Consider the following 121,896-nt stretch of genomic DNA (forward strand, 5'->3'; position numbering starts at 1 on the left):
TCTCATTTCAACCAGCAATATATAAGGGTTTCAATTTCTTCACATTTTTGTCCATATGGTTGTTTTCTATTTTATTATTTCCTTTGTGTTAGCTACCTTACTAAATGTGAGGGTGTGTGTGTTGGAAAGTTGTATGTCAACTTGACATAACCTTAAACCATCGGAGAGGAGGAAACCTCAATTCAGAAAATGTCTCCATAATACTGGACTACAGGTAAGTCAATAGGCTATTTCCTTAATTAGTGATTAATGGAGGAGGGCCCAGCCTATTCTGGGTGATGACATCTATGGGATGGGTGGTCCTGGGTTCTGTAAGAAAGCAGGCTGAGTAAGCCATAGTGAGCAAGTCAGTGAGCATCACTCTTGGTTTTTGTATCAGCTCCTGACTCCAGGTTCCTGCCCTGTTTGACCTCCTTTGATGATGAACGGTGATATGGAAGTGTAAGCCTAATAAACCCTTTTCTCATGGCATTTCATCACAACAATGAAAACCCTAAGACAGTATATATGTATGTATGTATGCATGCATGCATGCACGTATTATAGTTTTACTATGTAGCCCGGGCTAGGAACTGAGAAATCTGCCTGCCTCTGCCTCCCAAGTGCTGGGACTAAGCCTAAGTGCCATTATGGTTTTTATTTTATTTTTGGAAAATGTCTATTTAAGTCCTTCGCCTATTTTTTTATTAGCTTGCTTGATTTTTTTAATGGTTGAACGCTCTATTTTGATTTTAACTAGTAAGAGCAATAACAAGAGAGAAAACCTGCATCATTTACTTTTGCCGCAAAATCGAGCGTAATTCCCATGTCCTTTAAGAACTGGGAATTCCAAGAGAGCATGTATGCTAGCAAATGAGGGAGTGTCCTTCACGTTCTAGAACAGTGATTATTAACCTCTGGGTCACAACCCCTCTAAGGCCCACCTAGGACCATCAGAAAACACAAATATATCCATTGTGATTCTTAACAGTAGCAAAATTACAGTTAGGAAGTAGCAATGAAACTAATTTTATGGTTGGGGGTCACCACAACATGAGGAACTGTATTAAAGTATTGAAACATTAGGAAGGTTAAGAATTAATGGCCTAGAAAATTTTCAAAAATAAGCTGGAAAACCAGCAGAACTCCAACACCCTCTGGGACTACTGGGGTGGGGAAAAGGATTGCCTTCAAGTTCATCTTCCATCTGTATCCCAAGTCACAGATTAGCATCCTTGTATAGGAAGGAGGACAAGAATGAGACCCCTGTGTAGGAGAGAGGATATGCTTGTGACATTAGTGGTAATTGGTAGAAGTCCATGGAAACCGGAAAGTGATAGCTTCATTTAGTCTTTAAGAGAAAACTCGGCTGTGACTGGCCTCTGAAAGATCTCTAAGAGGACTTCGCATGATGGAAGTCTTCTATTCTGTTGTCTGTACTATCTGTTAGCCATGTGCAGCTACTGTGTGTGTAAATATGGTCTATGTGGCTGAAGGACTGTATTTTTTAGGTTAACTTAAATATGAAATAGCCACATGTTGTTGGTAGCTAGCAGACTGGAAAACACAAGTATGCAAAGCATGTATTGATTTGGGTCTGGAGACTAGAAGATTTATGTAGGTTTAAGTTTTACTACTATTCATGAATTTTGCTACCCATGTGTCTTAGTTTGGGTTTTATTGCTGTGAAGAGACACCATAACCATGACAACTCTTATAAAGGCAAAAACTTTAATTGGGGCTTGCTTACAGTCTAGAGGTTTAGTCCATTATCACGGGGAGGGGGGCATGGTGGCATGCAGGCAGATGTGCTAGATGGTGCTAGAGAAGGACCCGAGAGTTCTACATCCAGATTGGCAGGCAGCAGGAAGAGAAGGCCACACTGGGCCTGGCTTGAACATCTGAGACATCAAGGTCCACCCCCTCAGGGACACACCTCCTCCAACAAAGCCACACCTACTCCAACAATGCCATATCTCCTAATAGTGCCACTCCTTATGGGCCCATAGAGACCCATACTGACTATACAGTATCTAAAAATTTACACACTCTATGGCCATGGCACGAGATGGTGACAAACAAGAAGGAATAGGAGGATGTCAGGACCTGTACCTAGAGGAGATGACTGAAGACAGAACAACAAGGCCAGCAGGAGAAACTGATAAATAGGCATCTAAGTACGTAAAGGACACATCTTGCCCCCGGAAAAGCTATAAATAGTGTAGAGTTGTGTCTGCTGTCAAAGGCCTTACTGTCTTTGGGGTGAGACACAATAACCATCTAAAATGCATGGTATACAAGACAGGCCACAATGTCAAAGTTAGGCCAAGTAAGTAAATGCCCTGTGGCTCCCGGAAGGGAGTGATCCATGTCAGCCTCAACTATAAGAACCAAATCACCTGTCTTAATGGCCAATTCTGCCATACACGAGTTATGAGCTTGAACAAGTCACTTACTCTCCGCTTCCTCATCCCAAAATGACACAACAAAAGTGCCAATGCCAAGCTGGGCGATGCTTCAGAGAAGTGACAAACATTTAAAACACATACATAACTTGTCAAGCATGGTGGCACATGGCACATGCCTTTAATCCCAGCATGTAAGAGGCAGAGCCAGGGGGAGGGATCTCTGTGAGTTCAAGGCCAGCCTGGTCTCCAGAGTGAGTTCCAGGACAGCCAGGGCCACACAGAGAAACCCTGTCTCAAAAGGAAACAAAAAGAGAAAAGAAAAAGCGTCAATGCCACAGAGTTGTAAAGATTAAAAGACACACACACACACATGCGCAGTACCTAGATACTAAATGCTAAATATCAGAGCTAACTAAATATTAGTTGTTGTGGAAAGGAAGGAGGAAAATGATCGAGTATGGAAAGCGGGAGCTCTGCTGCACTCCTTAAACACGACGTGTGCTCCTCCTCCTCTCTGGACCGAATCAGAGCCTATGGAGAGGGTGGGGCAAGCACTGAGCCACCGACTCTTGTTCTTTGTGAAAAATTTGATACTCAGTTGTTATTTACAGTGTAATTAACTACTTTCAAGTCAGCAAAAGTCAAGAAAAATGAAGCGAACTAATTTTTAGATGAATTTTCGCAGAAGCAGGCCCTGAGAGGAGGACCATTGTGCAAATGGTTTTTAAGGATGTGTTCCCAGAAGAAGTGGGGGAAGGAATGGAGCTGCAGAACAGAGAGGGGAGGAAACCAGGCAAACTCCCTTCCTCAGCTTGATCCTGCAAGGAGGGCTTTGCTTGTTTATGAGACTGGATCATAAGCAACTCGGGGTGACCTAGAACTCACTATGTAGTCCAGGCTGGCCTTGAACTCTTGATCGTACTGCTTACAGCTCCCAAATGGTGGGAGCTCGCTCTTGAGGGTCAGTCCCATTCCAGACAAGGAAGTTGTTCCTTCAGATGCTCGTACCTGTCTCTCACGGGCTAAATTCCATTCCTAGCTGCAGGCATTCATGCCCTCTGTACAGCTAAAGAAATCAGTGTCAGAGGTTGGAGAAGACGGCGAATTCCCCAAACTAAAGGAAGGCAATATAGAAACAGAAAAAGGGAACCATTGGATGAGACACGCAGCACTGAATTTTGTGAGTTAGACTGAATGTATCTGGGCATGTAACTAACCGGCTCAATTGCTACTGCTGCTTGCTGACTGTCCAAACTCTGAACAGTGCATCACAAAGTCAGACTGAGTAAGATCCCCGGAGAAACTGTTTAAAATATCTATTCCTCATGTCCAGCATGCCTGGGGCTTGACCCCCAGCATTGAAATTTGTAAAATAAATTAAAAATTTGCCCCCCTTGGCTTCATTTCCGGAGCTTCAGGACCAGTTGGCAAGTCCGAATTGATCTTATTGTCAACACACATCCCAGGTAACTTGGAATGTGGTGACCCTCGAACCATAGCCTGAGAACCAATGCTTAGGGAGCTTGTGGAAGCTGGCAGGGAGGTGGTGGAAATGAGGAGTCAGGGTACTTTGGAGGTAGGGCCCTACAAAAGCTTTGTGCAGTCAGGAGTCTATTCCTGAGTCAATGTAAAAAAATGGAAAGGTGTCATGCTTGCCCCCCAACTCCTGGAAAGGCACAAAGTGAGCTAGCTGGTCAGTTTGGGGTAGAGTACAGAATGACAGCTTCCCTGGAGTGGTCGCTGTGTGACCATCTTCCAGGAAAGAACGTGCAAGGAACAGAACCTAGCGTTATAATCACAAGAGTATTTTACACCGAGCCTCCTTCCCCATCTCCCCATGGCCCTGAGTGCAAGCAGATTATTAGTGGTCATGCACGCAGCAAGCATGGATGCAGGGGAGTCAGGATCAGGCCAGATGTCAACCATACCGAGCGCTTCTGGCATCTGTGAACAGTGCTGCTGGCATCTGTGAACAGTGCTGCTGGCATCTGTGAGTGACTTAGCACATGGGGCAGCAGGGGCTCAGTCCTGATGAGCTCCTTTGGGAGGATGCAGAGCCCATGCCTCCAAGTCATTCCCCTAGTGGATATTTTGGCATCCAATCACTTTCACTAGCGGCCCAAGGCTACTTTCCTACCCTGGGTCCACAGTAAGTCCTAGGCAGAGCTGTGGTTGTCTGCAAATAGCTGTCAGCGTGTGTGTGTGTGTGTGGGGGGGGGGGGGGGTGAAGTGTGGCTAGGGCATCAGCAATGCTTGCCAGTTGAGTGGAGTTGTTCATTTGGCAAACAAAGACGGTGCTGACTGAGGGGCTGTGTTAGGCGGGGCTGCTTGGCTGCAGCTCTGCTCAGGCCTTCAGCTGATGCCTTCAGTCTCCACGTTCAGTCTGGTTCATTTCGTGAACAGTCATGGCCAAGGAATTGTGCAAGGTCCAGTGTATGAAGTCCCAGAAGACACGTGGTGCCGCTGGCCCAGGAATTAGTATACACAAGGTTAAGAGCCAGGCAAGACTTTCCACCCAGTCTTACCTCAGACGTTTCTGTTCACTCTATTGGACTTGGCCTGAGCCCAAGAGAAAAATCCTGAGCCGCCGTCAGACCTCCTGGGGTGCCCCTTGCATCTGCTTTACGAATTTCTTCCTAGCCTCATCTCTGGCTTTAATCATTTGCCTCCTCTCTTTTGTTTATCTCTCATTACCTCGCAGTGTTGTTAAAGCCCAGAGGCGAGCTGATAGACCAGTCATAATTATCGTCCAGGAGGTGACAGGCATGGGTGGGGAGAAATAGGAGGACAACGATAGGCATTATTGGACAAGGCTAAGAAAAGAATCCCCAGGAATGTGTACGGAGTTTAGTAAAGATTTCAAAAATGCACCAGCAATACAGGCAAGAGCCACGGAATTCAAAAAATAGATATAAGCGAAAGAAAATGGTGGCTTTGAGAGGAAGCTGGGAAGAGAGGGAAGGGTGGGGCTAAGACACCACAAAGCCAGCAGCTCTTCAATAGCTCTGTTTCTTAAAAGGCAGAAACCCAGGGTCAGTAAAGGCTAGACACAAGCGTGCTCCACACGATCAGAAGGGAAGCTGCAAGGCTAGAAAAGGCTTGGGCTTAAGGCAAATTCAATTTAGCCACGAGAAGTCATTTGTGTTACCTTTGAATCAGAAATGCAAAAGGCATAGGTGTGCTTGAAGATGAAGGACGGGGTGGAGGTGAGACCTATACAGTTCCAATTGTGCTTGCTCCCTTTTCTTATTGTTGGCTGTTGCGCTTTAAACTGGAAAAGTTGAGTCTGAGTTAAACGAGAGAGAGGCAGACAAGTGTCTGTGTGTTTTGAACAAGTTCAAGTGAGGCAATCTGTAGGTGGAAGGGGCTGCCATTGGGGAAAGTGCATTCGGTTTTGTGTGTCAGGTTTTCAAAGAAGCATTGTCTCAAAGGGTGGGAGGGGAACCTGGGAACAAAGGTTCTAAACACTACGACAAACGAAAGCTGTTGGAGCCAGATAAGCTTGGGCCTCAGGAGGTTTGGAAGGGGGGCCTTGAGCTAGTGTGGAAGATTAAACAAGGAAGACCCGGGGAAGAAGATAAGTCATGCTGTGCTGGGGAAAGCATAGACATTCTGCAGAAGCCCAGTCCAGTTCAGTCGGAACTTCTGTATGCTTAGAAACAGACTGATGAACTTCAGTGTGGTTGGTACCTTCACTAAAGAAAAGGCCAGACTCAGAGGAACCGAATCTGCCAAGGCTACTGGAGACAGAGTTCTTATACAGGGTATGAAGATCTTGAACAGGATCTTAGCCTAACTAAGATTCTCTCCATAGAAAATACGTGTATTGGTATGTAAATTGTGCTAGTACACTATTTTAAATAGTACACCATTTTAAAATATTTTTATTGCTCTCTCTCTCTCTCTCTCTCTCTCTCTCTCTCTCTCTCTCTCTCTCTGTGTGTGTGTGTGTGTGCATGCTCACACACAGATTCTAAGTCCTTTCCATAGAAGTTACACTTGGTAGTCTTTTGTAAATCTTTTCATGGCTTGATACAGAAGAAAATGAATAAAGGGAAAAAGGCCTGGATATGTTACTTCATAAAACCAGCCAAATGTTCAAGCCGACCTTAAAGACTGGTTTCCCAATGTGTGGTTTCTGCCCTGTAGACTCATCCTAACATTTTAATCTCTTGACACCTATGTGTTTGACACACACCACACACCATTCCAATGCCGAGTCCCAAAGGTTCAGCTTTGTAAATCATGAAGGGACTTGACCCCTAGTTACTTGCTTTTCGTGGTTTCTTTAAATCTGCAACAAGGCCAAGCTATGCTGCAATACACAAAACGACCACAAGGTGACACCCTTGGGAAAGTCTTGCTTCTGCGACTTGGTTTCGGGGCTCTGACGTCTATTCTAAACATAGCCTTGTAAACTGCTTGAGGAAGAGAGAAGAGGCTCTATTATGGGGGAGGAGAAACAGCAGTGACAATACAGCCCTGGCTCTTTCCTGTGCTTTGGTACACAGAGTCAAGCCTTGATTGCTTTCTTCCACTTCTTAATTATCGGCTTTTGGAGGCAGACGCATAGCTCTGCATAATACGTCAGCACATTTTTTATACACGCACATCCATTTTCTGCCTTTGCTGTTGCTCCGTGTGATTTAGAAGCTGCTCCTGATTTGGAGGAGGAGCCTGTCCTTTTGGGCTATGAGCATGCACACTCATTCCTGCATTGCTTCTGTCCCCTGCCTCACTTCCAGTAAGCGTCCTGGGTTAGCAGGGAGAGACTGCAAACCGCCTTTCTAGAAAGGGAAGAGTTTGGCTGGCCCAGTGCTCGCTGCTGCGAACCTCAGGCCAACTGGAAAGGAGATCAAAGGGAAAGGCAGGGCAGCAGAGTAGCTAGGCTGAAAATGGGCTTAGCCACGGAAGTGGACACGTCTGGTCAGTCTTCTCTCTTGCTTCCTCCGCTTTTCGTTTTCTTAAAAATACAATTTAGAAATGGCATTTCATGTGACAGGAAGCCCCACGTTGCCACTTTTCATTTTAGTTTACTTGGCTATCACTTGGTATATGCTTCCCGGAGAGAGAGAGGAACGCGTGTCAATCAGGGTACTGTTGTGTGTGTTGAAAAAGAATCCTCCACTGGCTTGTGGGTTTTGGCAGGCAGTTACCAAAATTAATAAACTGCGAGCAGATGCCACGTTTTCATGGGGCGCAACTCTGGCCAGCCCTCTTCGTTTTGGTACCTGTGAGTGGAAAATCACTGCCTTAATGAGCCATGCACCCCGTGGTAAAAATGTTTGAAGTTACTGAACGGATGAAAGCAGCCAAAAAAAAAAAAAAAAACAAAAAAACAAAAAAAAAAACTCCGCTGGACGATTCTTGTCTCCTTATATTTATTCCAACTGTCATTTGTGAGCAGAGGGCATTGAAACAGAGTCACAAACTGCTGAACTGCAGCCAGCCAGGCCCATAGCTGCTCAGAGCGTCTGGCGTGGTCTGGCTTAGTGCTGTTGCCTCCTGACGACGCCCAAATAGGAGCGACGGTTTCTCTCCTCTGGGAACGTCCCCTGCAGAGAGAAAGACGTACCACAGAGAACAGAGGCCCAGTGTCGTGCCTGGAATTACGGTTGAGTATTAAGAACACAATAAAAATCCAAGTCTAGCCTGCCGGGGCTGCTCATGGCTGCGGGGCTGCTCATGGCTGCAGTAATCCAAAATGTGTTCAAATGTTTCTTGAGCAACGTCAAATTATCTTTTGTCCTGGAAATGTAAGTAACTGGCTGGATGTTGTTGTTGGTGGTGGTGGTGGTGGCGGCGGTGGTGGTGGTGGTGGTGTGTGTGTGTGTGTGTGTTTTAATAGACTTTTCTTTGTAAATTTTCTAAAATAAGCATTTTTTGTTTTTTTTTGCCCTCATTATAAAAACAAGTGTGAGTCTGAAGAGGAAAATGTATACTTTTTTGGCAACAGTCATAACAATGTTAACAAAGCAAACATTTCCGTAGTGGTAATCATGGTGCAGATACTCCCATTCTTTACAATGCTATTTAATTATGTTTATCTTTCCTTTGATATTTAGACAGTTTAAAAATATGATGCCCCAACTGGGCGGTGGTGGCGCACACCTTTAATCCCAGCACTCAGGAGACAGAGGCAGAGGCAGGCAGATCTCTGTGAGTTCGAGGCCAGCCTGGTCTACAGAGGGAGTTCTAGGACAGTCAAGGCTGTAACACAGAGAAACCCTGTCTCAAAAAAACAAAAATAAAAATGTCCCCTTTGTTTATTTTGGTGCTATTGCCTGTATTCTTGGTGTTATAGCTAAATAATTAACACATTCAATGTCACGATATCTGTCTACTGTCTAGGAGTTTTACAGACTGGGGCCTTTTTGAGTTCCTTTTGCTGTAGTTGCATGTATTTTGTTCTTAACAGTATCTGAGGAGTTTTTGGCATTATTTTAGTCCCCAATTCATCATCAATGCTTCCACTGCAGTAACTAGAGATGAGGGACAGGGGAACCCCCTGAAGGAGACACGTGCAAGGAGGAGAAGCCTTTCAACCAAATCACTCTCAGGCTTCACGGAGGCGCTAAGAGACCTTCTCATGGGCGTTGTGAGGGCGAAATGAAGGAAGATGTAGACCATGCTGAGCACAGACTGGAGCATTGGAAGGTCTCAGTGCCCGATGGCTCTTGTTTCATGCAGAGAGCTAACAGCTCCAAGCAGCTAAGAAGGAACAGCCTCTTGGCTGGTCCTAAATGTTGAGCTCGTTTTTAATGACATAAAATAATCTTCCAGCTTTCTTCCTTTCCATGGAGACACCTATCTTCCAAACACCATTTATTGATGAGAATATTCTTTGCCAGTTGAGTTTGTCTTAGCATTTTTTTCGAAAGTCATTAGATTCTGTATGCATGAGTTTATTCCTAGGCTCTCGATTTTACTTGTCCATATGTCTGTCTGTATGCTAGCACCATTGTCTGGATTGTAGCTGTGTAATGTTTTGAAACCACGAAGTGGGGGAAATCATATATATTTGTTATTTTTCAAATTTGTTTTGGCTACCTAAGGTTCCTTCAGATTTCATACAAATTTGATGATATTTTTCTATTTCTTCAAAAAAAATGCCACTGGGGTTTGAACTGAGCGGCACTGACATTTTACCAGCATTGAATGTTTTAATACATAAACAGAAGAATAATATGTCTTTCCATTTATTTATATCTTTCTGAATTTCTTTCTTCAGTGCCTTGTATTTTCTGTGTAAAAGTCTTTCATCTTTTTGATTGGGTTGATGCCTTAGTATTTTTTCATAATTCCATTACAAATAGAATTGTTCTCTTTGTTTCCTTTTCAGGTACTTTATTGTTAGTGTATATGAACACAACAAAACTTGAGTATTTACTTTTTATCCTACAAACTTGCTGAATTAATATTTATGATTAGGATTTTTTTTGGTGTGCTGCTCTTAGAGTTGGGAGGCACAGCTTCAATGAAGAGCAAAGCCATGTTGACTGGAATTTGGAGTCTCTTAGGAATACTTGGAAAAGTAGGCCAAAACTTGACTAAGAGGGAATTTGTATAAGTTTCAGGAACCCTGAAATTCATGGTATAATCTCTTTTTCCCTTAAATTAAAAAAGGAAGTGTTGATGTATAAGAGCTTCCATTTTCTATTGTGTAATAGAAGGAAGCAGGCAACCTTGTCAGTCAATTTTGTTGTGATACTCATGCATGAGACATTTTTTGCTTTCAGTGACATTTCTATTCCTTTAACCTTCTAGGAAGATTTCTGGTAACCATACATAGTCCTCCCCGTGCTGCTAGGAGATATGATCTACCACGTCAGGATTTCTGCCTGCAGTGGGCAGACCGTACATGGTGTTCCAGTCTCACAATTACTAAGTTCACAGTAAGAGAGGATGACACAGGACAAGAGCGGGAACAACCTTAAGGTTCCTCTCACAGATCAACGCCAGACATCTAATGAACTACGGAAACACGTAGAAGAAACGGCTGGAAATGTCTTTGCAAAATAGCATTGCAAACTAGGAATCTATTTCAGCCCATTTCTTGCCCCTGTATTCTTTTTTAAATATATTTTTATTTTTCCATTCAAAAATTTCCACTTCCTTCCCTCCTCCCATTCCCCTCCCGCTTCCCCACTCCCCCTCCTTCCTTCCCATCCCTCCTTAAGAGAGGGCAGGGTAGCCTGCCCTGTGGGAAGTCCAAGGCCCTCCCCCTCCATCCAGGTCTAGGAAGCTTTGCATCCAAATAGACTAGGGTCCACAAAAGCCAGTACTTGCAGTAGAAACAAGTCCCAGTGCCTTTATCAATGGCTTCTCAGTCAGCCCCCATTGTCAGCCACATTCAGAGAGACAGAGACCCACATCAGAGCACTGGACTGAGCTCCCAAGGTCCAGTTGAAGAGCAGAAGAAGGGAGAATATGAGCAAGGAAGTTAGGACCGCGAGGGCTTGGTCCACCCACCGAGACAGTGTGCCTGATCTAATGGGAGCTCAGCAAATCCAGCTGGACTGGGACTGAACGAGCATGGGGTCAAACCGGCCCCCGTATTCTTTAGCTTGGAGATAGCTGGCATTTCTGGAAGTAAGTGTACGTGTGAAAGAACCAATGGCATTCTTATTTTTTCTTATTTTTAGTTAAACTTTGAAAAAATATTCTGAGATTGATTCTCACTCAGTCTTTGGGGAATTGTGGCAACATTATTGGATTACTTTAAAATGTATCCTCTTCTGAATCCATTAGAGTTTCTTAAGATGTTTGAATGCAAAATATGTCCCCACGGGCCCCTGTGTTCGAAAAGGTGGTCCGCAGTTGACAGCTGTTTGGGGATAATGTAGAACCCTTAGGAGATGGAGCCTTGCTGGCGGAAGTCGGTCTGTGGCAATAGAGACATCCATGCCCAATACAGAGTTCCTGTCTTGGGCAATCCTTGCTCCCCTGCTCCTGGGGCTCTGCCTATAACTGTGATGGAGAAGCATCACAGTTTGAAGCTCTCCTTGCCTGGTCCTGCTTTTCACATGCCATGCCCACATTTCTGTTGACAGACGTCAGAGCTCCATGGTGGTCCGAGGTTCTCTCTTCATGGTTCAGCTTCTTCTCCTTTTTAATTTTTCCTTTGTTTTACAGTCACAGAATTTCACAACCACAGAGATCTGAGAGGTTTTAGTAGTAGTAGTAGTAGTAGTAGTAGTAGTAGTAGTAGTAATTTTGACTTCCTTTGGGTTTTAGAACACATAATGAAAGCCACAGACCCCACCCTTGACAGGCTACATTCTAGACAAACCAAGCTGTCATTGTGGGGAAGAAGAGTCAAGAGCTCATAGGATGGGATGACTGAGGCGATGGCTCAGTGTGGAGGAGTGTGGGAAAGAAGGGATGCTCCAGTGGACCAAGGCAAGTAGAAGAAGAAAGGTATTGTTGGATGGCATGAATAGCATTGCTGAGCTTTCTTTGCTAATTTGTTGCTGGAAGGATGAAGTTTACCTTGTTTCCCGGTACCTTCACCCGACACTCACTCACTTGGGAACCCGGGACAAACTGCAAGGCCTCCATGGCACCAGCTGGCCTTGTTTCTAAAATCCCCAGGGAAATGGGTATGAGTCTCATAGCAAATGTACAGATGGCCCTCTGTGTCTGCAGGGTCTGCATATGGAAAATATATTTTTTTAAATGCACCTTCAGTGAACATGTACAGCCCCCCTTTTCTTGTCCTTATGTGTAGTAATAAGAGCGGTGGGGCTGCTTCCCCAGCACCCCGGCTGCCTGGCTAGCTTATACCCGAAATAACAACACACAAACTGTATTCATTTAATCACTGCTTGGCCCATTTCTATCTAGCCTCTTCTAGGCTAATTCTCACATATTAATTTAGCCCATTTCTAATCATCTGTGTAGCGCCCCTAGGTGCGCTTACCGGGAAGATTCTAGCCTATGTCCATCCTGGGTTGGAGCTTCATCGCGTGTGTCTGCCTGGGAGCTGGGAGCATGGCATCTCTCTGAGGCGTCTGCTCCCGAGAGGAGAGCTGTGGAGTCTGAGCTCACTTACTCTTCCTCCCAGCGTTCTGTTCTGTTTACTCCTCCCACCTATCTTCTAACCAATGAGGGCCAAGCAGTTTCTTTTTATTTAACCAATGACCTTCCTCCATCACTTATGCCCTGTAATACAGCACATTATTTCCGTAGCATTTCTAATTCTTTTATTTTAAATGATCTAAAGATGATTTCAAATATACAAGAGGGTTAAACAGCTTCAGTGGAAATTCTATGCCGCCTAATTCCGTCCAATTATTCTAACGCCACTTATTTCTGTGCATATATGTCCTTGCAGCTCAGAGAACAGCTTGTGGGAATCAGCTCTCTTCTTCCACTAAGTGGGTCTTGGGATTGAATGCAGGTCTCCTTACCTGCTGAGTTTTTTTTCCATTTTATATAAGGTACTTGAGAAGCCTCAGATGTTGGTACCCCAGCAGGTGCTGGGTTCAATCCCCTGCAGGTACTGAAGGACAGCTGTATTCAGTGTCCCTTTAAGGGCTTCTTATGAACTAACTAGGTCAAGCAGATACCATTATTAACTCCTTCTTTTTAAAAATTATTTTTTTATAAGCCAATCCCAGTTCTCCCCCGACACCCCGATCCGTATTAGCTCTGTTTTGTAGGGGAGGAAACTGGGCCTAAGAACTTCAGTTCCATGCCCAAGGGGGATACAAATCATGCCTCCCATCTGAGCGGAACCCCGGCCAACTCGGCAGCACTTGCTCTGAAGGCCCGCCTTGACAGAACATTCCAGTGTGAATACGCTGTATTAATCCGCGATCCAACCTTGACACTTCAGGGGGAATTGAGTGCCCATGTGCTCTGGCGAGACCTATAATTGCCCACTGGACTGCATTCTGTCGCTTTGAGTCCAGTGTGGTGTAATGACACTTGTCCCTGTTTAATAGAGTGGGAGAATGAAGGGGGTGATGACTGCTAAGGGTTTGGAATCTGTCTAATAAAAAGCTTTGTCTCACAGACTCCCACGCGGGAAAAGAAGGACTTTTAATAGGAGTGAGAAACCGAGGAGCCCTCAGGAGCAAGAAGCACTTTGTTTTTCGATGGTGGTCTCTTCAACTAAGAGCTATCATTTTGTTTAATGATTTCCAACCTGAATAAGCAGTACCACAAGTGAGCCTCAAAATCAGTTAGTCAACCAAAAGGCAAACATTTTGTAACCAGGAGATAGGGGAGCTTTATAGCCTCTAAACAGTGTAATCTTCGAGCATCCCCTGCCATCTTCCCTGCCGGCAGCACAAACAGGTGGGTTTTAATCACTGTACCTGCCATAGCTGGAAGAGCCAGCTGATAGGAAGATTAGACCCAGTTTGTTCCTGGGGGAGCAGGTGACCTTAGAACCATGCCATGTGCTTATTTTATTTGTATGTTTTCAAACCGACTGCAAGGGATTAAGAATGCAAACACTGTAAAGATGGCAGTCAATACTCCTTCTGCTTAAAATGATAGGCTAAGGCCACTGGAGTATATAAACACTGCCCTTGGAAGAGAAGTCCAGGGAGGGGGCCTGTTCGCAGCAGCGCCATGCTTTCGGTCTATAACTCCAGTGCCACCCTCCTTGGGATACTTGTTGCTTCGGCTATTTTGATACTTTTCCTTATACATTTCTCCATAATTTTTCATGATTATTAACTTAACTTGGGCTTCTCCTAGCATGCACTTACCTCTGGAGCCATCTTGGCAGCCTGATTTTGACTTTTGATTTTAGAAATCCATGTTGTAGGAGTCTGCGCAGTCTACAGAGAAAGTTCAAAACCTTCGTCAAGGCTGTACTTCTTGGCAAGAAGCCTTTAGTGTGAAATTTGTAAAGCTTGTCTTCTCCAAACCATAGATCAGTAACGAACTGGGATTTAGAATCAGGAAGAGCCCAGTTCAAATTCTACTCCAACTCCATTTATTATTCTTGTGATTTCAGTCGCTTATGACAGCCTCAATCGCGTGTCACTCAGACCTCTTGCTTGAGAGTGCTCCTGTGAGCTCGTTTGGTTGAGGTCACATCCTGAGATGCTCTCTTCCTGACCCCATTTCCTTCCTTGTCTTCTTCACGGGGGTGATTGGCATTCCACATAGATGGCAGCACTATCTATAGGCTTTCCCTGCATTCCCCTGCCCTCGTTAAAGACTCTGAGCCCTCCAAGGACCTTTCCGCTGAATATCCTTCCAGTCTTTGCTTCACTGGGGGGCGGGGGTGTCTGATGAATTAGCACAGCCAGCCTCTTAAATTCTGTGTGACCCAGGATCCTCACCTGTAAAATGAGGCTATGGTAATCTGTCTCTTGATTGCAGTAAAAAAAAAATGATGCAAATAACTTCAGAAAAAAATGTCTGGCCCCTGTCACACATAAGCTATCATTAATTTCCATCTTTTGCTTCCACATTGCCTATTCTTGCCCCTTCCCACTAACACTGTCTCTCTTGAAATATTCTGTATCTGCTCTCTTCAAGTCCCAAGGCATTAATTAATTAGTGAGACTCCCCCATCTTACCTATTAGCCAGTGTTAATATACTAATGCCAGCAGAGTTTTGACGTAGGTCCTCTGAGAAATAATCCATAAGGCATTCAGACAGTGGAAGAAATTAAGTAAATCAGGAAATGGTGCTGCCTTTTGGCGCCCACACCATTTTTTAGTTATCCTAGGAGGCCCACAGTGGCAACCTGCTGAATGACATGCCCTATACTGCTTTTCTTTCCTGTTTCACCTCTTCCCTTCTCTTCTGGTGTAGGAGGTCCTTCTGTCTTTGTGTTGCTTTCGTTGGTTAATAAAGAAACTGCCTTGGCCTAGTTGATAGGGCAGAACTTAGATAGGCAGGGAAGACCGAACTGAATGCTGGGAAGAAGAAAGGCAGAGTGGGAGAGAGACACCATGGAGCCACCAGAGACAGATATGTTGAATCTTTCCTAGTAAGCCACTGCCACATGGAGATATGTAGATTAATAGAAATGGGTTAAATCAAAATGTGAGCGTTAGCCAATAAGAGACTAGAGCAAATGGGCCAAGCAGTGTTTTAATTAATACAGTTTCCATGTGGTTATTTCGGGGCTAATATAGCCGGGTGGCCAGGACAAACAATCAGCCTCTCCCTACAACACTCTTCTAGTACTTGCTCACCCAGCTCTCAGACTACTTCTACTCGAGTCTACTGACTAAGCTTGACAGGCCACCCTGCTGAAGGCAGTCCATATTCTTCCCCTATCTAACCCTTTGATCCCCATTCCTGATATATGTCCCCATTTCATTTTCATCCATATTTTGTTCATACTTCCTTTCACAGGGGTCATTTTCAGGCTACTCCATTCCTAAATGGTCTTACCCATCACCGAATCCTTTCAGCATGTCTAACCTTTGGACAACCAACTAGATAAATTGAATTGCATCAAACTTAAAAACTTAGGGCTAGGGCTATAGCTCAGTAGAAAGAGCACTTGCCTAGTCTGCACATACTCAGAGTTCAATTTATAGTACTATATACAAATTTTTTAAAAAAAATCCTCCTTCAAGCCAGATGGTGGTGGCACACACCTTTAATCCCAGCACTCGGGAGGCAGAGGCAGGTGGATCTCTGTGAATTTGAGGCCAGCTGGTCTACAGAGCAGTATCAGGCCAGGCTCCAAAGCTACAGAGAAACCCTGTCTCGAACAACCAAAAAAAAAAAATCCTTCTTCAAAGAACCTTATCAAGAATATGAAGGATAAGTCACAGTTAGGAGAACATATTTACAAGTCATAGAAAAGATTTATGTCTAGCATATACAAAGAATTTTATAACAATAATAAAAAGATGAATAACCCAACTAAAAGAGATGGTGGATCTGTATAGGTATTTCTAAAAAATACAGTATTGGCCAATAAAGACATGAAAATATACTCATATCAGTAGTTACCAGGAAAATGTGAACCAAAACATGAGGACTTAAAGACAGATTGTATTGTGTATTGAATTTGCCAAGATTTTAAGTATTCTTACCACACATACAGTAAGTTTGTGATGGATATGTTGATTTCATTGGCTACTAATTTCACTATGTATGCACATGTTATAACATTATTGTAGACCTGATGTCGTGACACATACCTTTAATCCTAGTACTCAGGAGGCAGAGGCAGGTCTGGTTTACATAATGTGTTCCAGACCAGCCTAGGCTACATAGTGAGACCCTGTCTCAAAAGAGGGGGAGGCAGAGAGATGGCTTAGTAGTTAAGAGTACTTACTTCTTTGCTTCTCTTAGGTCAGGTTTCTACTGCTGTTATGAAACACCATGACCAAAATCAAGGTGGAGAGAAAAGGGTTTATTTGTCTTACATTTTCATATCACAGTTCATCATTTAAGGAAGTCAGGACAGGAACTCAAACAGGACAGGAATCTGAAGGCAGGAGCTGATGCAGAGGCCATGGAGGGGTACTGTTTAACTGGCTTGCTTCCCATGGCTTGCTGAGCCTGCTTTCTTATAGAGCCCAGGACCACCTGCCCATGGGTGGCCCCACCTACAATGGGCTGGACTTTTCCCAATTGTTCATTAATTAAGAAAGTGCATTGCAGTGGATCTTATGGAGGCATTTTCTCAATTGAGGTTCCCTCCACTCTGATGACTCTAGCTTGTGTCAAGTCGACATAAAACTAGCCAATACCATGTTCCTGCAAAAGACTCAAGTTCAATTCCCAGCACCCACATCATGTGATTCATAACCACCTGTAATTCCAGCTCCAGGGAATCTTACACTTCTGGTCTCTGTGGCCACCTGCACTTCTGTGCACATGTCCCAGTCCAATTAAAAACAATAAAAAAAATTTGAAAAGAAATACCATATGAATCAAAGAACTGTTCAAATTAAATTGTGTCACAACCACTTCAAAAGCAACATATTGTTGTATACCTTAAATATAGGCAATAAATAAGATCATGCATAGAAAAGAGAAATATATTTCAAAATAAAAACCACAGTGAGGCATTTTACACCAATTAGAATAACAATAATAAAATACAAAGAGTAGCACGTACTGCTGAGGGTGGGGAGAAAGTGGAACTCAAGGAGAGTGGATGTAAAAATAGTACAGCTGCTTGGGGAAACAGCCTGACCATTCATCAAAAAGTCAAACATAGTATTACATGATCCAGCTATTCTGCTCTTAGGTATATACCAAAGATGCACCAAAACAGGCATCTGTACAAAAATTCATGTGTGGGGCTGGAGAGGTGGCTCAGAGGTTAAGAGCATTGCCTGCTCTTCCAAAGGTCCTGAGTTTAATTCCCAGCAACCACATGGTGGCTCACAACCATCTGTAATGGGGTCTGGTGCCCTCTTCTGGCCTGTAGGCATACACACAGACAGAATATTGTATACATAATAAATAAATAAATAAAATTTAAAACAAAAAAAAAACAAAATTCATGTGTGAATGTTGATACTAGCATTTTTCATAAGGGCCTCAAAGTGGGGACAACCCAAATGTCCATTAACATTTGCATGGATAAGCAAAATATTCTGCATGCACACAAGCAGGTATTACTTGATGTTAATACACATTATGGTGTAGGTGGCTTTGAAAACTTTATGCTAGGGGAAAGACTCTAGACACATAAAACAATATTGTATTTATAAGAACTATCTAGATGACATAGCCATTGTTCTCATGAACTCCCTGCAGCTGTGATTACCGGTTACCTGCATAAGACCTGCACAACTTTGGACCTATCAAGTTTCTGTCCTGGAAGGCGCAGTTGGGGGGGATGATCCTGAGGCCACATCCATCCCTGTGGAACAACTGCCAAAGGTTGGTAGGAGAGAGTGTGTTTTCTTTCTTTTTTAAAAAATTTGATTCATGAGCTCATATGTATGGGTGTTTTGTCTGCATGAATGTCCATATACCATGTTCACGAAGTCCTCTTAGAGGTCAGAAGAGGGGGTCAGATATCCTGGAACTGGAGTTATAGACAGTTATGAGCCATCATGTGGGTGATGGTGTTAGAACTTGGGTCCGTTAGAATAATATTCAGTGCTCTTAACCACTGAGTCATCTCTCTAGCCCCACAACTTACTTTAAAAAACAAATATGTAATTATACCATTTCCCCTTCCCCCTCTTACCTCCCACTGCTCCCACATCCTTCCCACTTCCTTTCAATTTCATGACCTCTTTTTAAAAACTTATTGATTATATATATTCATATATGCATATATGCATGAATATATAAATATAATGTAGTAAGGAGCTGCTTATTCGTCCCAGCCACCTAGACTTGAAATAATCACACAGAAACTGTATTAATCAAATCATTGCTTGGCCCCTTAGCTCTAGCTTCTTATTGGCTAACACTTATATATTAATTCAACCCATCTCCATTAATCTGTGTATCACCATGTGGCAGTGGCTTACTGGGTAAAGTTCTAGTGTCTGTCTCCAGCAGGGCTTCATGGCTTCTCTCTAACTCCCCCTTCTTTCTCCCAGCATTCAGCTTAGTTTTCCCTACCCACCTCTATTCCCTGCACAGGCCCAAGACAATATCTTTATTAACCAATGGTATTCACAGCATACAGAGGGGAATCCCACAGCAATACAACGTGCTGAGTCCATTTAGCATTGTGTGTTTTCAGGGATGACATCTTGCTGCTGGTTAACCAATTAGGCAGTCTCACAGAAGACTTCTGGCTCTTATAATCTTTTTGTCTCCTCTTCTGCAATGTTCCTTGAGCTGTGGGTGTAGGAGCTGTGTTGTAGATGTATCAATTGGGGCATGGGTATCTTGTGTTCCAAGCAATAGTCCCTCACTCATACTCATGTGAGAAGCTGTAATTCAATTAGTGGAGCACAAAGATGTCAAAGTAGGAGGGTAACATCTTGGAAAGGATTTCGGTAGGGGAGGAAATGGAATAAGAGAACCACAATGAGAGTAAATAAGATTACAATAGGTAGCCAGACAGTGGTGGTGCATGCCTTTAATCCCAGCACTCGGGAGGAAGAGGCAGGTGGATCTCTGTGAGTTTGAGGCCAGCCTGGTCCATAGTGGGAGTTCCAGGACAGCCAGGGCTACACAGAGAAACCCTGTCTTGAAAAAAAGAGTATAATAGGTTATGTGCATGTACGAAATTGTCAGAGAATTTTCTTAAAGGAATGTCCAGATTAGACAGAGACAGAAAGTAAATTAGTGGTCACCAGGGGCTGGAATGTTGGGAGAACGGGGTGACTAATAATGAACACAGAGATTGTCTTTGCAGTGATGAAAATGTTCTAAAACTTGATTGTGGTGATGGTGGCTCAACTCTACGATGACACTAAAAAAAGAACAAGTTGTGTACTTTAAGGAGGGAAATGGTGTGGCTTATGATATATCTCAGCAAAACTATTTTTACTATTTTTGGCTATTAGCCATGGGCAAACAAGTATTAGCAAATACTTGAGGTCTGATTTGCCACTCTGTTTATTTTCCACCTAAAATGATTAGTATATTTATTTAAAAAAAACAATGTATTTGGGGATATGCAATACACAGCTATATTATTTTAAAGTTTGAAACCGAATTGTGAGCAACCTTCCACCTCATAGCACAGGCTTCAACAACATAAAAAGTTTAAAGATATTTTGCATTGCATTGTGTGTCTGAACCTGTATTTATTTAACTGAGCCGTCTTCATTTGGATGGCCTAACATGGACCTATTATCAATCTCGTTGTTAAATAGGCCAGTGGGTGAATTTCTTGTTTTTAACAGCAACTGCATTCTGTGGCCCTCTTACAGTGGTCAATTGTAGTAATCACTCTTGGGGGCCCACCACCCAGCTCCCAAATAAATACACAGAGACTTATTCTTCCTTATGATTGCCTGGTCTTAGCTTGGTTTGTTTCTAGTCATCTTTTCTTAAATTATCCCGTCTACCTTTTGCCTCTGGGCTTTCACCTTTCTCTATTCTATGTACCTTTCTTTCCTTCTTACTCCATGGCTGACTGGGTGACTGGGTGGCTGGCCCCTAGCATTCTCCTCTCCTCCTTTTCTTGCTCCTCCCTCTTTCCTTTTTCTCCTTCTATTTATTTTGTCTGCCTGCCAGCCCCGCCTATCCCTCTCCTACCTTGCTACTGGCCGTTCAGCTCTTTATTAGACCAATCAGGTGTTTTAGACAGACAAAGTAACACAGACAGCTTCATGAAGTTAAACACATGAAACATAAAAGAATACAACACATCTTTGCATCATTAAACAAATATTTCACAGCACAAACAAATGTAACTCTTCTTAAGCTAATATTCTACAACAGTCAATGTGAAGTCTCTCTGTTAAAAACTTTACTAAAGGGACTAGAGAGATGGTTCAGTGGTTAATAGTAGTGACTGCTCTCTCAAAGATTTCTTTTTTTCTAAAAATAAATTCTTTACATGTATTACATCCTGACCATACTTACCCTCTTTCAGAGATTCTATTCCCAGCATCCATAGAGCAGTTTACTGTCATCTGTAACCAGTTCCAGAAGACCCACCACCCTCTTCTGGTCTCCATGAGCACTACATGCACATGGATCACAGACATAAATGCAAACACACACACACACACACACACACACACACACACACACACACACACAAAATAAAAGGAAAAAAAATCTTTTAATTAAAACACGTGGGAAACTGCATCCTTCCTAAATGTGTAGGTGGCCACACCTCATAAAATAGCCAGACCATGTAACCTGCAGCCAGCTCCAGGAGCAGCAGCCCTAGCAGTTCAGGCGCTCCCTGCTTACCAGGATTTTTTTTTTCTCTTTCATTTGATCAGTCGACAGTGCATTCAGCTAGTGAACCTACCATTTGCCATCTTCGGAGCATTTAATGCTACCTGAGATCTCTCTGCTCCCTGTGCCTGGACTCTCCCGCTTTCCGTGCTCTGATACGTGGTAATCTGACCCTTCACCTGAGTCTCGAGCCTATGTCACACGCAGTTGCCATGACTGAGAGACAGTGTAAAGGCAGGATTGGGTTGGGCTGGTTGAGGGGTAGCTTCAGGCGTGTGGTGGTCTTCCTGGCCCTACACATCTGACAGCGGTTGGCATGGAGGGCCTACCTATGCAGTTACAAACAAGGGCCAGGTGTTCTAAACTGGTCATTCTAAGTTTAGTGGCATGTTGAAATCCAGAGGTCCCTGAAAATGTAGGGATGCCCGGGATCCAACTCTAGAAATTTTAATTTAGTTGCCCTTGGATATGACAATGGGCATGGAGATTTTTTTTAAGTACCTAAGTGATTCCATATTAAACTCCTCCTTGTTTTTTGTGAGGATGTTGCTCAGTGTCAACATTAGCTGAATGTTAGATGCCATGTCTCAGTGCCTCCATAATGTCTGTATGACCCATGCATTTATTTTGTTTTCCTTCAAAGGCTTGCATAGCACTGTTGTGACCACATCCCAGTTCTTCCACAGACTGAGATGACAATCTCTAAGATGACTGTGGACATAGTGAGTCACTTGGCTTACTAAGAATTAAGGTAGTTTAGAACAATAGTGAGTCATGAAAGTCACTTATTAAGTTTTTTTTGAGGTGCTTTCCTAACTCTCCTGCAGATAGCATGCCTTGATCAAATGTAGTTGGTGTATAAGGATGGTTTCAGATGCATCAGTTACACGAGAGATATGCAGAGCCACCATGTCTGACCTGTCTGAATTGGTCCCTCAACACAAGCCTGGAAGGGTGTCCAGGATGTGAGGCTAACACCTGAAAGAGAAAATAGTCAGTTACTATACCTGTGCAGCAGTTAGCTTGCATAAGCAGAGCCTCTTTGGGCACCGAGACACGGGAAATATGTGCTAGATAGAGTAATACACAGTGAAAACAGAGACGTGAGGCATTACTTCCTGATTACCAGGAAATTAGCACGGACCCCCCAATGTTGTTCTCCTACATGTTCTCATAGGAATTCTGATGCAAGAATGGAGTTTCCAGAAACCCCATTTTCCCCAAGGCAGGCCAGTGGATCCTGGCCAGCGGGTCTGCTCCTGCAGAGTTCAGAGCTGATGATACATTTTCCCATGTGCTATCAAAGCAGTGGTGAGTTCTGTCTTATATTTATATAACCAACAGAAAGAACCTAGTTTAGAGAAAACAGGCAAAGAAGGGAGCCGAGAGTAGCAATTTCTTAGCCTGCTCTGTAATTTAGTATAGTATTCTCTGTGGAAGGAGAAAATCATCCATCCCCGTATTAACAGACAGGAGAGGATGAGAGAAGGAAAAAAATCAGTTTGGGCCCTGGTCCCAGAATTCTCAATGTGTTAGGTAGGAAGAAAAGCCTTTGATTTTTTTTTCATTTTAGCATCATACAAAGTTATTGGTTATTTATGGAAACAGCAGATGCACAATTAAAATATAAATCAACAGGTGGATAGACGGATGAAAGGATAGAGCGACAAGCAGTGTGGTAACAAGGTGAGGAGAAAGGAGAGATCGCAGTTGGGAAAGCGTATTGGGCTGCTTTCAGTTGGCATAACAAAATACCTGACACTGGATAATTTATAAAGCAAAGAAGTTGCTATGGCTCCCACTTTTAGAGGTCTAAGACCTTTGAGTGTGCTCTAAGACTCCCCCAGGCTGTATCATAGCATAGTGGATAGTATCATGGTGGGAACACATGTGAAGGAGGGATCACAGGAAGCCAGAGAGTGATCCAGGCTTTCCTTCTTTTCATTTAAAATAAAACTAACTTTCCCCAGACTAACTTACTCCATACGACTAGCGTTAGCTCCTTCTAGGAGCAGCACCCCGATGATCTAATCACTTCCAGCAGCCCTTATCTCTAGAGCTTCCCCCGCTTCAACGCTACCCCCTTCAGGAACACGCTTCCCGAGCATGAATGTTTGGGTGTTGCCAGGAAACTAAGCAGCCCCACATTGAGTGAGATATGGTAACAGGAAAGTTGGAGTTCCCTCTTTTGGATCTCAGTCTCATAAATAAAAGAATGTAAAAGCTGACTCCGAAGGAAGGCCAAGGGCATTTTTCTTAGTTTAGTAGAAGAACAACAGGCCAGGCAAGCTGTAGATCTTGGAAGAGAGGAAGCCAACCCCCTTTGGTTTTTTGTTTTGTTTTATTTTGTTTTGTTTTTTGGTGTTTCAAGACAGGGTTTCTCTGTAGCTTTGGAGCCTGTCCTGGTACTAGCTCTTATAGACCAGGCTGGGCTCAAACTCACAGAGATCTGCCTGCCTCTGCCTCCCGAGTGCTGGGATTAAAGGCGCGCGCCACCACTGCCCAAGCCCCTCTGTGAGCAGCCCCACGGTCAAAAGGAGGGGCAGCTTCAGAGGAAAAGTGAGGAAAATAAGAGTATGTCCACGGGGTGGTGGCGCACGTCTTTAATCCCAGCACTCGGGAGGCAGAGGCAGGCGGACCTCTGTGAGTTCGAGACCAGCCTGGTCTACAAGAGCTAGTTCCAGGACAGGCTCCAAAGCTTCACAGAGAAACCCTGTCTCAAACAAAGAAAACACAAGAAATGAATATGTCTCTGCATCTGTTTCCATCAATTTGCTGGGTGAAGCCTTTCTGATGACAGCTGGGCTGGGCATTGATTAATGTGTACAGCAGAATGTCCTTAGGAATCATTTCATTGACTTTTTTTGGAAGTCACATTTGGGTCTATCCTAGGTCTCTAGGCCCTGCTCCTCAGGGGTGAGCTCCCGCTCATGGTATGGGTCCCAAGCTGGACCAGTTACTGCTTAGTTACTCTCACAATTCCTGCACCTTCTTTGCCCCAGCACATCTTGTAAGCAGGAAAAATTGTAGATCTAAGGGTTTGTGGCTGGGTTGGTGTCCCAATTAGGTGGAGCTTGGAGAATCCTTTGGGAAAGGGGGAGAAAGGATTGTAAGAACCAGTGGGCAAGGGCACCACAAGAAAACCCACCGAATCAACTAACCTGGGCTCAGGGAGCTCACAGAGACTGGACTGACAACCAGGGACCCTGGATGGGACTGACCTGGGCCCTGTGCATATGTGTGACATTTGTGTGGCTTGGTGCTCCTGTGGGACACTTAACAGTCTCTAATTCTGTTGCCTGCTTTTGGGGCCCTACTCCTCATTTGAGGTGGGACCCTATTCCTCATATGAGGTAGCCCCGCCTTAATATGACGGGAGGTGCCTAGTCTATCTACAACTTGATATAGGATGGTTTGTCAATATCCAAGGAAGGCTGCCCTTTTCTGAAGACAAACAGAGGAGTGGGTGGTGGGAGGAAAAGAGGAGGTTGGAGGTGGTACTGGGAGGAGAGGAAGGAGGGGAAACTTTGGGCAGGATGTAAAAAACAACAACAAAAAAAAAACCCAAGAAATGAATAGAAAGTAAAGTAAATGTTCTACTCCTTTTAGGAAGCAGGTAGGTGCTTCAGGGCTACACAACGGGGAGCTCCAGAAGTGCCTGCACCGAGGGTGGGGCTTCTGGGGGAGATGTATAGTACCTCACTAAAGACATAATTATTCCTCCCATCTCCTTAGCATGGCAGCCTTCCTGAGGTACTCTAGTGGCCAGACAACTGACAGTCTCAGAAGGATTAACACTTAAGGGAAAAGACAACAATTTGTCATGTTTTAATCTTTGGAGCCAATCGAAATGTCATGTATATCTCTACACAGTCAGAGGTGGATTCCACATTAGGGAGTGAGTTATCAGATACAGTTTGTAGTAGGAGGAGGGCCTGCTTGTTTGTCCCAGATGCCCAGAACCAAAATAGCCACACAGAAACTGTATTAATTAAATCTCTGCTTGACCCATTAGCTCTAGCTTCTTATTGGCTAAATCTTATATCTTAATTTAGCCCATTTCTATTAATCTGTATATCACCACATGGGCTTACCAGGAAAGTTTCAGCAGGTCTGTCTCTGGCGGCTCCATGGCGGCTGTACTGTTGGGGCATCCATCTTCAACCTACAGGCCCTTATATCCAGCAGACTTTTTCCATGAAGCAGGAAATTTCAAAGACAGTTCAGTCACTTTCTTCTGTGTCCTACAGAATGTCTCGCAGACTCTTTTATTAAGCAGGAACCCTGAAGGATCATCTCGCCTTTAGACAAGTTCAACAGTCATTTCTCTGTGGATTCTCTATGTCCAGTTCATCTAACAAACTCCATAAGGAGCCTCTTCGATGCTTGAAGAAGCCTCTTGAAGTAGATTGGTACTGCCAGGAGCAGATGTGTCTCACTGTCATGAAAAGTCCTAACTTCTTAAAACATTTTAAATGCCATATTCTGAAGGTCTCTGAAAGATTTGAAGAATATCTAACTAACTGAAATATATCTCTATATAATCTAGAAAATCTAACTAACATGACTACAATGTTGACTATTATAGATAACAATATATTAACCTATATTTCTTAATTATACATTATATTTTCAAATGAGCTAGACAATCACAATATCCTAATCAAGAGCAGAAATATATATACACAGTATAACAAAATTGACCTTAAACTTGTATCAACAAACCAAGATCCATACCAATGCAAATCTCTATAGCATATCCCCTTTAAATGTAAAAGAGCATTTATAAACAATATTTGGGAATATGGGCATAGTTCTGTCCATCCTACTTCCTGCTGTTAGGGGGTGCTGTTAATCAGGTCTTTCATGATGTATCCTGTGTGCTAGGTTCATCTTAGTCATAAGTTGGGTGAAGTATTTTCTTTATGGGGGTGTTCACAGCCACCTTTCAGGGGGTCTTGTTCCATGAAACCATATTGGTCTAGAAGCAATCCACAGGTTCTCATTTCTGTGAAAACAAAAATGAACCATTTTTCCAAAGCACCATATCCTTAGACCCAAGGTACGTTTACAATATACATGCTGGTTTAGCTTAGCAACCCATATAATAAAATGTCTCTCTGTACTTAGCTCCTTCACAGTTAAAAAATTCAAAGAAAACACAATAATATACTTAGTCCAGACTCTTTGTGAATTTTCCATATTTACGTGTCTTATTTTTCTTTACTTCTTTTAATCTATGACTATCTGTTTCTTTAAATACTTTACCCCTGTTTTAAGCATTAACTTTATTTTATGGCTCTCTATACTCTTTTTCTTCTTTCTTACAAGCCTTGAAAAGGAATTCTAGACAAAAAAATATAGAATTTAACACAGCTTCTTGTTGCTTGCTGGCAGCTTGCTGCAGCTCCTTTGAGAGAGATTTTCCTAATTCAGACCTTTTCCTTCAGCAGTGCTATCCAGAGGGATAGTCACCTACAGATTTCTAACTGGCACCCTGATATAAATGGCTATTCAGTACCTATTCCTACCCCTTTACTTGTGCTTTGATGTATTTAGTAGAGTCCAGAAATAGAAAAACTATATTTCCCAGACTCCCTTGCAGCTGTGTAATTTACATTCCACCAATTAAATATGGTCATGTGAGACAAATTCAGAACCTGTTTATTGAAGTGGGCAAAGAGTCATGGTAAGAAGCTTCCATGTGTAGGTACAGGTTGCAACAGGTCCTGAGTAATTCCAAAGCCAGTGGTTACAGCAGTTTCTTCCCTGCCCCCAGATTACATCTGCAGGCAGTAATGCTGGAACCAGATGACGATAGGTCACCTTCCTGATTTGCTTACACAACTCCTACCTGAGGGAGGAGAAGATTTACTATTAGGAGTTGGCATATGTGTGGTGTGGGCTATATGCTAGGCCCAGATGGGCTGGCTTTTTCTCAACAGCCCTACCCAGCACAGGGGTCATCCTCACTTTCCCTGAGGCTTTTCACCTCGTCTATAGCTCTCTATTAGTTAGCTGAATTCCTGAGCTGAATTGCAGACTAGGATTCTGTTTTACCTTCTTCTCAGAAGGTACCTGGGCTTTCCATGCAATCCCTGTAGCTCCTCTGTACTTCTGCAGATCTGACCATCCTTCTGCCTTTAAGCTTTATTTTTAGTTATGTGCACGTATGTAGGAGGGCAGGGGGCTGGGATGTGCATGTAAGTGCAATTTGTCTGCAGAAGGCAGAAGTGTGGGATCCCCCAAGGACCTGGGATTACAGGTGCTTGTGAGCAGCGTGATGAGGGTGCTGAGAATTGAGCCCAGGTCCTCTGGAAGTGCAGTATATGTGCTTACCGCGGATTTATTTATCTGGAGAATTTACTTCCCCAGATGTCTCTGTATATAGCTGTGACCTGCACACAGACACTAGAAATCCATCTTATGTCTACTTGCCAGCCTAGGTGCCATGGCACTGGGATCTATGTGTATGTTCCTGGGGGGTGGGGTATCTATGAAATCCTCTATAAGGCCAAGCATGGTGGTATATGCCTGGAGAAGTTGAGACAGGAAGATCACGAAGCTGAGGCTAACCTGGACTGTCCAGTGCCCAGTGACAATTTTCACAAAATCGCTATTTTGTCTTTGTTTTTACAAGAAGGACGAGTCCTCATTAAGAATTCCCAGGAAAGACCTACTTCGTGATGGGACAGAGGCGAGAGGTTGGAAAGCAGCCAGTGTCAAAGTCTGGCACCCAGATGGGTGTGCCTTCCAACTGCCTCCAAGCCACAGAGGGCACAGATGTGTGTAGAGCTGCTGGCCCAAGCTCTCCCAGCTCAGCATGAGACAGCCGTCTGACTTCTTATTATCAGCCCGCACAGAAAGGCAAAGATGGCCGCAGCCAAGCATTTGCATGCTGTGAACTGTGCGAAACGAACTCTGCAATTGTCTCTTGGACTTTGAAAGCTGCTTAGGAAAGAATACCTCATCTCAAAAGAGGATGTGGGGTGAGAAGAGGAGGGGGACAAAAGGAGGAGACAAAGTCCTGTGGGAACACAAACCACGAGTCTCCCTTCCAGAGTGACTAACAGCAGTTTGTCTTTTGACCCTTGCCCTAGAAACATGTTGAACAAGTCTAAAACTGGACCAGGTTGTTTGTAGAAATATCCTCAGGGCTCAGGTCCTCCTGCTACTGTAATGACAGCCCAGCCTATGTTTTCTTTTTTCCTGATCACCACCCCCAATGAACAGATACCATTAAAACAAGAGGCAGTGATACAGACCAGAATCCCAGCATTCAGGAGGTGAAGGCAGGAGGAAAAAAGTTCGAGATGAAATTCTGTTATATAGTGAGTTCAGGTTCAACGTTAGTTTAAAGCCATGTAAGATTCCACCTCAACAAATACACAGACGTGCAGACAACAGCTAACATGTCAAGTCAGAAGCAGCTTCTTGGGCACGGCAGGCCTCACCCTGCTACTGACCGTACATAACCTGCAGGGGAGAGGTTAAGAGGAGTGTGTGTCTCCAACAACACAGGCCTAGCCTCTGTGCGTACTGAGGCAAGAACAGTGAATACACACCTAAGAAGAGACGGGAGGTAAAAAGGCAGCTTTGGGTTTAGTTTGCTTTTTTGAGACACGGTGTCACTTTGAAGTCCAGAAAGGAAGGAAGAAAAAAGTAGGGCATCAAAAGAAACTCAAGCCTGCACCCTCAAACTAAAACCTTTAGTACCATGTTGGTGCAGCCTAGGTCATGCTTCAACAGTGAATGAACCACATTTTTTGGCCTTAAGGTACTGTAGATGCTACAAATCAGGCCTCATATGACACCCTTCTTCTTATGTAGGTCTCTAACTTGTCACCTGAAGCTTCCCGGCAGGAGTGACTGCACTTGACCACAGTGATAGTTTGCAAGACAACATACCCCTAAGTGGCTTCTTTCTCTTCTCTTCCTTGTCTCACTTTCTTACTGCCCTGCCAATATTTCCAAAAATCTCCCAAATAAACTACTCAACCTCAGATGTTTGTATCACCTCCTACTTCCAGGAGAACTCGAGCTGAGACATCCTCCAATATTTATCCATTTTAGTAAAACCTCTTCTCTTCCCTAGTCTGCAGCTCTTGGGGCACATGCTACTAAGGATATAGCCCAGCACAAAAGTTGTATAAACGTATTTAAGCATTGTAAGATTTTTTTGTAGCTCGATTGTATGGTTCATAAGCATAAACTTTGTAGACATCAACATTACATCATGTTAGCAAAAACATCGGACATGCCCACTAGACCTTTCCATATACCCAAGGCATTCGATACAAAGTGTATTTAAGTTTTGAGAATCATTTTGGATCTTAAGGACCTTTCCCAAATCTTTGAATTTATCATATTAGATATTTTCTCTGGTACTGGCATCATACCCGGGTCATGGCAAGCATCTTCATCACTTTTCTGTCGCTAAGATAGAACAGCATGACCAAGGCAACTTATAGGAGGGAGTGTTTAATTTGGGCTTGCAGTTCCAGAGGCCTAAGGTCTATCATGGTCTGGAAGCATGACAGCAGGTGACTACTGCAGGTGGTCAGAGCAGGCAGCGGAGAGCTCACACACTGAACTGCGAGCACAGAGCAGAGAAAAGGAGGTGTAGATGGCATGAGGCTTTTGACCTCAAAGCCTGCCCCCTTCCTCGAGCAAATCTGTGCCCCTCCCCCCAGACAGGGCTACCAACTGAGAACCAAGTGCTCAAATGCCCAAGAGTGTGGAGATGTTTCTCATCACCCCCCCCCCCAACACCCAGCAGGCTTTTGTTTGGTAAATGTATTTTCTGACAAGTTAAGTATCAGTAGGGAGGTAGTTTAAACATATTAGGAGAGATTCTAATTTGGACTCTGGTGATCTTTTATGATACGTGCCTACAGATCAGGGTGGCCTCAGATCTGTGATCTCACTGTCCCATCCTCCTGAGTACTGGAATTACAGGAGTACACCATGACCAGCTGTAATTTTCTTCCTTCCTTCTTCTCTCTAGCTCCTCCTGTCCCTCTTCCCTCATTTCCCCCCTGTGTTTTCTTTTGAGACTGTATCTTGCTCTGTAACCTGGCAGGCCTGGTATGTAGTATGTAGCCCAGGCTGTCCTCAAACAAGTGATGGGATTATAGGTATGTGCTTGGCTGTACTTTGCTTTCTTAAATTGTACTATACTCATATTGCTATTTATTGTTAAACTTCATATTTAAATGAGACGTCACCTGTAACCCTCCACTTTAAATACTATTCTACTACTGTCATTTTAGCTTGTATTACCAAAGGCCTGATACAGAACTATTGCACTGAAGTGCAATATTGATAGTTATACAGCCTACAAAACCTTGTTAATATTTGAAGTTTATGGCTGGGCAGTGGTGGCACACGCCTTTAATCCCAGCACTCGGGAGGCAGAAGCAGGTGAATTTAAGTGAGTTCTAGGCCAGCCTTGTCTACAGAGTGAGTTCCAGGACAGTCTCCAAAGTTACACAGAGAAACCCTCTCTCAAAATAAATAAATAAATAAATAAATAAATAAATAAATAAATAAATAAATAAAGTTTATGATATAAGGAAGGAATGCAGTTATGTACACTTTAAAGAAATGAAATATCAGAGTTCATTCCAGTATAAATCAATGTATAAACATGTAATTTTATTTTATTTTCTAATGTATAAAGGTTTATATTTTCACTGTCAGCTATAGTCACTCCTGTTAGACATCATTATCTTTTTGCTTTTGAGGCAAAGTCTCAGTATATAGTCGAGACTTGAAATCTGCCTGCTTCAGCCTGCTGAGTGTTGGGATTACAGGTATATACCACTATGCCCAACTAGATATCATGGTCTTTTAAAAATATTTTAGATTTACTTATTTTATTATATGTATGACTGTTTTGCCTGCATGTTTATTCATGGAAGAGAGAGATATACTGTATGTGTATATATATTACATACATAATTGATCAGCTTCCGTATTGATGCTTGCCCTGTGCAGTGTGAGGAGCTAAGGATGCAACGTTACAGCAATAGGAGAAAGGTAGTTCAGTCATAGAGCAATTGCCTAGCATGTGCAAGCTCCAGGTCCCTTAACCATAACTCACATTACAACAAAAAAGTTCCCGATCATTAAACATGTTTGAACAATATAACTAAATAGAGTAGGTGCAAATTTGAAACAAATCTATAGTGACAGCATCTATCCCTGTGTGACACCTTCTTTCATTAAATTACTTTTCTTGATGAAACAGGCAGGGTTTTGTTCTCTCCTTTTTTTAATCTAAACTCTTAATGCTCAAAATATTAAGAATTCTATCATGAAAAAATGTTACATAATTTTGTTTATTGTCCACATGATTTTACTGAATTGGATAGTGGGGAATTCCTTCTTTGTGTGACAATAGCATCAAAGATTCTCTTAAATGTAAAGAATGGTTTTGGAGGGCTGGAGAGATGGCTCAGAGGTTAAGAGCATTGCCTGCTCTTCCAAAGGTCCTGAGTTTGATTCCCAGCAACAACATGGTGGCTCACAACCATCTGGAAAGAGGTCTGGCGCCCTCTTCTGGCCTTCAGGCATATAGGCAGAATATTGTATACATAATAAATAAATAAATTTTTTTAAAAAAGAATGGTTTTGGAAAGATGGCTCAATGGTTAAGCGCACTGTTGCTCTGGCAGAGGATCCAGGTTCAAGGCCTAGCACTCACGTGGCAGCTCTTTTGGCCTCTGCAGGCATCAGGCAGTCACATGGTGCACAGATGTGCATGCAGGCAAAACACCCATAGGTAGAAAATGAAAAGCTTAAAATGCAAACGGATGTTAGTCACAAATAGGAAATTTTTATCAATGATATGTTTTAAGATTTTACAAAAATTATCTGTACTACAGTGTTGGAATGATAGCTCACAGTACTTCTAGAGGACTGGAGTTCTGTTTCCAGCATGCATCAGGAAGGCTTAATAACTTCCCATAATTCCTGCTCCAAAGAGATCTGAACCCTCTGACCTCTGCCACTTCTCATTCATGTGGACATGCCTCCCCCACCTACACATAGTTAAAAATAAAATAAATCTTTAAAAAAATTGCTGTAGCCAGGCAGTGGTGGCACACACCTTTAATCCCAGCAGAAGCGCGTGGAAGCAGGCAGATTTCTGAGTTCGAGGCCATCCTGTTCTAGAGTGAGTTCCAAGAGAGCCAGAGCTACACAGAGAGACCCTGTCTCAAAAAAACAAAAACAAGGCAAAAATCCTTTCAATTTTTGCTTTCATTGCTGGGTTACATAGGGCCATTTTCATGCAAGTAATTTATCTTGAGCACCTCCCCTCCCATGCCCTGCTATCTTCCCCCTTTTTTCCTTTTCCTCCTCCGTTATTCTTTTGTTCCCCCACGCGTTTGCACTTCTACATTCACGTCGTCTGCACACGACTTTATGTATCCCCAAATGAGAGACAAGGACTTACTATGTAGCCCAGGCTGGCTTCTATCTCCCAAATGCTGGACTTACAGACCTGGTCACCCCATCCGTCTGCAATCTCTTTTCTAACTTTAAATCATAGATTCAAAATGAGAGGCGATACCAATCACGGTTGAGAGAATTTTAGAAATTTATGAAGGCATTAAAAAGAATGGAAAGATTTTGGCATTTAAAGTGTGAGGTCTCGAACTGGACCTCGCCCTGTGTTCTGAATGACCTCTAACTATCCTACTAAACCTTCATACAGGTGACAAGAAGCACCAGTATCCTACCAACACAGGCAGCATATAAATTGAAGGATACTTGGACTTCCTGGGTTAGGGTTTTGCAAGAGTTGCTCAGCATGTCAAGAAATCTCAGTAACACGGGCAGTAGTGTTTTTGTTACCAGGTTTGCCACCGCGGGCCGCCTACATCAGTCTGCATCTTTAGCCGTGACTTACAACATCTGAATACTTCATTATGTTTTCTGGGGTTGCCGTGCCAGCAGGTTTGCACTGTGAAAGGCATGTGATTTTATTAGACATTTCTTTTATTTCTGCTTTCAGCTAAGCATTTTACCATTTATTGCAACTATGTGCAGAGGTATATGGTATCATCTGTACATTTCATTTCAGCCTAGTGGAGGAGGCTACTAACTGCATTGTAAGGAGATTGTCGGCTCTGAGATCGCTGTTCTAAATCACTAACCCTTAGCATATGATAATACCTTTCCCTGTCCCAAAGCACTTAGCCTGTCTGCCTACTATGTGTCACGAGAATGATCAGCATGTTCACGTGGCTTCAAGACTAAAACAATTGCTCAGCCCTGCCTTAGTCTCGACCATCTGTGGTCTACAATAACAATTTCCTCCATTTTCTTGATAACAATGCTGACAGCTTGGTTGTTTGTTCTCTGGAATATTTTATGCCCTCTTAGAAAAGAACATAATCCAAAAGGCCAGTGAATCAAATCTCGAAGGGAACTTCACAATGAAGTGCATCCATGTTGCCTTGAGTTTAGAATTTTCCCTGGAGGAACATTACCAAGCACAGCTACTTAGTCTTATGCTATACAGCACACTGGCGACAAACACCTCAGTAGGAAAATAAGCAGTTAGCGAGAGGCACACAGGAACAAGAAATAAATATATAGTTTGGGCTGGATTCAAACATAAACCTGCAGATCATGTCATTGTCAACACAGTCAAAAAGCAAAAAAATGTGTCATCAGTGAGAAAGCCTGTAATAAACGTGCAGCAAGGCTGACCTTTGGCAGGACTGCAGAGTAGCTGGTGTTTGTTCCCAACTCTTCCATCCTTCCCTGGTGGCCTTTTACCCCTCACAGCTGTAAGCCAGAGGCCCTCAGTCAACACGGAATTAGCAAGCAGTTTCAAGATGAGAGGCAGAGATAGGAGAATGGCCTAGAAGCTTGCAGGGCAGCAAGCCTATACTACACAGCTTCAGAAATGAGAGCCTCCCTCCCAAACAAGCAGGAGATAAACGACTCCTGAAAAGTTTCCACACAAACATCATAGACAGACAGACAGACGGACACACACACACACACACACACACACACGCACGCACGCACACTACATAAAACAAAAACTCCAACATGAGTTCTTGTTTGTGGAAACAAAGTTCTAAACCACTTGCCTTTCTCATTAATCAAAGCAAAAATCCCCAAGATTCATGAGAGGCCACGGAGGGCTCTGGCAGTCACCCCTCATCACACGATTACTGACTATTCTGGAAGCCCTCCAGTTAACTCTGAGTTGCTATAAGGCATGATCAGTTCAGAACAATGAAAAGTCTGAGGTTATTTTTTTAAATAACAAATTTAACTGAAAGTATATAATCAGGATTAAGTAATTAGCAAGATGGTTCTAGATTAGCCTTGATAATATCTATTTTAAGAGTTTATTTCAAAATCAGAAGAAGAATGCCAGCTGTGGTAGAGCAGGCCTATAATCTTAGTCTCCATAAGGGTGAGGCAGGATGATTGCTGAGCGTTTGCGGTGAGTGTGGGCTGCATAGGGAATCACAGGCCTCCCTAGGCTACATAGCAAGGTCCCACCACAAAAAAGAATCAGAATGGTTACATTTAAAGGCAAATGACCTTTAAACATTTTCCTTTTAGAACAGATTTAAAACATGGAGAAATTGTACCAATTATTTATCTCTGTGTTATTTGTGGCAAAATTCCTGACAAGCGCAACCCAAGGCAAGAAAGCTTTCTTTTGATTGGCAGAGCAAGGGACACGGTCTACTATGGCAGGAACAGGAGGCGCCTGGGACGTTGTCTGTGCAGTGCCCACAGGGGCTAGAAGGGGGGCAGAATCTCTGGGAGTGGAATTACAGGGCCTCTGTGGGTGCTGGGGATCAAGCCTGGCTTCCATGGAAGAGCTCTTAACCACCAAATCAACTTTCTAGCCCCTTGTTTTATTATTATTATTATTGTAATTCAATCATGTGGTCCTTGAGCCTAAAGTTTCTTTTTACAGCAGCGTTTGACAAACTTGTCTTTCATGGAGGGTTTCAAATGAACTTTAGTTAGCTCAGGCCAAATAGTCATGGAACCTTAAAACAGTGAAGAATAATTTTTTTTCTGTGCAAACATGTTCATTGTTTCTGGTTAGAGAGTAACATGTATAATTGTTACTGGCTGAATAGGCTGACTCCTTTTAAAAATTTTTTATTTATAAGTTTTTCTTCAGCTTGTATACCAACCACAGTTCCCCTTCCCTCCCCTCCTCCCGCTAGGCAGACCCTTGATTAATACTGTCTCTGATCCACCTAGGCTGACAGAAAATCCCTTGTGCATGCAGCGGTGTAGGCTTCTACTTCATTATGTACGAAGTACGAAGGCAGACCAGCTGATCTCCTTCCAAGGTCTAAGATGCCAAAAGTAGATTATAATTATAGGTGCGCCCCTCACTCTGTATTAGAGGACTCAAAATAACATTCCTAGAGTTTTCCTTGAGTGTAAAGTTTTTACTTTAATAATCAGAGCTGGGAAGGGTGTAGAAAGTGTTTCAGTTTTTTGTTTTCCCCTTATGAATTTTCTGTGGGTAAATATTCACCAGGTAGATGAAGCCCAGAATACCCGTCAATTGACAGCCTCCTGGGGGAGAGCAAAGGTTAAAGAATTGAGAGTTGGTTACTGAAGGCAGCGCATATGCAGTGAAGGCCACATTTGTCTCTGTCTCCACAGGTATCTAGGTTGTGTCTGTTGGGAACAAGAGTCATTCCCAGTTACTCTATTCAGTGCTATCAGAAGCAGTAGCTGTCAGGGCCACTCATAATGGCGATTGTAACATAAAATGAGCGCCTTCCCAGGGCTGACTCTCCCCATTCATGCTAATTTAGGTGGATGCTCATTGTGGCCCATAGGTAGCACTTTGGGGATCACAGTGCTTTAATAGTCAGGTGCATGAAATGAAGTTTTTTCAAGTGCAAATTATTCTCACAGTGAACTCCCTTTGGCTAAAGAGGTAGGAGCGCTTTCTGGACATTGCCCAACAAATTATAAATGCATCCTCTAAAATGGTTCAACTACAGTTTCTATATAAAAACTCTCCAGCCTAAGACACTCTGTGACCACTCCCCTAGCAGCTCCTCCAGAGAGTGGCAGCTCTGACAGGAGACTTGGGGCTCCACAGGTGCACAGGGAGGCCACTTCAGCTGTGACTTTTCTGTCGCAGTGCATTTTCTGTCGCTATGACCAGATCCCCAAGGCTAGGTAAATGAGGAAGAATGGAAGTCTCCTCCGCCTACGGTTCTGGAGGCTGGGAAGTCCAAGAAAATGGTGTTGGCATCTGTTCCGCATCTGGCATGCTGTCCAAAGACTATGGAAGGTGGAAGAACAAGTGGGCATGTATACCTGCAGAAGAAGCAAAACATGGAGGAGAGCCTTGGTCCATAAGAACTCACGCTCCAGGTCATTAATCTAGCTCTTCCAAGATGAGAACTCACTCCTGTAAGAATCAAGCCAGCCAGAGGGCCAAGCAGCAGATAGGGACTCACAAGCCGCCTGGAGTTGTTTGTCCTGGGTGGTTAGGAAGAAGCTAAGGGCCAGCATTGGCGCCTTGTGGCACCTGGCATTCAGGCGCCATTATAGTGAGCAAATGTATGAAGGGCTACGGGAGGAAGAATGAGAGGCAGAGCAGATCATGTTCTGTGCAGAGAGGCAAATCTGTTGTTGCTTGTCTTTTACTCTTAATACTCCTCGCTCTTTAGGTCTTTTGGGGGGCCTGCCACCCAACTCCCAAATAAATCACACACTGAGGGTCTGTGTTGATGTCCAAGAGTGCCTGTTGCCACTGAGGATTGGGTGGGTGCTCAGGGTGTGTGCCCCCACCTGGGGACATTTTGGTGTCCAAGGGCCGCCCTGTAGCCAGAGTGATATCTGTAGTAATTAGGGGCGGCGGGGCTGCGTCCCTGGCACCCCAGCCGCCTGGCTAGCTTATGCTCCGAAAGAACAACACACAAGCTGTATTCATTTAAACACTGCTTGGCCCTTTAACTCTAGCCCTTACTGGCTAATTCTCACATCCCAATCAACCCATCTCTAATAATCTGTGAGCACCGGTCTTACTGGGAAAGGTTCAGCATGTCTAACCTGGCGGCTTGCTTCATCGCGTGCATCTGCCCGGGAGAGCGGAGCATGGCATCTCTCTGAGGCGTCTGCTCCCGAGAGGAGAGCTGTGGAGTCTGAGTTCACTTCCTCTTCCTCCCAGCGTTCTGTTCTGTTTACTCCTCCCACCTATCTTCTAACCAATAAAATGGGCCAAGGCAGTTCCTTTATTAGCCAATGACCTTCCTCCATCAGATATCCATCAGCGTGGCCTTTGCTGCTAACTGGAGCCAAGGTGCCATCTGGACCCAGGCTGCTGCTAAGGACCATGCCTAGGTCTGTGGTCCTACTGCAGTTGGGGTTTGTGTTGATGTCCATGGCCAATGTTGCCACCAAAGGTCACATGGATGCCCTAGTTCTGGGCTGCCACCTGTGGCCACGTTGGTGACCAAGGGATGTTCCATGGCGAGGGCCATGCCAATCTGAGTGGACTGTAATGCCACCTGTGGCCAGAGTGTCGCCTAGGCCCAAGCTACTGCTAGTTACCATGTCCGGGTCTGTGGTCCTACCACAGTCAGGGTCTATGTCAATGTCAGTGACTCCTGTTACCCCTGAAGGCCATGTAGATGCCAGGGATATGGGCCAACACTGGAGACCATATTGGTGCCCTAGGGTCATCCTGCCACTGAGGTCATACAGATTGGGGTGGACAGCACTGCCACCCAGGGCCATGGTGGTGTCTGGGTTCAGGCTAGGGCCCATGTTTTGGTCCTTGGTCCTACTACAGCCAGGGGCTGGACTGATATCCACGGCTTCTGGTACCACTGAAGGCCAAGCAGATGCGCAAGATCTGGTATGCCACCTGGGGCCATGCTGACCTGAGAGGCCTGCACAGTCACCCCGGGCCATGGTGGCATCTGGGCCTGGTCTCTTGCCGAGAGCCACGTCTGGGTTCATAGTCCTACTACAGCTGACATCTTTGACCTAAGTTCCCACCAAAGGCCATAAAGATGCCTTACTTCCAGTTGCCACCTGTGACCATGTTGGGGTCTGAGGGACATGTAGCTGCCAGGGACATGCCTAGCCCAGGCTGCTGCCGAGGGCCATGCCTGGCTCTAGAGCCCCACCACAGCTAGGGTACATAAGATGTCCATGGCTCAGGTTGTTCATATTAACCACAGGGGCCCCTGTGAACCATTGTTGAACCATGAGTTGAAGTATAGGGGCCTTGCTGAGTTGGCCTGGAACTCACTAGCCTGTAGAAAGTCACCCCCTCTTCACCAGAGAGCTAACCCCATTCCTTGTCAGCCATGATATAACGGACTCCTATGACCCTAGCGTGAGAAAGTTAGCCCCTTCCCTAATAGGAGAGTTGGCCCTCCCATACTTGGGAAAGACAGCCCCACCCCTCACCCTGGGTGTGGGAAAGCTGACTCTGCCCTTCATCTGAGAGGAGTGGTCCTAAGTGGCCCCAACTGACCAACTCAGCAGCCACTCAGGACTTTGAGCTGGCACACCTCAACATCCATGACCTGCTGGAGTGTGTGAAGGGACTGGTCCTGCAGAGCCATGGCCACATATGACTAGAGGCGACAGTGAAAAGTTGGGGGAGTTTCCTGGGGGTCCAGAGTTGGTGGTGTACTGGAGGCCAGAAGCCCTGAATATGACCAACAACACATTACACAACAAACATTCATGAAGAAAGCCACTTGGACAAAAGGTCCAGATGTCAGCATGGCCCCGGGTGACTGTGCAGGCCTCTCAGGTCAGCATGGCCCCAGCTGCAAGATGTCCCTCAGATAATAACATAGCCCCAGGTGGCATACCAGATCTTGCATATCTGCTTGGCCTTCAGTGGTACCAGAAGCCGTGGATATCAGCCCAGCCCCTGGGTGTAGTGTTGAAGCCAACAGCATGAGTTTTGAAGCCAACAGGCCACAGCAAATCTATAGTACTCCCTTGGCAAGAGGGCAGGAGTCTGGAAGGATGTTCTAAATATAACTGAAGGCTGTATTTATGTGGCCACTGTGGAATACACACACACACACACACACACACACACACACACACACACACACACAATATTCCACAGCTTCAAAACTCATGCTGAAATGTGGTCCCCAGTGTAACAAGTGCTGAGAGGTGGTAGGTTGATATATACATACATATGTATATGTGGATCTGTATGGAAGGACTAATGGAAACAATGTACAAGAGAGCCTGAGATACAGTTATAAATCAGTACCACCAAGCATATGAAGTGGCACATGGTAGCCAAATTCAGAATTTATTCCAAAAAAACTGAAAAGAATTTATCCTCTGCAGTATGGGGGATGTCATAGACTGAATAATGTCCCTTCTCCATCTTACTCTACTTTGTGTTGTTGTAATAAAATATGTGGGGCTGGGTTAGGGTTTCTGTTGCTGTGAAGAGACACCATGACCACAGCAAGTCTTTTAAAGGAAAGCACTTAATTGGGGGGTATAGTCCATTACCATCATGGCAGGGAGCGTGGCAGCATGTGAGCAGACTGTCGTGGACTATCAGTTAAAGATGAATGCATTTGTTTGTGCTGTGGAACATTTGTTCAATGATGCAAAGATGTATTGCATTCTTTTATGTTGCATTTGTTTAACTCTGTGAAGCTATGATACTAATTGGTCTAATAAAGAGCTGAACGGCCAATAGCTAGGCAGGAGGAAGGGCAGGCAGGGCTGGTGGGCAGAGAGGATAAATAGAAGAATGAGAAGAGAGGGAGGAGTGCGAGAAGAAGGAGAGGAGGACTCCAGGGGCCGGCCAGCCAGCCAGCCACACAGCAAGTCATGAAGTAAGAAGTAAAGAAGATTATATAGAGTAGAGAAAGATAAAAGCCCAGAGGCAAAAGATAAATGGGATAATTAGTTAAGAAAAGCTGGCTAGAAACAAGCCAAGCTAAGGCCAGGCATTGATAAAAAAAAGAATAAGCCTCTGTATATTTATTTGGGAGCTGGGTGGTGGGCCACCAAAGACCAAAGAGCCAAAAGAGTAAAATAAACACCAGCTACAGAAGACATGGTGCTAGAGAAGAAGCTGAGAGTTCTGTATCTGGATAGGCAGGCAGCAGGGAAAGAACTGGCTTGAGCACACGTGAGACCCCAAAGTCTGCCCCCACAGTGACACACTTCCTCCAACAAGACCACACCTCCTAATAGTACCTCCCTATGGACCAAGTAGTCAAACACATGAGTCTATGGGGGTCATACCTGTTCAAACCACCACAGCTGGATATGTAAAAAGAATGGAAATTTATTCCATATAGTTCCTGGAGACTGAAAAGTCCAAGATTAAAGCCCTGGCATCTGGTTCCCAGTGGAAGTCTTTACATCACTGAGACAAGGCTGAAACATCATCACAGAGACAGCTACTCACATTGTGGCATTTAGGCAGCAGAGAGCCTGAATGAGGTACCTGAGATGAGATCTAGTCCCTAAGACACTCCCCCAGTGGGCTCACCTCCTGGTTTCCATGCTCTCCCAGCAATGCCATCAAGTTAAGAATTCATCTATCAATTGATCCACTGACGAAGGCAGAGTCTATGATGGTGCCAATGATTTGGGTTTATTAACCTAGGAACCATGTCTTCAACATCTGAGTCTTTGGGGAGACAGTTCTTGTGCAAGCTACAAGGAACAGTGTAGTGATGTGGAAGAAGAGCAGAAGAAAGGACATCCACTTCCCCTTTTATGATGACATCATTAGTCCATTTATAAGACTGGAGGAAAGAATCCCCAGGAGCCCATACTTTGCAGTATCATTGTACTGAAGATTAAGTTTCCAACCCAGGATCTGGGGTGTAGAGTGTGGGGGGACATTCAGACCATAGCAGTTCTCCCAGATATCCATCTTTTAATGCCACAAACCTGTAAATGTATTCTCTTAAGGTCCTAGAAGCCGGGTGGTGGTGGCACATGCCTTTAATCCCAGCACTTGGGAGGCAGAAGCTGGTTGGTCTCCATGAGTTCGAGGCCAGCCTGGTCTACAGAGTTTAGAACAGCCAGGGCTATTATACAGAGAAACCCTGTCTCAAACCCCCGCTCTCCCAAAAGATAATAAGAGACCTTGCAGATATTATTAAGTTGATGTTCTTGAGATGGGAAGATTTTTCCTGGTTTACATGAATGGATTGAAATCCCCTAAAAGAGGGAGACAGGATAGTAAGGATGAGGGGACAGGTGACAGTGGAGGTAGCTGCTGGAGGGATGCAGGTTTGGAAGTCGAGAAGCCTGCAGTTTTGGGGTTCTGCTGCCTTCTTTAGCAACATTTGATGGAGGAACTTTTATACATTTATAATAGATAGAAGCCGGGCGATGGTGGCACACGCCTTTAATCCCAGCACTCGGGAGGCAGAGGCAGGTGGATCTCTGTGAGTTCGAGACCAGCCTGGTCTACAGAGCTAGTTCCAGGACAGGCTCAAAAGCCACAGAGAAACCCTGTCTCGAAAAACCAAAAAAAAAAAAAAAATAGATAGAAGTAAATCAGGTAAACCAGACTTTATTTTGAGACAAGATTTCTCTGTGTAACAGCCCTAGTTGTCCTGTAACTCACTCTGTAGAGCAGACTGGCCTCAAACTCACAGCGATCCGCCTACTTCTGTGCCGCCATCACCCAGATCAGCCTGCTTATCGAAACTGCAAACCATGTACCAAGTTTCTGGCCGAAATTGTGTAGAATAAGTTAAACATAACTGCATTCTATTATTATCTGAGACTATTTCTTATGCATATTATATAGAAATAAAGTTTTTAAAGTAGAAACAAAACCAAACAAAAAGAAGACCGCAGTCACGATGGTGAGCTCTCCCTGTGCTGGTTTAGTTTCTGACTTGACACGAGCTAGAACCATCTGAGAGGAGACAATCTAAGCTGAGAAAAATGCCTCCATCAAATTGGCCTACAGGCAAGCCTGTGAGACACTTTCTAGATTGAGTAGTGATGCAGAAGGGCCTAGCCCACTGTGGGTGATACTATCCTTGGGCACGTGGTCCTGGGGTCTATAAGAAAGCAGGCTGGGCAAGCCAAAGGGAACAGGTCAGTAAGCAGCACTCCTCCATGGCTTCTGCGTCAGCTCCTGCCTTTAGGTTCCTGCCCTGTTTGAGGTCCTGTCCTGACTTCCCTCAGTGATGGGGGGGGGGGGGTGTGACCTGAGAATTGTAAGATGAAATCAACCCTTCCCTTCCCAGGTTGCTTTTGGTCGTGGTGTTTATCACAGCAGTAGAAACCCTAACCAGTCAGTCCCTGTTGGGGTCCAGCCTCAACTAAACTCACACATTCCAGGGTAGGGACATGAGGATTAGAATTTTTAAGCCAAAGGACCAGAGATATGAGAGAAATAATAGGCAAAAACACAGAACACCATCGGGAGGGAAATTCAGTGACTACTGAACTGCCCACGTTCGTTTTCCACATGCTTATTATACTTCACTCCCAAAGGGAAGTGGGGAAGCAACAGACTTCACTGACATGGTATAAGGAATAGAGTTGAATTCTCCGACCTTTGGTCCAGGTGGAGCACATCCACCTGTATACTCAAAATACTAATTAACCAGACCCTAGGTCAGGATCACTTGTTTGGTCCAGGTGGAGCAGATCCACCTGTATACTCAAAATACTAATTAAACAGACCCTAGGTCAGGATCACTTGTTTGGTCCAGGTGGAGCACATCCACCTGTATACTCAAAATACTAATTAACCAGACCCTAGGTCAGGATCACTTGTTTGGTCCAGGTGGAGCACATCCACCTGTATACTCAAAATACTAATTAACCAGACCCTAGGTCAGGATCACTTGTTTGGTCCAGGTGGAGCAGATCCACCTGTATACTCAAAATACTAATTAACCAGACCCTAGGTCAGGATCACTTGTTTGGTCCAGGTGGAGCACATCCACCTGTATACTCAAAAATACTAATTAACCAGACCCTAGGTCAGGATCATTTGTTTGGTCCAGGTGGAGCACATCCACCTGTATACTCAAAATACTAATTAACCAGACCCTAGGTCGGGATCACTTGTTTGTAGCCATGCCTGCTGTCAACAACTGAGAGCAAGAACAAGCTCAAACTCTCTGACCCTTAGTCAAGGTGGAACAGACTCACATCTGTGAGGCCCACAAGACCCCAGAGCTTCTAGAATGAATACCATCCTTTCTATTCCTTGATCTATTTTTAAGGTTTATTTTGCTTTTACTTAATGGCAGTTGTGTGCACTATAGGTATGGTATGATGTCTTGATATACGTATGCATCATGAAATGATCAAATCAGACATTTGACATTTTTTTCTAGTTAAAACATTCAAAATCTTCTCTTTTAGCTATTTTGACCTGCTCCATTTCTGACCGGGGCTAGTTTACAACCTCTTTAGAAAAGCTGGCGGTCTCCCACTCCCAGGATCAACGGAATGCGCTGCAGCCTAGAACTTCTGGACTCAAGTGATCCTCTTGCCTCAGCCTCCCAAGTAGCTGGGATTGCAGGCATGTACCACTATACCTGTCCCCTTTAATTCGTTTGAAATGTAAAATGCATTATTTTTTAGCTATACGCGCTGTGCCATGCAGTAGAACAGCAGAATATAGCCGCACTATGTAACTGACCCTTTGTACCAATTGACCATTTGCCCTTCGCTTGCTCATGGACTTTGATTTTAGGTTTCCTGACTTCTGAACCACGAGACAATAAATGTCTTGCTTTAAGCCACAATGTTTGTGGCAATGTCGTTGTCGGAAACGAATACATGAAGAGTAAAGTGACTCCAACCCGACAGGCATGGCTTGGTGAACCCTGGTGGATAATGACTGGTTGACGTGCGCGAAGAGGCAGCCACCTTAAAGACATTCCTACTGGAAGCAATCCTAGGCATGGAGACCCAGTGGTGAGCAAACGGGCATGGGCTCTTCCAATATGGAACTTACAGGCAGAGAGGAAGACTGACGTTAACTCCAAATTATCTTCCCTTGAAGGGCTCGATGTGCCAGCGAGGAGGAATGTATAGTGCTATGGAAGGAACTAGAAGGCGATTCCAAGGGTGAGTGGGGATTCTAAGGATGAGTATAGATTAGCTACTTTGTGGTTGAAGGTGGAAAGAATATATTGGACAGAATGAGGATCATGGTCAAAGGTTGCAGGTGGGAAAAGATATTGCATTTTAAGGTATCAATGTGAATCTAGTATTGTTAGAGCGGAGAAAATAAGAGCCAGAGTTGTACAAAGGAGGGAGTGGAACACAGTGGCTAGACCAAGCAAGGTCTTGTGGTCCCCCAAAGGAGAGTGACATGATGAGATGCAGAAACTTTTACAAAAATCACTCAGGCCGCAATGGATGAAAGAATAGGTTAGAAGCAAGAGAGCATGTAGGGGGAGCCAAGTATAATTGGAGTAACCAGATGAGAAGTAATTGTAGCCATGAGCAGGCTAATGACCGTAGGGATGAAGCGAAGCGAGAACTCAAGAGATGGAGAGGACAGAGCATTGGCACGTAGGGCTTAAGGGAATCACTGAGACACTGGCATGGAAGTGGAAGTGTAGGAATCAGCACTGAAGTGGCCAAATGAAGCCAGAGGGGGAGCGGGGCTTGTCTAATAGACAGAATCAAGAAAGGGGCCACAGATCGAGCTCCAAGGCACTTCTAGAAGCAGCAGAAGAGCAGCAACCATTCAGAGACCCAACTGTGACCAGAAGACAGTAGGAGAAAAAAAAGGTGGACCTGAACTAAGCGAAGAGGAAGGCTTTTCATATGGGAGGGCTGCTGATGAGATCAGACGTCATAGGGCTCAAAAGAATCTCTTGGCCATACAGTCAGTGGCAGCTTAGCAGACATCTGCCGCCATACTGGATAATAGGGTCTGTGAGGGTTCATTTGCACTGTCAAGGTAACCAAGTTTGGAATCACCTAGGAGATACAATTTGGGGCGTATCTGTGAGGACATTTCCAGAGAGGTTGAATTGAGACCAGCTCTTAAGCCGGGTGGCACTATCCCACAGCCTAGAGTCCAAGACTAAATAAAAAGGAAAAGTAAAGGAGAAAGCAGTTGGGTGCTAGTATTCATTTATTTTTGCTTCTTGACTGTGGGAGCAATGGGACCAGCTGCGCTAAATTCCTGCCATATTGGGTTGATTACATGCCCTCACACCTATGCTGTTCAACCTTCCTCATGTTGTGACCCTTTAGTACAGTCCCTCGTGTTGTGGTGACCTCAACCATAAAGTTATTTTTGTTGCTACTTTGTAACTGTATATGTGATAGTTATGAATTGTAATGTAAATATCTGTGTTTTCCAATGGTCTTAGTTGACCACTGTGAAAAGGTCTTTTGACCCCCAGGTTGAGAACTGCTGCCTCAGACTGTGAGTCAAAATAAACCTTTCTTCCTTTATGTTGATTTTGTCAGGGATTGTCACAGCAGTGGGAAAAGTAAATACAACAGGAGCACATCTGGCAGACACTAGCGACGATGGTGTCTTCAGGAAAAGCAGCACAGCTGGGGAAGTGCGCGCATGTGCACTAACCCCTTTAAGAACATGTACACACACACACACACACACACTCACTCACTCCATTTGGGCTACTCTAACGGGATACTATTGACTGCATGACTTACAAACAACAGAAATTCACTTCTCATAGTTCTGGCGGTAACAAGGCCAAGATCAAGGTGCCAAGCAGATGTGGTGTTTTAGGAGGTCCTGCTTTTTCACAGACAGAATCTTCTTGCAGGGACTACTCATAGTGAAAGGAAAATCGCAGCTGTCTGGAGTCTCTTTTACATGAGTACTAATCCCAGTCACGAGATTCCAGACTCTCTGCAGTGCACTGCAGGTAGATATGTCAGCATATGTCCTGAGGGCAGCGTGCTAACATTCAGACCACAGCAGAGCATCTCTCTGTATACTTGGCCTTTCCAGACCATCCCACCACGGATTTTTCTGAGCTCTCTACTCCTTGCTTGCTACCATGTCCACCAGGTCCTGAATATTCTAACTTGAATTGTGAATTCACTTGGTCTTTTGCCGGCTTCTTCTCATCCTCTTGGTATTGGTGGAGAGACTTTGGATCTCCAGGGAGTCTGAGTTAAGAAAAAGTTCACTGCCATTCCTCTACCCTGAGAACACAGCAGCCATTCGCTGGAGACATGGCCACACCCGGACAGATAAAGGACAATAGGATGATAGTTCGGCAGGCACGTTCCCAGAGAAGTGTAATAAAGGTAACAGGTAAGTCTTCTGCCTGGGAGAGGCCAGGAAGGCTGCCAGAAAAAGCACTGGGTTAAAGTTCAAGGGAAATAGACAACGTTGATTTTATTTTTCTACTGAAATTCAGCTTGTACTTGGTCCAAAAGGAATTTCTTCCCTATGCTTATGAAATACACACGGGAGTGAAACTTCTATGCTGGAGGTGGCATGACGTCAGAATGGGAGCAGGTTCAGCTTGGGTTGTGCTGCCAAACCAAACTTACCTGAGAAAGAAGTGACTTTCCTCACTGGAACCAGTGACAGCGGAAGTGCTCAGAAGAAAAAACAAACAAACAAACAAAAACAAGAAAAATACAGTGAGCAAATGAAGCCTTTCTGAGGGAAAGCGAGAAAGGGTCTGTATGACAGGCTGTGCAAGGAGAAACAGACTCCAAGCCTGACTTGTATCCTACGACTGCTTTCTGGCCGGGTGGTGGTGGCACACGCCTTTAATCCCAGCACTTGGGAGGCAGAGGCAGGCAGATCTCTGTGAGTTCGAGACCAACCTGGTCTACAAGAGGTAGTTCAAGGATAGGCTTCAAAAGCTACAGAGAAACCCTGTCTCAAAAAAAAAAAAAAAGACTGCTTTCTGTTGGGGAATAAGAGCTGGAATAATTGCGGAGCAATTTCAGAGCTCTAAACTCGGCTTTGAATAGCATCTTCAGTACAGACATTGCTTTTATTTGTACATTTTGCCGCAGACCCCTAACCCTTTCCTTACTATTTTTTTCTCCTTTGCCTTTGGAAATTAGTCCCTCAAATAAAATAAAATGATTCTTATTCCCTGGGACGTTACTTGTCCTAACTCTTCCATTAGGATCTGCTGACTAAGTTAGTGAGCGCCTAAGGCACAATAGCCTCAGGTGACAATGCTGGCATTGGTAAATAATTTATTAGAGCAGCCAATGTTCCTCTAATCGACCCACAGTCTCCTTTTCCGGGGTTAGCTCAAGTCCACCCTCCTTACTTTACAGGTGAGGAAAGATGAAGCAACTGTCCCACACTCAGCCAGTGTGGAAGATCTGATAGGGACACTTCAAGGTCAGATGTTTGCCTGCACTATGACAGCTGTTTGGATGTGAAACAGCAGCAGTGACCCCCCTCAAACAACTGAAGTATGATTGACAGCTGGAGAGGACTCTCTTCAGTTCTCACACTAAACCCACAAGAACAGCTTCATGACTCCACTCTCCCATTTGCAGATCAGGAAGTCGAGGCTCCAAGAAGTTAGACAACTCATCTATTACCATAGCGTCAGAAAATGATAGAACTTCCTAATCTTGCAGGAGGACCACGTAGGGCTATGTGTATCTAGGGTTGATCCTACTCCCTAGCTGGGACAGGTGATAGTTTACTGGTGGCCTATGGCATGGCTGAAGGTCCATCCAGCCAAAATTATCAATCTGACTGCGCTGACATTGCTAGCAAAGGACAAAGCTGTTATCAAAGCAAGTTCCAGGAGAGCCAAGGCTACACAAAGAAACCCTGTCTCAAAAAACCAAAACCAGAACCAAAACCAAAACCAGAATCAAAAACAAAAACTATCTTTGTCTCCTTCTCTTCCTATGCCTCCTCCTCTTTCTTGTTTTTTAAAGATTGGTTTAATAGCCCAGGCTAGCCTTAAACTTGTTATATATCTAAGGTTGGCCATGAACTCTTGGTCTGCCTACCTTCACCTCCCAAGTGCAGGGATTATAGGGTCATCCCTGCTCCTAGCTCAGGAATCTTTCTTGAGTGGGGGAGAGTCCAGATTTCAACGGCAAGCACTATAAAACCATCAGTGCATTAGAGCAAAGGAAAGTAGTGTTTGTCACTTGCCACTGGCATCATCTCCCATCCTTACATAAGACTTCAGATCAATCATGGCAGAGAGAAAAGCCTTGGCAACTGAATGAGACCTTGACCCCGATGGAAATCTTAACAACTTGGAAATTCATCTAGGTCAAGTTCGATTTCTTTCTTTCTTTCTTTCTTTCTTTCTTTCTTTCTTTCTTTCTTTCTTTCTTTCTTTCTTTCTTTCTTTCTTTCTTTCTTTCTTTCTTTCTTTCTTTCTCTTTTGAGACAGAATTTCTCTGTGTAGCCCTGGCTGTCCTGGAACTCACTCTGTAGACCAGGCTGGCCTCGAACTCAGATGCTGTGGGATATTTTGATCATACTCTGGCACTCCTGAGGCTGTCAATAAAGTTTACTTTCAACCAGAGGATAGAGCTACTACTAGTTGACCAGAATCAGTCATAGAGGTTTTAGAGGACCCAGGACATATAGAGAGACACAGGAAGTAGTAGGGAGGGGTTTGAAAGATTTGTGGTATTTGGATCAAAGAAGGAGAGAGAGGGGGGAGGTCACTGCTTGATCTTTTGCCGTTTCTCTGAGCTGCCAGGTTTTAACCCCATATCCGACTCCTGAGTTTTTATTAATAATATAATAATCTATATAATCATTACACTCAGAGATCTGCCTGCCTGTGCCTCCCAAGTGCTGGGATCAAAGATGTGCCTCCCCCACATCCTGCCCCAGTGTCAAGTTCAGTTTCAATATTTGTCGGGATAGGAGGGGAGGTAGCACCTTATCAAACAAATTGGGTGTATAAAGATATCATTAGCCTTGCTAGTGTAAGAAATGCCAAGTTTTCCAAGTAGCAGTGACAGAAGCACCTATTTGCTCATAAGAAAACAGGCTCAAAAAGGTAAGGACGTGAGTCATTGGCATTTTGCTTTGTATCTTTCCTATACTTTATTCTATGCAAAGCTTATGTGTTTTCTTTATAGATGAGTTCAAGTGAAAATTAGTGCATAATTTTATATCTTGCTTTTCCTTTCTTAAAGCAGATGAATTTTTAATGTTCCTATGTGGATTTTCATACAATGAATTTTTAAGATATTTAAAAAATTATGTGTATATGTGTATGTGAATATAAGTCTGTACACACTAGTGTGGTGTCTGTGGAGGCCAGAAGAGGGTGTAGAATCCCCTAGAGTTGGCCTTACAGATGCTTGTGAGCCACCTAACATGGATGCTAAGAACCAAACTCCAGTTCTCTATAAGATCAGTATGTAATCTTAACTGTGACACCACCTCTCCAGCCCTTACAACAAATCCTTAGTAGCAAGATAACTAGCCATTGAATGTATGTGTCATAATTTATTTAATTAATCTCTTTAAAAATTATTTGTTTATTTTTATTTTATGTGCACGAGTGTTTTGCCTTTATGTATGTAAGAGTACTACCACTTGTGTGCAGTACTTGCAGAGGCCAGAATAGGGTGGAGGATCCCCTGAAAATGGAGTTACAGGTTGTTGTGAGCCCTTATATGAAGGCTGGGAGTTAAACCAGGGTCCACTACAAGAGCAAGCAGTGAGCAGCTTGACCACTGAGCAATCTCTTCGGCCCCCTCCCTTATTGTTTTTCTTTTCGTGGATATTACATGATATGATTTTGTTTTATACCTTGGGCACAAGAAGCATTATAATACTTTATTTTAAAAAACTCTTAAATTCTCATGTGCAGAGCTAGCAAGATATCTAATGTTGTTGAATATTAGTTTAAAATGTGTTGCAATCATTTATTGCATTTGTTTAATTCTGTAAAGGTATGCTACTTTGCCTGCCTAAAACACCTCATTGGTCTAAGAAAGAGCTGAATTGCCAACAGCTAGAAAGGAGAGGGATAGGTGGGGCTGCCAGGCAGAGAGAACAAATAGGAGAAGGAGAGGGAGGAGCAAGAAAAGGAGAAGAGGAGGTCACCAGGGACCATCCATGGAGTAAGAAGGAAAGAAAAATATATACAATAAAGAAGAGAAAAAAAAACCCAGAGACAAAACATAGTTAAAGACAGATAGGATAATTTAAGTTAGAAAAACTGGCTAGAAGCCGGGCGGTGGTGGCGCACGCCTTTAATCCCAGCACTCGGGAGGCAGAGGCAGGCGGATCTCTGTGAGTTCGAGACCAGCCTGGTCTAGGAGAGCTAGTTCCAGGACAGGCTCCAAAGCCACAGAGAAACCCTGTCTCGAAAAACAAACAAACAAACAAACAAAAAAGAAAAACTGGCTAGAAACAAACCAAGATAAGGCTGAGCTTTCATAAGTAAGACTAAATCTTCATGTGTTTATTTTGGAGCTGGGTTGTGGGCTCTCAAAGAAGAAAAAAGAAAACCTATATTTTGGTGATCCAACGTTAAACCCTAATTTCCACATAGGGTCTGAGAAAGCTGAGAAAAAAAAAACAGATACAGCTTCTTTAAGAGTCTCAGCCTCACAGTAAGCCCTTGAGCAACCAGTATGTTAAATAGAAAAAAAAGAGCCAACCAAAAATGCCTGTTGCAGTGCCATCATAGGGGAGGGGGGATTTAAAATGCAGTTCCTGGTCAAATGCATCTCTGGCTGCCTCTCAAAGAGGTGGGTGGAACCAGCCACTAAAACTGCAGTGGAGGTCCTAGCCATCCCACTTAGCAGTTCTTTGCTCATGCAGACAAAAAAAAAAAGACTAGAGATATACACTAAAGATAGACCCAGAAAGAAAAACCTCTAAGCTACAGTGTGTTTAACAATGTGCAAAGGCTTAAGAAAAAAAATGGGTATAGACAGTCATAGAAAGAAATAGTTTAAAATAATAAAGTCTTTAAAGAGAGAAATAAAGTAATATATAAAAAAGAATAAGTCAGGCCGGGCAGTGGTGGCGCACACCTGTAATCCCAGCACTTAGGAGGCAGAGGCGGGCGGATCTCTGTGAGTTCAAGGCCAGCCTGGTCTACAAAGGGAGTTCCAGGACGGGCTCCAAAGCTACAGAGAAACCCTGTCTCGAAAAACAAAACAAAACAAAACAAAAAAACCAGTAAGTCACATAGAGATGGGAAATACACAAGGAATCTGGATCCTGTATGCCATTGTGGTTTTTTTTAAATTTTTTGAATGCTGATAAGCAAAAGACAGTTGCTGGGAAACATGGGATTGAAAGAGTGACTGCTGAAATAAACCAGTTTAGATATTTTAAGAATGTTTTAACTTTAAAATGGAAGTAAAAGAATCTACTTGTCAAATGGAAATTAAAAATGCTTTAGGGGAAGAGTTTATGCTTTTGTTTCCACAGGAAACAAGAGGCTATGGGTTATTTCGGAATTAATATGGATCTGGTTTGATCAGGGGCAACCTCCTGAATCTTGACAGGTGATGTATATCAAGAAAGGTATTCCTAGGACTTGGCCATTATCTCAATTTTCTCACGGACCCCTAAAGGTGCCTTCACCATGGATTATTTTCTCTGAATTTGAAATGGACTGAATATTGTAAATGTTATTCTTACTTGATAACTTTTTGTTGTATATAGTTTTACTATATTAAATTAAAAACCTTTCATTTTTATTTAGACAAGAATGGGAAAATATTGTGGAATACTAGTTGAAGATGTGTTCTATTTGTTTATGCTGTGGAACATTTGTTTAATGATGCAAAGATGTGTTACATTCTTTCATGTTGCATTTGCTTAACTCTGTGAAGCTATGTTACTTTGCTTGCCTAAAATACCCGATTGGTCTAATAAAGAGCTGAACTGCCAATAGCTAGGTAGGAGATGGATATGTGGGGCTGCTGGGCAGAGAGAATAAATAGGAGAAGAAGAGGAGGAGTGAGAAAAGGAGAAGGAGAGGAGAATGTCAGGGGCTAGCCATGGAGGAAAGAAAGACATATAAAGTAAAGAAAGGGAAAACTGGGCAGTGGTGGTACAGGCCTTTAATTCCAGCACTTGGGAGACAGAGGCAGGCAGATCTCTGTGAGTTTGAGGCCAGCCTGGTTTATAAGAGCTAGTTCTAGGACAGGCTCCAAAGCTACAGAGAAACCCTACCTTGAAAAAAAGAAAGAAAGGTAGAAAGGTAAAAAGTCCAGAGGCAAAATGTAGTTACAAATAGACATAATTTAAGGATAATTTAAGTTAGAAAAGCTAGCTAGAAAGCCAAACTAAGGCCAGGCATTCATAAGTAAGAATAATTCTCCATGTATTTATTTGGGAGCTGGGTGGTGAGACCACAAAGAGTTAAAAAAAAACCCTACAACCTAATATTAACCATTAGTGAAAGATTTCTAACATCTTGAGACTTCTTGGCATGAAGGCCAGTACAGTTTTGAAGTAATATAAATCTACTCAAGATTGTCTAAATCCTAAGGATATGTACTGGCCTATAGAGCCTGAAGTTTAGAGAAGGCATAGGGGTTGCTTTGATAATAGCTTAATACCACCATTGAGGACCTATTTTCTTCCTGTTTCTGCTCTACATTCTGCAATGCCAGCTTCCTCCTACTCTCAAGATGTTGCAAACTGTTACTACTTTCTTCTTTGTTCGCACTCACCGATAAGAAGAAGGTAGAGAGAAGGAAAACTGTTGGAGGTTAAGAGGACTGTTTCAGAAGCTTCAAGGCCCTACAAAATGTTTCCTCCTTTCCCATCGGCTTAACTTTTATCAGGTGTTGTGACAGGTCAAGAGAGTACAGCGTTTCCTCCGCCACTTCTGTTCTTGCTAAGGGCACATTAGGTTTGATTAGAATTTAATCCCCTTGATTGGGAAGCCCTGTGAAAAATTATCCAACCTGAGGTCAAGATGCCCCAGTTAACTTAGTTTAGCTTCTGTTAAATCACTTGTTTGTGCAGAAACCCCCCTCCCTCCACCTGTTTATCTTAGCTTCTGCTAATCTGCTTGCTTGCACAAAACCTCCCCTGCAACTGCCAAGCAAGATACTAGGAGTTTTTTTGCCTTTATGTAGCCCTTACTCTAGCTGGGTATGGTGGCAAGCCTTATTTCCCAGTAGTCAAGAGGCAAAGGCAGGTGGATTTCTGAGTTAAAGGACAACTTGGTCTACACCTTGAGTCCCAAGACAGCCAGGGCTGTACAGAGAAACCTGGTCTTAAAAAATAAACAAACAAAACAAAACAAGATAAAATAAAAACACAATTGTTAAGATTCTGTCTATGTGTTCATTTCTTATGGGCACCTCATAACAGCATCTTGTCTTGAACCAAGAACTAAAGCAACGAATCAGAATTAAGCTCATTAGTTTTCAGGTTAGCCCATATTTCTCATTATTGCAACTAACATGGTCTATTTTTTATCCAAAGCATAAATACAGTTCATGGAGATGTGAACAAGAGCGAGAGTAGTTACCAATGAAAGTGATGATGAGTTTTATAGAGATTATTAAAATGTGTCTGCAGCTACTAACAGAGGTCAGAAGAGGACATCTGATCTTCTAGAGCTGGAGTTACAGGTGGGACATATGATGTGGGTACTGGGAACAGAACCTGGGTCCTTGGGAAGATCAAAAAGTACAAGGTCTCCAGGTCCAGTTTTGTGCATTTTTATTTGATTGATGTGGGATTCCCCTCTGTATGCTGTGAATACTATTGGTTAATAAAGAAACTGTCTTGGGCCTGTGCAGAGCAGAATAGATGTAGGCAGGGAGTACTAACCTGAATACTGGGAGAAGAAAGGCAGAGTCAGAAAAGCCATGTAGCCCTGCTGGAGACAGACGCTGGAACTTTACCCAGTAAGCCACAACCTCATGGCGATACACAGATTAATAGAGATGGGTTAATTTAAGATATGAGTTAGCCAGAAATATGCTTAAGCTATTGGCCAAACATTTTTGCAAATAATATGGTTTCTGAGTGATTATTTTGGGGCTGAGCAGCTGGGGACAAACAAGGGGCCTCTAACAACATTTGATGAATATTTTTGTGACTTTAAATAATGCTAGGTACTTATGCAGAACACTAGTATGAAAGGGAGCATTAATAATGGTATAGCACATTGTTGGGAAGGTTAGAATGGGAAGTATTATTTATTAGGAAACCATGTAGTGGGGGGAGGGATGGACTTCTCAGATAGGGAAGGCTTCCCTTCCTGTTTAAGTGATTAACTGCAATCTGAGGCATTTGATAGGAGAGACGTAGATTTAGGGTGGAGAGTGGCTCACACATCAGAATCCTGGAGGATTGCACATGGGTTCATTCTTTTTGCATCACAAATCGTCACCAGCTTAGCAGCTGGAAACAAGCATTTATGGCCACAAACTCTGGAAATTTGGGTTTTAAGTGTCCCAGGGTATCTCCCTTGGCTAAGGGTTTCAACACAGAGTCAGAGATTGTATTAGGGTATGAATCAAGGCCTCAGGCCAGAGCTATGCTGTCTCCAGGCTATTCAGTGGGAGCATCTGCTTCCAAACTGTGAGGAAGAGGAGAAAGAAGGGGAGTGAGAGGAGGAAAAATGAGAGAAAGAGGAGAGAAGGGAAGGAGGAGGGGAGGGAAGGGGAGGGGAGGGAAGGGGGAGAGGAGAAAAAAAGAGGGAAAGGAAATGGATGCTAGGCATGCTGGTACATTTATTATAACTCATGAACCAATATATATGATTATTAAAAACATTTGGTCCAGAGTCCAGGACCTTAGTTTTTAAACAACCTCCTCCTCCTCCTCCTCCTCCTCCTCCTCCTCCTCCTCCTCCTCCTCCTCCTCCTCCTCCTCCTCCTCCTCCTCCTCCTCTTCTTCTTCTTCTTCTTCTTACCCCAGAATTCCATTCAGGAGAGTCCATTGCATTTAGTTGTCATAATCTCTTTGGGTTCCTCTCTGCCATGCCACCTTCTCCAATTTTCCTTGCTTTTAATGACGTTGATAGTTTTGAGGCTGATGGTCAGGTATTTTGTGGGACCCAGTAGTTTTCTGACCTAATTGCTGAGTGCAATCTCATTATGTCTATCCCTAATCTATTTGTTAAAAGCTACTGCCAAACCTAGCCACCCACATTCGGGGTGAGGGGAGGATTAAGCTGTACCTCTTGAAGATAGGAATCTAGAAGAATTTGTGGTTAAGTCCCTGGGCCTCACCTCCCAGGTGTTCGTTTCACTGGGACTGTGATGGAGTCCAAGGATTTGCATTTCTAACTAGCTTCCAGGTGCTGCTGCTGTGAACAGGCTTGGCATTTCACAGAGAGGCCTGTGTAACACCTTACAGTGCTCAACAAGCTGGGAAATCCTTGTGATGGTTGGAGCTCAAGAAATCTAATGATAATTACCACCGGAATCAAACTGGCTTGAGTTTCTAGATGAACTGTTATCATGTACTAAAGAGGGCCCAAAGTGTCTTATAGTTGCATTAGATAAGATTTATTTTATTTAATCGTCACAAATGTAAGGGAGAGAAGTTGTCCATCTCCACCCGGCATTAAAATAACAGCCACAGAAAGGCTAGGAGCCTAGTCTTAGGTCACACAGCATGCTAATGATGGGATCAAGTTTAGGGTTGAGTCAGTCGTGTGAGCCATGGACCAGCCCAGGTTTCCATTATCCAGGCCTCTTTCACATGTTCTCAACTTTTAGGACCGTGACACTCTTTAGAGAAGTATTAAATTAGGCACCTTGATTTTGAGTAATTAAAACATGAGAATAAATCTTTTTAAAGTAGCAGTTAGTACGACAGAAGAGGAAATTATGAAAAAGCTGATGGGTGAGTTCAGAAAGATGCCACATAGGTGGAAAACCTCTCTCCCCACCAACACCCAGTTATGGTGATCTTAACTGCTACCACTAAAACTCCATCTGCAGGCAGCACCCATGAAAGTGAGTGGACAAGCACCGGCCTTGCCTTCTTTTTGTCTGCCCGTGCGCTCTAACCGCAGCCAGTGCTCTGCCCTGTTGGTAAACTGCCCTTTAGGAAGGCTGGCACTAAGTCCCCTTAGGCTTTCCTTTGAATGGAGAAGACAGCGTAATTCTTCTATTATCAATCATAGTTCTACTTGGAAACGCGGAAATACGGGAAGACCACAGGAGGTTTCTGCATGCATGTGCTATTTTTCTTTAAATTCAGGTAGAGTTGCAACAACAACTTTATAAAGCAAAGAAGTGGGTACATAAGGATCCAAATGAAGGCATAAAAGCTTTACCCTAATAATCGGGTAAAGAAGAATGGTTTTACCTTTCTTTGTAGTTGATGTTTGCACATTATCAGAAATTAAGTCAGTGTATGGCGGTATTGGCTAAAGCAAGCAGTATTTTATCTAGCCACATTTGGAAATACCGATTTTATATATCGAGCCATGTATTCAAGTTCACTCTCATGCAAAGCAAATTCAGCACAGTGTAAACATAGATGGATACCTGCTCTCAAATAGTGGTGAAACTGAGTCAGGGTTCTATGGTGGTGAGGTGTGGTGAGATAATGGTCACTGGCTCGAATTTGAGCCTTTCCAGTGGATGTGTATGTGAGGGCGTGAGGAGGGCAATGAAATATCTATGATGAATCCCATCCAACTGTTTTGGAACGCGGGGATCCAGGACGCATGGCTAGCAAGTGTTAATGACCTTTATTTCTAATGGACCCCTCCAATGTGGTAGCAGTGAGAGGTAGCAGTGAAATACAGTAAGTGATCTAAGGATCTTGGGCAGTGATTGGCTCAGGTGGTAACTGGAGGTTACCTAGCCTAGGGCCGGTGATGTAACAATCCTTTTTTAGTAACAAACGGCCCAAAGGTATTCACCAGAGTGAAGGCGGGCAGACAGGAAGCCGAGCTCCTGAGGTGAGGTTAACTGAATTCTGTCCAGTGGCCGGGGTTAGGGGGAGAGGTGGGAAAGCCAGTAGCTTTTATGGAATTCTGTGCTAAGGTACTAGTATTGTTGGAGGGGATGAAACAAACCACATAGTTAAGGGGCAAAGAATTTGAAAAAGCATAGGACTGCGAGGAACAATTTAAAGCAGTCAGCTGATCTGAGGAGGGCCTTCCGGAAGAGGGGCCCGGGGTTGGAAAGGTTTAGGGCAGCGCTAAAGATCGTGTTTCAGGACGTGGGCTCCCGGCGTCCTCCACGTCTCCAAGCACCTTTTGGTCTTGGAAGACCTGATCTGGGGAGGGACCGGCCACAGCCAGGCTCCTGGGTACCAGGGTGAGAGCCACGAGCTAGGGCGGGAGGTTTGGGTGTGTTACCGGGACTTTAAGAAAGCTTTGGCGGCGGCGGCAGCCAATCAGCAGTGCGCGCGTGCCGCCGCGTGCCCCTCGCTCCCCTCACATCCCACGCGCGCCGCGTACGTGCGGCGGCAGACCCCGCCTCTTCTGGGCGGGGTTTACGAACTCGCGGGCAGCAGGCCACGGCCTCCTTCCCTGCCCTCGGTGCTTGTTTAGGTGCTGCTGCAGCCACAGCGCTGGTGGTGCCAAGACCGAGCCCCAGGTGGAGGTAAAGCCCCGCTGGCGCTGCATCCGCTTGCGGTTCGGCGTCGGCGGCCCCTGCGGCTGTCCGGGACGTCTCGGCGGATGTGCGCAGTGCCCGAGTGAGGATGAGGCTCTTCTACCAGCTGCTCAAGCAGCCGGTGCCCCAGCAGATCGAACGCTACTCCCGCTTCTCTCCGTCACCGCTCTCGATCAAACAGTTCCTGGACTTCGGTGAGTGCGACGCCGTAGGGCCACTCCCCAGGGCCCCAAGGGAGTGCGGGAGCGGCCATCCCCCCCCCCCCCCCCGCTTGCTGCAGGGGCTCTTTAGCCTCAAGGCAAAGACCGTGGGAACCGCCTGGGCGGGATGCTGGGGGATACAAGCCTGGGGCTCTCCTGGGGCTGAGGTTTCGGGTTTCAGGAGGTGGAGAGGCAGGGCCTGACACCCCCACGCTCAGCTACGTCCAGGGACCTTCATTCCAGTCGGAACTCCCAACCCTTACTTCAGATCTACTTGACTCAGACCGCTCTGTCCTTAAAACTTGAGAAAGATCTCTTAAACGTTTTTATTTTTAGAGTTTTTAATGGTTGGGTAAGACGTGTTTAGAAACACCTTGAGGTTGAGTAAATCCTGCAGTGGCATTTTGTTCCTTTTCTACTGTTAAGGTAGCCTGTAGTGAGTGGCCTGACCTGAACGTCTTCATTATGATACCGTAAACAGTCACAATCGTGGGCTGCAGATGCCTTAGATGTTGGGCAAGAGTTGACTTGTGGGCTCCTGGCTACAGAGCAGGGCTTCTAGGATTGCTCCAGCCTGAGTGTGAGCAAGTACCTTTCCTTGGTGTCCTTGCACTCTGTTGGCAGCTGAGTTAGTACTTGGTTTACATGGATTGGGGTGGGAAGGGAGAGGACCCCAATAAAGCCTGTGGCCTAATTTAGCTGGGAATAGATTCTATCATCTTCCATTAACTGATCAATCGTTCCCCCAGAGGATGTCATTCCAACTCCAGCAGGCGGAATGCGGTTGTGAAACACCTGAAAACAAAACAAAAATGGAATTCAGCATTGCCGAAGGAAAATCAAGATGACGGGCTCTCCAAGCCTAGAGCGGTTTAATTCTTTTGATTTAAAAATGACATGTGATGGTGTCAGTTGGGTATAAAAAGTGCAAAATTGATAGAACCTTCTGGGAAGACCAGATATGCAAAATGTGATGTTGTCTGTACTTGGGGGGGGGTATACAGGATGGAAAGAGGGTGTATAGGTTAAAGGTTTAAGCTGATGCCAAACTGTTTAGAAATCAAGCTGCCAAAGACAAATGATAAAAATCTAAGACAAGTGAGCAACTGGCCTTTTCATCTTGAGTTTCATTATCAAAAGCTTTTTCAGTAGTTGGACCCTATTATCTCTCCCTCCCTCCCTCCCTCCCTCCCTCCCTCCCTCCCTCCCTCCCTCCCTCCCTCCCTCCCTCTCTCGCTCGCCACTTGTAAAATTTATTTTAAACATTTTATTTATGTATGTTTTTGTGGTTGTTTGGGCACACGTGTCATGGTGCCTGGTGCCTCTATAGAGGTCAGAGGACACCTTGTGGGAGTTCTTTCCTTCTATCATGTGGGTCCCAGAGATCAAACTCTGGTGGCCAGGCTTGGCACCAAATGCCTTTACTCACTGCGCTTTCTTGCCCCACCCTACTTGCAGAGTTTTAGAGGTTTGAGGCGGATCCTGATCACACAGCTTATAATGAAAACCTTGCTATAGCTATAAGTAGGCATGTTTTTCTAACTTATTATGAACATAGAAAACTTTTGTTAAATAAAGTGAGACAAATTGATTCTGAGTAAAAAGAACAAAGGGAATCATGGTCACTCCCACATTCAGAGTTTGTGATCATTCTAGTAGTGTACTTGAAATTTTTGTTAATTTACATCTCTGGCAGCAAGTATCTCCGGTGTTAATAGGCATCTTGGCAAGGACGTTATTTGAGTAGGAAAGTTGCAGGAGGGAATAGATAGTGTGGTGGTGGATAATTTATGGGGCAAGTATCTAGAAACAAATGCTCGCTATTTTGAAAGTGTTGAGATCAGTGGTTTGGGGCAGGGCCTCATGTTCTGAATTTTTGGTGTTAGTAGTGTAGGGGTGGAATATAGGGGACTGGTATTTTTAGAAGCCCCCAGGGTCATTCTAAAGTATCATCAGGGTTAAAAAACCATTAACTAGATGTACTTCTGGCTCATCTGCTGTTCCTCTTACATCTATGTGGAGTATTTGTTTAAGCCTTTAAAATAAGAATTTCTTGAATTATATCTTTACTAGATTTGGTCTGCAAGAATAACAAGTATTCTAAGTGATCATTTCCAAGGGCAAGATTAAGAAAAAAAATCAATGTAATTATATGTTCTTTTTTGGCTCAAAGTGACAGTTCCATGGTTTTAACTTCAAAAGATGCCAAAGAAACTGGGCAGAAAAGGTCTTTTTTCTAGTTCTGTTGACTAGTTTTGCAATTTTTGCATAAGTTTCACTTAATTCGCATCTTGCTTTTTAAACTTAACACAAAAGAACTTTCTTTATATGTACCTGTAAGCTTCCTTTTCATTTCTATGACTTTTGAGAGTTCGTACGGGTGTAGTGTAGTTAGACAGCCCATAATTGATGTCTTGTGGGATGTTTCTAGTCTTTGCTAAGACAAGTACTACAGTGAATTATTGTGTACATTGTAATTTCACGCATGGCTAGTATAGATAGAATACAAATTCCTAAAGGTGACCTTACTGCATCAGGAAGGATGCCCATTTGTAGTTTTGATAATTCTGAACAAATTCCTTTCCATAGGAGTTGTCTGTTTATCCTGGAAGTTTCCAGGACAGAGTACCTGTTTTCCTGTACTTTTGATAGGTGAAAAGTCATGTTTACACAGAAATGGTTTTTCTTCAAGTAATATTGACTTTTCATTGTGGACGATTGTAACATATGGAAGGGCTAGTAGACTGTGCTATCTGAATATGTCTGCATGTGCAGGCTGTTAGGGTTTCTTATCAAAGTTAGGTTTATTTCAGAAAGACAATTTTTACTTTTTACCCAGTACTCTAATTTTTTTCTTTTGAGTTAACTTTTCTCTAGAGATTTGGTATATTCCTGTGAAACCTTCTATGGGAATCTGTGGCATTGGTCTGTATAGGTTTTCTGTGTCATATGGAATCTCTTTGGATAGATTTTTCTAGAAAATAATTTGGCCAGTTTGGATAGATGAGATAAGCACAACTCCCTTCATTCCCTTTCCATTTAAAAGCCCATTTTTAATTTTGTGCTTTTAAAAAATTTCAGTTTGTATTTTGACAAGTTTACAAGTGTATATAATATTCTTATTACTTTCTCCCATCACTGTCAACCCCCATCCCACAGTCCCTTTCCTAGGTTCATGACTTTTGGGTTGGTTTTATGATCCATTTAATTGAACCAGAGCTGTCTGTGTGACCGTTGGGTTGGAACTTGGTAGGGCCGTGTTTATTTATTGAGGTAGGTTCTGACAGTCCCTGTATAGACCAGTCCTCAAATTCAGATTTGCCTACCTTTGCCTCCTGAGTGCTATGATTAAAGATATGTGCCACCATGCCTAGCTATATTTAGGAGCAGTCTTACTTTCTAGTCCAGGCTAATCCTGAACTCAGAGTCCCTCTTGATGGTCTTCTGAGTGCTGGGATTACAGTTGCGCACCACTATATGCAGCTTGATAGTAGTTTCTTGATGGTTTCCCTTTCTTTCTTGGTTTACATCTTTATTCACCATCCTTCTCCCAACCTCTAGTTTAGGTAGAATTTCATTTTACTAGAACTCACCTTGTAGAACAAACTGGCCTTGAACTCTTAGTGATTCCTCTGTTGGTTTCAACGTTTTGAGTGCTGGAGTTACAGGCAGGAGGCACCAGACCTGACTTTCACCCTCTTCTTTTTTTTTTTTTTTTTTTTTTTTTTTTTTTTATTTTCGAGACAGGGTTTCTCCATAGCTTTTGGTTCCTGTCCTGGAACTAGCTCTTGTAGACCAGGCTGGCCTCGAACTCACAGAGATCCACCTGCCTCTGCCTCACGAGTGCTGGGATTAAAGGCATGCCACCACCGCCCGGCCCCACCCTCTTCTTGATTCAGTTAGCAGGTAGTTTATTTGGTCAAGTTTATTTCTTAGTTTTATGGCTTTGATCTTTCAGTTCATGTGACATTCTTAGATCAATTTTGTTCTTTTTTTCTTTTTAAAAACAAGCAGAATACAATTTTCTTTTTTGTCATTGCCTTTTATTTAAGGTCTTTTCAATTGTTTTAAATTTTATCTTAATTTTATATATATGTATATAGGTGCTTGGCCTGCATACATGCTTGTTCACCCCTTGCTTACCTGGTGCATGTAGAGACCAGAAGAGGAAGCCAGATCACCTGGACAGACCGTTACAGACTGTTGTGAGTCGCCGTGTAGGTACTGGGAATTGACCCCAGGTTCTCTGGAAGAGCAGTCGGTGCTCTTAACTCTGAGCTATCTTTATTTCAGTTCCTGAGGCTTAAGAGTGGTTGATCAGTGCTTTAGCTGGTGATAAGTGTATTTGACTCTTACCCCAGTCTTTTCTGTATCCTGGAAGATGTTTATTCTTTTATGAGTCAAGGTTAGCTTGAAAGAGTTGAAACTTCCATTGTAGGTTTATTATATATATTATCTTCAGTTATATTGAATGATTGCAGAATGTTCTCTAGGTTCTTTGACTTATTGATGTTTGTTGTTGTATGTGTCATTTTGTGTGAGAATTCCTTGAACAGCAGAAAGAAGGCTATTCTCTCTTCTCAGGTTACATAATTATATATACCATATTATTATTTAGGCTTTTTATACCTTGTTAAATTTTCACTTGATTTATTGTTGACCAAGTGAGAAAAGTTAGTCTTATTTTTTGTTTTGTTTTTGTTTAGTTGTTGTTGTTGTTGTTTTTCGAAACAGGGTTTCTCTGTAGCTTTGGAGCCTGTCCTGGCACTAGCTCTGTAGACCAGGCTGGCCTCGAACTCACAGAGATCCGCCTGCCTCTGCCTCCCAAGTGCTGGGATTAAAGGCATGCACCACCACCGCCTAGCGAAAAGTTGGTCTTCTAGTTTGATTCTATTTTTCCATATATCTCTTAGTTTCTGTCATATGGTTGTTAATATGATCCTTGATGCTTGTTAACTGTCATGTCCTCGTGGTGAGTTGTAGCTTTTAGTTTCATGCTTTTTGGTCTGGATTCAGCCTTATTTGATGTTGAGATCTTCTTGTTGTCATTATTATTTTCAGTTTTTTTGAATTACTTTGCTTTAAATATTTTTCTAAATGTAAAGTTGGCTTTACTTTGTAACAATTGTTTTTATTTATATAGCAGTTTTAGCCTGAATGTATATATTGGTAGAAATCAGTGTATTGGTCATACATAATGGTCAGCATCTGCAAATTTTCCCTTTTGTTTTTAATGCCTTAATTTTTCCCTGTCACATAATTTATTTCTTTATTTTACCTTATTTTTATTAAAATTTAAGTTTGAATTTTTATTTCATTTGTTATAATTATTTTATTTCCATAACTTTTAAAGATTATTTTATGTAAGTATTTTGCTTGCATGCACTCTGCTTGATGCCCTCAGAGGTCAGATGAGGGTGTCAGATCCTTTGAAACTGGAGTTAAGGATGGTTGTAAGTCTCTTTGTGAGTGCTGGAAATAGAACTCAGGTCCTTTGCAAGAGCAACAAGTATTCTTAACTGCTAAGTCATCCAGCCCCCACTTCATTTCTTTAGACTAAATCTCCCTTTGTTCAGTTATGATCACTGCTTCTAGCCACATGGCCTTCTTGAGCAGTTGACATGTGGCTAGAGTGGCTGAGAAACTTAATTTAGTCGAAATTTAAAACAAACTTGATTGAATTCACTTTAAAATTCCGATGTGTGTGGGTGTTCAGATGCACGTGTGTATATGGTGTGGAGGCCCAAGGACCATCTTGGCTCTCCTTCCTTGGGAATTACCTACTTTGTTTTTGAGACCTGCAGCTCACCAGGTTCACAGTAAGTTCAGCCAGTGATCTTACTGTCTCTGACCCTGCAGCAAGAGAATTGTAAGTCTAAGCCACCATGCTTGACTTTGTTGTTATTGTTGTTTTGTTTTTCAAGACAGGGCTTTTCTGTGTAACCCTGGGTGTCCTTGAGCTTTCTCTGTAGACCAGGCTGGCCTCAAACTCACAGGGCCTGCTTCTACCTCCCAAGTGCTGGGATTAAAGGCATGCGCCACCAACCGCCCAGTTGCCTGACATTTTTAGGTGTCTTCCTGGGGACGGAACTCAGGTTCTCATATTTGTGAGGCAAGTTTTTTACTGACTGACTTATCTCTTCAGCCCTCAGTTAATTTCATGTTTAGAATAATTTGGAAAGAAGAATTTACCTTAACAAGTATAAACTCTATGGAATCTAATTATAGGCCAGTTCTTTGTGAAATATAGCCTCTAAATTGTGATGTACTGTACATGTATGATACATAACAGAGAGCAGGTAATTAATATAAAACCACTAAGATATTTCTTAACTTTATTGATGCGCTGAGGATTAAATCTATATTCTACATCTTCCATATTGATTATGTATTAAAATATTTTACATGTGTCAGGATAAACAAAATATTAAAAATACAATATATTTTATGTTAATATAGCTGCTAAGAAATTTCAAATTGTATGTGTAGTTCATATTCTGTTGGACAGTGTGTGGTTTCAAATAGTATGTTAATTTCTTAGTGGGAACACTATAATACCACATTTTATATACAAAATAAACTTTTCGTTTTACTTTTTAATATAGATTTCTTGCAGGAGGGGGAGTCCTGAGACAGGGTTTCTCTGTGTCACAGGTCTGGCTGTCCTGGAACTTACTTTATAGACCAGGCTGGGCTTGAATGCACAAAGATTCCCCTGCCTCTGCCTCCCAAATGCTGGGATTAAAGGCGTGCGCCACCACACCTGGCTTAATATAGCTCTTACGTGTTTTGTTCTGTTTTCCTTTTTCTTTTTGTAAAGTCTCTGTATTTTGAACTAATGAATTGTTTGAATGGCCCTTAATATTATGGTGGTTCTTATACCATTTGTACAACCCTTTATTTCTGTCCCTTAAGATTGTTTGAGTCAATAATTCTCTTTATGATTTTGCCTTATGATTTTTTTTTTTTGTCTTCTGATTAAGAAAAGGCCAACTTGGACTATTATGCAGTAATTAGAGAAACATTCTTGTGACTGTGGAGTGAGTCGGTAGGAAACAGTTTACACCTTCATTGGTTTTCATTTTTAGCCTCACTGTTTCTGGTCCTCTCGTTAGCAACTTTTGTCTCCTCCCTGCACACTTCCTTCCCATTTGTTTATTTTTCAGTTACGTTTACACAGTCTCACTTGTAATGAAGATATTCCTGTTCTTTGCTCTCGATTTTGTCTTAACTCCTCCCTTTCCAGTGTGTGGATGCCTGCCCCTTTGTAGCTTCTCGGCTTCCTCAGCTCAGGTTTCTCTGCACAGCAAGCTCTGGAACTCCATAAATGACATGGGGTCATTACATCACTTGCCTATAGCCTCTCCACATAACAATACAGCGTCTCCTAAGTTAAACCACCAGAAAGCAAACTATTGGACAAACCTCCTCTAGCTTTTCACAGACCTACATGCTTTGCTATCTACCCTAAACACCAGCTCTGTGAATCCTATAGGCTAGAGCCAGTTCCATTGTTCTTGCTATTCTTGAGGTTTAAGAGCCCAGCTGCCTTTGGCTTTGCTTTTGAAAGTATTTTAAGACTCTGTTACCCACAGAGATGTTGACTTCGATGCCAAATGCCTGCTCTCTGTAAAGTCTCAGGTTTTTAAGTCATCTTGCTCTTCAAAGCTTGGTTACCAGTGCACAGAACAACAATTTCATTCCTGGAAAATTGAAAGGGTGTATTCAAAGATTGTGCTAGGAAAGGGGGAAGCCATCTCATCCTTCTTTCTCAATGTGTTTATTTTGCTTCTTTACATGTGCCCTACAGATCTTTCCTGTAAGTGTAAAAGGTCTGATGCTGTGAGGGACTGCCAAGAATTAGACCAACCTGTTTAGAGACAGAAACCAACTATTTAGAATTAAAAGAGAAGGGAGCAACTTAGGGTCTGGATATTGTACTTAGCTTGTTGTACCTTGGTCATTGTTTAAAAAACTGGCCTTAGCCAAGCAGTAGTGGTGCACACCTTTAATCCCAGCACTCAGGAGGCAGAGGCCAGTGGATCTCTGTGAGATCGAGGCCAGCCTGGTCTATAATCGAGTTCCAGAACAGCCACCAAAGCTACACAGAAAAACCCTGTCTCCAAAAACAAACAAACAAACAAACATCCAACAACAACAAAAAAAAGTTAATCTTTAGGCCTTTATGATCTGATAGGGCTGGATTTCCATGGAACCTCATTTATTAGACTGTGGGACATCTTTTTTTTTAATTTTTTATTGAGAAAAAGAAAAAAAAAGTTTCCGCCTCCCCCCAGCCTCCCATTTCCCTCCCCCTCCTCCCACCCTTCTCCCCCTCCCCCCACTCCTCTCCCCCCTCCCTCTCCAGTCCAAAGAGCAGTCAGGGTTTCCTGCCCTGTGGAAAGTCCAAGGATCTCGCCCCTCCGTCCATGTCTAGGAAGGTGAACATCCAAACTGGCTAGGCTCCCACCAAGCCAGAACATTAAGTAGGAACAAAACCCAGGGCCATTGTCCTTGGCTTCTCAGCAGCCCTCATTGTTCGCCATGTTCAGAGAGTCCGGTTTTATCCCATGCTTTTTCAGTGACTGTGGGACATCTTAAAGCATCTAAATTTGAAGTTCTGACTTTGTTCCTTTTACAGCACTTGAGTATCTTTCATGTACTTGATTAGCCTTTTATTATTATCACAGAAGGTAGGAAATTTCATATGTCTCCTGCCATGTTGATCTTCCTCTTCCCACTGCCCTGCTGCTAGCCCACCCCCTCTCCCTGTCTGCTTTCATGTCACATGTGTTGTTGCCCATATTTTCTCTCCTTCTAGTTTCGTGACTTACACACACCCCTAGCATCTGCATACAGAGAAAACATTACTTTTTGTTTAATATAATTTCTAGTTCTGTCTCATTTCCTACAAATATCATGATCTCATTTTTCTTTATGGCTGATTAAAATTCATTTGAGTATGTGTACATTTATCCATTCATTTATTGATAGCTGTTTTCATTCTTTTTGCCGTTGTTAGCAATGCAGCAGTATATGTGTGTGTGCAGGGATCTCTGTGGACTTGAGGTTCTTTGACTACCCAGGAGTGGACTAGCTAGGTTGTGTGTTTATTCACTTTTTGAGGCACGTTCGTACTGATTATCATACTGGTTGCTCTCCTTTAAACTCCCACTAGCAGTGAGTTAGGGTTCTTTGAAGAGGACATAGCTTCACTTACTGACCTTGTTGATGTCTGGGTGGTTTCCTTCTATTAAACTTTTAGGAAATTGATCAGACTGTTGGCAAGATTTAGGAAAACTTACCTTTGTTGCTGGATGCAAGTACAAAATATAACCACTTTCCATTTTTTTTATATTGCATTAAATTATTTTGCTTTGGTGATAATTCTGTCTCAAGAGTTGGGTAAATTTTTTTTGGAATATATTTGTCTAGGAATGTCTCTGATCAGAACCTGTTTTTTCTCATTGTTTTTTATTAGTAGATGTTTAAGAGTATCTTTAAATTCACAGCAAAATTCTGGAAATGCAGAAAGTCAAGAGTTCTTTTGTACCTCCCAAACACACAGCCTCTGCTGCTTTCAAAGTTCTGTACCAGTGTGGGACCTGAAGGAGCTGCCAATAGCAGCTAATAAAACAATAAATAACAACTAATAAACAATCATCATCACCAAAAGCCAGTTGTTTACACTAGAAATTGTTCTTTGTGTTTATTCTGAGTTTTGACACCTCCCGTTTTTCTAAATAAAGCTTTACTGGAGCATAGATATGCTCATTCGTTAAATTCTGTAACTTTGATTTCCTCCACAACAGCAGAGTTGAGTTGTTGCCAGAGAATGTGTATTATGGTTTACAAAGCTGAAAGTGCATATTGTCTGGTCCTTTAAAACAAGTTTGACAGCCCCTGGTCTAAGGCAATTCAGTTCTTTCTTTAAAGAGTAAGCAGTGTTGCTCTTAAGGTGCATTTAAGTGATAAAGCTGTTTGTCCTGAATCCCGCTAACACTCAGCCTTCCTTATCTGGAATGTGTTTTTGGGTGGCCCAGACTTTTCCAGATAATCTAGTAGTTTACTTATGGAGTGTCTTGTTTCTGAATAGGATTTCCATATGAATGGCTTTGAAAGATTTTATAGGTTTAATTTACAAAACTGTCAGTAAAATTTAAGTATACTTGTTTCCCTACAGGGTTGCCAAAATGAGTTTTTTTTTTTAATTTTAATTGTAATGCCTAACATAGGAACTACAAGGTTTTTCTTTCTTTCTTTTTTTTTGCCTGATTGCTGTATTACCTGCATTTTTGTTCTGCCTAAAGTATGTGGTAACTTTAATCTGGGTTTTCAATTATTTGCATGAATTCCTTGTTTTTGTGTTGGTAGTCAGTGAAGAATGTGTTGACTAGCACAGCAGCAAATTATGCAAAGAGACTATGGGTGGCTCACCTGGTATTCACAAGTTTTCCGTCTTTGACATGTAAATTGGCATTGAAATTAGCATTGAAATATCCTTTTTATATTATATGCTTTTAGGGCTAATTTCTCTTGGTATTTCTTTTCCTGGCAGAACTAAGTTTGGTCATGGCTCATTTTAGGTTAGGTATCCTGCTTATCTCTTGTTTTTCCAAGACAGGTTTTCTCTGTGTAACAGCCCTGGCTGTCCTGGAACTCACTCTATAGACCAGGCTGGCTTCAAACTCATAGAAATTTTCCTGCCCCTGCCTTCTGAGTGCTGGAATTAAAGGTGGGTGTGCCACCACGCCAGGCTTTAATATGTCTTATTGAAAACCCTGGTCCTGATCATTGGTTCATCTTCTAAGGTTGTACCTTGTGCCGTAATGAATGACATAAAATTGTATTAGACATAAAATTACGTTATGTAGGTGGATATTGATATATGCTCTCTCTAATTGAACACTTTGGATTCTAATCTAGTGGTTCTCTATTTCTGGCAGCAATGATTTTATTTTCATTCTTAGGCTTGATCTGGGATTCTGTCCTAACATTTGCTTTACACCTGTAATGTTTTGTTTGTTATTCCTGCTCAGAGGTCAGTATACAATAGTCTCACTGTTGGGAATAAATGACCAACTCTTCTACATTTTCCCACACCATCAAGTTTGATACTGTCTCGTGTGGTGCTAGTCAGAAAACAGTAAGGCCTTTTGAAATTTGTGGCACACTCCAATGTTATATTTTGGTAGATCTGAGCATGTGCGAGCTTCTGTGTGAGTGTAGGAATTACAGGGGTGTGCCACCATACCCCCGGCTTCTATCTAGTAACAGAATGTTTCCTTAAGTTTGGTAGCAGTTATTTCTTGATAACCCGACTGATTTTATACTGACTGTGTTACTTTTTTCCTGATTCTGCCACTTCAATAGAAAGTGAAGTGGTCATTGTTGTGTTTCCGTCCCTGTACTTGTCACACAGTGCTCTGAAGGAGTAACCCCTTCCGGAGAATGCTGCTTGCCACACGCTGAATCCCTTCTCTAGAAATTGTACTTCCCTGACGCTACCCATCTTTGGCTAGTGCTGTTTACACATTGTAGCTAGCTGTCTCTGGCTGATGTACTCAATTGTCTTTCTGTTTTAAGTCTGAGCTTGGCTTCACTGAAACTATTCCAGGAGGAAATTAGACTTTATATGGCCGCTGGAAAAGATTGACTAGATGCCACTGCCACTAGAATTTATAGAGAATGGGTACCCAAACTTGGTGTAAAATGTGGTACCTTTTGATTCTCAGCACAGCTGTACCCATTTTACAAATCAGGAAACTGCAGTTCTGAGCAGGCGAGACTATCATGTGCAGTGGGGCAGAGCTGGCTTCTGTTCCTAGTCCTCCTCCCATTTCTTTCTAGCTTAGAATGGTGCTGCTGGACTGGGCATGTGTGAAAGTGGAGGCAAACCTCAACAAATGCATCGTCATCACTTGTCACAGATTAAGAACATCAGCCGGACTCATTGTCAAGTACGGCTAGTTTTCTTAACGGATTTGTTGAGCTTGTATCCTCTATATTCGGAATCATCTGAAAGAGAAGGAGAAAAGAGAGGCATGCAGACTGAAGGTTTCTGTGATTAGTTTCCTACGAGGCTGGACAAAAAGCTCAAACATGAACATAAAGACTAAAGTGTATAGGGTAGTTAGGATAAGTTTTAATGCTTAATGGCCACCATTTGATCCTGAGGAATTCTTTGATTTGCTTTTCCTCGTTTAGTTGTATGTGATTAGATGCTACTCTATGGTTCATGGTTATCAGTCACAGCTGCTCAGAAGAACCAACTTGGGAGTGCCTGTAAACTACAAGCCTAAGCCACCTAACGCAGTCTCTGAGAATAGTGTCTAGGTGCTCATACATGGGTGATTACATTGTGCTTCAGGAGGTAAAAAAACCACAGTGTCACATCCAGTAAGTTTTTGCTCAAGCCCAGGATTTTAAAAATTAACTCTAGGGACAGAACCCATGGAATGCTGAAGATTACCACTTAAGTCACTGTAGAGTATTGTCAGCATAGTTGATTATTCGTGGTTTGGAATAAAACAGGAATTGGAAAGCATTAGAAAATTGCTAGGGATAGTCACGTCCTTTGAGATGTTCATATATAAATGAGAAGTTATCTAGGAATGTGTGAGGTAGTCATCAAATTGCCTTTTATTTAAAGTCATCAGGAATGTTCTGGATGGAGAGACACAGAAGAGCACATACGGGAGCAGATGCTTTCAGCACTCACACCTTCCTTCTTTGACTGTTTACTTTCTTTCCGGGTTTGTCTCAGAATTTCCATTACTAGGCAAGCTGAGCGTGTGCTATAATTGGAAACTGTAAGGAAACAAACTTAAATCTTCCCCTTTTAGAGTCAGTGGAAACTTGAGCTGAACTACCATTTATAGCAGCGCTTCTCAACCTAACGACGGCTGTAACCCTCCAATACAGCTCCTCATGCTCTGGTGACCCCAACCATACAATTATTTTCAATGCTACTTCATAACTGTAATTTTACTACTGTTAATGAATCGTAATGTAAATATCTGTGTTTTCTGATGGTCTTAGATGACCCCAGTGAAAGGGTTGAGTGACTCCAAAGGAGTTGTGACCCACAGGTTGAGAAACACTGACCTATTATAGCCTCTCCTGTGTTATACATGAGACAGTAGAAGCTCTGGGTAATGAAGGGATTGTCCCCATCTTCAACCAGTGATTGACATAGCATCTTGGCCACCTCTTTCAAAGAAAACCAGAATTTTTTTTTTCTGGGAGGCTAAGTGAAATTATATTTCTGTACATGTCAGACACCATAATGGATAGGTTTAGCTGTGATTTCACCATCATATGAAGTAGATACTCTCATTCCTGTATGAAGCCTAGATGGTTTATATCTCTTACCTAGGCAAACTTAGGGGCAAATCCATGGATAAAATGGCGCTAGATTGAACTTTTTTATGCCGGGCAGTAGTGGTGCACACGCAGAGGCAAGCGGATCTACAGAGTGAGTTCCAGGACAACCAAGGCTAGAGAGAAACCTTGACTTGAAAAAAACCTGACAAAACAACAACAAACCTGGTTCAGTTGAACATAAATGTGCCCTTTCTCCCAGGGTAATTATAGCAAACATTGTCTATAGATATTTAGTTTTCTCTGAATTTATTCTCATAAATAATCAGAAAATGGAATAATTTTAAAAGTTTTTTGTTTTATCATTTCAGGACTGTCAGTTTAGTACCTACTCCATTTTCTTATATTGAAATAGTTATTCTGATCCCAAAGACTATTACTTGCTAATTTGTTGGGTTTTCTATGGAAATAGGAACAGTATGTAGATTTACACCCAGGCCTTAATTTTTGGTATCTGTCAGCAGTGTAGACTTGGGAGAACTGCTTAATCCTATCACATTTAATGCCCTTTTCTACAAAATAGAAATGATAGCATATAATCATTAGATTGCTTTATTGACGATCTCGATTGTGCCACACTAGGCATGACATATGGTAGGTACTCGGCAGGCATTGCTTATGGCTCTATCATAAATTGGCGGCACAGCATTGTCTACATGAAGCTAGTTTCTAGCTAAGAATAAGAGGTACATAGGAAGCTCTTGACCTTGAATGTTATTTTGTTTCAAGTTTGTGAACTGACAGTCTCTGCTATACCAACTGATCATTTCCCAAGGAATAGGTAGCACGTTCACGTTATTTGTGCTATCGATTATGACTTTGAACTTCCTTTATTCACTATGGTCATTCACTAAATATTTTTCCTCAGTGAAATTCAGAAATGGGTATCATGTAGCCTTTACCTAACTATTCCTGCTTCCATGACAACAATACTCACCAATTTGCTGTTAGGACTATAGATCTATAATCTTCCAGAATTAGATTTATGTGTGTGTGTAGTGACATTGGCTACCTAATGATTGTTACATGACTCTAGCACAGTGGTTCTCAACCTGTGGGTCACTATGCCTTAGGGGAGGGTTTGAATGACCCTTTCACAGGGGTCACCTACGACCATCAAAAAGCAGATATTTACATGATGATTTATAGCAGTAACAAAATTACAGGTATGAAGTAGCAACAAAAATAATTTTATGGTTGGGGTTATCACCACATGAGGAACTGTATTAAAGGTCACAGTGTTAGGGAGGTTGAGAACCACTAGAGTCTAAGTGATCCCAGCTCTGGTAAGTTCTGTATACATCTGTATTTCTTCCTACTCTGATCTGATGCACCATGTTGCCTTATTTCTACTGTGTTATTCGGAAGTGGGGTTACTAGGTCATGTGATAGTTCTGTGTTTGTGCATGTGTGTCCATGGATGTGGAGGCCAGAAAGCCAGAAGACACCTTTTGATGCCCCTGCCTCCCTATTGCTTAGATTGAAAGTATGTGTTACTATGTTTGATTTAAAGTCTTATAAATACAGCTAGAGAAAAATCAAAGAGCTACTCTAAATTATGTCCTGTTAAAATTTATTCAATTTAACATGATTAATGGAAAATATACATCCCAAACGCCAACATTACTTGCCAGTGTTATTAAAAAGCAACATGTACATGAGCAGGACCATTTTGTTGGATTTCATTCCTCGCTAGTGCTTTTTCCTTTCATTGTTCTCCTTTTCCACCTACTCCCTCCCACTGCTAGTTTCCAATCAGCCACACCAAGTGTTATGGCTGAAAGTTGGGGATGAAGATAACCATCAATAATCCACACAGGAAACTATTAGAGGGTTGTATTCACAACGAGACAGATCATGGAAGATGTCCTTAACTGTCTTTCATTATAAAACATTACTAGGCCACTTCATTAACAGACACAATAATTATTTTTCTTTTCTTTCCTTCCTTTCTTTTTCTTTTTTTCTTTTTGGTTTTCCAAGACAGGGTTCTCTGTAGCTTTGGAGCATGTGCTGGAACTAGCTCTTGTAGACCAGGCTGGCCTCAAACTCACAGAGATCCGCCTGCCTCTGCCTCCCAAGTGCTGGGATTAAAGGTGTGCGCCACCGCTGCCGGGCAATGGTTATTTTTCTGTCTCCTATAAATCAATTGAAAAGAGGGTTCAAGGTAACAGCTACTATGGAAAAATCTAGTGTGTGAACTCTTGCTCTCAGGTGACTAGACAAATACTTCTGGTTGCCTCTTGATTTCTCCACGAGGAGGAATCCCCAAATTAAATTGAAAGTCATTGTAATTTCTCTGCCTAGTCTTCACATGTCTTGGTAAATATAAAGCTGTGTAGAACCAGGCAAACTGTAGGGCTCTGGACATGAATAGTTATCTCCAACTTTCAGTGAAAGAACAGAGTATAAAAAGCAAAGGGACAGGGAAAAACTGAGCGGGAGAGTGCATGCGGAAGCCTAGATTTAAATCCCCAGCACTGAAAGCAGACAGAAACAAGAGAGTCAGGATCCTGAAGCCAGGGAGGAAAACAAGCCCTGTGAATGTGAGCTAGTGCCTCACTTGTATTTGAGGAGTCAGAATTTTCCTCCTCACTGTTTCCTCTTTGTTGTCTTCTAAATAGATGTTAGGAAAAAGTTTAACTGGTAATATCAAACAAGAGGAAGCATATAGATAAAAGTAGAATAAAATAGAAAATAAGAATTAAGGAATGTAGAGAAGTCAAGTAAGTGGGAGAGGGAGGGATGAGTCAAATAATTGGAAAGAATAGCTGGAAAAGATATGTAAAAACAACACTTTTGAGAAGACTTATTGAAAACTAAGGGTTGGGGGCTGGAGAGATGGCTCAGTGGTTAAGAGCATCGCCTGCTCTTCCAAAGGTCCTGAGTTCAATTCCCAGCTACCACATGGTGGCTCACAACCATCTGTAAAGAGGTCTGGCGCCCTCTTCTGGCCTTCAGGCATACAGACAGAATATTGTATACATAATAAATAAATAAATAAATAAATAAATAAATAAATAAATAAATAAATAAATAGATAGATATTTAAAAAACAATTTAAAAACTAAGGGTTTTGATACATTCATTATAAAAATGGTTGCTAGAACCCTTGATTTAAGCTAAGTATTCAACATCTAGGATAAGATACCTTTAACGTATATGAGGAAAGCCACAGAAAAGTTGTAAAAATCAGACATTTATTTTTAGGTTCACTAATTAGTGAACTAACGAAAAAGACTTATGCTCCTATTTAAGCTGATGTATAATTAAGGTAGCTAAGTACAAAGAATTTGTTCTTGAAGCTAAATTAGAATGTAGGAGGGAAAACTTAGAATTTTTAAGCTATTCTGCATTAAAAATATAAACCTCTCAGAGCATGATTACATCTTCCAAAGTGTCATTGAGAAGCTATAATGGGCAAGGTGCTGTGCTAAGTGCTATGGGGGATGTCAAGACAAGTCTCTCTACGGGTTTGTAACAGTCTGATAGCCCAGTTCCACCAGAGTCAAACACTTGCTGAAACTGATTCTCTTAGATCGTGCCTAAAGGCTAAGTCTTCTAGATAGTACAGATTTGACAGGTAAACCATTTAGGACTTTTAATTTAAACTCGTAAATGGTAGGAATACTGAGCACATCCTTATGATTTTGAATGTGATGTGGAGTCGTCTGATGGCCTGAGGCTCACAGCAGCCTAGAATACAGTCATGCTCTGAGAACTGATAGTACAAATAACAGACAATTTAACCTTGCTGGCCATGGCTTTAAAATGTTCTGCTTGATCATCACCAGGTATTACTGTTTGCTATTTAATGAAGCCTACTTCTAAGATTAAGAGTATATCTATGCTCAGTGTTGAACACTAGTCTCCACTAAACCTCTGCGAAGGAGGTGCCATGATTTTATGGATGGTTAAAATGAGATATAGAAGGGTGAAAAAGTCTGTGAGTGCTTAAAGATTCAGACCGAAATCTGGCTGCAGCACCAGATCTTACTGCTGTCCTGTCGAGTCATATACTTTTATCTGAATCATGAGGTTCAAAACTTCTGAAAGTAGATTTAAGTTTTGGCACCCAGCTTATTTGACAGAATATGGTTTGGGCTGACTTGAAACAATAGACTTTATTTTACTTAATGTAAATGTTCATGTATTTCACTGTAGCTGTACTGTATCTGTATAGTATTTGATGTCTATTGCTTAAGTATAGCATATGCTCTTTTGAAAAATGGGGAGAACTTTTGATTCTGGAACCATCTAGTCCCATGGGTTTCAGAGGAGAGGCATGGACCTATTGGTTAGCTCTTGATTATTATAGCCATTTCTTCATCCTAACCCCGTACTTCTGATCTCTTGCTTCTAACCAGCTATAGACTGGGAAGTTTATGCTTGTAAACTTTTATTAGCTACCCCTGCCCAAACCCTTAGGTTTTTGAAGTTTTTAGTTCATACTCATAATCCCAGTTCCAGTTTATCGGGGGTCTTTTGCTTCTTCTCCATTCCAGAACTTTTTTTTCCCTGCTAAGAAATTCTTAGTAATCTTCGCTAAAGATGGTGTGGTGGTTTGAATAAGAAGGGCTCTTGTTGGAGGTGGTGTGTCACTGGGGGCAGGCTTTGAAGTTTGAAAAGCCCATGCTATTCCAGTGGCTCTCTCATTCTGCTGTGGGTTTATGGATCAAGATGTGAGCTCTCAGCTATTGCCCCAGAGCACATCTGCCTGCCCGCCTGCTGCCATACTCACTGCCCTGATGTTATTCAAGAGTCTTCTTTGTAGTGGTTTTATAGTAGAGGGGGAAGATTGGGCTCAGCTCTCGGCACCATGGACAAGTGGAGAGTTCTAGCTCAGGAACAATGTATGGAAGTATGTGTGGGCAAAGGGTCAGTGGGCAGAAAATCACTAAGAGTGATCTGTAGCACAATTAATAAAAACCCAGAGACAGAAATTGGGGTTCAACCTGAAAGTGAGAAAAGCAAAACAGCCAGCCAACACTCTACCTCGCTCAGAAATGGCGATCTTGCCCCCAGGAATGAGACTGTGTGAGACCTGCCTCCTCCTGTTTTATATTCTCTAGTGCTGGGATTAAAGGCATGCACCACTACCGTCCGGTTTCTTTGGCAAACTAACATGGCTACTGGGATTAAAGGTGTGTGTCCCTACTGACTGCCTGGTCTGTAAGGCTGATCAGAACAGCTGTTTTATTCTCTGAGCTTCAGGCAAGCTTTATTTGTTAAAATCCAAATGAAATTTCACTACAGGGATCAGTGTTTGGGGAGATTCTTACTAGGTCAACTAGACTCATGTTTAGAACTGTCTGGAATATTTAGATACCTAAAATGGGGGTAAGGAATCTAGTCATTACCAAGGAAGGCCAGATATCAAGGTCAGAGGATTTTTGCTAAAATGGCATAGCAAGGTTCTTACTTCAACTGTTCTAAGCAGGTCAGCATAAAGTGTAGAGTCTGGGCTGTTGAGGGATAGGTTTCAGAAGAAGCTTGATTGAAAGCTGGTCTTTGTCAGCCCACAGTGACATTTTCTGTATACTTTAACAAGTGCTTTTCTCAATGTATTTTTCACCAGAATCTAGAGTTAATTTCTTTTGGGCTGTAAAGATCCAGATTTATATTTTAACTTAGATAATAGCTCCAATGAGATTAACTATGGCAATATCAGCATTTTAGTGCATTTAAAATTAAAATTATATGGATCAATAGGAATAATATATATTTGAAGCAAAACTACCAGATTCACCTCTAGAAAATAGTTGTTTGGATGCTCATTTCTGGAGTATTTTACCCCTTCCCCTCTTATTTGGGGGTGGTATTTAGGACTAACATATGCATCAGAGTGCTAAGGGGAAAGTGAAAGAATTGCCCATTAAAGATTTACCTACCAAGGACCTTCAATATTGGCACTTTAGAAGGAAGGAAATAATGATTTAAGACCAATCTTCATTCTAACCTGTTTAAATATGGAAATGGGATTCAGATTGGTGAGGAAGGAAAGATCCACAGATGACTCTCAAGAGTTGGGTACGTTTGTTTCCAGCTTTATTTTGTAGAAAGAAAAGGGAGAAACTAGAAAGTGAGGGAAAGGATTAGAGAATACTGTGTGGCCGGGCAGTGGTGATTCACACCTTTAATTTCAGCACTTGGGAGGCAGAGGCAGATGGGCCTCTTAGTTCGAGGCCAGTGTGGTCTACAGAGCATATTCCACGACAGCCAGCACTGTTACACAGAGAAGCCCTGTTTCAAAAAACCACAAAAAAAGAAAATATTGTGTGTGGAGCCCCTCGGGTGCTGCCTTTTTATATAGGGGATTAGCCTGGTTCATTCCAAAACAGCTTCCACAGAGTGCGGAGCATCGAGGAGGCCCAGCAGTGCCAGGGAGATGGGATAGACTCGTAAGTATACAGAGCGGAGGACCAGGGTTATGTGTTATTATATGTTGCCTTTACAAAGTCTGAGCCCTGCTTTACAGATTCGGACAGCTGAAGTTCAGCAGCATGGTAAAGCTTAGCAAATGTTTCACAACCACAAGATGGCTGACTTGGGGCCAGAGGGTATTTGTGTTCCCCCAAACTCATATCCTTTATTTCACACCTATCCCCCAGCCAGAAGTTTGTAACAGCTTTAGGGGACTTCTCTGGCCACAAGCAGTAGGGAAAAGACAGGTTTCCTCTTTTAGGTGGCCAGACGCCTTTTCTTTCACCCTACCCTGTTTATGTGAATGCACAACCAGCTTCTGAAGATTCCCTGACCATGTCTTTCCTGTTATTTTTTAATTTTTATCTGATATATAATAATCTGTGCATATTGATCATATTAATGGAATAGCATATAATGTTCAGTGTGCATATTGTTAACATCAGCTTAGACGTATTTGTCTCCTTAAACATCTGGTCTTTTCTCCTGACCAGCTTTCAAAATCCTTCTAGTTTTTTTAAATATGTGGTGCATAATTGTTAGCCATATTGTGCGGCGTTAAACCAGAACTTATTTCTTCTAACTTGAGCTTAGTAGCTATTGATGGAATCCCACTCCATCCCTACTATCTCCAACCTCTAGGAGCCCTCGTTCTACTCTCAATTTCTGCTATTCTACATGGGAGGAGTCACATGTTACTCAACTGCCATGCCTGCCTTGGCTCACTGACCTTCCGTATGATGTGTTTTGCCTTCTTGAACTTGTCATAGTGGATCATTGCCCTGGGAGTACATTGTAAACTATTTCTTTGGGACATAATAGTCCTGTGGCTTAGAGCCCTTTACTTGGAATCACAGAGTGTCTGCTTCCAGGGTGGCAGAGGAGTGTTTCCTAAAGAAACATTGGAAGAAAAATTTTCCCAAACGGTTGGCACACATTAGGAACCTTTACAGAATGAATGGAGCATGTTGCCGCCCAGCAAACCACTATGAGCAGGAGTGGATTTACATGTTGTACTGTTTCTATACTTGGCAATTGCCCCACAGTGTTTATTTGAAAACAAACTCAAATTATATCCCAGGTCACTTTTATATTATGACTGGTAACACTAGGTACATATTTGTGTTAAGAAAAGATCGCTTTCCAAGTTGCCTCTTGGAATAAATGTTCTTTTTCTCTTCTAATTAAGTGGTTTCCTTAAACTTGCTATTTCAGAGAAGAAAATTTTAGCCTGACATTGTTATGTTACTTAATTTTCTTTTCCTGACCAGTAATAATTCTGCTAACATGAGAACATCTTATGTCTCTGGATGTTAATTTTATGGAATTGTTTTCATCTCTTAATAGGTAGAGATAATGCATGTGAAAAAACTTCATATATGTTTCTGCGTAAGGAGCTTCCTGTTCGACTGGCTAACACAATGAGAGAGGTTAACCTTTTGCCGGATAACTTGTTGAACCGCCCTTCAGTGGGATTAGTTCAGAGTTGGTAAGTAAATGTTCTGATCACCCTACAATGCTTGGAACAGTTTGGCATTGGCACCATTTTCCACAGAAAATGTCTTTCTGGGACTGAGTCATTCAGGATAGCTGGGCTTTCCTTGCATTTAAATGCTTTTCTTCTAACTATTCATTTAAAAACTGTCTGAGCTGTGGTGGCGCACACCTACAATCTCATACTTGGGAGGCAGAGGCCAGCCTGGTCTACAAAACAAATTCCAGGAAAGCCAGAGCTGTTACACAGAGAAGCTCTGTTTAAAAAAAAAAAAAAAAAAACATAAAAATGTTTCATCTTAAAACTGTATAATGGAAGTATCTTTGAAAAAAAAGATAATTTCTTAACTTCATTTTTTTCTCTTGTTATACACATGGTTGCTTCATTGAAAAAAAAATAAAGAATAGCCAGGTGGTGGTGACGCACACCTTTAATCCCAGCACTCGGGAGGCAGGGGCAGGTGGATCTCTGTGAGTTCGAGACCAGCCTGCTCTACAAAGCGAGTTCCAGGACAGTCAGTGTGGTTACATAGAGAAATCCTGTTTTAAAAACCAAAAAAATAATTAGAGAATAATATAAAGGAATGGCAGTGCAGTGGCCAGGCATCAGTGGACCTATTTTCATTTTAAAAAGTGAGGCAGTGTCTCAGGTATCCCTGACTGGCCTTGAATTCAGTTTGTTGCTTAGGTGACCTTGCATTTTTGATCCTCTTCCCTCCCGAGTATTGGGATTACACACGTGAAGGAAGTGATTGAACAGTCAAATCATTGCAGTAGCAGTTCCATGCCTTGCTGCATCTGCACATACAAAAACTTTTAAAACCAAGTTAAGTCAGTTGTACCGCTGATTGTAAAGCATGCATTCCCTCACAGAGGGAATGGAGTTTGTGATGACTTTCCTCCCTAGGTGAGATCACTGAGTGGGAGGCTGTAAGAAAAGGTGGTATGTTTTTAGACAGGTTTGCATGTTTGCTCTACTCTGCTAGAAGCATTATGGGAGTGTCTGGAGAAAGGAGGAGGACAGTAGGGACTAGGTGGCATACACGTTGCTAATCAGGAACAGTGTTGTAAGAATAAAAGGGGCAGAAAATGCTGGCTTTGGTCTTGTGCTGTTCCTTGATGGGTGGGTGGAACTGAGTGGTACAGAGGAGCAGGAGAACATCATGGAAAAGTAGCTTGAATTCAGAGAGTTTGTGGTCTGGCTTCTGATAGAGAATGTACATTCAACAACATTCCCAAGAATGTGAAGTTCTTCTGAGAAGCACTATTTTATGCTCTGACCATGCATGGCCTAGGGATCGACCTAACTCAGGTGATGAGGAATGAAGAAAATGATAGATACATACAGAAAAGCCAGAGTCGAGTCACACATTCTCATGGAGTTGCATCAACATCATCCCTGAATTGAAGAGGTGGATTTCTTGTATAGAGCCAAATAAGGAGTTTAGCTCAAGTTTAGCTGTTCTAGGTAGGGGATCTCTGTAGGGGAGCAGTCTTGAGGTGTAAATATCTGGGAGGAAGAAATTTCAGTGGACATTTTCTGTACACACTGTCAACATCCATACATGGACCAGGGGATGGCTCTGCCATTCCCATGGGTCCGAGGCATTGGTGTCCTCGACATGGCCGTGCTCATGTCAACACCATGCATTCACTCAGGACTTCATCTGATACTTACATGTTCACTAGGAACTTCCTCCACTACCCACAATTTTAGATGATCTTACAGGTTCACTATCTAGCCTCCTTTCCAGAAAAGCAGAAACTCCTATGAGGTGCATAGTCCTTAGGTTGTGGGAAAGATCAGAGAAATGATGAATATGCATTTGATACCATAGTTACATTGTGCTTTGGACTCATGGCTTGTTTTAGAAGGAAGAAGCAACAAATAGTTATTTGTGTGAGAGTTCTTTATTGCTTCAAGACCATCATTGGAAATATTGCTGTAGAAAGTATAAGTCATTGTCAGGGACAATGTTGAGGATTCTAGGTAGGCAAGGTTAAGTCCTTTGATCCAGTAAATCCAGTAAGTGATAGCAATTAGATTATTTCCTGATGGAGGAAGGTCATTGGCTAATAAAGGCACTGCCCTGGCCCATTTTATTGGTTAGAGGAGAGACTCCACAGCTCTGCTCTCTCGGGAGCAGACGCCTCAGCAGAGACGCCATGCCCCGCTCCCGGCATGAAGCTCCGACCCAGGATGGACTAGGCTAGAATCTTCCCGGTAAGACCGGTTCTCACAGATTATTAGAGATGGGTTGATCGGGATGTGAGAATTAGCCTGTAAGTGCTAGAGCTAAAGGGCCAAGCAGTGCTTAAAAGAATACAGTGTCTGTGTAATTATTTTGGGGCATAAGCTAGCCATGTGGGTGGCCGGGTGTGGGGGACACAGCTGATGGAGGAAGGTCATTGGCTAATAAAGGCACTGCCCTGGCCCATTTTATTGGTTAGAGGATAGGTGGGAGAAGAAAACAGGACAGAACGCTGGGAGGAAGAGGAAGTGAGGTCAGAGACTCACAGCTCTCCTCTCGGGAACAGACGCCTGAGAGAGACGCCATGCCCTGCTCCCGGGATGAAGCTCCGACCCAGGATGGACATAGGCTAGAATCTTCCTGGTAAGCGCACCTTGGGGGTGCCATACACAGATGATTAGAGATGGGCTAAATTAATATGTGAGAATTAGCCTAGAAGAGAATGGGCCAAGCAGTGTTTAAAAGAATACAGTTTGTGTGTTGTTATTTCGGAGCATAAGCTAGCCATGTGGGCGGCCGGGTGTGGGGGACGCAGCCCTGCCGCCCCATACTACTACAATTTCCATTGCTTATGTAGCAGTTACTTCAGGAACTTCCAAGTGAATTACTGTCTCTGAGTTGTTTTCCAACATTAACCAATTTCCCAAACAGCAGCAACTCTGTTCAATCCCAATACTAGGTAAGTGAAGTCAGCACAGAGCCCATACTTTAAGGGCTATGTTCCCCGAGACTGATACTATACCTCAGATGCCCTAACTATGCGTTAGACTAATTGGCTGGACATTGAGTTTCCATGCCCCTTTTCTGAAGTTCATAATTTGCTCAAGTGGATTACAGAACTCAGGAAGTCACTATGTTTATATTTAAAGGTAGATTTTTAAAGATATAATTCAGAAATAGCAACAGTGGTAGAAATATATCAGACAAAATGTTGCTGTAGCTATATAGCATCCATGCCCTCTTTGAGTGTGCTCTGTTGGCGCCTCCAGGTGTTCAACACAAAGATCTCAGAATCTCCTAATTCAGGAGTTTATATATAGAGAGAGTTTCATTTTCACACCTTGTACCTCCACAGAGTCTGGGGATTAGAACAAAAGTTACAGCTCCCCAGTCACTTGTAGCATTGTTCTGATTGTGTTGACACTGTCTAAAGTCCCCACCCTAAGCAAAATCGCTAGAATAACTCAAATGTGAGCAATAGATGCTTCTTATGAGTAACAAAAGATACACCTGTCATTCTGTAAATTTGAAGGTTTAGAAACTGTATCAGGAGCCAGGAGTAAATACCAAATTTCCTTTTGATATATATATATATATATATCAAATATGTATATATAAAATATATGTATATATATCAAATATATATGATATTGTATAATATATATCAAAAGGATACATACACATACATACATACATGCATACACACACACATACTGGCAAAGTGAAATAGGACTTTCACTTTGTACTTTGTAAATGTTAAATCTTTGTACCCCATTGCCCATTTCTACTTAAAAGACTATCTGCATGTCATTTTTTTGTTCTTACATATTCTGTTTTGAAAAATAATTTCCTACTTAAGAATTGCAAGAATAGTAGAAAGAATTGCCATATACCTTTATCCAGCTTCACTGATAACATTTGGTTATATTTTCTCTTTCATAATTCATGTTTATGTTCTCTTTCCTACCTTGAATGGGAAGAGAGATATGATTACATTTGTGCATGTGTATGTGTGTATATGAGATACACATGCATAAAAGAAATGTGAAAGTTGTCAGGATGAAAATGGAGTTGCTAGAACTAGGGAGTTACTAAGGAAGATTTCTTTTGCATGGTTGCCTGTTAGTGACTAGCACAAGAGTCTGGGTCTACAATCTTGTACAGAGGCCCCTGCAGCCTTATAAAGATAGTCCTTCTGAAGGCCAACTGAGCAGCAACTGTTCAGCCTCCAGTACATTCCATCCTTCTTATTAATCGTTAGAACCAACAGTTACTGTTTCCAAATATCTGATGTGACCATTTTTTCTTTAAAAGTCCTCTTGTCTGGACAGTTTTTCTTTTTTCTATCATGTATTGCTGTGCCTTAGGTATTAAAGAGGAAGCAAGATGAATGAAATAACATCCGTGTTTAACAGTGTGCCATTACAGAAGAAAGGGAAAGCTGGGAAAGAGAGTGGGAAAAGAAGCAGGTCAACATAGGAGGGATTTTAGAAGTGCAGTCAAGGAAGGAGTCTCCAAGGAGGTGCCATTTGAACATACCCATGACTCCTGTAGTGTGTGATTTCTCATTGGAATGCTCTTCCCAAATATCAGTGTTTTTGTGACATTCTTTCAGATTGTCCCTTTTTTAGATTAACATCACACAAACATTCATTACTGTTCCTGGAACATTGGATTGAAGTTGCCATTATGTTCCTTTGTCCCCAAATACTTTAACATGTATCTCTGGTCATAACTCGTAGAAAACCGTGATATAATTGTCACATCTAGAAGATTATCATCAATATAGCAATACTTCCTAATAGGTAACACTGGTAATTATTTTAGTAGTTATCTTAATAATGCTCCTGTTTTTTAAATGCTGTCTTGATGTAAGAATCCAGTTTAGGATCATGTATTTGTGTGTTTCTGGCATTGGCTTTATGTGGAGCAGCAACTCTGCCACTGTCCCCTCGGCTACCCTGTACACTTCCCACTTCCTTTCATGCTGTGACTCTTACTGGAATCTTGGCTCCTTTTGCATTTGTAACTTTCCTCTCTGAAGGATTGTTCCCTTTGGAAAGGGCTAGAGCTTGCCTAGCTTTGCTCATATGTGGCACATGTTATTAAGGCTCAAGAATTATAATGCTGTACACTTTTTTTGTATTGGCTTTTATTGAGAAATACCAAGATCAATCCAGAATTTTTTCCTGAGGGCCTAACATGCATTTCTCTAATACATATTGATGAAGTTAATTTTACTCAGAGAAGGAGCCTTCTTTATTCTGAGGCATTTACTAAAATTTCATGTTCTTTTTGCCAGGTGTGGTGGTGCAGGCCTTTAATTCCTGAATCCAGAAGGCAGTTAGCAGGTCTATTTCTATGAGGTCAAGGTCAATCTTGTCTAAATATCAAGTTCTAGGTCAGCCAAGGCTACGTAGTGAGACCCTGTCTTAAAAAAATTTTTTTTGAGGGGCTAGAGAGATGGCTCAGCAGTTAAGAACACTGACTGCTCTTCCAAAGGACTGGATTCAATTCCCAGCACCCACATGGCAACTCATAACTGTCTGTAACTCCAAGATCTGACACCCTCACACAGAGATCCATGCAGGCAAAACACCAATTCTCATAAAATAAAAAATAAATAAATTTTAAAAACTATATGTACTTTTTGAGTAACCAAACTGTACACTGGAGTTAGGATGCATTTATAATAGCAGACAGTACTGCTGAACCTGGCTTGTACAGCTTCAAGGGCCAGTCAGAGGATGAGCTTTTCTTGTTAGTTGAATTAGAAACCATGAAGATATTAAATCTGTTTTTATAGTGTTGGCTTTGTTTTCAGATGAGCTTCCTTCTAGGTGGCATACTGCCTTCAACAGTTGCAGATTTCCTGTTCGTACAGCACATTGTACAGGAGCAGAGAAGCCAGTTTCTTCCTCAGAGACCTCCAGCAAGCCTTCTGTGTACTTCTTTCAGCCTGACTGGAAGCTTTAGGACCTATTCCTAACTCAGTCCATGTGTTCAGGGATGCACCCAATTCACAGGACCATGGGACTGATGAGTAATTCCTGACAAGAGAAAGATGGAGCTACCTGCGTGCTTTGGGGGACTCAAGTTAGCCTGAAGTACTTGAGCTGTGTATGGGAATGGGTAAAACCTGAATGAAAACTTGGGATTCTCTTATAAAAGGGAAAAGATGTTAGGCAGGCAGCTAATGGTGCTTTTCCTTTTTTAGGTACATGCAGAGCTTCCTTGAACTTTTAGAATATGAAAACAAGAGCCCAGAAGACCCACGGGTTTTAGATAAGTAAGTATGATACAATTTACGTGAAAGTAAAAATATCTAGGCAAAAGAATATTTTCATAAATGGAACCCATGCTATTGGGTCTCAAGAATTGTAACTCACGGCTGGGGAGATGGCTCATTTGTTAAACTGCTTAATATAATGTGCATAAGTGAGGACCTGAATTTGGATCTGCAGTAGTCAGATGGACATTGGGCAGGTATGGCAACCTGCCTGTAATCCTAGTACTCGGGAGTCCCCGGGGAAGCTGGGAGCCAAACTGCTACAAAATGTGAGCTCTTAAGTTTAGCTGCCTAGCTAAACTACCCAAATAAGCGAGTTCTAGGTTCAGAGAGACCCTGTTTTGACAAATAACGGAAGAGAGCGAATAAGGAAGACAACCTGGCCTCCATATATATGTGCGTGAGAATTATGTACTCATGTAACATGCACACATACTACACACACATCTGAGAATGTTGTAGGAGGCCGTTCGTTCGTTTCCCAACCGCCCTGACTAGAAATAATCACTCAGAAATCGTATTATTTAAATCACTCTTGGCCAATCACTTAACGGTGTTGCTAGCTAGCTCTTACATCTAGAATTAACCCATTTCCACTATTTTATCTTTTACCATGAGGCTTGTGGCCTACCAGCAAGGTTCCAACTGGCAGCTCGTGTCTTTCCCTTTGGTGGCTACAAGGCTTCTCTCTGACTCCACCTACTCTCTCTTCCAGCCTGGCTATGTTCTGTTAAGCCACTGGCCAAAAGCAGCGTCTTTATTCATTAACCAATAAAAGCAACAGATAGACAGAAGGACTTCCCATACCACGAGAACACAAAAAACTAGAATTCAGACCAAAGTTTTAATTTTTTTTGTGGACAGTGACATTATTGAATTTTTTAATTTAGGAATTTAGTACAGCACACAAATAATAATGAAACTTCATTTAGTACTGCATGATATAATTCTTAATATATTTAGTCAGGGTGAACTGGACATCAGCTTAATATAAGCATTGTAGTGAATGTTCCATCTAGTGGTAGTTTTAAGAATGCAGTAGCCTCCATATATACATGAAATAAATATACATGAATTATCTACCTAGTCCATCGACTTAAAACATATTTTCCAATGGAGTATTACAGTTGATCTTAGAAAACCATAGTGATTTTCTTTTAGAGAAGCATAAAAGGTGTGTGTGTGTGTGGTGTTTATACAAAACTCAAATTGCTATCACAATGTAGAAAGACTACTGAATTTTCATGTTACTGGAAAGTATTTCTATTTTCCATTTTTGTTCTCCAGCAAAACATAGATAGCTGTGAGTGGGGGTGTTTCCCCAAGAAAATTCTCTCCACCCTAATTTCTCCGTTTTGGGTATAAAAAAATGAATGCTCATGGTAGTCTGTTGTGCCGAGAACTAACTTTAATTGTAAGTATAGACATAATCCATATAATTGTGAGATAAACACTTGACTCGGAGTGTTCCATGAAAGAATTAGGGAAGTATGATACTACACAAACAACCTTGGAGCATTTTCCCATCCAGCCGTGAATTGACAAACGAGGACCTATGGAGGTCAGAAGCGTGAAGAATGCTCTCAAGGTTGTGACACTGCATAGCTGAGCACCTATGAGTCATGGTTCCTTTTCGTTAGTGTTCTGGTTCTTTGCATTATACCATACTGCCTAATGGCTGCTTCCAGCCAGGAGAAGCTCAGGTTCAGTTGTATTTTCTCTTATGGATCTGGGAAATATGAAAAGTGCAAGCATTGGGTGAGAGCCACAGTTGCTTCCTTGATTCTAGTCACTGTTGTCACTTAAGGCATTGACATTAAATGGATCGAATCCAGGAACTTTGTTTCTTTAAATCATTAGTTGGGGACATTTTGAACTCCTCAAAGTGAAGCTGGCCTCTAGCTCTATATTTGAAGATACAGATTTGGAGAAGTACACAATTATTCATTGCTGTGGTTTTTTCTGGAGTCCTGTCTCTGTAACAAAATTCCCATCAGTGACAATTTATGGAAATGGATTATACTGAATCCAGCGTGTGCTAGATCTTCATGGCAGTAGTTCTTTCTCAGTGAGTTTTGAGAACTTAAAGGCTTTATGCAACTAGTTTGGAAAGTTGAGACTTGAGAAGCCCCATGCGTTAGTAAAGGAAGAGGTGAATGGTGAGCTAGTGTCCTGGTGACAGCCTTCCTGTTCAGCTGGGGGTCATCTATGTATATCACATTGATAATCATGAGGGATATAGAAAAGCCCATGTGGTAGGGAGGTGTTCTGAGAATCCGCTAAAATAAGCCTGTGCAAGCAAAGACGTTTCTGCACTCTAAAGCATTATTTCATTTTACAGATACTTAATTTATAAATACATTGGAAGGAGGTAATTAAGGAAAAATTATCCATTGTAAAATTTCTTGTGAATAATTGTGAACTTGGGCTTTTTTGTTTTGTTTTGTTTTTGAGACAGGGTCTCACTGTTGCAGTGATCAGGTTGGTTTTGCACTCAGAGATTTGCCTTTTTTATGCTTCCTGAGTGCTGAGAAAAAAGATGTGTGCCACCAAGCCTGGCTAATTGTGAACGTTTAATTTAGAGTTTTTCATCTTTGCTGTCATTGTTTGTATATATTTCTTACAGAAATATTTCATTGAGATAAAAATAAGACTTAAGTAAAAAACTTATCCCAAGTTTCCATTCCTAGTGGACAACCGCACCTAACATTTTCTTATACCCTTATTACCCTAAACATTCATATTGCATGAGTGTAGGGTTTTTTGATTTTGTTTGTTTATTTGTTTTGGTTTTTGAAGATAAGATTTCTCTGTGTAGCCCTGGCTGTCCTGGAATTCACTCTTTAGACCAGGCTGGCCTCCAATTCACAGAGTTATACCTGCCTCTGTCTCCCAAGTGCTGGGAAATAATCATGTGCCACCACCACTTGGCAAATTTTATAAAAATAAGTATCTGTAATAGTTCTTGGCCATTATTAATAGTTTCACAATATAATCATGCATCTCTTAATGACTGATACCTTTCGAGAAATGCATCATGAGAAATTTGTGTGAATACTGTGGAGTATTCTCGTACAAACTTAAGATGACTACAGCCTTACCAGGGGACATAGTCTTTTGGGGACACTGCTGTGTACAGAGTCTGTCATTGTTATGATGTAACACGTAGTTGTCACTTATATATACACTCACACACACACACTTGGCATTTTGAGACAGGTTTTTTTTTTTTTTTTCCAGTGTAGCAGCCCTGGCTGTCCTGGAACTCACACCAGACTGGTCTCAGAATTCAGAGATCCGCCTGTCTCTGCCTCCTGAGTGCTGGGATTAAAGGCGTGCACCACCACTGCCCAGCATATATTATTAATTCTTCTACTTATAGGTCATGTAATTTGCCCCACTAGTATTGAATTTTAGACTGGTTTGTAGTTTTTAAAAATTATTTGTTTGTATGTATGAGTATATGATACATGTGCATAGGTGTTTGTCATCTTATGCATATAGATCAGAGGATAGGCTTGGGTGTTAGTCTTTGCCTTTGCCTTTCTTTTCTATGGGTTCTAGGGATCCAAACTCAGGTCACTGGGCTTAAGCAGCAAGTGCAATTATCCCCTGAGTCATCTTGCTGGCTCAAAACAGCATCTCTCCAAACAGCTTTTGTTTTCTTTCTCTCATGTCTCCCCCACTCCTGTTCTCTATGTATGAGTATGCATGCATGTGTGTGAAAGCAGTTTTTGAAAACAACTATTAACGTTGTTCAGCTATTTCTCCAGCCTTGATCCTGGAAGTGGAATTAGCGTCTTTGGACCTGAGCTATATTTGGTTAAGTTGCCCTTAGAAAATGTTCCATTTAGCACCCACACGCAACCTACACTGCTTATTATTTGCCATCCTCATAAAGAACAGTTTCACATTGTGTTATTTTACTTTGCTTTTGTGCCGGAAAATTGATTGGTGTTTGTGCTTGCTTTTTCCTAGATTTCCCCACTAATACAGATCCTTTTCCTAGTTTCTCAGTAAGATGTTCATCTTCACCAAGTCTGAGGACTCTTGTGGTTCTTCATTCATCCACGTGCTTCTGAAATTCAGTCATCTCTTTTCTTTGTGTCATGTGTTTCTCCTGTTCCTAATAAGCTTAGAACAGCCCTCTTCATTTCAGCTGCACACTTGATTCAGTGGATTTTCTTTATTGTTTGTGATTTCACTCAACATTTTTATCTTTAAAAAATTAATTTTTGTGTATGGTTTATGCATATACATGTGTATGTGTGCATTTTCATGTGGTGATCAGAGGTTGGCATCAAGTGTCTTCCTTGATCATGCTCACTTCATTTTTCCAGACAGGCTCTCTCACTGAACAGGAATTTGATGTTTTGACTAGACTAGCTGGAATCCAGCTTTCTCTGCTCCTCTGGCTGTTGGGTTACTGAGATGTGCTGCCACACCTGGCTTTCATGTGGGTACAGGTCCTCATCACATTGTTCCTAAGCCATCTCCCCAGTCTCACTCTTAAGTTTATGACTTGAAATTGGTATATGATTAGCCCTCTGACCTAATCAGTTTAATCATTTCCTTACTGAGTTACATTGTTACATTCTTTTTAAAAATTTATTCTTATTCCTTGTGCATTGATGCTTTTCTCTGCATGCGTATCTGTGTGAGGGTGTCAGATCCCCTGGAACTGGAACCACACACAGTTGTGAGCTGCCATGTGGGTGCTGGGAATCGAACTTGGATCCTCTGGAAGAGCCATCAATGCTCTTTAACTGCTGAGCTATCTCTCTAGACCCCACATTGTTATATTCTTAATATGCTGAATTCTGGGGCACAGCTACTCACTCAGCCTTAGAGCCTGATGTCATTGCTTGACTTACTTTCCTGTCCTTAAAGTCGTGGTATTTCATATTTTTATACGTGTTTTTAAAGTTTTTATTTTTTATTTTATTTGTATGGGTGTTTTGTCTACAAAATGTGTACCGCATGAGTGTCTGGTGCCCGTGGAGTCCAGAACAGGGTGTTACTCCCCGGGACTGGACTTAAAAATGGTTGTGAGCCAGTGTGTATCTGCTGTGAATTTCACCATTACCGCAGCAACTCTTAGAGAGGAAAACATTTAGTTGGCATTTGCTTAGAGTTTCAGAGGTCTAGTCCAATATTATCACGGGAGGAAGCATGACGGCATGCAGGCAGACATGGTGCTGGAGAAGGAACTGAAAGATCTCCATCTGGGTCTACAGGCAGCAGCAGGTAAAGAGAGAGACACTGGGCCTGACATGAGCATCTGAAACCCTAAAGCCCCCAGTGACACACTTCTCCAGCAAGGCCACATCTCCTAATAGTGCCACTCCCTAAGCATTGAAATATGAGTCTTTGGGGGCCATTTTTATTCAAGCCACCACAATATGTAAACCAGTTCCTCTGGAAAAGCAGCCAGTGCTCTTGACTACCGAGCCATCTCTTCAGCCCCTTCCCTATATATCTTGGCAATAATGTGCCAGAATACTTGAAAATGATTGGTGTGTTTGATTTTGAGATGGGTGTCTTCCTATATTGTCTAGGCTAGTTTTAAACCCTCCTGCTTTCGCCTCCTGAGTATCTGGAACGATGGGTATGTGCCACTGCTCCCAACAAATAAGTTTATTAACCTTGAGGTTTTATATCTACATTTTAACATGTTTTACTACTGGAAGGAGATTATTTCAAATTTTTGCTCATAAAATGTTTGGCATTCTTTATTCAGAGAAGAAGCTCTTGCTTTAAGATTTCCATTTCTAAGTCCTTAGAAGAAACATTGATATATTCTGTAATTCTTTAGTCAAAAAATATTTATAGAATTCCAAAATGTAAGTGCATTCCTAAGAAATTATTTCAACTTATTTTTAAACTTGACTAGACTACTTTGTGTAGCTCTAAAGGAATTTTGGTAGTAAATTTCAAACCAAAGCTTGGGTTAGGTTTTAATATTTTGACTACTTCCTTTACTATCTAGTAAACATAATGTTTATAGTTATAAGGAATACCAGAAGGTAACTAGACAGAGGTGGGAAATGTGTTCGGCCTGGGAAATCCAGACTTACCACTTTTTGTTTCCTTCCCACACAGCTTTCTCCATGTTTTGATTAACATCAGAAACAGACACAACGATGTTGTTCCTACCATGGCCCAAGGCGTGATTGAGTACAAGGAAAAGTTCGGTTTTGATCCATTTATTAGCAGTAACATCCAATATTTCCTGGATCGTTTTTATACCAACCGAATTTCTTTCCGCATGCTTATTAACCAACACAGTAAGTTGGGTTATGTTGGGTCCAGCTTTAAAAAGGTAACCAAATTGATTTTTCTGAAAAGCCTTGGTTTTGCTTCACTTTTAATCTACTGATTTAGACTTTTGACTGTAGAAATCTCATTTCTAGTTCAGTTTTTCATAAGTGAATCCTTCCTATTGTAAACATCTGTTAATCAGTGTTCTTAATTAACATCTGTGATACTTACATTAGAGGCAGGAGCACTGCCTCTCTCTCGGGCTCTGCTGCTGCTTTGCTGTGGAGGCAAAGGACTGGTTTTAATGACAGCCATGTTCATTTCTCCATAATTTGATGTACCTGGTAGTATTTTTTCTTAAGCCATACATGCATTTTCTTTTTTAATTTTAAAACCATCAAAACTGTGACTGTTGAATGGCATGTTGGGCATATAAACAATTCCTTTTTTCCGCAGTGGTAGGAAAAATCCAAGGAAGCGTGATCATCAGTCCGTGATGCCACGTTGAGAGCTTTAGTCTGTTCCCCATGCTAATAGACTAAAATTCTTCTTAACACAAAGAACTTCTTGATTGATTTCTAGTGTTGTCACCTTGGTTCATTTTTTTTTAATTCTAAGGAAAAAGCATCCACGTATTTGGAGTCATCCTTGCTGAATCAGAGCATGGACAAAGCATGTTTTGTTTGCTTTACTCATTTTTTTTTTTGGTTTTTAAAACTCATTTGATTTATTTAGACAAATTTAATGGAACTCTTAAGTATGTATTTATGCGTTTTTAAAAACAAACTATATGACAGTTTATAGAAAAAAGGAACCTAAATACTAGTCAGCTAATGTACTGAGTCAGTGGCTATTTTCCAAGTGTTGAATAATTTAATATAAAGTATACCTATAAAAATTTGGCTTGAGTTCCTTTTTTTGTTTTCAGGTTCTTTAGGTTTTTATTTAGGAATAAAAGTTTGCAACTATTGTGTAGAGTAAAATAAAGTATTTTTCTAACAATGTTTTTTGTGTACACAGAATTGAAAAAGAACCTCCAGGATGGAGGCATTTGCAGTGTTGCCAGTGAAGGTTCTTCACAAATGGCCCAAACTGCATGTTGTGAATATTTAATGATTTGGATAAATGACTGCAGTAGGCTTGAGCAGGGAGATTAGCTGCCGAGCATGGAAATGTCTTGATCTAGCTTCCGCCAGCTGAGGGAGAAAGGACTAGACACCGGACATGCGCTGCTGCTTTAGGGTCGGTCTACTGACTGCAACTGATGGACTTGAAGCACTTCTTCCCCCCCTTTTTGGCTGATGTATTTGCTCACCCATCAGCTGTTTTACATTGCTCTAAGTCATTGTGGATGCTAAAATGATTCTTAAAATTAAAGATCCTTTTAGAGAATTGGAATTTCTTTCTGTGCCTGAGCACCCCAGCTTGCTGTGCTTCAATCCCCTTTCTTCTCTTTTGTGTTCATTTAGCACTTCTGTTTGGCGGTGACACTAATCCTGCTCATCCTAAACACATAGGGAGTATTGATCCCACCTGTAATGTCGCTGATGTGGTGAAAGGTAAGGATACCAACCCAGTGTCACTGGCCATGGCAGAAATAGCACTGTGGTTTATTTGAGGCAGCTCAGCTGTAGGGTTATGTTGCTGTGTAGTCTGTGATTCATCAGGCCATGTTAGGTCTAAATCACTTAGTCCAAATATGAAATATTTCTAGATCAGAAAAGGACAAATAATTTCCAATGCTCAAATACCAGTTTCTACTTTATTGCTCAGGGTTAGAGTTGTAGTTCTTTCTTAAACACTAAACATTCCAGGAAGTTCTAAATTTTGACTTGCTATCATTTTTAACTATTTCCTTGTTATAAAATGGAACTAAGTTCACATTTTCCAAATCTACATGTCTTTCTGTTGTATACTCATGGTGTTAAAAGCTATACAGCAAGTGGGCTTAGCTGGATGGACACTATGCCAATAGTCCCAGGGTAGAACAGGCCAGGTACTCATAAATCCCGATTAACTGAGGACTTTGAGTTTGAGCAACAGGTTCCCCATTATTCATTTAAAATAAATGCTTTATCCGGAATGGCTGAAACCCACCAGGTTCCAGTTTTTCCTTTGGGCAGATTCATGTTCCCAACCCATCTCCTTCCCCAGATTGCATTTCCTCTTCTGCTTCGCATCTCACTGGAAACACTCGGCTGATAGTTTATGACTCTGACTCTTCCTGGTTTCCATCAAGGGCTCTGGCTGCTCTTGAGAAGCCACTGCTGAGGACGACCTGTACAGTGCGTTTTCCTGGGGCCGCCTAGGTCACTCTTGGGTCAGAAGACATTTGCTCACATTATTTCAGTTCTAAAGTGACTAGCTCCAGCCAGCACATGACACTTCTGCCTATTCTCTTGAACTGTACTTGATGTAAGGTCGAGGGATGCTTCTGTACTTGTTCAATAAGTTATATAGAACCTTAGAGTGCCCATAGAGATAGATGCTCTATAAATATTCTGTGGTTTGATAAATTTTAGGCACTTAAAATTGTTAAATAAATTTTATTACTAAAAAATGTGCTCTGGAAAGATAGCTCAACTGTTAAGAGCACTGACTTAAGTTGCTTAAAGAGGTCCCAGATGCTATTCCCGGCACTCACATAGCATCTTAGAGCTGTGTATGTTACAGCTGTCCATAACTCCAGCTTCAGCATCCTCTTCTGACCACGGGGGGCACCAGGTACACAGGCATACATACTTGCAAAACACTCATACACATAGAATAACAATTTTTAAGAAACTACAAATAAATAAATAGCACACACTGGAATTAACTAGTCCCAAAGTCTAGTTTTTAAGTGTGATACTGATATAGTGGGGATGTTTTTAGTCATAGCTTTAGAGCTAAAGCTTCAGGAGATAGTAAATGTCTGTACATGGTTTGAAATAACGGATTTGCTTCAAAATTAGAGAGATAATGGGGAATGAAAAAAGACTAGGCCTCTGTGCAGAATAGTTGAGGCTTTTGTGATTACATGGGTTTTAAAATACTGTGGTTTACACTTTGGCACGTGTTTGAAATTCTTCGTGGTAAAGTTGGGTAAACACTCATTTTTATTAGCTCACAGTTTCTTTACAAAATCAAGTCTGACTAATTTTTAGGGGAGGTTATAGCTAAGAATCTGTGGAATTTGATAAAAGTTAACAGCTTTTATAGTACAAAGAGGTTGGGAAATGCTACAGCACATCCTTTGAATTCAAGGAGGAATTCCCCAGTGACTTGGCTCTTAAGGTTGAAAGAACTTAAGTTTTATGACAGTTACTGCCAGCAGTATTCTGTTATTTAGTTTGTATTAACTACTGATGATGTTATGTTGATCTCTAACCTGTGCATAAAAATTTCAAGGTATGCCAGAAACTTTTGCATTTTTTGTGGCGAATTTTATGCCAAAAGCTAAGTGCAGATTATTTAGAATAGTCCAACACATATTTGAAATAAGCCAGAAAGTGTCAGTCAGCTCTCTATTGTTGTGACAGGATACCCGAGGAAATCAACTTATGAGAAAATATTATGTTGGTACAGTGCGCTGTCACTGGCCCATCATTGCGGGCCTGTCACAATGTAGACTATTGTGGCGGTGTGTGCCAGAGCAGAGCTACTCATTTGATGACGGTATCTGGGAAACAAAAAGAGAAAGGAGCCAGAATCCCAGAATCTCCTTCAAGATCAGTGATCTGACTTCCCCACCCTTATACCCCATCCCCCAAGGTCCTGTCATCTTGCAGTAACACCACAAGCTGGAGGCTGTTCAACTCATGACCTTTAAGGCACTTAAGCACAAAGCATAAAGCATCAGTTTCTTTGTTCATTTTACTCACAGTTCCAGTCTCTTCCTTTCTCCTCATGCTCCCAATACTCACAGCTTATTGTTGCTGTGCTGGGACTGAGCTTTGGGCTTTAGACATGGTGGGCAAGCACTTTACCATTGGGCTTGATTCCTAGCCTTCTCTTTATTTTGAGACAGGCTTTTGCCACGTCTATCAGGCTGGCCTTGAACTCGCTCTGTGGCCCATGTAGGCTTTGAACTTGTGATCCTTCTGTCGTGGCCTCAGTAGCTAGGATTATAGGCCTACATCACCAGCCATAGCCCACTCACAGATTTATCTTTACTCTTTTGCCATTTTTAATCTTCTGCTTAGTGTATTGCAAATACAGTTTACTATATTTTATTGTGTGATTTTGGGGGAACACAACTAGAACCTAGATTCTTGGTGAAGCTCTAAGCAGTGAAGCAATGACTCACTCCCCATACTCCATTTGACTTCTCCCAACACACACACACACACACACACACGCACACGCACACGCACACGCACACATCCTGCCAGGATCCTGATGAGGTAAGGAGGGAGAACTGATCACTCTGTTCCTCTGTGAATCTTTCTGTAGTTTCCATCTCTCGGTAGCCTCTTTCCTTAAGTTCAGAAGAATTGGAGGGTGCTTTCAGATATGTGCTGCTGCAAAGCCACACCCTCATGATCCACTTTGTGGTGCCCTTCTCTCACGTCCAGGAGCTTTACAAGTAGCTTTCCTTTTTAACACTGGTGTTCGAACCTAGGGTCTCTCACGTCCTGAGGAAATACTGCGCAACTGAAGTGTATTTTGAACCCCTTTTCATTTTTTTTTATTTTGAGACAGGATTTTATTAAGTTGCCATGCTTTCTCTGAACTCAGCTCTGTAGCCCAGACAGGCCTTGAACTTGTCCTTTTGCATGATTCCCCCAGAGCACTGCTAATATAGTTCTGTACCTCTGGAACTTTTTTTTGTTTCCTTAGCTGTGAAGAGCTTCCATGGTTTAAGCATAATTAAATGTCTACTCCAGATGACCATATATGTATGTAATGTGCATTCCTGTGCTGGTGTGTGCACATGTGTTTTACAGCCTTCACAAGTTCTAATGAACTAAAACTGATTACCTACTTAGGCTTTTAGAGACAGACTACAGAAAACTTACGTAGAGGGTAAAAGTGCTGTTTTTATTTTTGACTAGATAGTTGTATAAAGGTGTACAAATAGGGTATATCCAGTATAGCAGTAACTGAACGCTCTTGAGCACACCTCCTTGTGGCTTATTCTGCACATTAGTTTTTCCTTTTATACATCTGTGAATTATAGACTCCGGAGTGATTGCTAGAATTAGTGCTGTAAAGTGAGTCCTATTATCCTTGGGAGGAGCCTTCCATGGTGACCCTTTCACTCCTTTCTTTGTAAAAGGAGGCAGACAATCAAATGGAAAATTCTGATGAGAGTGTTTCAAAGATACAAACTTAAATCTTTGCTTTGTTACAAAAGTTGACTTCCTCAGCCATGCTAACTTCTCCATGCCATTTTTATGTTATTATTGCTTAGCATGATAGCATACAAATGGCCTCCTGAGTGCATGGTATTATTTCAGCTCAGAAATAATATCTTATGCTTTCAATTTTGTCTCCTCAGGTTGCAAGTACCAGACCCACTCTAGCTCCAGAAATAGATTTATTAAAATAACTGTGTAGGTCCTAAGTCATGAAACAGTTTACAGTCAGAGCTATGGATACTGGAGTTGGCAAACAAAAACACCAGCTTGTGTTCTGGGTGGCTTGCAATTGGAATTGCCAAGTTACGGCCTCTCTACTTGCCTTTTTTTTTCTTTTTTGGTATTCCTGGTTAACTTGACTGATGCCCACTTAAGACAATGCCAAGCACTGCAGGCCTTGCTACATCATGATACTCTTCAGTACTCTTTTTGATTCATGGTCATCTTGAATGTCTAAGAGGTAGACTGTATCACTTCATTTCATTTTGTTTTTACCTGTGACTATAAATTTTAATAGTCTGGCTCTGCCTAGCCTGGAGATTCTTCGTTTTTATGGTAGATGTTTTGTGTGCACTTCTCCAGTTGGCTGTGTTTTATGAGGTCGGAAAACTAATGGATTCCACTTGGGATGGATTTTGGGTAGGGAGGCTAATAATATATATTGCATTATATTTCTTTGCAACTTAAAGGGTTTCTAAAAAGTGGCATATTGGTTCTGGAAATTTCTTTCTAAGGGAGCACATGGGTCTGAATGATCTTTGTTAAACAATCACCTTAGGTGGCTAAGGTCAAAAAAGTGCAGAAGGTGAAGGTATGGATAACCTATCAGTCTTGTCCTCAGATACTTGGAAAATAGGTACCCAACTCAGGTGTGGCTCAGTGAGCAAGTGCATATGCAGCGGGGCAGGGGAGGGGAGGTGTTCTCGTTTGTTCTTTGTTTAGGTTTGTCAAGACAGGTCCTCATGTGGCCCACACTGGACTCAAACTTGGTATAGCCAGGGATAATATTGAACTAGGGATTCCCTTCATTTTCTAAGTACTTCAGGTGTATTCTACCACTCCCAACTCTGACTGATAGGCTCAAATGGAATGATACAGGACAAATTCATTTTGAATCTGTAACATTACTATTATTTCATTTTATGTCATGGGTGTTTGTCTGTATATATTCCTGTGCACCGCTCTGGTGCCTGCAGAGTCCAGAAAAGGGTGTTGTCCTGGAACTGGAAGTACCGTTGGTGATGATCTGCTATGTGGGTGCTGGGAATTGAACCTGGATCCTCTGGAGGAACAGCCAGGGTGCCTACTACTAAGCCATCTTTCCAGTCCAAGATTCATTTTAAAACAGCTATTTGCTGTTTTAAGGAAACAGCTATTTGCATTATGCTAACAGGAGATAATATTGCTCTGCTACCAAGTATATCCAGCTGAAACAAGTGATAAAATGGTGAGTTTAAAGAAGGCAAGAATTGGAGGTTTTGGCAAGGTAGTTTGAAAACACCTATTTATGTTGTTTTGATTAGCCTTATGTTATTACCACATGAAAATAATGGTGTGGTGCTGTTTTATTAAAAATAATAAAAATATAAGAATTTTGAGACTGGAGAGAGGGCTCAGCAGTTTAAAGCACTGACTGCTCTTCCAGAGGACCTGAGTTCAATTCCCTGTACTCACATGGGCTACCAACTCTCTGTACTTCCACTTTCAGGAGGATCTGATGCCCCCTTCTGGCCTGTGGGGGCACTGCATGCACTCAGTATGCAAGACATATATGCAAAACACCATTCACATAGAATAAAAAATAAATTCTCAGAGCTGGAGAGATTGCTCAGTGGATAAAAGTGCTTTCCATGCAAGTATGAAGACATGAGTACAGGTTCCCAGAACCTACAAAAAGCTTCTGTCTCAGACGAACTAGAAGGCAAGGACTGCCCTTGTCCTTACACTTCCCTGTGAGCCCTGTGAGCCGAGGCATGCGTGTACTTACACTCTGCTGCAAGAACCTGCACATACACACAGACAAACCCACATAAGAGATAAATAAAAATGATGTTGTGTCTTTGAAATATTTTATGGCTATTTATGTATGCTTTGTTCTGACAGGAATTTTAAACTTGAGTTTATAAGATTTTTCTTTCTTCTGTTAGATTTAAAATTATTGTTTATGACATGTTTATTTAAAAATTTTCAGTACTCAAAGTCTCACTCCTTATGTCATAAACAAGTGATCCAGTGGATTAAGTATAAAATCTGATAGTTGATGGAAGAGTAGATTTGGAGCAGAATTATGATCAGATAATCTGTTAAAGTTTCCCATGTGATATTTCTGAAAATGATTTATGGCTAAAGATGGATCTGCTGGAAATACTACCACTGCAAGCATTATTAGTGCAATGACTATCACTTACATTTACTGACAATGATAATAATTCCCCATGTTTCCTTTTCAAGATTAGTAGTAAATTCTAGCTGAAATATAGTACAGGTAAAAAATAGTTTGGCAATATTTTTTCAAAAAATGCGATTTCTAATTTTAAAATAGTAATTTTTATTTAGAGAATTTATTGTAAGGAGAGTTTACAAAAACTGTAGGTATAAAGGAAAATTCCATACCAGTAGCTGAATTTTAGTTCTTGAGATATTTTTTTTTTTTTTTTTTTTTTGGTTTTTCGAGACAGGGTTTCTCTGTGGCTTTGGAGCCTGTCCTGGAACTAGCTCTGTAGACCAGGCTGGTCTCGAACTCACAGAGATCCGCCTGCCTCTGCCTCCCGAGTGCTGGGATTAAAGGCGTGTGCCACCATCGCCCGGCAGTTCTTGAGATTTTTTTAAATGGTTTTAATTTTTATGTTAAATTACGTAAGAATACCCTGTTTGAGTGCTGCCGAACACCCAGTAACCATGTGACCATTTATGGCATGGGAGAGCCAGTGCGGAAATGTGTGACATTGCCTTGACTTTTCAAGCAAGTGGTCACTTAATCTAGATTCTCTCCAGAACTACTTGGCTAGCCTGGAACTCTCTGTGTAGACTAAGCTGGCCTCAGATTCAGAGTTCTACCTGCTTCTGCCTACTTGCTGATTTTGTTTTAAAAATGTTTGTCCTTAGGCTTCAAAACAGAGATAGTGCCTCAGAAATTCCATTTCCTAATCTGAACTCTTTATACTCGCCCTTACCCCAAAGGCGAATTAGTAAGTAATAATCTACACTCTTTAAATTTGCTACTCCTTTGTTACTGCTCTGGACTCTCACCTCCAGTATAACTAAAAGGAACACTTGTTAGTGTAGTTGAATAGTGAAAACTTTATCATTGGCAAAGGATTGTTATTTAGCAAATGTTTATTTTTTGTTTTTATAGTGTTTGGGATTAAACCCAACCTTTCATAAACTAGGCTAGTACTTATTACATCCCCAACCCTTAATCAGATGCTTATTATGTATTTTATCCAAAGAATTTTATTATCCTATGAGCATATTAGTGTAAATTTTTGTTAATAATACTCTCCGCATTCTATTGACTGGCTGGTGTGTGAAACTCTACATTGTAATGTTTTGAGATTTTTCAAGAATAATGAAGTAATTCTTAATTGTTTATCATTGATCCACTACAATGTATAATGAAACTAAAAATATTTTTATTTATATGTGGTTTTAGGAGCCATACTGAGTTTGAAGTTGGCTGTTTTTATTTGGATTTCACTGTCTTCCAGACATTGTATATGTCTAGCATGTTTCCAGTGTTATCATATTCATAAGTAATGGCAAAGCTAATGCCGTGGATAATTAGAACATTTAGCAGGTTTGGGTTCTGTTACTATTTTATAGTGAAAGGTTGTTCAGTATTAAAATTATTATATGCCCAGAGGAGTTAAGGTAAATTGATTTTGTAGAGAGTGAAACATTGTAAATTTCTATATTTGAGGTCTTAAAAGTTCATGGTCAGCTTTTGTGCTATCACGTCACTAGGTGGAGATGTAGCATTGTTTAGTAGACTAGCCAAAGCTAAAGAACTGCTTCTTGATTTCTCTCCCTCCCTCCCTCCCTCCCGTTCTCCCTCTCTGTTCCCCCCTTTTAAAACAGAAACATTTTACATGTAATTGATGAGGTTTGTTATGTCCTAGGGAAAAAATTGCAAATTTAGTGTAGTTTAATATTCTAACCTTTTTCAGGGTAAAAATTCAACCCCACTTGAATGTCTATTTTCACACTTCAAATTCTCTTAAAAAAAATTTTCTGTTCTTATTGCTATTTACTTTTTGTTTTCTGTTTTATTATATCTTGTCATAATTGGTCTGATGTCTCTGTCTTTGGTGCTTAATTCTGAAAGTTTAATCAGATATGAATTTTTAATGTGGCTACAAATAAAATTTGATAATTAGAATACAAAATTCTAATTTGGTAGCAACACAAGGTAAATGAATTTATAGTCTGAACATACCCTGTTCTTATCTTTGTATCATTTTAAGATGGTAATGTCAAATTTTAACATTTCAATTTTCTAGAGCCTATTCTCTCCCTTCCTTTTCTTCCTTTTTTCTCTCATCTCTTGAATCTTAATTAAGCAAGTATATTCTCTATGCACAATGTTGGTTTGTCTCCAGGAAGTTGGTATGTAGCTGAGAACATTGTAAAATCTGACTTTTGGAAACTGTAGAGGAAAACTAAAAGTCTTGTTCTGATAGCCTGACAGTTCCCACGTGTTTCTAATGAGTTGTCATAGAGTTCATCACTTTCCTGTTCCTAGGCACATGAGAACCAAAAGCATCAACATGAATATTCCCAGCAGTATTTATTCACAATAGCAAAGCAGTGTAAAGAACTCGAATGTCTGTCAGCTGACAAATGGATGAAGAAAATGTGATTTAGTTGTACAATGCCTATTACTGAAAATATTTTTATGCTGTGAAGTTTAATTACATGGAATGGACTACTGGTTCATGTTATAGCATAGATGACCCTTGAATACATTGTCTTAGTTTCTTTTTCTTTTTGCTACAATAAAATGCCCTAATAAGAGCAACTTAAGGGAGAAAGGGTTTATTTGGCTCTAAATTTCAGGTTACATTCCATCATGACAGGGAATTCATAGTAGAATGTAGTCACATTACACCCACAATCAGCATCAAAGAACGGTGAACTAATGCTTGCATGCTAATGTTTAGCTTGCTTTCCCTACTCCTAGGGAATGGTGCTACTCACATTGGGCAGGTCTTCCTGCCTTAGTTAATATAATCAAGATAATCCCCCCCCCCCAAGCCATTCCTATAGACCAGTGTCCCTCATTGAGACTCCTTTTCCAGGTGATCCTAGATTATGTCAAGTTTACAGAACTAACATCACAAACACTATGCTGAGAGAAACCAGTCACCAAAGACCCGTAACACAGGATTCAGTTACTTGATCTGTCCAGAATGGTAAATCAGAAGAAGTAGGAAGGTGGTTGCTAAGGGCTGGGCAGAGAGGAATGACCGCTGACAGCGTGCAGTGATAAAAATGTTAATTGTGATCAGGAGTGCTCAACTTGGCCGATAAAACTAAATACCACTGAATTCCATGTTCACTATAAATGGATGAATTGTATGAGAATTATGTGGAAAGGGAGTTAACAAAAAGGTGTGATACCGAGCCAAGAAAAAGCGATTAATCATCTAAACAGGCACTAGATTAAGTTTTGTGTAACAGTGTAAAGAAGTGAAGACCCAAATCTTCCTCTCAGATTGGTTTTTGCTTTTTTTTAATGGTTTACGGTTCAAGAGAGGTTAATACATATGTCATAAAGCACTTTACTTTCTTAATTTATTCCTTACCTTTTAAACTTTCTACAGCCCGTCTTCTAGTCATTTTTGCCCCTCTTGGAAAGCAGATTCTTGCACCTTAGGGTTTATATCAGCTCTAAGCTCTTATCCTTAACCAATTAAGGAACGTTTTAAAGACAGCAGGTGGTTCTGATAACTTAAATTCTGTGTTTCATGAAAATCTGTTCACTCAATAAGTTCTTATTGATGTTTCATTTGCCAGTAACTGGAAAATCATGGCTGTTGGCATTTTTTAAGATTTATTTTATGTGTATGAAATGTTTTGCCTCCATACATGTATGTATGTGTATCATGCACATACCTGGTGCCTACAGAGGCCTTAGAGGGCATCAGATCCCCTGGAACTTGAGTTATGGATGGCTGTGAGCAACCATGTGAGTAGAAAGTGTACTGGGGCCCTCCATAAGAGCAGAAAGTGCTCTAAACTGGAGCCAGGTCAGCAGCAGCGCACAGGTCTCTCCAGGTCTGACTGTTGCCAGTTTTTTAAATTACAGAAAGTATTATTTTGCTACAACTTATTCAGATTCTGTGATGTTCAGAAGTATAGTCCTAGGTTTATAAATTTTCATGAAAAATCTTTTAGCAGTGTGTTTAAAAGTTAAATACTTGTGTGTTTAGCATAAACCTAGCTTTATTGTTACTAATCTATGGTTTTGATATGGCTGTGGTTGTTAACATTTAGTAAAGATAAATGCTTTAGTCATAGTAATGTGTTGAAGCCAAAAGACTGCTTTAAAAGATGGCATTTGACTCATTTAAAGTCAGTGTAGACAAATTGACTTTATTTCTGTATATACACCACATGCTTATATCTATGGAATTCAACAATTAAATTTCTCTTACAGATGCGTATGAAACAGCAAAGCTGCTCTGTGAACAGTATTACCTGGTTGCTCCAGAGCTGGAAGTAGAAGAATTCAATGGTAAAAGACAAAACATTTTAGATGCGATCTGACGGGGTCAGGGTGGTATGGCATAGACAAGAAAAGTATTTTAATGTTAAGTACAAAGAAGGTGACTTAAATGCTGATCTTATACGAGCTTTTTTTCCCCAAGAGATCCTAAAATGGTGTGTGTTTTCATCTTCATGTCCCTTCAGTGTGGTTCCTATCCCTTCAGTCATCTGGGATATTACTGTAAGTCAGTTTTGGATAGGAACGTGCAGCATGGCTTGTGTTCAGAAGCCTTTTCCGTTCACCTTGGGGCTTAATCTTGTGCTGCCACCTCTCCTTTTATATTCATTTTTTTCTGCTTAGCCTCCAGTTCCCACTTTTCATTCTTACAGGGAAAGCTGTCTCAAAGGAAAATTCCTGATGTCCATATAGAGTTCTGTTGACATTTGTTAAGTGCTGCTTCAACTAATGGTGTTTCAGGCAACGACTGCAAAACAGACTTTATTATTTCTTGAGACTCAAACATAAAAACCTCAGACCACATTTTTCTGTGACTTTTAAAAGTGTACTATTAGAGGGAGTATTCATATTCCGTTCATCTTATTTTAGAAAGCCGACAGACCTCTATTACCACCCACTAAGGCCGTGAGGCCCAGGATAAGGGAAGACTCATAGCCAAAACATTTAACATGATTTTAAAAGGGAGAAAAGAAATGTCAACTGTAATATTTCCAAAGAATACACATAATTGAGCAAGCCTTTAGATGACTCCTAAAGAATGTTGTTTAAACTTAAAAACAAACTGTAAAATGTTTTTCATTTCCTTGAGACTTGGACTGAAAAGGTTGAATTGAATTCTGAGGCTGTTTATATAACTAATGATGCAGTTGCCACAAGATAGACTAAGCACTCAGCTTGCTTCTCAGGCCCCATTACAGCCACAATAAAAGAATCTCATAAAAACAGTGAAAGAAGCCAAGGAGGCTTATAAGTGGACCTCTGTATTAGTCCCTTCAGACTACTAAACACAATCATCAGACTGGGCGGATTAAATAACACATTTGTTTCTCATGTGTCTAGAACCTGAGAAGTACAAGATTGTAGTGCAAACAGATTTGGTATATGGCAAAGGCCTATTTTCTGACTTGCGGGTGATTTCTTGCTGTGCCTTTACATGTAGAAAGGGGCAAAGAGCTCCCTGGGGTCTTTTTTGGAAGAACAGTAATCTCATTTGTGAGGTTCCACTCATGAATAGTCAACTCCCAAAGGGCCCACCTCTGAGTACCATCACTTTAGGAACTAAGTTTTCATTTGTGAATGGAGAGAGATATAGACACTGAATTCTGGAAACCCATAGTGCTAACTCCTGGGAGAATCCAGCTGGCTAAAAGTATGCTGGCTGGTAGGACAGGGCAGGACCAACCAGAAAGGAGTAGACTGCTGCCCAGATGGCAACCAGTTTTTCCAGTTAAGCGAAGAGGGACTGTGGGAGCAGAGCTGAGTGATGCAAACAACTAGAACAGAAAGGAAGCCGAAGGCTAGAGATTAGCTAGCTGAAAGCTGACCTAAGAGGAGTCTGGAGAGGTGACAGAAATAGCTTACTCCGTCTAGGCTCTGCCACCAACAGCAAAATGAGTGCATGTTGTTCAGAAACAACTTACAGGTCAGGTTATGTGAATAATAGCGCTCCAAAGTAAAGCCTTCATTTTAGCATTTGAAGGCCTCTCTGGTCGTAGGATACCTTACTAACAGCTTATTCTAAAACCAGTGAAATCTTGATCAGGTTTTAAAAACTCCAAAAAGACTTCTTGGTATGGACGATCTCCAAAGGGAAAGGAACACTAGCTACCTCAAGTGATGAATTCAGTTTAACTAAACAAATCACAACCATGGTATGTCAGACTTTGGCAAAAGCCAATAATGTGAACAATACCTAACTAGTGTTGAGTTTCTCTGATGTACTTTTACTGCCAGAATATGTCCCTCTTTACCAAATTCTGAGAAAGAATTATTTTAAACCCCAAATTCTATGTCTAGGTAAACCTTCAACTGAGGCAGGGTTATCAGGGCATGCCCCAGGAACCTACTTCTAACTAGGTCCCACCTCCTGTTTTCCACCCTCTTCCAGTCATTAAATTACGAATCTGTCAGTGGATTAAGCATTCGTTGTGTCAGAGCCTTCTTGATAAATTCATTCACTTTGCTAGAGCCTGTCATCTGGCAGCTAGTCAAGCCTTTCTCTGAGTCTTTGAGCGAATCGTTGAGATTGAAAGCATGGCACTGCAGTTGAGTCTCGTTTACCACCCTTCTCAGTTGGTTCATATTCTTACAGATGCCTCCTGGAATTGATGGCGGATTTGTTTCCCCCAATTTGAAAAATTTCAAGTAATATTTGTATGTTCATGTGTAATTTTCAGAATACCATGACACAAATGATACTATTCCCGTTTTGCTGAACAAAGTTGGGAAGAATTTGACTGATTTGCTCAAGGTCACTAAGCCACAGTGAATGAAGTTGACTGTATGTTTATTTTATTCTGAAGCATGTTTTTGCTCGGTTATGTCACTAAATATGGAACTCTTTTTAATGAAGGTTTGTTTTATGAACTTGAAAAATAGAATATAAGCATCATTTTTTATTTTCTCCCACCTTGGGTCTTTATTCATCGATGGTTTGTCTCTGTTTCAGCCAAAGCACCAAACAAACCCATTCAGGTAGTTTATGTGCCCTCACATCTGTTCCACATGCTGTTTGAGCTGTTCAAGGTAAGTGGGCTTTTAAAGCATGGGAAGAAGTCTTCATTTGAAATGGCTTTGATTCTGGGCATAATGGATTCATTAGATTAGCATAAGAAAAAGATTTTGCATAACCATTTTAAAAGTCTATTTCTGATATCCTGTGGGCTTTCTAATCTGTAAACTGTGAGATAAAAATTGCTGTGTACAGTATGGTTTTGTGAATACTAGTACATAGTGATTTTGAAGCTTAATTGCACTTTGGTAACTTCACATCAAATCCATACTGTTTTTCTTTCAGTTAGGAGATTAGAGATGCTTTTTGGGTTTTCAGGTCTGGCAAAGGTTTTATTGTTTATTACCATACCCAAATAAACACACATTTCTATATATCTATGCTTCTGAAGCATTAACTGTGTTAATGCATAGTTGTTTCAGTTCTGAGAGATCCTGTAACTGTTTCATAATTTGAATAAATTCAGAAGACCTGATAGAGGCAGGAGAGGAAGAGTGTGGAGCCTGGGCTAAAAAGGAAAGAAAACCTTTTTTATTTTTTAGACTCTATGGCCCAAGCTGTTGCTTTTGGTTACAAAGTATCCAGTGATATTTGTGGTAGCAGTGTTATTTGTACAGGATATTTGAGCTAGCATTTCATCACTTTTAATGGATAAAACACTAAAGGATCAGTTGTGCTGTTGTCTTCCCAAGAGCAAGACTGCTTCTGGTATGTCACTAATGTAGCCATTCGATTGGGAGCGCTCTCTTCATTTGTGACCTTTCAGACTTTCTTTTAATGGATATTTTATCCTTTTTTTTTTTCAATCCAGTGGTTAATTTTTGTGGGAAGTATGGCTCTCTTCACTTTCTAAGTGATAAGTAGGGCTTCAAGTGCAGCCTCAGTACATGTCAGTCATACAAACATTCTTTGTGGTTGAACTGAATAATTTTAAAACCCTAAAGCCACCAGGCTTGGAAGCATGTGCCTTTAATTCCATTACTGGACAGATAAAGACAAGTGTATCTCTCTGAATTCAAGGCCAGGCTAGTCTACATAGTGAGATCTGTTCTCAGCTACTCCCCTCCCCCCAAAAAATCTGTAGAGCCAAACAGAAGGCAAGAAGAATGTTTAACAATTAAGTGCAAAATAGAACATCAGGAAAATTTTCTGATAGAAAAAAAATTCATGTAAATCTTATTAATAATAGCTCCACAAAATAATCATCACATGCACGTAACCATGTGCTTCTTTCTGTTTTGAAATTGTGGTTTTTCATGACTAGGGCTAGCTCAGTGGTGGAGTACATGCTTAATGTGCACCAAAAGTAATGAATACATTTAACTTAATTGTGCTTCATGAATCAGAAGCATGGTTTCTCAAGAAGAGCTTATTGTTTCAGAACTCAATGAGAGCAACAGTTGAGCTACATGAAAATAGAAAAGAGGGCTATCCAGCTGTTAAAACTCTCGTCACTCTGGGTAAAGAAGACTTGTCCATTAAGGTAAGCTTTTGTTTCCATTTTACTTTAATCATCAGTTGATTTAATAGTATGTATTTAATATTATGAGAGGGAAGGAAAGAAAATTGACATTTCTTGGGTGTGCTATTTGTGAGTAAAGTCATGTATCAGTGCTTTCTTAGCAATGAACTGAACACATACATAGTGGTAGTCCCATAGTTGCTGTTGTTTAGTGACTTTGTAGTCATTGTGTATAAGCCTTCGAAGATAATTGCCTGATGGCATTGACTAATGGCACATTTCTCAGTGTGTCCCTGTCATTTATGGAAATGTGACTATTTAGTGCTGGATTCTTGGCTTTGGTTACCTTGCTGACTGTACTTGAGCAGGACCTCAGTCCCAAGCCTATCAGATTTGCTGCATTGCTGTCTCCTTTGTTTACATTGTCCCCAAAGGAGCCACTTTCTCACTTTAGAACCTTCTAGCATGTGTTTTATTTAATGAACTCTCCTCCCCTCCTTAAGCACAGATTTGACTCCCCTTTTGTTTTTAACATTTTGTGCACTGCAGATAAGTGACCTAGGTGGTGGAGTCCCACTTCGGAAAATAGACCGTCTTTTTAACTACATGTATTCAACTGCCCCTCGACCCAGCCTGGAGCCTACAAGAGCTGCTCCCTTGGTAAGCATGACAAACTGCTGCAGAAAGAAAGGTCTTTAACATAGGGCTAGAGAGTTTGCCATCTTCTTAGGTGGTTGTACTAGCTTTACTTAAACGGGGCTGTTTCTGGTATAGGTGGGAGCATAGGCATCTTTTTGCCTTACTGTTTAGTTTGTAAGTTCTTTGGACAAAGTGCTTTTCTAATTTTTCTAAGAAACACTCCAGGCTGGAGAGATGGCCCAGTGGTTAAGAGCACTGCTTGCTTTCCTAATGGTCCTGAGTTCAATTCCCCGCAACTAGATGCTAGCTTACATCCACCCATAATGAGATCTGGTTGCTCCCTTCTGGCCTGTAGGCTTGTATGTTAAAAAAAAAGAAACACTCCAAGCTGAGTGTTACACTTCCAAATACAGTGTGTAAAAGCTTTTCCCTGTGGTAAGATTGCTGCAGGAGGGCAACTTGTTATCATGCAGCACCCTCGGGGAGGTGGCCATTACCCATGGGTGAGCAGAGAAGACTGGGGAGAGTGTTTGGCTACAGTTTAGTAGGCGATGCTTTAGTGCTGCGTACCTTACAGCCTTTGGGTCACCACTGTCAAATTTGTTTATATAATTAAAATATTTATATAACATTAACATTTCATAATCTAAGCATAAAACGTATAGGTGATGTATGTATTTTCAGAGGTCTCTGTGTAGCACTCTAGAAATAACCTTCAGCCTTATTCACTCAGTGAGAAAAGCCTCTGGTTACCATGGTAGCATTTATTCCTGGTAGGGCCACACTCTCTTCCCCTGCTGAGTGTTTCTAATTGACAAACAACAATTGAACCCTTTGTCATTAAACACAGCAATGTATCTATCAGTCTGCAGAATGGCTCAGGGTATAAATTAAGTTTCATTTTAAAGTCCTACCTGAGTGATAAGCACATAAGATTATATTTTATTTGTATGAATAAAATCAAACACCTTGCATTGTTATTTGAGGCAGAGTTTGTTAACTCAGCATGTGGAAAACTGAGGAAGTCATTTATACAGAATTCAAGAAAATTCATAAAGATCAATTTGAAGTAGTATTACGTTGACCAGGGTCTGGTACAAATTTTGCATTTTTCCAGTTGTTTAAAAATAATATGGATTATCTATTCCAGTTTTTAAAATAGCGTCCTGTAGATAGCTTTATGCCATATTTGTTTGTTTGTTCTGGGAAACAGAGGACTCTCAGAGACCATTATTTATCCAATCCACCTTCCCATTACATAAATTTGGAAAAGGATCAAAGCAAATTAATGCTAGAGCTGGTACTGGCTGCCTGTGAACTTCTAGCATACTGTTGTGGCTGCTCTTGAAGAAATGCTTCCATCAGCATCTCTCCCAGTTAATAAACTATCCTCACCTCTGAAGTGGGCACATGGCTGTGTCGTACTAGAAAAGAGTTTCCTTTCCAGGTGGCTTACTTTTACCCATCTGTATCGTCCTTCATACATTTTTTAATTGAACAAATTTTAAACTGTTTTCATGTATAAGTGTTTGCCTGCATATTTGTATGTATGTGTACCTCATGCATGCCTAGTACCAGAGAGCATCAGATCCTCTGGAACTGAAGTTATGGATGGTTGTGATCAACCATGTGGGTGGTGGGAAGGGTCTTCTGCAAGAGCAGCAAGTGCACATAACTGCTGAGCTATATCTCTGGAGCCCTAAATCCAGACTTTTCAAATTTTATCTGTTGTATGTGTGTGTGGAAGGCACAGTTTAATTGAGTTGAATTCTCTCCCCTTACCTGTTTGCTGATTCCAAGGTTTGAACTCAGGTTGTCAGGGTTGTACAGCAAGTGCTCTGACCCACTGTGTCTTACCAGCACAAGAGCAGAGTCTGACGTCATCCAGGTGGGCTGAGAGCTAGCTGAAGCTAGGATGACCCTGAACTCTTGATCTTCCTGCTTGGAGGACAGACCTGTGTGCCACCTTATTTAGGAGGTGCTGGGGACTTGAATCCAGGGCCTTTGGTGTGCTAGGCTGGCACTCTACCCACTGAGCTCCAGCCCCAGGACTGAAATGATTTTAATAACACCAATGTATTCATAAGTTCCCTGTTTATTTAGATAAATTTATAGGTGGTACCTTTTATTACTAGAAATGTTACTAGTCTGTGTCCTATTGATATTGCTGGGCGGGCGATGTCTATGTATACTGTAAAGTATTGAACCGTCCTGCCTCTATTTATGCAATGGAGCCAAATGATACTTTGAGAAGCAGATTTGTCCCCGACAAGGTACAGCCTGAAAGCTGTTTGGCACAGCATGAAACAGCTTAGACCATGGCACAGCGTGATCCCCCACATGTCGAAAATTTCCTGTTTTGGGAGTATCTACTCTGCCTGTTAATTCTTTGATATTTCGGGAGATCAGAGGACAACTCTGTGGAGTCAATTCACTGCTTCTATCTTTATGTGGATCCCAGGTGTTGAACTCAGGTCCTCAGGTTTGTCAGCAAAACTGAGTTTTACTGTGTGATAGATAGTACAAAGAGGTAACCTTTATTATGCCATGGAATCCTTATGAGCTCGGAGGCAAGCTTTTCATCTCAGGTGAAAAAAGTCTTAAAGAAGTTGAGTGAACTGCTCAGTCACACAGAAACAGAGATTTCAATTTAGATCTGCCAGAGTCAGAAGCCTGTGTGTCCCTAGCCCTATAAGGCGCTGTTCCTGATCCAGATTTAATCCAGTGTTAAAGCTTACCTAATAGCATCTCCCCATACCCACCTGTGGCCGACTACAAAGTCACTGACTTTAGTATTGTTCTTATTCTTGCCAACATTTGTGACCTTTAGTTTAAAAAATATATTGACTGTCAGTTTGATGACTTTAAAATATAGGAAGGTACTAAATTTTTTATTTCTGAAAAACTCATTCACTGTATTAACATGCTGTAGCTTTTCCAGATCCTTAAGAAGGAACCTCTAAGAAATTTTTTCAGTGGCTTAGTCTTGTTATTAACAAATTTCAACTCTTGTCAGGCATTGGAAGTGAATGCTTTTAATCCCAGCACTTTGGGTGGCAGAGGCAGGAGTTTGAGACCAGCCTAGGGTACAGAGCGAGTTCCAGGACAGCCAGGGCTATAAAGAGAGACTCTGTCTTGAAAAACCACAAAAAAGGAAAGAAAAAATTCAACTCTTGTGCTATTAGTTCTCATCTCAGACAAGAGAAATCTGATAAAGAAACTTGGAAGTAAATATGGTTTTGCGTTTTCATCAGAACAATTTCTACTTGATTGGGCATTCACTTTTTATTTAAGAATTTTGTACTTTTATCACATTCACTCCGCACCCCTCCTATCCCTACTCTCTCCACTTCGCACCTGTATCTTTTTTTTAAAGAAGGCATTATCGATCATCTTAACAATCCTCTGGCCACCTTTCCAAGATGCTCCCTGAGCCCTAAGTATAGGAATTGTGTTATAGGCTTATCATGTTGGACAAGCACCCCATGGTCAGTAGCTCTCCGCATTTTTACCAGTTGTAGCTTTCCATAATGGTGTCTGTCTCCTGCAAACAGAAGCTCCTTTGTTGAGAGGTAAGAGCTACACTTACCTGTGGATGTAAGTGTACACTTTTTTAAAGTAACCCTTGGAGCTCAGGGTTGTTCAGTTGGTGGAGTCCTTGCCTAGCATGCATGGAGCTCTGGCTTCCATCCCCAGCACTGCAGAAACCAGGCATGGTGGTTCATGGCCTAAAATCCTAGTAAGTCGGAGTTAGAGGTAAGAGGAACAGGAGCTCAAGGTCAACCTCAGATATATAATGAGTTTAAAGCCAGCCTAGGATATATGAAACCCTATTTCAAAAAAAGTTACCTTGACTTTATGCTCAGACATAGGTTAAAATTTACTTTAAAATGCTTTATAAAAAACAATCAAAAATGAATTTTTTTCTGTTACCCAAACTTAACAATTTTTTTAATAAAATGGGGAATTTATTAGTCACAGATTATAGACACAGTGTTATTTATAAAGATGGAGTTACTAATTCATTTGATTTGACTTCAGGGATTCATTTTAATCTTCTGTAAATGGTCTCATTCTATTAATTTTCTTTTCTTAATAGGCTGGATTTGGTTACGGCTTGCCAATTTCTCGTCTGTATGCCAGATATTTTCAGGGAGATCTAAAACTATATTCCATGGAAGGAGTGGGTACTGATGCCGTCATTTATCTGAAGGTACTATGTTTTGTTTCTGTTAGTGACTTTTTAAAGGTGCAAGTACCCATAACTAGTTGAGAAGAGCACTGTATCGTCTCCTACCTTGAGATCAGATTTAGGAAACCATGCTATGCCTCATGCTGATATTATGCCCAAATATAACAAAATAAGAATCATAGAGGTATAAACCTCAAACTTTTTGATTTTTTTACAACCATAGGTCTAAATTAGAATTTTTCAAAAGTATATGTTCATTGAAAAACCTAGTTTAAAAGAAAGCCAATTTCCAGTAATCTGAAGTCTTCTAGTCTTTTACTTTAATTTCTCAAGTTGTAAGAATCCAGTAATGCAGCCGGGTAGTAGTGGATCATGCCTTTAATCCTAATACAGGGGAGGCAGAGATAAAGCAGACAGATCTCCTGAGTTCAAGGCCATCCTTGTCTGCAGAACAAGTTCCAGGATGGCCAGGGCTTCATAGTGGAGCCCTGTTTCACAAAACCAAAATAAAAGAATTCAGTAATGATAATATGTTTATATAAAAAGATCTGTAGATCTTTATATCAAGCGAAGTAACTCAGAAACACAAATAGTGGATGCATGCTATCATGCAGGTCTTAGCTTTTATTTTGTGTATATGTGAGTTTATGTACATATGTGGAAATGAGCATCAGAGCATCAGTATGGTCACGAAACTATAAAGAGGTCCACGAGAGAAGAGAGATTTTGAGGATGGCTGGGAGGATAGTAGAACAGCACATGGGAGCAGAAAACTACTAGAGCTGGAAGAGAAAAGGGAGATGGCAAGAGACTCAGAAAAAACAAATTACATACAGAAATTGAACTTTTACATTGTACATTGTTTTTTTAAATTAACAAAATCATAATAATGATCATTTAAAATGTTTACCTATGAACTAAGTTCTCTATAAGACAGTTTTTCTCATTTATTGGTGGCGTTAGATTTCTATTTCTGAATTCTAGAATTTTGGTATATTATTTCAATAGGCAGTAGAGGCATATAGTAACATTTAAAAGCTTCAAAGAGGGCAATGAAGTGTTTCACTGCTGGTACAAGCCACACTACTTGTCTTCAAGAGGTACTGTGTTTTTGTTTCTTACGAATCCTCCTAGAGTTGATTTTGGATTTTTAGGGACAGGGGATGTAGCTCAGTGGTGTAGATCTTCCTAGAATATACAGGCTCTGGGTTTCATTCCATTATCACAGAAGTAAAACAAATAAAAATCTGATAGAGGAGCTGGGTGTGGTAGCACACAACTCTAAGCCCAGCACGTGGAAAGCACAGGCAGGCTAGCCTGGTCTATGTAAAAACTTCCAGGCTAGGAGTACATAGTGAGACCCTGGCTCAAAAAATAGCAACATCAAAAAGCTATAATAGACTTGGTTCTGCATTTAGAAATAGATTTAAGAAATGAATCTTAAAGGCATTTCAGTAGCTTGGTTTTATCTCATAACTTTGGAATGTATCTTGCAGAACTTTCCACGTAAGTTCGCGCAGAACTGACTCATTCTTTTTAGCCATGCCCTAGTATATTACTGGACAAGCTATCACAGTTTCACGCACTAGTTGGATGTCAGTGGATCTCAACATGGGCTTTGTTTGCTCTGATGCTAGGAATGGAGCCCAGAGCCTCCCACCATGCCACCACATGCTTTCTGTTGCTAAGCTCCATTCCCAGCCCCCAATGATGTGATGTTTAATATCGCTTGTTGGCAAATGTTTATGAGACTTTATTTCTTCTGGGGCTGTTTTAGGGCAGCAGTTGCCTATTAAATAAAAATGTTTGATCTAAGCTGTACTGTCAGTACTATGGAGTACTGCAAAGCAGTATTGATGGAATTACAATGTACTTTGTTCCTGTCGTATGTGTTTCAGTACTGATTTTGAGCGAGTGAGTAAGCACTTGATTTCACTCATTTAGAGAGGGCTCAGGATCTTCCTCCTAGCCAGTCTAAGTCCATCTGTAAAATAAATTTTAATATTTCTAAAACAAGAATGGTTACTTGTGTTTGAAAGAGTAAAATCTGTGAATTTTATGTGAAAAAACGAGTACCCTAGACCTTTGGTGTATATCCTTTTTCTAATAGGCCCTTTCAAGTGAATCCTTTGAGAGACTACCAGTTTTCAACAAGTCTGCGTGGCGCCATTACAAGACTACTCCTGAAGCTGATGACTGGAGCAATCCCAGCAGTGAACCGAGGGACGCATCAAAATACAAGGCTAAACAGTAAGAAACCACTTTGGTTACCATTAGAAAGTATCTGATTTGTCTCCAGAAAGTACCAAGCAGACAATTGAACAATATTTTATGCCGTACATTCTGTGTGGTTTTATCACTGGAAAAGCAAAGCGATCCTTAGAGAAAAAAGATTGGAGAAAAACTTTTATGCTGAGGAGAACAAACAAGAATTGGGTAGCTAGAGTCATCATTTAAATGGAAATTCCCACCAGCCTGGGAATTCTTGCACTTTGGAGGTATTGATAGTGAGCAGGGGCTTATTCTACTGCGGATGTTGTTTTCAAACAATTAACTTTTCAGTTTGTTGTGAGTCTTATAAATTGACAGAAAGATGTTTACAGAATTTTTGTGGGTTAAACTGAAAAAAAAATGAAGCTGAAATGAATCAAAATGGACTCTATCCACACACTGAAGCATTATTTAGTCCTTGAAAAGAAGGGAATTCTGATACATGCTTCAACATAGATGAATTTTAAAGTCATTACTTGCTGTACAACAGGCCATACTCAAAAGCATAAATAGTACTATTCCACTTTTATGAGATGCCTAGAGTAGTCATTTCAGAGAGTCAGAAGGTAGAAGAGTGGACTCCAGGACTTCGGGGAAGTGGAATGAGGAATTGTTACTGAGTACAGATTTTCTGTGTGTGATGGTGAACAGTACTCGGCATAGGGAGTGGTGATGGTTGTGTAATAGTGTGAATATGCCCAAGCAACTAGCTGTTCACTCAAAAGTAGCAGGCAGCTCGTTCTATATTATGTGTAGTTTAACACTGTAAATGATCAAAACTGAAAAGTTGTTGCTCATACAACAGCTGTCATTGCTTTATGTTAATAAACTGTTGCTAGTTTATGTTTATAAAACAATCTAGTCTTTGGTTTCTAATTTTTCAATTTAAAATATTCTTTTATTAAATTATGTGTTATTAAAAACAAAACAACAAAAAATCTAGGAAATATTAAATGAAAAAAGAAAAGAAAATCATTGTATTTCCACAACTCAGACATTGCTATGGGTACAATTTTGTTTATATTATTTTAGATAATCTTCTATTTGTATATGTATGTATTTTCTCCAAGTGAGATCATTTTTCATACTGTTGGGCAATATGCATTTGTTTCATTTAACTATGTCTACTTTTTCATGTCAGTAGCTTTCATCTCATTAGAAATTTCCTGAATTTTCCAAACTGGGATCCGTTCCAGAACTACATGACATATCTGGATATTCTCTAGTTGTTTTTAATCTAGAAAGTACTGTTGATGAAAGACCAGGTTAGCAAAACATCCCTACCTTGATGTGTTTAGTTCTTCTCTGAAGTATCATTTAATTTGTTCCTTAGTCCCATATTTGATGGAAATCAAAGTTGTTGTAAAGGTTCTTTTTTGTTTTTTTCCTGCTGGAATACTCCATCAGTACTGTTACAGAATTATATGTTTACACGCATGATTTCCAGTTGATCCATTATCGGTGATGCTAAGGGTACACCATAATTTAGGTGATGGCTATCGGATCTATCTATGGCAGTGGTTGGTGCTCAACCTTCCTAATGCTGTGACCCTTTAATATGGCTCTTCACATTGTGGTGACCCCCAAACATAAAATTATTTTTGTTGCTCTTCTATAGCAGTAATTTTGCTACTGTTATGAGTCGTAATGTTAATATTTTTTGAAGGTAGAAATTTTTCAAAGGGATCGCAATCCATAGGTTGAGAACCACTGCCCTGTAATATAATTCAGCTTTTTTTCCCACTAGAACGTAATCCATATGGGGTCTTTTTGTTGTGGTGCTGTTTGTTTTTGGAAGGAGGTACATTGCAAAAGTATACTTACCCATCAGCCATTTAGCTAATGGTTTTTATCCTAGTTAACCATCTGGGCCTGATAAGAACACCCACGCTTACAGTAAAGCAAGTCCTACCCAGAGGATTTAGGCAAGGAAATGAATAAAAGATCCCCAAATTGGAAAGGAAGGAAAGAAGTCGAATTTTCCTAACTCAATATTTTATTGGTCTTTATAAAATGATATAGTCTTAAAAAATCATTCTTTGGTAACTATTGACTAATGTTCCTCTGTAAAGTACAGCTCATTCTCAATAACAAAGGCCATACCATGAAATACAGTTCTTCTAGTATGTGTTGAACTTTTTCCTTTAAACTTAAAGGGAAAATTCAGTTCTCTTTTACCTCTTTTTAAGGTAAGCAGTTGAATTAAGTCATCCTAAAGCAGTGCTTCTCAGCCTTCCTAATGCTGGGACCCTTTAATACAGTTCCTCATGGTGTATGACCCCAACCATACAATTGTTTTCATTGCTACTTCGTAACTAATTTTGCTAATGTTGTGAATTGTGATGCAGATATCTAATATGCAGAATATCTGCTATGTGAGTCCTATGAAAGGCTGCTTTGCCACCCATGAATTGCAACCCACAGCTTGAGAACCACTGCCTTGAAGGTTGAGACACGATGAGTTTTTTGGCCTGTCTTTTTGTTTTGTTTTTTTTTGGGGGGGGGGTTGTCTTTTTTTTTTAAAGACAGTATTTCTCTATTCAGCCCTGGCTGTCCTGGCTGTCCTGGAACTTACTTTGTAGACCAGGTTGGCCTTGAACTCTAAGATCCTCCTGCCTCTGCCTTGTGAATACTGGTATTAAAGGTGTGTGCACTACTGCCCAGCTTTTGCCTTGTCTTTTTTAGCATTGTAGATTAATAGTGTTTTATTGTTTTATACATTATACCCAGCACTTATTTTTATTGACATATGACATATAGTAGGAAAGTCTACAAATCTGAAATCTATGTCTTGACACAGATTTACATCTCCCTTTCCAACACCCTGGAAGACTCCTTTCTAGCCAGACTATTCTCTCTTTACCATAGAAGATGCTTTCTGACCATCACTGAGGGTGCATTTTTTAAACATAAAACAAAAGAAACATGTAAGCATACACCCTTGTCATCTTTGCTCCTGTGAAATCTGTCCATGATATTACATGTCACAGTCATTGTCATTTCTGCTGCTTAAGTTGGCACACTTTTGAATAATGGCAGTTATTCTGAGCTTGATTTTTTGTCTTCTGTTGACTAAAGTGCATTAATTTTTCAACATTGTCCTACTTTCTTGTCTAACGCGATATCCTAAAATCTCAACTTCCACCCTCTATGCCCCTGTCCTGGAATCAACCATTTTATAGTTCTTTTGAACAGATATTGAAGCCTAATCTTGAAGGATAGGGTGCTCATTACACCTCTTCTAAGCCCTTTTTCTGGACGGAGGTTCTCAACACACACACACATATGTAAGTTCTTATTGATAGTTTCATTCTCTTTTAACATTGATTATTTCTCCCTAATGTGTTTTTTATATATACTTCTTACCATACAAACCTTGATTCTTAACATCTTTAACATAACAGAACAGAAACATTTGTGGGCAAATATAATTTATATAGCTTTGCAATATTTTACCGTATAGTAAACGCTGGTATTTTTTTCTTTACTTTTCCGCAACATACTAAATACCCTATTGATTATTTGTGCATTTCACACTGTGTGCCTTGATCACATTGACATCCCATTCTTCCCAGGTTCACCCTCCACCTTTGAGGCCTCCCCCCTAAAAGAAAAAAAATACACCAAGTCCAGTTTGTGTTGCCCCTATAGCCATTGGAGCATGGCCAAACTCCAGTGGCCAGCCCATTAAAGATGAGTTCTTTTAGCCCCCAGCCCCACCAGAAGCCGTCAACTGTGAAGAGCTATGCTGGTGTTTTCTAATGAGTAGTGTAAAGGCTGAAACACATCTGTGCTGCTCTTTAATCTTTCCTGCAGCTCATCTCAAAACAGGAAATTTAAAAAGGATTAAGTCTTTCATCATCCATCATATGATAGTAGCAGAAAGTTAGTCCTGCTGCCCCCACAGTGGATGGTTTTTCCCAGGGAAGAGTTGTGCTCTGAGCAGCTACATTGTGATTGTGTCTCTTGGTCTATCAGATCAGTTTAGTGTCATCCATCCCATTTTCAGTCTATGTAAGCCAAATACCTTGTTGGGCATCAGTGTGGCCAGGTAATTCACACGTGGAGTAATTTGGGTAGTACCAGAGCCATCTTTCATAAGAGTCATTTGCAGTGAGGAATGGTGGTTCTGACTGAAAGCTCTTTTCAAGGCCATACTTTAGCTGGGCCCAGTGGCGCAGGCCTTTAATCCCAGCACGTGAGAGGCAGAGGCAGGCGGATCTCTGTTAGTTCAAGGCCAGCCTGATCTAAAAGAGCTAGTTCCTGGACAGGCTCCAAAACTTCAGAGAAACTCTGTCTCAGAAACAAAAAACAAAACAAACATCGTTAAGTTCTACAAATAGAATAATGGTTAAACGTGGAGAAGGATCTCAGGAGAGGAGTGGGAATGGGAAAGTCAGTTCTTACACAGAAAGAGGTCTAAAACTGTATTCTAACCTTGAGTAACCCTAACTCTAACCCCTAACCCTAACCCTAGCAGTTTTATTGAGATACAATTCCCATACGGTACAGTTTGCTCTTTTGACGTACGGTTCAGTTGTTTGGGGTAGATTCAAAATTGACAGCCTTCACCACTGTTCTAAATTCAGGCTCCCTCAGGCCAAGAGAAACCTCGCATGCATTAGCAGCAGTCATTTTATAGTTCCAATCAAATTGTTTGTTGTTTTATTTTGGTTTTGTTTGTTTTGTTTTCTGGGACAGGGTCTCTCTATAGTGAGCTCCCTGACTGTTCTGGAGCTCACTATTTGGACCAGGCTGCAGGCTGCCCTCCTACTCACAGAGATCTACCTGCCTCTGCCTTCTGATTGCTGGGATTAAAGGCAGTGCCTCTGTGCCCAGCTTCTGATCAGACTTTCAGTCGTGAGTAAAGAACTGTTGCAAAGTTTATGTAAGTAATGAAATGCCACTTTTTCTATAGTAACTATAGAAAATAATTCTGAGTTAGGGCAAAGGTTTTGGAATTATCACTATAAATGTTCTGAGTAAGTTTTTGTTAAAATAGAGGAGATTGTATACTCACGAGCTCTCTATGGATTCTTTTCTTCATAGGGACAAGATCAAGACTAATAGAACTTTGTAGAAAACCGAGTGCTGTGGTCATCTCTGAAGATTATCTTCTGCAAGTGAACCAGACACCCTTACTCTACCAACTCTTAATCACGGCACTATTGTTATTCCCAATGCTTTGTTATGTTGCTTCCTTTATATTGACTCAGTGTTTCCACGGAGCACTTCCTCTAGTTAACCCACTGGCATCTTCCACTAAAGTTGTAACCTGAGCAGTTTGTCATGGTGTCTTTCTATGGCATCACTTGCCTCCGTCACAGTAGAGCACGGAGCCTCCTTAGCACTCTCGTGCCCTATACTCTGTATCTTATCCATGGGTTTAGCGTCTAAGTCTTCCCAAGATTCTGAGCACCTTCCTCTTTCCAGGTACAGCAGATCCTTCTGTTGACTTGGTGATCTCCAGCTAGGGCTTGGGGAGTCTGGAAGGGGAAGGTGTCACTAGAGTACATCTTGCAAATTCAACCCCAGGGTTCTTCCTGTCCCATATACGCACCCCCTTCACTCTCTGAATCAGTGTTCTGCCGACTTCCATCTGACTGTATTGTCATCGTGAGGTGTGGTACTTTCCGATTAAAACCAATTCATCTGTATTATTTTTACTTTAAAGTTCGTTTGCATACTTCTCTTCCATTGATTAAAGTACTCTAAAAGTTGTTTTGGAATTTCTCACTTAACACCTTGGTTTGAAAGATTTTAAATGAAAACCTACCATCTAGTCAACATCAGACTGTAAAGAGTGGGAAGTGTAGTTGTGTGTTTCTCTGAAAGCTCCCCTGCCCTATTCCTGTTTCTTTGCCATATGAAATTCCTCTCGTAGTCCTCTTAGGGACTAGAAGCGCCTTCGGGATGCACTCGCCTCTCCATAACACAGATTGTCAGCTTATTCTAGCTTATTTTGAAAAATGTTATAGAGTGGATCATTTTCATTGTCATTACTTTTCGCCAATTTTAGAACTGTCCATTCAATCTGATTTTTGTTTCTCTGTGTAACAGCTCTGACTGTCCTGGAACTCACTATGTAGACCAGACTGGCCTCAAACTCACAAAGGTCTGCCTGTCTCTGCCTCCCGAGTGCTGGGACTAAAAGGCTTGTGCCACTACCGCCTGGTCTTCAATCTGATTTTGTAATCATTCCTTTTGCTAAAAGTTAGAAGTAGGAATTAGCAGAGGACCTGTGGTAAGGAGAGACAAATGATATGATATTTGTTCTTAGTAATAAGGCTATCTCAGAGTCTGGATTCAAACTGGTACCTAGCTTATGCAGGTCCCTGTTAAGTGTTTCTCTGTCGATTATATTTTTTCTTGTGTATGACATTCACTGTGACTGCTGCTTTCATTTACTGTATATATAAATGTTTCTATCCAGTTTTTCCATACTGAATCCAGATTTAGAAGTTTTAGTTTGTAGCCAGGCATGGTGGTCCATACCTGAAACCTCAGTAATCCAGATGTTGAGGCAGGAGGATCATGATCATAGCCTGAGCTGTGTGCCAAGAGTCCCTCTCAAAGTTTTGACTTGTGTTACTCCTATATCATTACTGATGTAGCAGTGTAGTTGTCCCCACTGCCACCACACTGAAGGCTTTTGCCTCAGAGATTTGCTCTGACTTAGATGAAGTTGGCTCAGTTGTAACTTTGAGGCACACAGCATCTGATTTTCTTTCGATTCCTTGTATTATCTGAATTTCTGGTGAGTTCCTTTTTGTCTTTATAAAGACCTCATTACAGAGCAAAAAGCATGTTGGTAAATACCAAAGAGACAGGTAAGAGAGAC

General features: G+C 41.5%; 1 protein-coding gene across 2 annotated transcripts; it reads left to right on the forward strand.

Moving 5' to 3' along the window:
• Positions 1 to 56,992: 56,992 nt before the first annotated feature.
• Positions 56,993 to 120,775, forward strand: Pdk3 (pyruvate dehydrogenase kinase 3). Of its 2 annotated transcripts, XM_041647620.1 has the most exons (13): positions 56,993 to 57,008; positions 57,606 to 57,863; positions 79,023 to 79,164; positions 85,359 to 85,430; positions 91,533 to 91,717; positions 93,161 to 93,250; positions 103,692 to 103,769; positions 106,429 to 106,505; positions 107,873 to 107,974; positions 108,503 to 108,613; positions 112,692 to 112,805; positions 114,895 to 115,034; positions 120,105 to 120,775. In XM_041647620.1, the coding sequence occupies exons 2-13, from the start codon at positions 57,758 to 57,760 to the stop codon at positions 120,133 to 120,135; spliced, it is 1,248 nt and encodes a 415-aa protein (XP_041503554.1). In that variant the 5' UTR covers positions 56,993 to 57,008; positions 57,606 to 57,757; the 3' UTR covers positions 120,136 to 120,775. The 2 variants fall into 2 exon arrangements, with proteins under 2 accessions (XP_041503554.1, XP_041503553.1); XM_041647619.1 differs by lacking the exon at positions 56,993 to 57,008 and having other exon boundaries at positions 57,546 to 57,863.
• Positions 120,776 to 121,896: the final 1,121 nt, after the last annotated feature.

This window comes from Microtus oregoni, unplaced genomic scaffold (assembly GCF_018167655.1).
Source record: "Microtus oregoni isolate MIOR12 unplaced genomic scaffold, Mior012 000198F_ref0000285, whole genome shotgun sequence".
Classification (NCBI taxonomy): domain Eukaryota; kingdom Metazoa; phylum Chordata; class Mammalia; order Rodentia; family Cricetidae; genus Microtus; species Microtus oregoni.

Coding starts and splice junctions, on each gene's coding strand:
- Pdk3 (XM_041647620.1), top strand. CDS start 57,758: ATGAGGCTCTTCTACCAGCTGCTCAAGCAGCCGGTGCCCCAGCAGATC. Junction 108,614..112,691: donor CTACAAGAGCTGCTCCCTTG/GTAAGCATGACA, acceptor TTTTCTTAATAG/GCTGGATTTGGTTACGGCTT. Junction 115,035..120,104: donor TCAAAATACAAGGCTAAACA/GTAAGAAACCAC, acceptor TTTTCTTCATAG/GGACAAGATCAAGACTAATA.